This window comes from Cyphomyrmex costatus, unplaced genomic scaffold, assembly GCF_001594065.2.
Source record: "Cyphomyrmex costatus isolate MS0001 unplaced genomic scaffold, Ccosl1.0 scaffold35, whole genome shotgun sequence".
NCBI lineage: Eukaryota > Metazoa > Arthropoda > Insecta > Hymenoptera > Formicidae > Cyphomyrmex > Cyphomyrmex costatus.
The window spans coordinates 711,334-855,512 of NW_017277664.1; the positions used below are offsets into that span (position 1 = coordinate 711,334).

Below are 144,179 nucleotides of genomic sequence, written 5' to 3' on the forward strand. Positions count from 1 at the left end.
TTTTTAATGAGTGTCATTCCATAAAATTTATATGAATGTAAATTTTCGATATGAATCTTTCAAATTCTTGTCTATAAAAAAAAGTTGAGTTGAAATATTAAATATTCTATATAAAAATTTGTTTATTTGTGTAACAAGTACAAGTAAGACATATAATCTATTCTTTTTAATATTTTGTTTTTATATGAATATATAATAAAAATTATAGGTATCTTACTCCATAAATTTTTTAGGAAATTAAAAGATTAGAGCAATTTGAATATAAAAAATGTAATATTAACCAATCTTTACAAACAAATCTAAAAATTTAAATTTTATTGCTTTAAATCAAGAAAAATAATATTCTACAAGTTATATTTGTAAAAATTAAATTTGCCACAATTTTGTAAAATTCAATTTATAATTATTTAGATAATATTATTGCTATAACATTAAAATAACTTTTCAAAAGTTTCATTATATTACATATAAAGCAAAAATTTTTCAAACAATGAAAACTAAATATCAGGTGTTGTTGTCTGACCTGTAAATACGAGCGAGAGATCGGCTTTTGATATTACATTCCATCCATGCTCTTACAACTATTTACATAAATTTATCATGTGTACCGAATCAAAAGTCACCAATTGTTATCGCACGAAGGCTTAACGTTTGTCTGGGAGGAATGCTCGATTAAATGAATCATCTAACAACGTTAATGATGAAAAGACTCCGAGTGACAATGACGTATGTGCAACACGCTCGCGAAAAAAAAAAAGAGCGAGAGAGAAAACGAGCGACTTTCTTCGCGAGAGAAGAACGTTCGAACGCGAGGTATCTGGCATGATCACCAATGATCGACACTCTCGAGATCCGCGGCTTCGGGGAACATTCGAGATGCGACGGACGACGAGATAGCGCGAGCGAGATACGTCCCGATGCGAGCGAAATCCGTACGTTCGACGCCTCCGACGAAATCTGTCACATGCAGGGGGGCCTCAGGATACTCGGTCCACCTCGGGATACTCGGCGCGACCGTGTCCGCGAGGATGGGCGGACGCGAGATCCACGTCGCAGTTGCTACGCGTCTTCCGCGAGAGCCGCGGAGGGACGTCAGGGCGAGGCGGGGGCACGTTACCTGGGGGAACTCGTCAACACAAGGGAACACTGCCTGCGAAAACACCTCCGCGCTCCAGCGCTTCACACAAAGAAAATGGCGTGTTATGAAATCACGAGTATGACAACGATGTCGTCACCTGTTCGCCTCGCCTCCCTTATCGACCGAGGGCAATCGAGTTGTGTACATATTCGAGACAATCGCGACGGCAGACGGCGTCCTCTCACTTTCGAGAGGTCGATCCACACGTTCCGCAATATATCGACTACTCGCGAAAAGTGGAGGCGCGCGAGATGTGGTTGTTGTTTTTGCGCACACGGTCGAACTAAATCGAACCGACTTATCGCGATTGGTCGAGATTTAGAGGCTCGCTGCGTGAATTTAAATTTACAGCTCACTTCCAGTTTGTCTCGTTTTCATATGATAATGCAAGAGATGTTAATGACGTAAGCTATATACATATAATCGGTGCCTTCCAACGAGCGGCACAGTGCAGCACAGCGATCATCTCATTCTTGTTTAACTGTGTCGCTTGTTGGAAGGTATATATGTCATAATATGTCAATCGACGTGCTTCCTTATAATTTGAAGCATTCTATTACGAATACAATTATGAGAAAAATCAATCTACCGTTATGCATGCATTTATTATTGTTGGGAAAACAAGAGTAACAAAAAATTATGTTAAGATATAATTAATATGTAAATGAAAATTAATCCTGCGGCATGCATGTTTTTTTGCTGAATGGTTTGCGTTTCAGTAAATTACAAGAAGTTTTGCGTAATTTTTTTTGCTAGTAATTAATTTACTATATAATGCAAGCAAATAACAGGAAAAGAAAGAAGAGGGAATTCATTTTCTCGCGAGTTTAATGCAAAAAAAATATATTTTTTTATATCAATGGTTAAAATAAAATCGATTTCTCCATACAGATTGCGGTCCATATAAATATGCATAGCGCACACAAATCTGAATGCTCATCGCTCTGACATTTCGGAAATCAAATCTGTATTTTTAATCGTTATCCTTGACATACCTCGTGAATTCAAAAAAAGAATACTATACGTAAAATATATTGCAGAATTTTAAGGTTTTGCAGACAAATTAATCGCAATCAGTTACTTAATTCAGTCAACAAAATGTCGCAAACATCCAACAGGATGTCTCTGAAATAGATCGCCATTTGGCAACCATCCTCCTGCAATTTTTGTGGACAAGGACAGATAGATTGTAAGATTGTATAATACGTATTCAAATAAAACGTTTCTAAAACGAAATATTCAAGAATCTACGATAAAATAAACGATCTATTATTTTCATCCAAATAGAAAATACTATAAAAATCTATCCAAACCCTGGTAAGCTACCAAATGTTTCGTAAATATTACTGTTGATAATACTGTTTTGTAATATTTAAATATTTGTAAAGGTAAAATTTTGTTTAATTATATTAACCAAACATTTAATTGGTATTATTTCACTGAACATTTGATAGTTATTAACTAAACTCTTTTTCCAGTGCAGTCGCATAAACATACCTCGTATATACAATAACAAAATCTTTCTATAACTTTCACCTCCAATTCTTTCTCTTTTTCCAAAATTTATTTCTTGTGAATACTCATTAAGGATATGTGTATTCGTAAGATTTTAATTATTTTTTATCTTCTTTATAATGATTTATATTATAATAATAGATGATCGAGTCGCGCGCATGCAATTTCTCTACCACTCTGACTACGCCTATAATGTATACATTTCTAATTTTGTACCCAGATAGTACAGAAATATTTATAATAAATATTTATTATAAATTTTTTTAAAATATTATTTAAATATTTTATATATATTTTATATATATATATATATATAAAAGCTTTATTTTTAAATATTATTAAAATATATCATAGACTAAATATTTTGTAAATATTTTATAAATATTGTGTGTTGTCTGTGAATACTATTATATATGCATCTTTATCTGCAGGATAGGACCTAAAGATCTAAACCATTAAAATAACATCAAAATAACTCCAAATAATTATTAAAAGTCATTTTTCGATCAGCCATAATTAATTTTGATGTTAAAATAACGTTATCCTATATTAATTGTTTTGCTTGGGAAAGAATCGTATATTATTTATTATTATTGTAGATCCTCGAATATTTCGTTATTGCGTATTTCGCTAGAAACTTTTTGTCTAAAGCAAAAGAATTCGTAGAAAATCGTACTCGTTTGGTCCTGCGTTTAATAGAGCACTCTAAAGAGCGGATAATACAGTTTAAGCTCTCTCTTAGTATGATTCTTAATTAATTACGTAACAACATATGCACGTGCGAAAGGCAACATGAAACGATCGAAACCGCGATGCTAATTAACATTATTCAATATTGCCAAAGACGCGGTCGGATGGAAAGTTATATATAGAGACGTTTCGCAGTCTCTCTTATGCGAATTTAGTAAATAATATCTGATTTCGCGTTACCGCTAAATTTGACCGCAAGTTACAAAATTGATACTTAATTAACAGAAATCGCAGAAATTTCTTGGCGAATCCGAGCTGCTGTGATGAATCGTCTGGTATTTTAGCATCCTGTATATTTTGCATCCTTTAACTTAATCAAACTCGAAATATAAGTTGAGAAGCGGATTGTCGGAGCAATCGAGTGAAAGTAGGTCTCGTAGTCTATTCGAGAGAGACCGAAAATCTCGTTAACTCCTTGCCTACTTTTTCGACGTTAATCATCACTTTATTATTTTATCGAAATATCGCTTTAAAAAAAAAAACAGAAAAAAGAAAAATCGCAGAAGAAATTACAGTTTTCTGAACGAATAGTGAACGTCGTCCGCAAAATCGTTAAGTGAGTACATTAATTCAGTTAAGACGAAATTGACTTTTAATCGATTTTGATAACTACATTTAAAAATAATTAGATTTTTCCTAAATAAAAATGAAAAATGGAAGTTGCAATTGAAAAATGACGCTTATTTATTTTTTACTTATTTGTTTAACATAATTTTATATAATATAATCAATTTTAAGTTTTGTCTCTCATAATTTTTATAATTAATATAATATATTAATTAATATATTAATTAAATTAATATTAAAAAATATTAATATAATATTAAAAATTATAATTAATTCACATCTCGATAAATGTAATTAAAACAAAATAATTTTTTTATATTTCCATATCAAAATCACGATCAAAGTCGACTCGTATAATCGACTGAATTTTTATACACTGAATTCCTGCATGACACTTAACTTCTTAACTTTATAATAATTCTGAGAAGAAAAAAGTAGGACAACAGAGGTGGGAGACAAGTGCGATGTACGATTGAATTAAATAAGTATTAATTTAATCACATATAATTACAATCACACATATTTGCGATACATACTGCCGGGCTCTACTACGATCAATAATTTGTCATATGTTGAAAAAGAGCTTAAGTCAACTTAACTAAAAAAAAGTGCGCCATTACCGATTATCATTGGAAGATACATCATTGAAAAGTGTTTAAACTTATCAAACGCTTTATTTGTGCGAAATATAATAGAACAATCACGAAACAATATACAAAAATGATTTAATCTTTTAATATATTTTTATCCTAACTTTTAATATGTTATTATTTTTTTTCTTCGTGAGACATTCATTATATTTTTTGTCAAGTCTTCTTAGGTATTTAATGTACAGGCATTTGCAAAATTATTCTGTTTATCGTAGATTTTCGTATAAGTAAACTATACGTTCGAGGGTTGAGCAGCTAAAAGAACTTAGGGAAAATTAAAAAAAGAAAAAGAATCGGGATAGATTAAGATATGAGATTACAAGTCGAGTGTATAGAATGAGTGCATTTGGAAAGCTTTCATTGTGCTCGTAGTTTGCAAAGACGCGGCCTGAATTTATATACAATTAACTTATAATCTGGATTAACAGGATCGGATCACGTTAGGTGGTGAGCGGAATCGCGGTATGGCCTCGTCGTAATGGGCACAAAATGTTGCACAGTTCTGTCGAACAATCCATAATCGAATCAAATAAAAAGAGATGCGTCCGCAACGGTCTGATTGCTATTATTTACACGACAATATATCCTTTGCTCGAAGAAATACTGTAAAATAGCGCGACTGATCGTTCCGTTGTATTACATATAAGCAGATAGCTTAGTACTCGTATATCAATAAAAAAAATTATTTCGCATGTTTACTTTGTGTTGCACTAAAAGTCAGTTGGTCTATCTTTTCATCGCTTTTAAAAAATATATGTTCGCTGCACCTGATTCTCGTAGGTCAAACTGATTTTAAAATGAATCTGCGACTAGTCAAAAAGTGTAACTTTTAATATAATTATTCCCAAGAAACACATTCGGAAAGAAAGTCAAAATGATTTTATTTTGATGTCATGAAAATCAAAATGATGAATCCTTTTATTACAAAATTTGATTGTTTATTAAAAATCAAAATAAAGTCATTTCAATTTTTTATATTATTGTATGTTAATTTTATAGTGTACTTCTTAAGTTGGATTTTGTAGGAATTTTGATGGTGTTTTGTGTGACGTCATGATGATGTTAAAGTAAACCACCAAAATACTTTTTGTTTCGCTTGAGTCTCGTCGAGGAGGCTACACCGCAATGTTCGCTCCAGAGATGAAGTGGCTTTTTGCTTTCGTGTCGGTTTTAGGGCTTCGGCGTCTCCGGCTGTGCTTTCGCCGCCTCCTCTTCGCTCGGCGGTGGCAGGGTCGGAATTTCCGGATACTCGAGTTTGGCACCGTCCTCGCACTCAAAGATCGGACAGCAGTCAGGGAAACTTGCGGTTTTGTTGGTCTTTTCGGAGAGCTTGCACTTAGGATTTGACTTGGGCAATGGGCCGCAGTCTTCCACTAACTCAAAGAGACGCCCGGAATTGTCGTCAGCAGGTACGCAGGTAGAACGACCGCAGAATGGCGATAGCTCCCATGACTTCGTTGGTTCGATAGTCGCACACTTGGTCGACGCGAAACACATTCCAGGGAAGTCTATAACATGATACATAGTTTTCATCAGAACAAGTAAAGTTGCGTAAAATCCTGACAAAAGAAGAGTAAAAAAAAAAGAAAGCTTCCAAGATTGTTTAATTAACGAGTGGTGAGGCATCTACAAGAGGCCACCTAACATAGTTACATCAAAAAGAATAAACAAAATGGATAATTTTTTTTAAATAAGTAACTATACGTGTTTTTTCTTTACACCGACTGATCCGTCTCATTATTCTGTTCATAAAAGTATTAAGGTACGATGATCAAAAAATTAATAGTTTATGAGATATATTTAATATGTCAACATAATATGTCAAAATAAACAATGAAGTATAAAATATCTCGTAAACTATTGGTTTTTTTTTTATCGCATGTATCTTCATACTTTTATATTAGGTATACAAATTAATTCTCGGCCTTTTTTGACCAACTTTGACATTTGTTTGTCTGCCCAGCTGTTTTAGGCGATATAGGAAACGTTTTGTTGAGTTACTCCGAGCGTGTTTGCAAATTCTAATTGCGTTTGGCAAGAATTCTCGTGCAAAATATTCTTCCAACTCCGCGTCTTCCATTTTTTTTTTGGTTGACCAGGGCGTTTACGATCCTCAAGATCGAAATTTCCCTCTCGAAACTGTTGGAACCAATTTTTACACGTACTGTACGATATAGTATTTTTTCCCAAAGCCGAACAAATCATTTCTTTTGCCTCAGCCGCGTTTTTTAAGTTGGAATGCAACTTTTTGCATTCCAACTTAAGAAGGCAGTGCCTCAAATGTTGCTTTTCGAACGATATCGTGTTTACTGCTGATTTTTCAGATTATATTCACAGGAGGATCAAGTATTATACCTCATTTTAAAGCTAAAAAATGGCACTTTAAAATAATTACAGAGGGGGAGAGGGGTTCAACTTAAACAAGTTCTGAGGTCGCTAAAAGGTAAGGGCCGAGAATTAATTTGTACACCTAATATATGCAGAATCATTAAAGGAATCATATTATGTAAAAAAAAGTTATGTAATTTAGAGATTAGAGATTACCATATAAATGAAATGCTTTGATGAAAGTAAAAATTGGAGCGTAAGTCGAATGTATAAGGAAAGAGTAACAGAAGCATAAATGAAACTTCTAATTTACACTTCTTTTACGTTTTGTTGTTCCAATTTACGTCTCCTAGAAATTTCGTTTACACTTCTGTTACTCTTTCCTTACATTCGACTTACGCTCCGATTTTTATTTTCATCAGAGTAGCTCTGATTGATATTTTACTTTTATATTCTTTACAGCTTTCTATTTTTCTTGATGAAAATTGGAGTAAAAGGCTATTCAAACCGCCGATTGGCTCGTCGAAGTCGAACAGTGAAATAAGACGGTGATCGCGTTTCCTTAATTAATAACACACTCGCTCGCCCGTATTAAATCGTTACCTCGATCGTCACGCGCAATTCCGCAAAAGTGTCGTTACTTTCTAACGCACTGTACGCGCCGGACCTAATCGGCATTAATTTATTCGCCGCACAATGTTGGTGCTCGTTAATTATCCTGGCCTGAATATCCGGGCAGATGAAAGAATTAATGCTAGAGAGTAGACGTATTTTTTGCGTTATACATCGCGATGCACATCACGGTGAAATTAGAGACGTCGAACCATGCTTGGGCGTAACCAAGATTTTAGACTTTTAAAAAGGAAAACGCAATCAATAAAACATTATCGCGACAAAACAATATGCTTTGGTCAAAGATCTCTGCTTTGATTTTTTAATTATTTTATATTTATTATATTCTTTTTTATTTTGCATAATATTATCTTTTGTTCTTCTTTAAATCAAGTATAACTAATAATATGACCAGGTATTTTCAGATTTAAAGCGGGACAATTTTATGATGAGGGAAAGAATTTATATAGATATACCTAAAGATATATAAAAACATCAACAATTTATTTTTAAAAAATAGTACAATTTTGTTATATTTTAATAAATTTAGCGGAATAGTCTCGTTGTCTTTGCAAGATGAAAATTACAAAAGAGAGAGAGTGAAACAAATTCAGTAATTTTATTGATCAACACCTAGTAAATTTGCTCACTTTTGTTATTTTCACTTCATCAAGATACACAATCAATCCGCTGTCGCATCAAGTACCTATCCCAGTGAGAAATGACAATGGAATCGACGTCGAATCGACATCAATTCGATGTCGATTTCCTTATCATTTCTCACTAGATATAGTCATTTGGAAATAATCTTCTCGCATCGGCGAACGCTTTAGGATATCGGCGTTTGCATCATTATCTCTATTGTAAACTCAACAACGAACGCAACACACCCGCGTTGGGTTCGGCATCCTATTTCCGAGCTAGTCTGTATTTGCAACAATATATAATGACAGTCGCAAATTTCACTTCCTCGACACGGGGCCATACAACGACGACGACGACGACGACGATGAACGAGACGGATGACGACATTGCGGGACTAATTCGAGTTGCAACTGGCGATGATGACGAACATCGCCTAGATACCCATCTACGGGCGGTATTCATAGTCTGTTCTTATTTTAAGACCATTTTAAGATGCTGATATAGCCCTCTGATTAGCTTATTATGATCTCTTAAGACTGTACTTAAGCGACATTCTCAAATATAAGAATCAAACTATGGATACCGGCTTACGATGATTGGAACACACCGGTGTTCGCGTCGTCGTCATCGTCGGCGGCAACGGTGGTCGTGCTAGAAACTCCAAGGAGAAACACTTTCACTGTCACACACCGGGTCGGTTGGTTGCACGCCGCTTTTACGCAACGCGTCGACGACAAATGTTGGACGTCGTTACGACGGACGTCGCGCGTTGATTTTACGGCTCGCGGTTACATCAGCTCTTCTGTCTCGCTATGACTCACGAGACCGTTTCACCCGAGTCGTCGAAACGAGAATCTTCGGGAAATTCCAGATCGATTCTTCGATTAAAACTGAAGAAATTTGAAAAATGAGGAGGAAACCAATCAGAATAATTATTAATAATTTTATCAAAGAATAATATTATTTACGATACTCGATAATTATTTGCGATAATCAATAAATTATCTAAGATAAATCATATTAACTCATAAAGTCAATAAAAAAATTATTGTAATAAAAAATAATTACTTTTTGATCAAAATTATCAGATAAAATTACCCTGATTGTTTCTTACTGTTTCCTTTTGATAATTTTTAATTTATCGATTATCTACGATAATTTATCGGTATTTATAAGTCAATTTGAATTGTTTTTTTATGAGTCACATAACCGGAATCTTTCTAATATTTTATATTTATATATAATATCCGTGTAGCAGATAAGATCGAATAGAGGATTATACGCCGCATCTTACATTGACGTCAGATTGTCTAGTCGTATAATCTCGAGCGTGTTGTTCATATCAAACAATGACGTGTTCGTTACCGTTTTCTCAATGCCGACCTAAGCCGCGATGTGATCGACGTTTATAGCACCGCTAATGTCTTTGCGGTTTTCTTGTTTTGCCGGGGGGTCGCTATAAAATAGTAAATAAGGACACTTATTAAAGACACAAGAGACTCGAGTAGAAATTACGATCTTTATGTCGCGTCGATTCAATCAGAAGAGCATGGATCTCATATTTCAAATTGGAGAGAAAGTAGAATAATTATAACTAAATTTCGAGACGAGGAATTTGAATTGAAGATCAAAGACGTTATACCTTTTTAATGTTATATTCCATTATAATTTACATTATAATTCACACATACACGTTTACCTTTTATACTTTATCATATTATTGCTATCGTTTCTTTCAGTTATTTGCAAAGATCAAAGAATTTCCTCACTTCGTTAGAAAATAAATTGTATCTAAAAATCTGTATCTACGAGTAAGTGTCCAAAAATTTAGTTGAAAATAATTTTGTTTAATCATCAAAATAAATATGTATTATAGAACACTTAAACGTTAATGCTGCAAAAAGTTTTAACATTCTAGCCATAACTAGTTTCAGAATCCTACATAAATATTTTGATGATAAACAAAATTAATTTTATATTTGTATCTAACTACTTCAGCAAAACCGTCCCTTCTGTGCAAAATGCTAAAATATAAATTGAAGTATAAAACTCAAATATCGTTAACCGATAATTGCCAAAAGACCTATTAAAAGGAGAAACGAGGAAAATATGGCAAACTTTCACTTGCAAGAGGCAACCAATATATGACTCTCGTTAAAAATTTGAAATTCATTGCGCGAGCATTGTTTTGTTTAAAATGTGGAACTAGAATTATGACTGCGATAATATATCACTGACTTTTTTTCTGGACTACAAAAACATAGGCATTTATTTTATTAGGAAAAATATTCTATATCCCTTTTGAACGAAACTGTCTAAGCCTTCAAGAAGTTCCAGTCGGGAAGTAACAATATATTATCACAATACATTGTGTGATGTAACAATAAGAATGCATTGTATCACTAATCTGGAAAGTCTTAGGGCCAATTTCACCAACGTCGGTTAAGCTAACCGTCGGTTAAAGTGTCAACCGTGATTGGTTCATTCTGGTCAAAGACATTTGCGATTGGATAATTCCATTGGAATTAACCGTCGGTTAGCTTAACCGACGTTGGTGAAAATCCTTACAGTCAAGGATGTTTCTTTTCCTTTGATTTTATACGTTTGATCTCGCCCGCACTTTCATCGTATTGGTAGTCATTTCTGATCCGGGTGCCACTTTCTTAAAGTGCGCTTCTCGCTTTCCAATAGCAAGAATACTTTGCAAGATACAAGTCATCATAATTTCGAAAAAAAAAAAGTAACACCCATGTATATATACAATAAAACTAAGTGATATGTATCTTTGCATTCTCATTGAAGGATCTTTTTATAACAATAATAATAATAACTTTATTGAGATGCAGTTACAATAAAGAAATTACATAAAAACATTGATATTTATCTACTTAACATTACGAAATGCATGCTATTATTACAAAATTAACTTTAAAAAGAAAGTAAAAATAACATCAAGTTCTTAAAGAAAAAAACTGCTGTGTGTGTGTATCAAAAATTAAATCAATTAGAAAAGCTCAAGTAGTACTATCTTTAAACTTTTTCCAACAATAAGATCTAAATGGTACATACTCTTTATTCTAATCCAAGTGGCAGCTTTAAAAAGAATAAATTCGACTTTCTAAACTTTTAGAGTTATAATCTCATTCTCTAAAGAGTGAAATCTCAGTCTTAAAGATTAAAATCTTAAACACTCTTTTTAAGACTAACTTAATTTTCCCTCTTTAAAAAAAGATTTCTCTCTAAAAAATTTAAAGAGCAAGTTGTGTTATTAATCTTTTTTTTTTATCCAACAATAGCATTATAGAATAAATGTATTCTAAAAACATATAAAAGATCCTTTGATATTTCTTCATTCAAGGTAAAAAGAGGTCGAAAGAACTGGCGAGCATTGTTCGTTTATGCGCATAAGGTGCTAAGTATTGTTTGTATATCGCGTCAAGAGTTTCCGCGAGCCTGTCGCGTATTCGAGGCCTTCGTCTCGTGTATATGTATATCTTCGACCTTCCGCGAGACGGCAAATAAATAATTCCATTCTTCCCGTAAGCTTCCACGCCCGTATTTATGCGATCTCCTGCCTTCGCTACAATTCGAGCAACGAGGTCGCTCGTAATTCCCTCCTCGTCACTACTTCGTGACTAATTCGATTATTCATGGAAATTCAGGTCTGTGCCGACAAATAAGAAAGAACGCGGCCATGGGTAATTAAAGACCAGTAGCAATCGTCGCTTTTACGCGAATATCAAGGATTTTCTCTCAGGAAGGCATTCAAATTGATCTATCGCCCGCTTTTAACGCGATTTTATCGGAAAATGTATATATACGTTTTGCAGGATCTCAACATGTCACGATAGCGATTAGCATTGAATGGAACGAGAAGAAAAATGCCGCTTGTACTACACTGTGTCAGTCTTTAATCAGTCGAGCCATAATTGGTGAGGTTTCTATTTATTTTTTTAAACGTTACATATAATTCTCAAAATAAATCTGTGTTAACTCTTCTGTTCGATTTATTGTTATACAATTATATCATTTGAGTCAATATTGAAAAGATTTTATTATATTAACAGAGAAAGTCACCAAAAATATCAAACAACAAAGTTTTTAACAAATATATTAAAAACTTACTAAAAAAACAAGCAAATAAATTGTTATAAGAATAATGAAGGTGTTGAAAAACAAATATTTTATGAGTATAAAATACCATTATTTCAGAATCTGATCAGTTATATAAGAAATATCATATTAAATAAAGAAATAGAAACTTGCAAGTTTTAATATTAAATGAGAAGAAGAGAAAAATATACAATATATATATATATATATATATCAGAAAAATTAAACTATAATTTGAATAAATGAACGAACAAAGTAACAAGATTGAATATATAAAACGTCCCAAAGATACAATGTAAAATTAACTTTAATCCCGATTTAACTTATATTTTCTATCCTTTCTTAATAGAATTATGTAGAAAAAATGAAGAGAGTTAGTTAAATCAGGATTAAAATTAAACTGCAATAGAAACGGGCATAAAAGCAACAGAGGTTTCGTAACGAAATCTTGTTAACTTATCGAGAGGAGAAACGCATCACTGCACCCTGTGGACCGTATAAAGAAGAAAGTGATATCGGGAAAGAGAGAAGGAACGGAAAGAGAAGAGGGGACACTGCCGGCAAAGGGGATTATAAGATGATGGTTACAGCACGAAACTTTCACGCAGTCTCGTGATCTTGACGCCACGAGTGGAGCAGAGTTCGCTATTTTTCTTGACTTCTCCGTGCAGGGGATCTCATCGTGCACGATACAGCATCTTGCGTCCCTGTGAATCTCTGATTCACTGCAGGGACCGTGTTCGCGTTACAAGATAATGAGCAAGTCGATGCAAAAAGACGTCCGGCGTTATTTATCAGGGTCGATTCATGCATGGATAAACACCTGGGATATGATATGTTGAGACGTGATAATTATGGAGCGAGAAAGAAGCCATCAAGGTCGGCACGAGAAACGGAAGTGTAGGCGAGGACAAGATTAACTCTCTGTCGTGGTGGCTCCATAGCGATTTAATGAATATTAATTCTCGCGACTTCTCATGATTCAACTGTGGATTTTTCACGTAGAATTGAATTTTTTTATTTAATTATTCTCTAAGCAAAATTAAGTTTGAAGTAACAGAATTGAAAATGGAAAATATTTTATTTTTCAGAATGAATAAGAGCAGCAATGCAACATAGAATCGATTTAGAAACGAAATAATTTTCTTTTTTACATTCTAGAGAGATTCTTTTTGTACATGAAATATTATCAAGTATTCTTACATATTTTTTTTAAATGTAGGGCTAAATAATGATTTTTTTAAATGACCGATTTGTCATTTTGAACACAAATCGCTTCTGCCGCGGATGACATTCGTGACACTATGGTACGTTATTGGAATTCTGAGACAGCTGTTTAATACGCGTGACTGGGCATCATAAGAAAGCCAAATGCCAAGCCTTCCAAGCAGCGGTTGAAAATAATGACAATCGTCCCACTTGTCGGTCATGTACATACAGTTCTTTGAATTCGGCCAGACACCTATAATTCAGTGATTCTCAACCAAGTTTTCACGCTTTTACTTCTCGCGTAGATCTACTTGTAAATCTTAATAAAATTAACCGTTTACATTTATGAATATCATATTACTTGACAAAACAAAAACGCTACTTTTCTCGACAAAATTACGTTTTTCTAAAATCAATATTTTATCTTAATCTTTATATTTTATCTTTGTAGTCTAATTTAAAAACGCGTTAACAAGCATAATAAGTTTTGAGTAGAATTTAAGTTTTATTTTATAAACAAAGATTTATTTTATAAACAAAGATTTATTTTATAAACACCAAAAAATTATTTCAGAGAACATATTTTACAATTTAAAATTTACCCACACATTGAATGATGATGAAACTAATTAATATATTTTTACGATCTCTTGCTATTTGAAAGGTGATATCTCTTCTTCAGCAACCAATTAGCATACAATTATTACGCTAATAGCTGACACATAAGAATAGCCAGTCTCTGCTGTCAGATATATTACTTCTTTTTATCTTGTGTGATAATATCAAGAGGTATTAGCATCATGTTACAAAGATAAAGATTCATTGCAGCGAGATGCAACGTGATAAAAATATTCTTTCATGAAAAGAAATATTCTTTATCTGTCATCAAATTGTCATATAACTGTCAAGTGCCGACTATACTGGTACCCACAATCAAATATTAAAATAAGACTTTTTTTACTGCCCTTTTTTATTTATTCAGCGACCTTAATTAAACAGTAGTGGAAAAATTTTTTTAATGAAAGTAGGAGAAGACAAATCCGCAAATCTCTTAAATCGCGAACTTGCCACGCGGAGCAAAAAATTCACCCTCGGGAAGGGTTGAATTGAGTTAACTCACCGCGGAGAACATCGGCAGGTATCAATCTTCGGAAGGTTTTTGGTCTTTCCTGAGCATCCTCGGAGGCGACGAAGGCCACCGCGACGCACAACAGGGCGAGTCTGAAGACGAGCTTCATGGTTTCGAGCCGAGCGATAGATAGATTCACAGGGAGACCCTCCTTCGAGATGGGAGGAATCAAAGTGAAGAGGATTAGAAAAATGGAGCTTCTTGTATCGATTACGACTGGTTGGGCCCGATCCTCGTGGCGGCATTTTATAGCCGGCCATCGGGCGCGGTCCCTGTTATCCCCTCCAGGATCAGACGTGGTCTCTCACCTCTTGAACCACCAGTCACCGAAGCATCGTTCGCGACCGGGGCTCGGAGTGACGTCCGCGGATACACCACCGCGGGGTCCACGCAGCAAGTAGGTAGGGATGCGTAAACTCATGGGGGACCGACGTGACCACTGACTTCGATCGCGCTATGGTGGTAAATATCAAATTATTCTTACACTATGGGTCGTACTTCATCCTGGTGCAAGATTCCTTTGACCTGGGAGAAAAATTTCTGATCATTAACGAGGATATCGCGACGTCGATGATATTTGACTTACAACAGTGTTATCCAAGATTTCTAATTCTGAGCACTGACTTGATGACGTGTGCCAAAGTTCGCGTCTATCGCTTCCCTTTTTCTTTCTTCATTAAGAAAATAAAAGGCAACAGGTATGATCGTTGATATCTCATCAAGACAATGCCTACAATTGGACAAATTAATTTACAAAATCAAGAAGAAAGGGTTCCTTCGCAAACTGATCTTCGTGCAGAGCCAAACGGTTGATAATAAAACTGCGTCCTTCAACTAATTTTTAACGAAATTATATTAATAGGGTTTTAATTTGACAGATATAAGGACGCAGGAAATTAGAGGATTGTAATAGATGATGAGTAACCTCGATATTTCCGCTGAGGAAAAGTTGGCCCCAAATTGGCCGGAGAATCTGTCATTAAGAGAACGTCTGTTTGATGGTTTTGAGGTATCCTTGAGACAATGTAATATGCTGATACGCGTACAGGAAGAATTTTATTTTTAGAAAGGTTTCTTTTATGATGTCGAGTTATAATACGTCGTTAATATACGTATTGAGTTAATATCTCATTATTGCCAGCTATAAAATGTAAAAAATTATTTTAAGTTACTTTCGCTTATCAAGTGCTTTCAAGAATGGACTAAAATATATTTATAAAGTTCATTGCTTCCTCACTTCATAAGTATAATGGTTCAGGTACCACGGTTAATTTATAGACGTGAGTTAATAAGGCATGCAGCAAGATTAATTGACAGACAACTATTTATTATCTTGTACTGTAATCTCGAAATTGCTGCAAATGTATTTTCAGAGATTAGAAACGGTCGTTAACTTTCATCCATTCATTAGTAAATCTCGACGCGAGCACTTTTAAAACGCGACAATACGTGGTGTTTGTAAAAAATTCTCATTTATTCTAAATTAATATAATTTTAAATCAGAGGTATCGAATCGTGACAGTGATGTAAAGAAATGACGTGATGTAAAAAAAATGCCTTGATTTTAGACACTATGACACGTGAAAGAATAATTGCACGTCTGATTAAATATATATTGTTTTGTTATTTGGCTAAAGATTAACGCGTCAATTCCACACAGTGAAACAAATTGTAATTTAATTAACACCCTGTATATCAGGATGCGTGTTTGTGCGTTGCGGTTCCATGCGTGCTTCGTGCTGCACGCAAGATGACTAGTTGTCACGTAGGATAATAGCGTGGAAAATCTACACCGCTCGTTTTCAGCAGTTACAGGAGCTGAAAAGCAGTAATACACGTTGAACTATCAATATGACAAAATTATAATAAAATGCCGTTGTCTGTAACGTAATTTGGATCCTCGCACGTTGACGAGGAAGAAAGGCATGTCGCCGTGGATACAGTTTTACGAAACCTGAGTAAGGAAAAGAGAGACTCTAGGAGAATTTTACTTGCTAAACAAGATTCTTTCTCCAAATGTTCATAAATTTAATCGGAATTTAAATTCCGCTGCCCACTTAATATCAATTTAGATCGAAATTTATGGCGATGAATAATTTACGAAGCGGACGCAATTATACAATAATGGATCCAGTTCGAAAAAAACTGGTATTGCAACTGTGAGCTTTTTAAAAGAATGCTACAGTCACAAATAGCCCGATATTAGCACATCTCGCAATTTAATTATTCTCTATTTTTATTCCGACGAATTACAGAACGGCGTTTTATCGATATATATCTTCTCGACTTCTTGGCTGGCGGTTTTGTGTAACATCACACGAATTCTTCCCTTGAGAAGCAATTAGGCAACAGCCCGTCGATACACACAAATCCCGAAGCGTCATTAATACAAGCTTCTCGGAAGAAATTAACATAATCATTATTAGTAACCATGAGCGTTAGGAAAGCCGCAGCGGGTAGCTGATTCACTTCAGCGTGAAGGAGTTGCTTAAAGGCGCGACCCGTTTGTATAATATAATTCGTATGTTTTGTAAGTAACACCGATTAAGCGCGGAAACGCATGTTGAGCAATATCGCGCGCGTGTGTTGCATAATATTGTATTATCCCCATCGCGCGTGAGATCGAATCTCTCAACGTATATATGATTCTTTCATTCGAATGCTGATTTAATGCTGCGCTGTATGGAATATCCTGTAAAGAAAATGTGTGATACAAGTAGCGTAAGTATCAATTAAGGATGTGTGGGCCACATCTCAAAACATTACCAAAAATATAAAAAAATACTAAATATTTGTGCAAAAGTATATTTGGATCATTTAGAAGTCATCGACCTCAAACTGCAGAAAAATGGTCTACTGCGTAATGATAAGCCAAATTGTTTGTCAATTTGTCTTTGGCATTGTTTAAATAAACATCTTTAATAGAATTAATCTAGGAAAATAATATAACTATATGTGTTTCTCTCCTTGAAAATCTTATTATGTTTATTGTATATTGATGACTGCGTTCAGTATATCATGTAGAGAAAGCAGCAACTCGAATCTCTCTGCAACTGTTGTAAAATTCGTTAACATGATTTTGCTCTGCTTAGTTCCTCACAGAACTTAAAATGTATAAATCATGTTGAAAAATTTTACAATAGTTGTAAAGCTGCTTTCTCTGCTAAACGTAGCCAATAAGAGGGGTTGGTATATTTGAAGATCAAAGATTTTATCATAATAAAGAATCAAAGTTAAATTTAGCAGTTTATACAATACAATAATTTATATAACATTATAGTACTATTTTTACTTAATTTTCCATCTTAATCGCTTTTCTAATTTGATTTTTTGAAATTTGGCTTTGAAAAATAGCCTTCTGCAGACGCTGGATATGATTGGAGGGGAAAGCAGATTATATATGGTATAGAAACGTTTACTAATAAACCTTCACCACCTGATTGTCGGCTTCAAAGACTGTCGAACGAAGTGGAAGCTGAGGAGATGTCTTTTTCTAATTGCAGATGCTTTAATCGACTGGCGATATCATCGCGTGATGCCATTCTTGATTTCCTAATCTTAACCGATTACAATCTAATCTCGATCTTTTGATTGAATCCCTGTATAATGATTCTGGACAACTGTGGTTGTAATCAGTCAATTCTCTCATTATAGACGCGGATAATCCCGGCAGTAAAATATTGGCATCGACAGTAATGGCCTCAAGGCCTCAAGATCAATCTCAGTCTTCGCCGTAACCTCGACCTTCGCCGACGCTTCCGTCTTTGCTCTGATCTCGATGTCCGCGTGAACGTCATCGTGCACAATTCCGCTCGCGCTCCGCCTTTGCTTCTCTTTTGACTTTTGGCTTGACTGTTGAGAAAAAGTTGTTGGTAGCGGAAGGAACAACTGGAGCGATCACTCCAGGCCGAGAGACACGCAGTTCTCCAATATCGCTAATATTTGTTTAACAATTCGAAGAGAACTTGGACAAAGAAGTCAACGAGATTTTATATACTAAAATTTAAAAAAATGTTCTACATTTGTTCTCTTTTTCTCCTTCTCATTAAAATAAAAATTAATTTTTATGAATTTAATTATACTCAGTATTAAAAGTAGGAATTGTTAAAATTATTTCCATCGCAAGTATTCGCCTAATTATAAAAATCAATTCCATCTAACTTTTGTTTAAAAAATGGAATCTTTACATCGCAGATAGATATTGTCGTGTATCCAACGATCGAGAGATAACGAAAAAGATAAATTATTGCAAGTCTAGCAAGGAAATCTGTATATAGCAAACCGCACTCGAATCCGTGCCGGATGTGATGTAATTGTTGCGAAGCCGACGACTCAATTGGGGCGATATTGTGTGCTGAGATTGCGGGACAACGGCCTCGCTGTAGACTGGGTACGGCCGCGGGTAACATAAAACGGCCAACGCCTTCCGTAATTTGGGATCTGCGCCCAAATTGGAGAAAGTTTCTCGTGCCGATTGTCGCACGCGAGGATCATATTGCACGTTATTTACTTTGCTTTTATCGCATTTTTGTCAACAAGGAATAACAATCAGGAGAAATCACGCGATACACATGGAAAATAAAAAAAATATTTATATCCGCAGACAGAGACGTAATCCTGTAATATAATCATCAATCTAAGAAATTTCTAGATCTAGAAGAATTGTGATGGTAGTGGCCTTTATTAATATTTTTTATTACAATCTAGCTCTAATATGGATTATATGGGATATAACTTCCTCAATTACATCACGCACACAGTACCACCACATTTAACGTATGTTATACATTTGAGATAATTGTAGAAAATAAATCGCAGGGAAACACTCTTTGACGGAAGAAACTCGAATGTTGTTGCTCGGTATAATTAATTGGAAATCCGGCTTACGTAAGGCTATTTAAGAATTATATTCGTTATATCGCGCGTTTGTAAGTCATAAAATATAGGGCAAAAGGAAGATCAAAGCGTGTGTAGAAGTTTCAGGAATGAGTAAATTATAAGATATAAAATAATCATTATATAGTCAAAATATAGTGAAAATATATCATTATATAGTCAAGTATATAAAGATTCGTAATGCTCAAATTTTCATTTATACTTGCTGCTGTAGAATTACACAGTTATATTCTCGCTAATAACATAAGAGTAACTGTAGTCGAAAATATTTGAATTTCTTTGTAGCTGAATATTTAAATATAATATATATATATAAGTCAACGAAATAAAGCGGTGTTCAAACAAACGGAATATCTTATCAATAACATCGTAAAAAATATCGAGTTTATAACTTGTAGAATTATTTCAAATTCAACGTTGAAATTTTATTTCATCTATCACAACTTTTTTATTTATTTACTTTATATATTCAGTATTAAATTTTATTTTATATCATTTTATTATTATTATATTATTTCTCTTATATATGTATATACACAGTATATATATTAAGTTCATCGTAGTCACACTCTCGCATGTAACTACGTTGGTTCCAACGTGAAAAGGTGAAAGCAGATTGTATGGGATAATCCGTGGAGAGAAGTCCTGTGTAACGAAAAAAAACCAGAACGTCAAGGATCTCTCAAGCATATTCTCTATGTATGACCAATCTGGAAAAACCTTGACACCGAATATGATAGACTAAGTCTTCGTTACAGGAACGCATCTATTGACGAATTCGACTATCGTTACGTAGTAACGTAAACATATTTGACTATGTGCTAATACTAATTGCTACATGTGTTGACATAGATTACCAAATTGTAAGTCGATATAGGAACTATTAAAAAAATCTGAGCAACTTTATAAATTTCATCATTCTATCGCGTAAACGTAACTATTAATCCATTATATTGTCTGGGCAAATCGAATAATATCAATTTGTTATTGTTACTACTCTTGTATCGAGGAGAAACTAAAGTAACACTGTATACGGTAAACGGCTATTTGTGGAAGATAGGCGAGAAAGTGACAGTGAACTTTTGAAACTTTCCACGTGAAAGTGCAAGTGAAGATGCTGCCTGGAAGGAAATTGAAGTTACAAGCTATTCGGTACACGATCAAAATTGAGATTTATAAAAAGCGAAGTTGTGATCAACTTTGACTTCCAAGAGATTCTTATACAAATATTAGGCTGATTACATTATGAAAAATTGACCAAGCCACGATGGAAATTTCCATGATAGAGATTGCCAGGATTTTCGATGCGCTTCGCCGTTTTTTCACAACGTATAAACGTGCTATAGGTCAATGCAACGATGCATAACGCGCTCATTGCAACAGCTTGCGATGAGGACCTGTCATCTATCCGGCCCAGTCAATTAAAGCCATGCCCATCCTCTTCCTGTTCACTTTCTGCTCGTCCGCTGCAACTTGACCCTTTGCGAACTCCTTTTTTTATATTTAGTAACATCTTATCGTTGATTAAAGTTACATATGTGATCATAATTCCTGCTCACAATGTAAATAAAAGGATATGTCGATTGCTGCAATATCAAAGCTTCACAAGTTATGATTTATTTCACCTCATACTTAATATTCTACGTATCCTAACTTTGCTGAATTCTCAGAAATTTAGAAATTAAATTTTAAGAAATACAATTCGAAGAAAGTTTTCATTTTTAATTTTTTTAAATTCTTAGAATTTTAAATTGTGTGCAATCTTTTTAATAATATTTATATTTATTTGAGTTTATTGATTTTTGAAATTTTTTATATCGAAAGTCACGAATGTTCTAATCAGAAATTTTTATTTTAGTGATTAAATTTGCGGTAAGCAAAAGTTACGTAATTTGCTGCCCTTGACACAGTTGTAGTCCTACCATTTTCCTATTGTTATCATGAGAAATTTCCCAAGTAATTATTGAAGTAAACGTGTGGATAATTGCATAGACAATCGGCGGGAAAAACGAAATCGATGCGTCTGAAAATAATGTTGGCGAGACGATAGAGTGTAGCCTTTAAATATGTACGAGGAAAGAGAACAATAAAGTATTTATGAGAAAAAATCTGTCATTACAAAAGACGGGATATAAATATTTATGTTTACATAAATAATTATTATAATATTAATATTTTAAATTAATTATTAGAAAACAATATGTACGAAATCACATTTTAATTATAAGCTAATCAAAGAAATGATTATGTCAGAAAAAGATAAAGTTTAAATTTAAAAACAGAATTCCAAAAATTTCATCAATCAAAATAATCATTTCATCTCGTCAAAGTTGACAAAGCTAATGGAAAATAGATGTTAAACGTACATTTGACTTTCGAGTATGCCATATCATACAATGATTTTTGAACGGTAAAATGACTACAAATGTTTAAATCATCTTTCAACTGAAGCATTTTTTCCACGTAATCTATTAAAAATTTAAATTCTAATTTTAATTAGGATACTAACTTGTTTTTTCACTTTCTCACTTTATAAAAAGAATTGGAAAATCTCAAAAAGGAAAAAAAGTATTACAAGTCAATGACAGAAAAAAAATCATAGAATTTATCAGAAAAAGATTAAATTTAAATTTAAAATTTGAAAAATTTCCCTGAAAACCAAAATAAAATTCCCTGAAAATTTCTTGGGAGAGGACACCCTTTACAGTTATATATTAAGAAAAAATTACCGAAAGATGATTATACACATTTCTCTAGTGTTTAAAAAGAAACGTTGTACAGTGTAAAGCGTTATACAACATAAAAAACGCACTCATTTTTTCATAGTAAAAATATACAACGTATGTTTCTTTCAAAAAACGTATATAAAAGAAAATTTAGATTCTTTGAATAGATGTTGACATGCATTTCAATGTTTTTTTTTTTTAAATTATCGTATTTTTTTTACGTAAAATACAGTAGTATCTCAAGTAACGCGATTTTTATCATAAAAATGATCAAGTTCATTATCTTCCTATTAAATTCAATTTTATTTTTCCTATTAAATTCTTTTTTTTTTTAATCAGGACGTTGATTCATCCTTCGTTTTTCTTTTTAAAAAGAAAAAAGAGAGAGAAGAAAGTGTTTTCGACAGCAATATTTTGATGAATAAAAATTCTGCTAACAAGTTATATTACATTTCACGTATAATTTAGCTAAGAGAAAATTTTATTTGTACTAATATTCCGCCATATTTTCTATATTTAAAAAATTAATTAATCATAAATCGAGCTAAAGTTATTCCGGAAAAGCGAATCGTTCTTGCCAAACTTGTGAGCGATGTTTACTCTTTAGAATTGGATCAAGAACAATCGCGATAGACTTTATACGTCCTTTGAATCTTTCATTGTCGCGCGCTATTTCTTCCCAGGGACCTCTTCGAGCTGCACGGTATGCATAATTCCACGTCACCATGACATGTACGACTGGAGTTGGGTCGAAGCTCACCTGAAACAGAATTTCGAATTTCAGTATTTTGTTCTAATATATGTAGATGTTTTATCTGGAAATACTATATCTAGGTTTAGACAAAGCACTTGTAGTGCAGGTAAAGCAAACTAAAATGAGTTAAAAAGTTCTGTACCATTTTGTAATTTTTGTAATCAATAACAAGAAATTAAAGTAAAAACTCGCAAAATAATGTTTTTAAAACTACACGTGTGAAAACGCTCTATACCAATGTTATATCAATATATTATATCTACAGTACTATTTTCCCCTATTTCATAATTTTCTTGTTTCTAAAACTATATAATTCAAGATGATATAAGCATTAGGACTTTGAATACCTTTTTCGTTTGCGTTGTTAATTTTTCATTATCTTCATCAGCAAAGACGATCGAGTCATCTAGCTGACTGTCTCCGTCGTGAAAGTTTGTCTCGTTACCGATGTCTTCAGTAGCAACGGAACTGGTATAAGTATAAATATGTTTAGAACTATTAGAATCTAGATTTTCGAAACAAATAAAGTCATCAGAACATTCAGAACTGTCTGATGGTAATCGGCGGTGTTGCTTTTGCATTTGTCTGTTATAATTCTTGGAGCGTTCGTCGTTCATCTTCGTTAAACAATCGTAACGCATTCTCGGGCATACCGTTTCTTTCTGCTGGTCTAAAGTTATAGAAATATAATTACTGTCTTCAGAATTGGTGGAACTTTCTGATAATGATCGCAAACGAACGGAAGCAATTTTGGAATCCTTACAAAAATTATCGTTCTTCCTCATCGAAGAATTGAAGATAGGTGTATAACGTATTTCGGTAGGAGAAGATGTTGCTGTTCTTTGTTTATTACATGATTCATGCAATTCGTCATCTCCAAAAACGACCCAATCTTCAAGATCAGTGGAGCTTTCCGATACTGTCCGCGATCGAATCGAATTTTTTTGTGCATCAGGTATTTTGTTATTACTATCTTTACAATAATTATAATTCAAAGAATTAGCTATACAACACACTTTGGTTATACATTTCCCTTTATTTCTCTTCTTCTTGCGCGCCTTCGGTTTTCTTTTCCTATGTGTACTTTTAGGAGAGCTCAATATCGCCGAGCTATTAATCTGTTTGGTGATCTGAGTGGAATCTGAAATATTCATGTTGTCTAAGCTATCAAGCTTCTTATTGTCTAACGGACAATCGTATGATGCTATTCTGCTCATAATCGCCATACTTAATGCGTTCCGTCCCGCATATAGTCTGGCCGAATCCAAAACAACTCAGCTGATGCTTCGCTCTACTACGACCTATGGTATATAAAAACAATCTTAGTTTATGAATCATATGAACAATGTTGAGGTCTTATAATTAAATTTAGATACCTAATACGAAAGATTAGTTAGATAATTCGTACATGTTTGTACGCAATATTTGAATAACACGTAATAGCATGTAGCGATATGTCAATGACAAATAAACAAATGATTTTAGGATCTCCTTAATACCTATACATGTATATATCTTATTTATTGTTTTTTCTCTACAAATTGTAGAGAAAATTGTTTTTTCTCTACAAAATGTTACAAGTATACAAATCAATTCTTTATTCTAATTTATTTATCTCCAACAGCCTTCTAAGTCCAATTAATAAAAGATCTTATCGATAAACAGTCCAATAAGCATTTGGATTTTTGAGGCTCGACTTATAAAAAAATTCTTATCTAAAAAGATCCTCATTATCTTTAACCAATTATAAAACGACAAACGTCCTTCAAGAAAAATGAGCCAATTGGCTGAGTGTTGGCATTAAGTGTTCAGGAGACATCGACAAGGATATTATTCGATAATTTTTTTTTCAACATATCTGTACTACTGACATGTACCGTGGTTCTCGAACAATGCTATATAGGGAAACACGTGGATCTTGATGACGCCTACGCATCTCGGCGAGCACGTTTCGGGCGCTGAATTGTAATCGCATTATTCAAGCGCATATAAATTTTAATGTATGACGTAGCATCAGTCATTGAGATACAGTCATCCGTGCACGCGTGTCACGTACACACTCTCAACTTACGTGATGTACAAGAGGCGACGTAGTGGCCTACTGGATTTACCACCCAATTGCAATCGCACGTGGATAAAGTGGGTCTTGTTCTATATCCAAAATAATCTGTACCGATTGCTGTGTCAATTCCAGTCGATTTCGCAAAGGCGAGGTTGTCTATCTCGAACGGGTACATCTTTAAAGAACACATGTTTACGGAATACTTCAAGCGGCCATTTTCAACTACAAAATGAGCGAGTACCCGTATTGTGGCGTGAAGTATCGTCTCCCAGCTGGGCTGAGCTGGGCGGCATGGAGAGGCGCGCACGCGCGGTGAAGCGCGCGAAGGCCTTCACCTCAGGCGCGTGTAATGAAAGGGTGCGTCTGCGCCCCTTTTCGTCCACTTGCATTTTGCTCCAGTATATTCCAAATATTTCCATTTATTTTTCATCTAAAAATGTCTTGGATAAAAGTTTCGAGAGAAGAACACAACGCTGCGATTTTTTATTCGATCGTCAAAGGATATCCCACCCTGACGACAAAAAGCTAGTGTCTAAAATCGAACCATAAGATGCCTTTTGCTAAAGACGTTATATAATTTTAGATTTATGTTGTTTGGGCATTTTAGTGGCATGTTCTAAATATCTTGCTGTTCTTATTTTAAAAAGAAATTATTAGATATACAAGATTAGATATAAAAGTCTCGAGGTTTTAAAAAGAAAAGGATAACAAATGTTTTTATATCAATCTCCCTCTCTATAACTGTTTGTTCTATTTTAATTGAGTGCGAGATGAATCGATTAAAGAAGAAAAGCAAGAAAAACGCAGTTGTTTAACAAAATACTGAGACTGCGGGCCCGATCGGCGCCTCATGTTTTGATGCGAGCCTATGAAAACGATCACGTGACCGTTCACATACGGGGAGAAATTCGAAATAAATTCCTGGTACTTGTGGAAAGCGTGATTTAAAATTTTTAATTTCTGTTGGTTGCAGGTATTTCTATCTGAGTTGTTACGATAAGAATTGACGGAGTCTTCGTTCGAAAGAACAATAAAAGTCAGACTTTTGTAATTTAAAATATTATAAATAAATTAAATGATATATGTGCAATCCCGAAGAATAAATGAAATTGAGCAAAAGGGAAATGGAAACGGTTTCCTAAAGTTTCAATGACGTGAATATACAACAATCAGTCCGATTTCGTAATTTTTGTGACAATCGCGCCTTAATATAATTTAACCATTTATTATTTATCTGGCCTAATAAAGGTCTCGGCGTCAAAAAATGATACGTCTAAAATATACATCGAGAAAACACGCAATAACATTTAAACGATATCCAATTAACGACTTAGTTAACTAGACACTAACAAAGGTAGATGACGAACGGATGTCGTCATCTGTTGTCATTATTGCTTCAATTGAATTTATTTCGCTAACAAATCAGATTTTAAATGAATGTCTATATAATTGTGGGCGCGGATTACAATATCGCGGGTCTGATTGAGTTGTCGCATTCCTGCATTGACTTCTCACTTTTTGCGCTTTTATCTGTAACAAATATGATCAACACCGAGAGACGTCCAAGTATAGATAACAGAATCGAGAGTGAAAAGTCAGTAAGAGGAAATGGTTCGACACAACACGTACACACATGTCAGAAGACTTTTTATATCCTTTCTCTCTTGATGTCTACTAATAGTAACAAAAGAAAGACTCGAACATTATTTTATAATGAAGAGTAGTGGTAGATATAATTTATTATTTTCTTTTCGATGTTTCGTAATATGAAGTTTTACTAGCGATAAAATTGTTTTCGAAGATAACGTCTGATTTATGTACCTGAACGATAAGCTACATATATTTAAGGAGGAAAGAATGCAGCGTACGTTGCATTATCTACATAGCGTTATTTGTTGTATGTAATTCAAACCAACACGTAGTGTCTTATGTCCCTTGCCTTTAGCGTGAACAGCATAGATTTTCATAGAAATAGCATAAAATATACACATTCCTGTATTTCAAATGAAACAATAGGAAGTATTCGGTGAAGCATATTCGAGAGAACACAAAAACGAGCTAGAGAGAAAACATGATAGGTCACAGCTTCAAAACTGAACAAACACGAAAGAATTTAACAACAAAAGCTAATAACATAGGACAAATACAATACAAATTGTAGATAAATAAAATTTTGATTATCGAAAGAAAAATATTACGATTAAATAATTTAAAAACTATACATATATTTCGAATTTTTATGCTTTTATAATTTACATTTCTGAATAACCGATTATTATTTAATTTTAAAACGTAATGTTATGTTATTTTCTAGTGTTAGCGTCTCCTAAAGCTGGAAATGAAGAATAATTCGATAAACACAGTAATAGTAATATAACATCAATTATTATATATGTTACAGTTATTGGTTGTTTACTGGATATTGGGTAAGATCGCGTTTCAAGTAATCGTTGATACGCAAAAGCGTAAGAACGAAATCTATAAAACCTGTAAAAATTTTTATCCTGCATAAAAGATTCTACGCGACAACCGAAAATATGTTCACGAATTAATTGATAAACTTATCAATGGACACTGATTCACTGAGTTGGAAAAATTCTAAAAATAATCAGTGTGTGTCACCGAGGTTTCCTATTTAGAAACAATTAGCTGATTCACGTATGCAACGTATGACGAAATTCTTGTCGAAACTGCGTCACGTGTATCAGTGAGATAAACAGGTACAACGAGCGAATAAATATCTAAATATATGCAGATATATATTATATAAATATAACACAAGTATATTCACTGCTCGCGAAAAGCGATCTAGCATAGATTTTGTTCTCTCGTTGTCGCTTTTTTCTTCCATAGTCGGGTTACTCAGGGTCATGAGTAACTTTCCAGCCCCTTCTCCTTCTCCGCCAGCTCTTGTCGCTATGCATCTCCTGCACACATGCATGATTAGTACTGTCAATGATTGTTATTTCGAGTAACGATATTACCGAACGTGTGCAAATCACATAGTGCGGGTCGATGGAAACATGTGAAATAATTGCGTCAGAAAACACGTGAACGGAAATCGGTAGAACTTTATGATAGTAAAATCGTAGTTGAAGCGTTACAACAAAAAGGCAAAATACAATTTCAGCTGCATATAGTAGTTACGCTACTATAGAAAAGGCGCTACATTGAATTTTACAGGACCAGGTAGCGATCATGTAACTCTTCCTAACAGCATGACATAGCATTTTTCACATAAAATGACTTTACTATTATTATTATTATTATTATTATAAGGAACAGAACAAAAGACGATATGTTAGTATTTTATTAAAGGATATTATTAAGAAAATAAATTACTATTTTTTTCTTTCACATGAGTATGCGTTGATAATTACAACGATTAATGTTAATAATTAATTTACAATGTAGATAAGCAAGTTTTGTGTCGTTCTTATGTTCGCAAAGATAGCGTTCTTTAGCGATTCGACTTCTCTTTTTCTAGGATTCTATTGCAAATATTGTACACTCCAACTTTTTGTCGTGTGTCGGACAAGAAACAGAAATAAATTTATACATAATTCTTCTATTTTTTTACATTCACATATCCAATGTAATAATACAAGACTATCGAAAGATAGAAAAATGTTCAAAGGTATTGGAGTCCAATACCAAATTGAAATTGCTGGAGCACATCGCTCCTCATGAACAACAATGGTGTAACTAAGTTCAATTCTATACGGGCAATGTTCCCCAGCTTCATTGCGATGCCTCCGCCCATAGCGCAACGAACATTCTCCGTGAAAATCTTCATGTTTTCATCGTACAAATTATCTGAAAAAAAAAATGAACACGCATATAATTAATTTATATTAATCAACTTTATTCGAATTTTAAATTATAACAAAATTAAGAAATATACTTCGTAAACAAAAACTATATTGAGATCGGATATAAAAATGAAAAAAAAAAATAATTATTTAGAAAACACTTAATCATGTAATTATCAACAAATTCAAAGTTTTTTAAATCTCAATTTTCATTTGAGACAAATATATAAATAATTAAAACTAAAAAACAAATTAGGTGATTAATTTTTAGTAAGAAACTTTTATATGTTGACAGTAGAGAAATCAGCAATAAAATTACTTCGCTCACCGTAAGTAAAATTGGATAAGTTGCCGCCATTGATAAAACCGTGCAGCCTAAATAAATCCCCGAAACTGTTACGACCGGGTCTAAATGGGAGTGGCGTATAGACGTGAAGGGCGGCTGCCCAATACATCTCGCCACCCACAGAATTTCCTTCGTAGCGGGGTCCACATCCTCTCATGTCAAATCCACGTAGATTCAGTGGACCTCCCAGGAAAAAATGATCTGCGATACTTATCTTCATGTCGTTACTGATTGCACTCAACAGCCCAGACTGAAGACCTAGTTGGAATGTCTATTCGAAGTAAACAATTTGTAATTAAATATTTTACAACACGTATACAAATTGTCAGAGAAGCTAAAAATAAGAAATATTTCACAATAGATAAATAGTACTTACAAGATACTTGTGTGGTGACCAATTAGTCTGTATGGCGAGTTCGTTTCTCAAGAAACCAATATCACCACCCAAGCCAGCCATTTCTGTTGTTAATCGCATTAAGCTCCCGGCCATGGGAAATATAGAACAGTCCCTTTTATCTATCGTCCAGATATATCTCAGTGCAGATTTTAAATTTGGACCGCATTGCTCCCGAACACGAAAGGCCGCAAGTTTCGAGCAACTAATGTTCCTAAATGCAGCTTCGTATTGTATGTTGTGCTTAGAAGTGTCTGTCTGATTAAGTTCCATGTCAAACAGAAGTCCCTTGTCGTTTTGTTTAAATCCAGACCACGGGAAATCATGTGTTGTGCTGAATACAGTACTAGTTAATCTGTAAAACATTAATTCAACCAGTAATGCAATTCTAATATATGCATCAAAAATTAGATACGAATAGAGATATCTCAACTCACACTGCGTTGTATAAGCTCTGTGGAAACGGTTTAATGGCAGATACATTGAAATTGATCGAACTTTTGTTACCGTAAGAATACTCCATCTGAACACGTTCTGCTCTGCCAAACAGATTCGGCGCTCTCGCGCCGATAATTAGAGATCCCTCGTTGTTTCCAACCATCGTGCTGATACCACCAACCAAACGTCGCATTTCACGTACCATAAAAGTGACCTAACAATAAATATAATCCAGACATGAACATTACAGATGAATGCGAACTTGCATGTGGTACATATGAACAACAAACTGCGTTACGTTTAAATCTGAAAAATTACTTATTCTTTGTCGAATTAATTGTTTAATTATATAGACCCACTTCAACACCATCAGGCGTGGCGTCGGGTCCTTGACTGGTATCGATGTAAATGCCAATATTTCTAAAGCATCCCAGAGCATCTAACTTTTCTCGTACTTTGTAAGCCCGTATAATAACATCCTCGAAATTTTTCGCTTTAAACAAGTCAGTCACTTGTGACTTGATTATGTCGTCCTTTGTCCGTACAAGTCCATCCACATGTATCTTGTCGACTCGTGCCTACAGATGATATAGAATAATTTTTTTAATCTACAAATGACAATATTTAATTCTACTGTCTGAATAGCTTCATTGGATATACCTGTACTGCCTGCAGAACAATATTTTTCGTCTGCACATTCTCTTCTTCCCTATGTAACTGAGATTTGCTATTGGAAAATGGTGGCTGCAAAAAATATTATAGGATCTTAGTCATTAACGTGAAGCCAAAACATGTAATATATATATATATATATATTGTTTAAACTAAATTTATGAATTAAAATATATTTTATATCTTGACTTTTATATATGATGTTTATAATGGACTCTTATATACCTATTTCAATTTTTATTGTTTTAATAGGAATAATCCAAATTTGTAAATACAATATAAAACAAATTAAATTGACTTTTCTAAGAAATAAAGAAGTTTATAATTTATAACTGAGCAAAGCCAATAGATCCACTGTCAGTTCCAGAGGATTAAATTATTTTGTCACATAAATTGTAAACATACAAAGTCATTCGTTGCTTTTGGTGGATCATTGTGTTTCTTTGTGGAGGCATTCTCCTTAGGTAATTGGCCCAGGCTTGAAGAATTATTGGGTTCCTAACATAAAAAATGAATTTCTCTGTTACATTTGTATACATAATACACTTTAATAAAAATCCAATCGTATGAGTTACATGAATTTATGTGTTATTTAATCGTCACCGTTTGATATTGTGGGAACTGGAGCGCAAATTAAAATTAACTCTTTCGGTATATTATTAGAGATTACTCATTCCGAGAACCTCAGAGAGATTATAGGTTATGCCGTAACTTCTAATAATAAATATACGTACCTTAGCGTGAACGGTGCCCATTATTTCATCGACGAGTTTCTGCCTCTCTTTTTGTGATTGCCACGTTAAAATCTCATGCTAGAATCGGTGCAACGACTTTGATGTCGAATAAAAACGTACGATGAACTTACAATTTAAAATATCGAACACGGAAAAAATATATATCGAACTAATCGAACACGGACGAGAAACCGCGTGCCCTCACCGGTGTGATCATAGCACCACACAAACCGCACTGCGTTAAAACACGTGTTATATTAGATCATAATATATGATATTAGGGATAATATAATAATACATAATATATTTTACTAATGCAAATTATATATTAATACACATTAACATATTATTCTACAATATATAAAAAATTAAAAATAATATTATAGCTCATTAGCAGAGAGGAACCTAAAACAGGACATGAGAGTCTTTTAGTTTTTCAGCCTTTTTTTACCTGTGACCAGTCTTTAGTTAACCAGGCCTACGGACACGACCACTTTTGGTACAGCTAGCTACTTAATATCCATATGCCGCTACGCGGCGCTGGCGCATTCACGCAAAAAAAATATATGTGTATGTATGATATGTCAATATCTGAAATCAGGATTGTGCCGTAGATTTTAAGATAACGTCTACACGGATTATTTATGTGATGATTACATAGTCTTTTTGCTATGTAGACTATGTAAATTATAAAAATCTATAGTGTACGTAATACAAACTATAGATTCATTATTAGGAGAGTAAGTGATCGCGACTCACAAACGGCAAGAAGATGCCGAGGGTACGTCGCCTGATCCGAAGGGCGACCTGATAACTTGTGCGATTACTGCGATCGTTACTAGACTGAACTCTCTGGCAAATTTTGATGGCATTGATAAGGTCAGCACGTTGGTAGTCGCTGCCAATAGTCATGACAATCTCTGCAGAATGGAATCCCTCGTGGAATCCGTCGCTGTAAAATGTATTTCAGCCTAATTTTTAGAGTTTTTGCTATCAATGAATTGGGAAAGAATTAAAACTGTCACACTATTATAGTTTTTTTGTTGCCTATATTTTTTTATTTCATATTGACGCTGACTTTTCCAATTCAGAAAATTATTGGAATTACGAAGGGAGATTGAAGAAGACAAAGATAAGCTGTATGATAGAAAAATATATGCATATATATATATAAATACATAAATATACATATAAGACGATATATCTATATAATCAATCAAACGGTGTACAGCATAAATCGAAAGTACTTGTACATTAAAAAAAAAAAACTTAACATACCTAATTTTAGCTCTTATTATGTACATTTATTATATAAGATTCATTTTCACTACTTGCTAATGTATAGCGCTTCAATATTAACGTACAGCTCCAGTTCGTCAGTTTCTAGTGTATCATATTGGCTGTAAGTTGAATTTTAAGAAACTTGTGCAGATACTTATAAGGATAGTTGCTAAGAAGTAGAATTCAGACCTGATACATAAAGTTCTTAATTATTATAAATGACATGAATATTTAGAATGTATGAAAATTGTATGAAATAATAAGATTTGTAAAAAAATATGTTTTGTTATTTCAAATGTAGCTGTAGTTTCTAACAAAACACTTTCTATAATCTATTCTTTGAGAAAAATGAAGCATATAAACATTTCAAGAAAAATATTTTGTTCAAGAAAAATCTGCTAAGAAACACGTGCGTGCGCGCGTGTATATGTATGTGTGTGGTAATATGTGCATGCTACATATTGATCCTCTCTAAATATTATATATACATACTTATAAATGATGTACTCTTGCTTAATGGAATATTGCATTCACGAAAAAATGCATTCTTTATTTTGCGACAATTATGCCTTTATTTTGTAGGTTTCAGATTAATATTCCGCAACATGCATAGGTCTCGTGCGGTAGCTTTGCGTCCAATCATGGTTTGTATGTCATATAATCTTAGCAGAATATCAGTCGTGAATAATTCGGGCAATGCTTTAAGAAGACACGGTACCTATAAAAACAAATAAACTTATTAATAACTTATTTCAAATTAATCGTGAATTGAAAAGAACGGAAAGAAAAGATTTTTTTTAAGAATAAACTCGTATAAATAATTTCTCTAAATGTTCGATATTGAGAAGCGAAAATAGAATTAGTGGCTACAAATATTTAAAAAAAACATACCAGTGTTTGCGGCATTCCTTGCAGTACAATGCAAGTTCTGTCTTTTCCACATTGTACCATGAGCCGCAAGAACTGAAGTATGAAATGAGTCTGTTGAGATACCTCACCGTCTCTACCGGCCAAAAAGGCGAATACAATAAACAGATTGTTCAATGCCGTCATAAGTGGATCCCTCAGAATGACAACTGACTTTTGCCCATTACTAGAACCCTGCGCCTGTGGGCTCTGAGAACTGAACATGGAAATGTTCTCGCCAGTTTCATTCAACCGGAGAAGCTTATTGGATACGCCGAGAGCATCCAGATCATTCGTATCCAGATCGTGTCGCACGCGCTTGTTTCCTCGATATGGATTCGAGTTGTTGTACTCTAAAGTAGAGAAGATACAGTACACGCATAATTTCGCCAAGATGGATGACTGTGGTTCCACAAGCTCGTCACTCCTACGTGAAACGAAATTTACGTGTAACAAACATCCTGTGTATGAATTCAAAAATTTGATCAAAATGCGAGACAATACGATCGACTTACTGCATCGAATTGTATAAGTATTGCGGTATTATATGATTTATGAGGTCTAGAGTACAGTTCTCTATGTCGAGATGAAAGATTGCAAAGGCCAGATCGACGGCTTGATCCAGTTCTTCTTGATAACGATACTTCAGTACTTCCTTGACTATATTCGTGACAAACCATAAAGAGTCACCGGTGTTTAGCAGGGACTTCAATGACTTTGTGGCTTGTATGTTTATCCATCCACGTTGATTTATATTTTGCCAAACGGATTCCAATTGTTCCAGTATTGGTTGATGCGATACAATACTATAAAAATTCCATAAAAATGACAATCCCAAAAACGAAGACAATTTGTTTCCAAAAAATACCATAATACCTGTGTGACATCGAGAGAACCTTTGTTTTCGACTGTGTTGGTGGGTGCACGTTGTATTGCATTTTCCGAATAATCTGGACCATTAAGCTGGATCTGAAAAAAAAAGATAAACATAAAAATCGTAATATATATAATGTTTAAATGTACAGATTACATGTAAAGAAAAATGGAATCAATTTTTATCCAAAGAAAAATTAAATTAATTATATTCTATAAATGATTATATATTTATTCCCTTTTTTTTTACCTGTCTTTAAGATTGTCCTGCATTTCATCGCCTGAAAGCGGCGTCAGGAAGTGCTGGACCATGTTCATAGGTTTCAGCAGAGCATCTTGGTGTGTAATACTCATGTACGCGCAAAGCCAAGCAACAGCACAGACTGGCAGACAGCAGGCCGTTGCTCGCAAACCATCCAGAGTCCTCTTCACGTCGCCAGCGCTCAGTACTCCGCTCTCCCACGCGTACAGCAGCTCCTGCACCGCACCCATTGCTGACTGACATGCAATGTGCCATTTTAAGTTGTTCGATTTGAAATCTGGATCCGGCGAATTAATCTGCGCCAGCAGAGCGTCCACCCTTTCTGAATCGACGCTTTGCAACATCCTCTGTGGCGATTTCAGTTTGTTCCGTTCTGGCATACATTCACGCACCCATTGCTCAAAGAACGAATCTCCGTCCTCTTCCAAAACAATCTGAAAACCAATTTTCTATAACGAAACCGTACGCGATTATAACTAATATATAAAATGCCTATTCTTTGTCGCTGTACTGAATTGCATTAAAACTTATATCGCTTTCGTCAAACTTTAAATAGATCTGTTTCATTTTAAATACAAGTACACTAGTTGAGCTACAAATAACAATCCTAAAGTTATAAACTCTTGTGTATAAAATTTGAAACATATATCAATAACAAACTTACGTCAGAGCCATATGTTTGCACTATAGAACACAACATAAGAAATGATACGTCGAACAACATCGCTCTCGTCGTTGCTGTCTCATCAGTCACCGATTCGTTAATCTGTTTACTACATTCATTAATCTTGATGAGTTTCGTAACAAAAGTCTTCAACTTTCCCAATACAGTTGCTACGGCTAGCATCAGTTCGAAGCTTTTTCCCGTCAAGATATGATGTAATACCTTTAGCAAGCCCTGAATTTTTGCGTAATCTACATTCAGTGTCCTCAAGATCCCGTTTAGTGTCTGCCCGGCTTGTACAATTATCTTCGGAATTGACGACGCCACAGTCGTACCCTCCCTGCGACGATAATCAAGCAAATAAAATTCGACTGTCCAAGTTTTATAAAAAATAATTTATTTTTCAGATACATACCTTCTGGCGCTAATTTGCTTTGCTTGCTTCTCCGTCACGAGGTTTACCTTCTGCAATTCATTCAGCAAGCATTCTACATAATTGCATGAACCTGTGGTGTCCATTATGTCTAGTAGAGGGGTGAACTGAAGCAGCAACTCAAATGCATCCAGAATATCTTGCGAGTATTCAAGCTTCTTGTCACCTAAATGACGCAAAGATGTAAAACCAAATTTTGATTCCCCGACAGTTAGAGAACTTCAAATAATTTTACTAACCATTCAAATTAGCTACATGCAACTCCTTCAATATGTGAGGCACTTTTAGAAACATGAAGGCTCCCCACCGTGACTCTTTGAACGTTCCCGTTACATTGTGTAGGCACATTAGACAAGCGCGGATGATCTCACAATAAAGTCGCGCGTTTGTATAACTCTTTAATCTCTGTACCATTAGCAACTGGTTGACAAACACGGTTGTCTCGGTGCTAGGATTCAGTAATACTTGAATGGCAAAGAGCGGTTGCAGGCAATGAGTAATGGACTCCATTCTAGTTTTTTCAGGGCAAAGACTCTCGATCTCCAGATTGCACAACTTTTTCAGAGAATCATCTATCAGTACCACAGACTTTTGAGTCTGTGGTACCGTCTTCAGTAACGTCTCGATTTCCTGGCATTTTTTTACAACTTCTATGTATAGATCTAAAAAAAGATGCGTAAATAAATTTAAAAAACTATACAAAAATTAATAACTACACAAAACTATACAAAATAAATACAAATTGGATATAAATTTGTATTTATTTTGTATAGTTTTGTGTAGTTATTAATTTTTGTATAGTCAATTAACTGCATAAAAATTTTAAAAGCATCAGCCTTAGTCATACCTTTGTCATCATATTTAGCTAAATACATCATTGCGCATAAAAAGTCCGAATTCAGCATTTGCTGCAAAATACTAGCAGGTTTGTCTACAAGCTCGCTCGGATATGGAATGAAAGGATTGCTCTGGAGAGTCTTCGTTAAAGTATGTAGGTAACATTGCAGAAGCCAATGTACAATAGATAAGACTGCTGCTGCCAAAAGGTCTTCTTCTGGTTTACCACGACACGTGATACCAACTCGAATGGACTCCAAAAACTCCAGCAAACTCACAATGCAATAGGGCTTGTAAAACGCGTCGTATTTACTTATTCGCTGCAAAACTGCAGCGTATGACACCAGCTGCAAGATGACTTGAAGTACAAATCATTGATATACATATAATTTGGATATTTTCTGGAATATGTAATAAACAAACCTGAGAGCTTAAGGAGTGCTTCAGATATGACAGTACTAACTGATTAGGTCCTGGTCCTACTAACGCTTGTTGTAATATACAGTCTGCTAAGTTATATACATCGCCGCTTACTCCTCTTGGCAGAATCTGAAGATTTGTCTCAATTTTAGGAAACATTTAGGATTAAAAAAAACAAATGGGAAGCATGTCTATTATCAAAGATAAAATGCTGACATTTACCGTTTTAATATTAATTCCCCATTGCAGATCGGTCCAGCGCTCTCGCCAAGCTCGTAACAAAAGAGCTTTTAAGCTGCTAGTTTTACTGGTCACTTTGGTTTCCATTGGTAATGTTAAAATATATTACATAATTTCTGTTATATTGCAGAAATGATTAACAGTTTGCAGTGAACAAAACATAGTACTGTTAAAAAGTTTACATCAGCTGTAAATAGAAAGTTATTAAATTTCTGAAAACATACATCAATCAATTACTTCTACTGATTAAGCAGCATTTTACAAAAAAATGTTTAGACCTAAACTATGTTACTATGTTTACAATGTATAATTTAACTTTACTGATGTAATACTTTTTAACTAATTACTCAAGTAAGGCGTTCTTACTATCTCAGCATTCTTATATCTCAATTTTCATTGTCCTCTTTGATGATTTACAATCTTAAAAAATGGATAATATTATATACATCCTTTACTGATAAAAATACATGTAAAAACATTTGCTTAAATTACAAAACAATTCACGTTAAATAGCACTCGTATATTTAATGAATTTATATAAGACTAGAATGTGTCCTGGACACTTCGCCTGAATAATCAAGAGATAATAATTATTCGAACTTTTATAGACTATCTTTCCGGCATTCGTAAAATCTTAATTCTTGAAGTGACAAGTGAGTGGCTTTCAGCGGCCTCGGAACACGTGGAACACGTACAGCGTCGATACGATCAGTATCGAACAATCGAACATGGCCACCGTGTAATGGTGGCGAGTTTCATAAATGACGTAAGAGTATCGAAATCAAAGTGGGGGGGGGGGGACGCGGTAAATCAAAATAACGAAGGGCACGCGAAAAACGAGCCCAGTCAAAGGAGTTTAAATTCTTAAGTCATTTGATAAAGGCAAGAAGCAAGCGACAAAGCTTGGGAGGTGGTTTTTTTAAGGAAAGGGAAAATGTCATTCGGAGTGAAAGATAAATTAGAGAGGAGCGGTTATTACAGAAAGTAATTAGGTGATTAGCTTTGGAAGAAGTAATGGAACAGTAAAAAATGATATGATTAATATCCTGGTTAGGGCAAGCTTTAGAGGCCACGATACTTTTCCTGTGCGAACTAAAATTAAGATTAAAAACATGTTTAAAAAAAACCTAATGTTTTATTCTTTAAAAAAAAAACTTTAGTCTTTGTCAATCCTGAAAAGGATAGATGTATATCCTTCTCTCTCGTAGGATGGACTCTGTTAGAGGGTCTTTAAAATCCTGTAGTCATTAATTTTATAAAAAGCGGTATTCGTAGTCCGTGTTCTTATTTTAAGTCTGTCATCTTAAGTATGCTTAAGAATCTCAAAACTGAACTGAAGACGGTCTTGAATATATAAGAATTAACTGACTATGAATACCGGCCAAAGAACCACAAACTCGCATCCAGTTTGACGCACAACGCGATCATTTCATGCATTTGTATATATACGTACTTTATTTGTAAAAATCACGGAGTATATAATGGCCGCAGCATACACTTTTGCATGAATGTGCCTTTTCATGCTGACGCTCATTCTTAGCGTCAAAATAGATCACGTGATAAAAATTGACGAATATCAAGCGTGGCCGCACTTTTTTCCTGTGTGCATTAACAAAACAAATGCATGATCGAAGAGAAATTAATACATTAAATACAAATTACAATATTTGAAAAATTAAAGCTATAGAGATACAGCCGCATTTAATTAATGCCAACAACAAATGATGTATTTTTTTGTTTTATGTTTTATTCAAATATCATGAAGTAATCATATTTTATTTGATTGAGAGAAAAATATAGGAAAAGAACCAGTACTACAATTGACTGAAATCAATTCGACAGTAGTTAAATTATTTTCTTCTTTTATTTAGAACATTTAAATATATGTCAGAGAAATTGATTATAATCGTAAAATATGTATATCTTTAATTATTATATGTATAACATATTGAAGAAAGGAACAATTAATTAGTTTGTTTCAAGATCTCTTAGGAATATAATAATATATGTAAATATATTTCACAGCAAAGCTTCAATAATTACTTAAAGCCTGAGATTCTCCCCAAAGCACTCTGTAGTTTATATAATTTTTCTGAGAAACATCCATATTTTTAGTATAATATATAGATATAAAACTTTAAAGATATATGTATAGATACAAATATAATTTTATAGTAAAATCTTCGGCGACATAATTCAATTGCTATCCATTATACACAAAACATTTTCTATATAGTGCCTAATGATTTATTTCGGCATGTAACAAGAAATAATTGATGTATTTAATTTTTCTATATTCATAAACTGTTGGTCAATATAATTTCTGCGCGTAAAATTTGTAGGAATCATATTTAGTGTATTTTGGCAAGCATTTATGCATTAATTATGGCATTTGCACATACATACATAATGTTATGCCCGCTCTGTGCCGACACTCGTTGGTATCGTTTTCGAAGAGATCGTACGAAGAACGCCGAGACAATAACGAGTCGTCATCTATCTAATAAACAAGTCTGGAACTAACCGTCGCTTTATTTGGATATTGTCTTGTCAGCTCTTACTTCTCCGTTCCTTGACTGCTCTGTACCGTTATTAATAAAGAAAGTGTTGTGTTCCTGACTAATTCTGTGTCTTGATTTTTGTGTTGCGGAGGCGCGCGCTTGTTCGGGCTTGCGAATCAGTCGCGCGGGCATAACAATACATATAACAATGTTTACTGTATTATTCATATGAATACAAAATGTCTTTAATTCTCACCGGAATTAAATCATTAGATATACATATGTAACAGAGATTCTTATATATCGCATATTTCATTACTTTACATAACGTTATAAAAATAATAGACTCATAATAGAAAAGTCTAATTCAGAAACGTTGCTAACAACAATAAAATCATTTGTGATAAAGTTAATATGTTCCTAGCAAAATAACAATTATATATATGTATATATACACACATATACATAATATACACATATATCAATAATATCGTTGTAATATTATTTAGAAAATTCACTGTAATGATCGCAATATATATAAATGAATACTTTATATAATATCAAATTTCAATTTTTTTAACACGTCATTTGCCCAGTGAGTCGTTTTTTTCATAAACGTCACAGTAGAAATTATATCATCGTGAATACATAATGAAATATTATCATTAATATTATAAAAAGACTATTTTCTAATGGGTAGTTGAGAGAATTTCGTATTGTTTACACTGTTGTCTAGCTATTTGTATCATTTAATTTATATTATTAGACATCATTTATTTTTATAAATATTAAAAAAAATTTTGATAGTGCAATCACATAGCATTATTTTAAGTTGGACGCCGGTCATGACTGATCAACATGGCAGTTAACGTGTCAATATGGTTTATAAAATGTAGAGATTCTTATTCGCTATGAAAAATAGAGCGTATTTTTTTTTTATATGGCATCTGTTACATTAGACAAATTAAAGATAATTAAAATGATGACCTTTGTATTAAAAATATACTTTCAATATATATATATATATATAACCCTATCTTTAATTAATTCTTTTTAATATCCCAGCAACGTTAATGTTAAAGTAGTCTTGCTTACATTTTTTAAATTATACAATCTTAGTAATATATAATAAGGTTCTGATTTGACTTTTTATGGCATCCCTATATTATTCTTATCGAAAGTGATGCAACAAGTTTGCTATCTCTCATTAAGTTACAGTTTTTTAAAACTATTGATGAGCCTTCTAAAAATAACCTATTTAAAAATTCTCTTCCTTTTTGTAGATAAAAAAATATATTGAAGTCACAACAGTGAGTATTATAATAATTAAGAAAATTATGAAAATAGTATAAAAATAGTTATTTTACAAATTTGTTAATTCTATTTTTCGGCACAAACGACAAACTTTTTGCATCACTTCAATGACTTAGTTTTCAAAAATCTATGCTACTCGCGAATTTCACAGATTTGACGAATCCTTGGTATTTATCCGATTAATATGCAGAGTTCTATTGACGGGCGAAACCGGGCTCCCGTGGACCTCCAGATCAAATTCTGAAGTAGTCAGGCAATTTTCCATAACTCGGTTCCATCTATCAGCACTCTCGTTGGCAACTATGTATGTTTTTGTAATTCTTGGTTCTATACCATCAGTATCGCACCTTTCGCAAGCTCGTAGTGCTTCTTGATGTATAATAATTTCATTAGTAATGTATGCTTCGCGTCGTATCTTGTTGTGTAACTTAGAGCTCATATCAGGAATGCACCACCGTATGAGAATCATCACTAGTGCTACAACATTCTGCAAAAAATACGCAAAGATATTCCAATATAATTATTTTTTTAATTTGTTAAGGTAAAATAGATAAATCTACATAAAATGTAGAGATATTTTAAAAATAATATTTATTTGAAAAAAAAAACAACATACCTCAAAAACGACGATGAAAGCTAATCTAGCCGCTAATACATGCCAGAACATGATGTTGTACTGGTACTTGTTTGGCGAGTTTGGTGGTTCTCTATAATCTGGATAGCGGCAGATATCGATTGGGACTTTATTCAATGTCATATTTGGCTGAATTTCACTCAGATCGTTAGTATTAAATTTTGATAGAGAATGATCCAGAAAACCTTCCAATGAATAATTATTCGAAACTGTTATACGATAAACTAGTCTCGGTATAAAGTTTGAAGTAAAAGCTATGATGAATGCCTAAAAACGAAAATGATGGTGCTTAAAATATTTAATTATAGCTTGTAAAATAACTATTTTTAATTACAAAATCATTGATAAATTTCAAATCACATTTTTGAAAGTTTATGTTTGCTACATTCAGCAAAAAAGAAAACAGCTTTACACCTGTAGTAAGAGTCTTTAATATGACTGGTTTATATACATATTTAGATTGAATAAGGAACTAAGGACAAAATAAACAATCTAATTAAAACATTTTACAACAGTTGTGTGTAAAACTGCTTTTTCTACCGAGCGCCATCAATAGCTGTTAAATTACAAAACTTACATTTGTGATAACAGATATTTTGGAAATAGAATCGAGAATGCGATACCATATGCCTATATCTCTGACACGCTGCCCAACTGGCCTTCTATACATGGTCAATAACTTTTTCGCGTCTAATCTCATCTCGAAGACATTATTTAGTAATGCAAAAAATGGTGCTAACGGAAATGCAGCAACAAAAATCGTAACAAATCCGTATTGTAACACTACAAAAAGAAAAATCATAATTTTGTTCGAAAAATGTTTTGAATCGCATTCCATCGTGTATTTCTAGCATACATTATTTTAAACAATTATTTATTATTCTTTGATAGAATAAACGTGTTTCTTTGTATTTACCCATTTCTAAATATTCAGGAAAAAGACTTCTAGGTCCCCATTGGACTAACTTATAATCTCTGACCCATTGCAAATATTTTCTAGATGAATATCTTTTATTTGGGTCGTCCAACTTTTTCGAGCCAACGTGAACTTTCAAGGTGTTCAACCATTTGTAAAATAGAGGAAAAAGCATTTCCAAGATGGTGTTCATGGCTTGTTTGCCAATCATAATAATGCTCAATTGGATGCATAATTCCAAGAGACAACCACCCGGTCCACATTCTTCTTGTCGAGAACCCAAAAAACGATTATAATTTCCTGGATAACCAGTGAATTTCCCTTTGAAAAATGCTATGTAAAATATAGAGGCATAATAATTTACAAACTCCAGTAAATAAATCTTTAGAGTCAAGCTATCGTCAAATTCAGTCTGAGTACGAAGTAATTCAATCTGAAAAATAAGAAACAAGAACTTTCATATTTATTAATCAAATATTTTTAAAGTGTTTATTCTGATAATTTACTTTTTAAAATTATTGACTAATATACATGATAAAAAAATAATTTAATTTAAATTATTTTAAATTTTTTGGTAAAATTAACGTGTTAATATGTAGATAAATTATTATGAAATTACCTCAGTCAAATATTCTGCCAGCCATACATAAAGCCAATTGAACAAAATGATACAACAAAGATTAATGCACGCGGCAGTTGCAGTAGTGAACAATATAGCATAACTGGTTACCATTGGGTGTCCAGAAACACTTAACGCAGTTAAAACAGACATTCTGTATATTACTACTCCAAGAACAGCAGCCATAGCTACAACTATCTGTGTGTAATATTATTATATAAAGTTCCATAACAATTTTTTTATAAAACAATATATAAATATTATTAACGACATAATATCAAATTGTCTCCCTATAAATATTATTCAAATAATAATTTTTTTATATTGTGGAAATTAGACGTACCAAAAGTAAAACAACTGAAAAACTGAGAATCATAGCGGGAAACCTCATCTTCCAATATGGCACTTGCGGTTCCTCCACACTTGTGACAATATTGACAGATTTCTTCTTAATATGAGCAAGCCTTGCTAAGTACTGTGGCCTAGGATATTCTTCTTGAGCATCTAAACCAGTTAAATCCCACCTGTGGGTTATTTCAGCAGAATATTTCTTCCATAATTCCAGGAACAGTGTGGCTAAAAATGATTATACTGTTATATAGTTATGTAATAACGTTATTCAAATAATTTTATTTTTAATTTAATAAATTTTTTTATTAAATTTTATAAATAACTCATTAATAAATTATTATTAATAATTTTAACATACCCCATAACGACATAAATATAGAGAAAAATACAGTCGACGGATTGTCGAACAGATATGTAATTCTCGAGTGTAAACACGTTTGCTTTAAATTCCAATATCCACAAAAATGATCACATAATGGACACATTGCGATTGTATTGTTACTGTTACAAACATCTTCGCTCGGTTCATTGTAATACAAAGTAGCGCAACTGTATATGAAGCACAAAAGACCGACGATACTGGCAGGAATTAACATGTGAGTATAAAATCCTAGCCAGGCGAAATAAAGCCCGATCTTCACCCCAAAGTACTCTTTGATATAATCCAAAGGCTGATAATGAAGACATTTTCTCAAACTAGCCCATTCGGTATACAAAAGATATCGCATTGAGTCTGGAGTGTGTAGATTTCCCTGAAACATAAATAACATATTTATATACATCGAGTGAGTCAGTTTGTGCTCCACAAAATAATTTTTATAATTTAATTTCCTCTGCGCTCACACAGAAAAAGTAACTTACATCATGAAGCGAATACGCTGCAACGTATGCATGTTCGGATATTAATCGTTCGATACCAAATGCGAAATCGTCCTCTTTAGTTTCTGTGAATCTAGTTCTGTCCAATATAAATTGCACAATGCGTGATCGAGTTGCCGATGTGAAAAAATTAGGCGAATCCAAATCGAATAAATAATCTTTGTCCCTACTATACACCGCCGTAAAGTTCTGTCTCATCGTCGGGAAGATAGTTGTGTCGACATAATATCTGTTCATGATGCGGCGAAAAAACGAATTGACTTCCTTGATAATAATGTTGCTGCTTGTCTGAGGCATGCTACAACCAGGCAATTCTCTCATTGGCAGTCTGAGTTTCAATATTTCAGCATATCGTCGCAAAACTTCCTTGGGCGCGTGAATCTTTATGAAATGCAAGCCATTTGGTTCCGCTTGTTCGTACTCCAACTGTAGACCTTCTTTTTCTAGATTCTTCTCAAATATCTGAAAATATAGTACGAATTTCGCAAGAACCGATACTTTAAGTTATACTATTTAAATAGCAATTTGTACTTACCCTTCTACGTTCGACACTGCGATAGGTCTGTGCTTCTCCACTATACTCATCCCACACAAGTACAAAATCGACTGAGCGTATCTCATCACGAAAATATAAACTATACCTTGTACCAGAAAGAGAAAGCTGGAATATGAAAATATACTCATATTTTTTTAAATTCCTCTGCCAGCACACAAATTTTAACTCTTCTGTCAATAATAAAAGTCTTCAAAAAATAAAGCGAATTTTTTATTTCAGATTAAAAATTTGAAAAAATTCTCATGTACTTGTTAACGTTTTAACAAGTTTTTATCATCATAGAACACGAATTGTATTTTACTTCTTTTTTGTAGTTTAAATTTACCTACCAAAATTCATAATCAAAATATCAGTAATGACTTTAAAATTCCAATTGCCAGTAGAGTTAAAAAGATAATTTAATAACTCGATCTATTACTCATCACTCTTTAGTTATACAAAACTAAGAATTCATTAGTATTTCTTTAAGAAGTAACCATGAAAATTAGTTTTTTAAAGGCACTGTTATTATCAACTATAATATCAATTCATCTTATTAATTATTGAATACAATTATCATTTGAAATATTTGGTATAATAATTTGTTATATAATAATCAGATATAAATGATAAAAGAACTAGTGCCACATTTATCATCTTACACCTAAATTATAGAATCATGAAGAGATTGATTTTTACCAATCTTGTGTCATGTACATTATTCTTCTTGTTTGTGTAACTTTCATCTACAATTGTTTCGTTTGTGTCATTATTCACAGTGGATGGATCATCCGTATACGTAGGGCAGAGATTATCCAAGGAGACGGCGCTGCGCATGCTGTTCACACTCATATCGTCCTCGTACAAGGTGTTGCGAACGCTTTGATACAATGTCTGTTGCGAGCCTTGATTCAAACTGTTCTGCACCGACTGATACAAGCTCGATTCAGGAATACTGCTTTCACGTCGTTGCGCGCATGTAAGAGAAACCTCTTCGTCATCTTCTTCCATTGCTCAATAAATTAGTGGATTGTCAAATCCTACTTTATGCAAACCAAAAAAATGTATGCATCGTGCAAATCCAAATAAGAGAAATCAAGAAGCATAACAATGATATTATCTTCTTGTACATAATAAGAATAATATCCAGCAATGATTCAAATAGCAATTGAAAATTTGTTATTGAGAGGCTTCTCATATTCCTTCAACTTTACAACGCATGATTTCTATTCTCTAAATAGACATGTTTTTAATATTGCATATGTGTATGTGTATATGATAATAAAATTATAATTGGAACGATCTTATTGAAAACTTTGTATTGTTTATAATTACAAATAAATTATAGTCTGCTGTCTTCACAACAAGTGAAAATCTATAATTGTGAGGCTTTTCATATTTTTGTAACTGCAAAGCATGATCTTCATTCTCCAACATACATATTTTTTAATATCGTGCATATATGCGTATGTGTATGCATGTAGCAGTAAAATCAATTATAAATAAATTAGTCTGCTGTGTTTTTACTTGCTAAAGCTAACCAAAACGTAACGTGCTCCTGAAAGTTCTGAGATTCAGCTTGCATCCCGAAAATAATATAATCGCAAGATCCATTGTAAGCCTATTTTTTTAAATCGTGCTCTTTGTTTTATTTTTTCCAACAATATCATCGAAGAAAGAATTATATATTCTTACCTAATGCCGTCCTCGGGTCCATTTACCGAGCGATAGTGCCACGTTTATCTTTGGAAGACTGCGTTTTAATCGAACTGCTCTTGCAAAGCACGGCTATATCGTCGTAAAAAGAATAGAGTGAAAAATTTACAATTATCATTGTTTTTGCTGCATGATACAAACTTCGAAATGATTACAGTTACATGCTGTGTCACATACCGAATATAATAGACGTACGTCACGCGTGGTCGTCTCCTTTTAGAGATCCCATCAGGACGCAATGCAGGTACAGGAGCGTACATACATACGTGATGTTCACGTGGTTATCAATGACTATCGCGAAGTCGTGACTAATAAGTTAAACTTTTGAGCTTACTTGTCTTTCAGATGCATTATGTTTACTGCTGCAAAACGCGAAAATGATACGTGTTTCACTTTTACCATGTAAAATAATAATTTGAAACATAAACTTCATTTATTACAATCGTAATTATTACGAGTGGATCCAGCAGAGATCCTTCTTATTATTATTATGCATAATAAACAGAATGTACCGCGAGACTTCCTACCACTTACTGCAAGAAAATGGATGGAATCAAGATGAACACAAAAGTCTCATACCGTTTAGCGATATTCGCAATAATAGAGATATTAATTTTTGTAATTATACTAATTGTACGTTTTAGCCGCTCGAGATATAGCTCGACCCAGTTTATCAAGCATTGGCTGTCGGCATCGCTTCTCTCGTATGTTCTCATTAGTACGATTACAAAAATTAATATCTCCATTATTATTGCGAATATCGCTAAATATTATGAGACTTTTGCGTTCATCTCGATTCTATCTTCCTGTGAGCAACGAAAGAATGCACCCTATATACACAAGTATTCAAAATTATTAAACTTTCTTTTTATAAATTTTTGTTTGTTTACAATATATTTTGATTTATCATTTTCTGGAAATGAGACAGAAATCATCCTATACTAAAATGTACAAAATGAATTATTTAATATTAAAATATAAAAAAGAAGCGACTATCTCCACGATTAATTATTATACATCTAGAAAAGATATACATATGTATATATAACATTGCGGAAGTGAATTTCCGCAGAGATACACACTATCGTAGGAAATATTCCATTTCACAATTTGCTCTCTAGTCTATTTTATTGCAGTGTCATTTTGTAAATTGGAAGTTTATTTAATATCTATATAATGTATACAAAACGTCTACTTTTTACTAACAAAATTTATTAGTTGTTAATTTGAATGAACAATAAAAATGTTTTATATAAACACTATATATACATTATGGTTTTGTGCAAGAAACATGTGCCCTATTTGTCAGTGTACTTAATATTCTATATAATAATAAAATACTTATTATTGAGATGTGGATTACATAAACAGATCTTAATACAACTTATATATACATATATATATAATGTATATATACATATTATGTACAGGAAGTCACATTTATCAAATTACTAAATAATATATGCAAGTATATTATACAGTTTCTATGTAAATCTTTCCATTTATAAATCTTTCCATTAAATGGAAAACAAATGTGTACAAAGTAAATACATACAAATTGTTATTCTGAATATTTTAATGGGTTAAAAGTTCAATTTTTTAAGCAAAAATGAGTCTATTGTAATCATACTTCCTGCATAACTAATGCATTGAGTTCCTCTTCTCCTGGACACAACACTGCATCGATGTTATAAAAAGCAGCGTGAAGCGTAATCATAAACCAAGAAACTCCTAAAACAGAAGAATATAAACATAATTATTACCTATTTTATATAATTATATATCAAAGATACTCTTTTACTTACCAAGTACCCAAAAGACAGCTGCATGTGCACCTACTAGATAAAATACAGGCAGCGAAAAAATTCCAACCAAAGAATATACTTGTGCCAAAGTTAATCTATGATTCAGTATCATCAATTCTTGCTTCGAATGTCGCTGAGATAACTTGTAACATATTCCAAGGGAAGCAGCGACTGCCAGCAACAGCAAAGGTGAGGTGAGTCTAAAACAAGAAAATTATAAATTTTGTTACAGTCATAAAATCATAAAAATAATTTTGTTTAGATCTATTTGACTCAAAATGTAATTTATTTTTTTCTGTAAAAATATATTTTTTATCTTTTAGAATTTTTTTATTATATTAACCTAGATAATATATATATATATATGATAGTATATTAAATTTCAATAAACCAATAAAATTAATAGAATTATTTTTATAGATATTAAACCAACAAATTAGTGGAACATTAAGTAATTCTTACAAGCAGTATATCACTAGTCCAATAAACACAAATAGGTAATTGCTCTGGAAGTATTCAATATTCTTCACAATCCGCTTGCTCAGTCTGCTTATATTGGGCGGTGGTCTGATGTTGTTTGTATTAAGGAACAAGGACCATGGTCGAATATTCGCTTTTCTATGTTCGATCCAGTTTTGGGCTTGAGGATAGCCTACAGCTATCTGTCCAAGTGGTAGCTGAGGTAGTTGCAGAAATTCAAATCTACGATTATAACATAAGCAGAAAAATCAATATGACAAATAAATCAGACAATGCAGGACTCCTCTCATCCTGATTTTCTACTCTGCATTTACGATTGCTTCATCAAAACTGCTTTTGTGAAATATGCTTGAATTATTCATGTTGATAAATTATCATAATAAGCTAATAATTAAATTTTTCTGGGTTCTTGCTAGGTTGCTACGTCAATACACAGTATGGCAGTTGCTTGTAGGTTAAGTTAGGTAAATCATAGGTAAATCAAAAAAGAAATTATACATTCATTACCCATTCGTAGCTTTATGATTTTCTGGCGAAGCCTCCATGTCTCCCATCGGAACTTCCACGTGTGCCATGACTTTCTAAAGCAAAAAACGATACTTTTAAAACTATTTTTTGCTCTCAAAGACTCGCCTTTTGTTGTCCGTATTCTGCTCTTTTGTCTTAGTTCACAGCTTTCTCCTTTATTTGTGTTTTGTTTTGTACTTCTTAGCTTTCTTTTTTCCTAAAAGTTTGCACACGCACACATAGTTTCTCCTTAAAAGTACTAGAAAATATAAAGAGACACTGCAGCACGAATAAATATGATGTAGTCAACGTTTATACTGGGTGATCATAATTATCCATGTAAAGAACAATGCAAGTGAGTGGCATACGATATTTTAAGCCTATTACGATCTTCATGTCAGAATTTATATAATAGAAATAGAACTCTGCTTATAATTTTACATTGCAATAGATAATAAATATACGAATATGCTTTAGAAAATAATTTTTAAAAAATGTATTTGGTTCTAATAAAAAACGAAATTACACGTTTTTACACTTACATTATAAATATAACTTTATCGCGTATATTTCAAATTTAATTTTTTTAATATATGTACTAGAACATAATAATATACTTTCGTTAAAAAATATTTTACCTGTTTTGAAATGAAAGTCGAAAGTCCTTATATTTTACAATTTTCGTAATAATGATAACAAAATATTATTTACTAAAAATCGGCAAATATTTTGGCTTTTTCAATCATTTTTTACTCAAATGTTTATATCAACTTTATAGAAAAACAGCAAGTGATAAAAATTGTTTGTTCTTTTCTCATAGAATTCTAAACATTTTTTTATAATTTTTTAGTACCGCATTTTTTCGTGTTCATAAAAATAGTTGGCAATAAGAAAATGCAGTACTAAAAAGTAGTTGATAAAAATTCTGAAAAAATTCTTGAGCTCTATGAGAAGAAAATAAACAATTTTTGTTTCTTGCTGTAAAGTTTTTTGTAAAGTGCTTCTGTAAATATTTTACGATAGTATTTTATTTAAAAAATAAATTGAAAATCAATATTCGACGAGTTTTAGTAGGCAATTAATAGCTTTTGTTAACTATTGCAAAAATTATAAATGGTAGAGTACTCTTATAATTTCGTCTCATTGTCTGCAGTTTTTGCTCGATCTGCCCACGTACGTTGTTGGCAAAATTATCAAACACCCTGTATATAAGTTCGTAAAAAATAAATAGTCGACACTAAATTATATTTTCAATCTTTTCAGTAGTGTAGTAAAAATTCTTTCTTTTAAATTTTTCGTCATGGTATTGTTTGATCTCATTGTCAGTAAGTTTCAATATTCGTAGAATATTGAATTGTATTAATATGAAATATGTATATTAGAGAAAGCCGAAAGATTTTAAATGAATAGGTATTGAAGACCGACTTGGCATTAAAGTATAAATCTCCGACTTAAGATCAAAGTGAATGTCCGACGGAACTTCCTGTTTTCTAACTTAAATTTTAAAATATTATAGCTAGTTGTTCTTTCACTAGATTTTAGAAATGATATCCTGCAGCGTCATTGAGAAAATAATAATAATACACGGAATATAAAAATGCTAAATTAATGACCGAGAATAAAACAATATTATAAATTATTAAATTTTTGTATCGCGTTAAAAAATAATTCTAAATAATCGAGGATAAAGAAAACATTACTAAAATTTAAATATTCACTTATTATATTACAAGAAATTGTAAGTAATGGAAAGGATATGTAAAAATGATTTGAAGCAATGGAATAATTTTCTACGATGATACTCAAACATTTATCTTTTTTCTGATAACGGAGAACAACCGTCGTTTAAGATTTCTCGTACGACTTCTCTGACCAGATTATATATCCTTTATTCAGTTAAGATAGTGAGATACCCGTGTGTACACATCGCGGGGGAAATTCGTTCTTGGTTTCCTTCAAACGCCTTCCTGGTGATGCTCGCTATCTTGATCATTCCAGACTTCCTTCGAATTCACCTGCAGACGATGTATCTTTTTTGTTATCAGAATTCCCGGCGCAAATCGTGCTTGCTGAAACTTATGCATCGCGCAGGAAAGGTTGTTGATGATGCTTGTTGCAGCACATACATTATTCAGTTAGCTTCCCATCATCAATTGATGATCCGTACCTGCTCGGTGCGTCCTTGATGTATATAATTTAATATATATAATATATATATATATATATAGACTCTATATATATTAAATACAAAAAGATCGCTTAATTTAATTGATTCAATTAATACCACATACATAAATGGTATTATTCTTGGTATTACTCTAATGGTATTTTTCTTGAGTTAAAAATTCTTTTAAATAATTATAAATTCTATAAATTACTATTTTTTTTTTTATTCAGAATGAAATAAAGACAGAGAGATATAAACATACATTTTCAAGTTAAATTATAAAAATGTAAGAAAAGGAACTATAAAAATCTTTAAAAATGTGTATTAAAATTAATGAAAATAATTATATGCGAGTATATAATATATAAAAAATGAATTTGTGAGGGGGTGGAGAAAGGGATGACGAAGAATGGGGGAAAGTTTGAGCGTAAGGCACTGTTGCCGCACAAGCCGTTCCTGTTTCCGATGTTTCTTTCCACGTTGGCCATATAGCCACAGGTTGCAGCTGCTCGACGAAAATTTCTCTGCCGTGAAACTTTTGTCGTAAGAATACGTTTATTGTTCCGTAAAAGAAAATAAGAATGCCTGAAGAGTTATATAGACAGGCTCGTTGTAGTACCCTGTACTAGATACATGCACTACAGGAAATCGTGTCCTTCTACGTTAATTTGAGAGCTAAATAGATTGGATTCCATGACAAGAAATTGTCGACGTGGTCTGTTGTTAAAACTTTCGGCCTTCGGTCCCGAGACGAGGCGGTCCCAAAGAGATGAAATAGTCGGCGGCAGATGTCCAGCTGGGCCGAACAGCTGCTGTAGTATATCACACAGTGTAGATATATCGTTCGCGATACTCGGGCCAATAATTGCTACCTCGCGATTCTATCACTTTTATATCGTTTTATACCGTTGATGATCGTTTAAAGAATTAAAAATCGATGGAACGTGCTCTAACAATGATCGAACCGACGAGCGTCGGGCTTGTCAACATTCAGATGGACAAAATTCAGATTCAGAGTCTCTCAAGTCCGTTTACTATATCAGCGTAGTTTAATTTTAATATTGATTGAGAACTTTGAATTCTTTATATTTTCCTATATAGTTTTAATTGTAAGAAATAAAAAAAGATAAAGAGTAAATTGAACCAATATTAAAGTTAATCTACAATAATAAAAACGAACATTAATCTTCTGGGATTTAGTTCTAGCATACATCCGAAATAGAAAGTTCCGACGTCCTTTTATCTTGTATATTTAATCTTTGTTCTATTGTCGGGCGAATTAGATTCGGCATATCATAGCGTGTAGCAATAACTTATCCCATAATTCTCAAGCATTTGAATCTGTAAACAATTGTAACTGACAGGCTATATATTGTTGGGATGTTTATATAAGCCTCTAACAATAAGTAGTAAAAATTCTTTGAGCCACGTTAAATCATCTAAACTGACAATCGTAAGTAAATGAAATCAAGGACGAATCACTTGATTTTCGTTCATTTGCGAAAAAAGTTCAAAATACAATGGATTGATAAATAAATATAGCGATCAATATACACACACAAATCATATAAGATAATATAATATTTTTATAAGAAAATTATTATGTTATACAGGGTGTCCAGAAATTCGAGAGTAATCTTACTGCAGCACGAAATTTCGTGAAAAATTAAGTAATAAAGGTGCAAGTCATTTCTCTCCGTAGGTTTTTTTAAATATAATAACGTTTAAAATTTGACTAATAATAAGCGTTGGTTGAAAAGCTATTTGTTTATGTAATAGTGTGTATGCAGCAGCAATGTTTTTTGTTTAGCATCTAATACAATAACTTTTAAACCAACGCTTATGATTAGTCAAACTTTAAACGTTTATCTTAAAAAAACCACTTTACGGAAAAAACAAAGTTTCACGTAGATTACCCTTGAATTTCTGGACTCTCTGTATTTTATATAATATAATATTATATGTATATAAAAAAATTGTATCGTATATTATTACAAGAATACAATCATATTATTATTTTTTTAGAATGTTAATTTTTTTTAAAAAAGAAATATGTAAATTTTATACATATATATTCATACTTTCATATTTTATTGCATATAAAGGAAATTTCCAGAGGAAATGTCTACGTATGAAAAACTATTATAATAGCATCCACCAAAACATTCACCGATGCCGAGAGTCGCCTCGCGAATAAACAGGGAGTTTGAATTTTAAAAAGCATCTTGAACTTGAACGCTGTTCCTCCTATTGTTGCGCATGTCAAAAGCGAGTTAATCGGCGATTCAAAAGATCATCCATACCTACCACTTACGTTTCGATTTCACACGAAAACAAAACGGCGCCAACAAGAAAGCGACTTTCATTTTGCTGTCTTTCGTTTGCCGACCAAAATGCCTAAGGGAAAAAATTGCGTGGAATGGTGAAAAATTTCACCAAGAACCTACCCCTCGGTCCCAAGCTGTCCGGTAGGTGCCGTGGTGGTGGAAGAGCGGTGGTGCCCCGCACGAACCAATCAGTGGCCACGTTACATCCACCCGTGGCCTTGCCTGCGTGCTGCGGCAATGCCGCGCGCTCTAATTGGCCGGTTGCCGGCCGTACCTTCGATTGCTCCGCTTGGTGCTCCCGTCTGTCCGTCGGCCATCATAAAGTGCCATAACGAACGCGAACGTCGGAATGAGCGGTACTTTCGTCAGTTTGAATGAACGCGGTCGCGAGTGCGGTAACATCGACGTTGTTAGTGAATTCCCCGATTTCGTCTGAGCTGCAACCGGCAGCATTTCTCACAGTTCGCTTTTCCTCTCTTTCTCTCTCTCGGCTCTCTCCTGTGAATCGTGAGGAAGCGTCGTGGCACGCACGCCGCACGTGCGTGACGTGATCCTACGGCTTGCAAACATGGAGATCGTACGGAAGGTACATTACGACGCGTGCGACATGCAGAACGGTGAGCTCACCTGGAGTTGCGGCGGCACCGGTAACGCCGGCGAGTGCGACGTCCTCGACTCCTCGATGGACGACTTCGACTCGCCGCCGCCACTGCAGCCGCGTAAGTTGTTCGACGCGACGGACTGCAACAGCGATGAGAGCCAGCCGGTGAATAACAACAAGATTTCGATCTTCGTGACAGGTTAGAGAGTCTTGCTTCTCATTGAGTTTACTCCGCTGGATTTCTTTTAAGTTTCGTCTCTTTTCACCGAATACATTCGCGTGTATTATCCATAGGTCTCGTGTTTCATTGTGTATACTTAATCGTTTTCAATGTAGAAAGTATAATAGGGTGCAACTACGAAGAGTCCAATTTTACGTCTATTCGCGAAATTCGTCGAATATCTTGGCTTGGACTCGGATATCTCATTGTGTCCGAATTCTTTGTACTTTTCTCTTTCTCTCCACGATGTTTATTTTAACACCTTTTTTTTATCGTATATCGTTTCGGGTGCAGAGAGTGTAGTGCGGTGCAGAATGGTATTTTACGTTTTCTCGTTGTATTTAAATTCTTTTTACTTTACATCTTTCTCTGTCTAATGGCTATTTAACACCTGTTTTAGTATATGTTTTATTGCATGCCGTTTTGTGTGTAGAGAGTGCAACAACACGGTGGAGTTACACGAAGAGGAATCTCGTGTTTGTTCGTTTCATTATTTGAATTCTCGTCGACTTTCTGCCAAGCATACGTTTAATTATGTATATTTTTTTAATTTAAAATGCAAAAAGTACAACGTAGTGTAGCTCATGCCGCTACATATATCCTTTCTCTTTACACTACGCTACGGCGTCCCTGCCCCCCGGAGTGAGTGGTCGGAAGTGACCTCGTGTTTTCGTTTACAAATCGAGTTAATCCGGAAACGATCCCATTTGTGGAAAACGGTTTATGGAAACAGATCATTTCAAAACGAAGGATTGCGAATTTTGATTCATCGTTCTAATTTATGAAATAATAATAATCAGGCAGTTGAGTTCCAAACACAATGGATTTTAAACTCTTCGCGTCGATCGATTACTAGTAAATATAAATGTAAGAAGTAGATTATCACGCTAGTTTTATCACAAGAAAACTTCTGTTTTCACCTGACTCCAAATGACTCTGTATTTCTTTGTGTTGTGTTCTTTACATTTCTGTATAGCTCTTGTCTTGTAAATTTCTTTCGCTTTTTGTTAAGATTAAATACTCATATTGATTCAAAATTGCATTGGCACGTGGTGCGAAATTATTGATATTGATACATTTGACAATTCTTTTGCATCGTGCATACTTCTGTAAAATCTTCAATTTTTAAAATTATGATCGTAATTAGTTAATATTCTGACTACTATCAGTTTTTGAGTTGAAATTATGATATCATCAGTGATTCTAAATTCTCCATGTACTGATGATATCATCATGAGTGTATGTAATATCTAATTATTGTATGCAGTATTGTACATATAAGATACTTTGACTTATTGACAACATATAAATATATTGAAGTAAAATTAACTCCACTTGTTAAAGTGTCATTATTCTCACAAATAAAATTTTCAATTCGATTTTTTTATTGACTTATCATTTTGTCTAGATAAAATTTTATAATCAATTTTATTAATTATATTTAAGTGCATATATTATATTTTCTTTGTATTTTATGTATTAGAATTTTTTAATGGTTTTTATTATATATGTACAATAAATATATATCTATTATTAATATTATAAAGCTATTATTATCTTTACATTCTAATCTAATCTATTTCATTTTAATATCAAACAATATTTTTGAAGTTGTATTAAGAGAAAAAAATATAATTAAAAAATGTAAAAAGCTTATTAATTTAGATCGATATTTTTTCAATCATTATCCATGAAAAATTTAATGGAGAAAATTCTTGTAATTTACAATTTTTTATGATGATTACAAGTTTTTTTTATACCGAATAAACGTTTATTTACAGGTACTCCAGCCATCAAGACTCCCATCAGTCGTGAAAACGTTTTTCACAAAAGTTCAATGGGGTGTAGTCCACCCTACAAGCGTGTTAGGCAATTACGTCTATTTGATTCGCCTACTACCCCTAAAACCTTGATAGAGAAGAGCGTGTTACAAACTCCAATATCTCCAAGGTGTTCTAGACTTTTTAATCTAGAGAAACCTAAACCTTCTAAGATAAGCCCGAGTTACCAGAATAAGATAGAAAAACCCGCCGCGAATGTAAATCCATTCACACCTAATGGCATGTTAATAACAGCAAGGAAAAGAAGCAGATCTAAACGTAGTCTCAATGGGTATGTATTGGAACTGTATATCTTATAATTATTATTTATTTTCTGTAAAATCTGCATCTGTAACTAATCACAATAATAAAGTACAATTTAAATGTTTATACTATTCACAAACTAAAAAAAAAAAAAAACTTTTTCATGCTTCTGTGTTTGCGAAGATTAAATTTGAGATTTTATTTAATAAATATTAGGTGTACAAATTAGTTCAGTTTGTTTTTTGTGTTCAAAAATGCATTTATTTCAAAACAAAATGAACAGATTAATTAAAGTATTGTCTATCGCTGGCTACTACTTTTTCCCATCTCTCAGGCAATTTTCGAATTCCGTCTCGAAAAAATGACTCATCTTTGGAGACGATCATCTTTTGGAAAACGGACCGAACTAATTTGTGCTCCCAATATGTTATAAAATATTTATTTTTAATATTAAAAATGTTAAAATATATTGATACTAAAAAATATATCAAGGTTTTATTCGAGAGAGATCTGCTTTAGATTCATGTAATTACATTACTTTCTTTCTTTTATAGCAGTAGTAATAGTAGTTCACCGGACATGCAAGTACCAAAGTTTGATCTTGCTGACTCCGAAGATTCCGACAACGAGTATGAACACGCGACGAAACGCGTAGCACTGCAGGATTCGAATATATCGCGTTATCATAAGGAGTTCCACGAGCTGAGTTTGATCGGGGTTGGTGAATTCGGCTCCGTGTACAAGTGCATCAATCGGTTGGACGGATGTACGTATGCCGTTAAAAAGAGCATCAAACCTGTAGCGGGCAGCACTAATGAGAAGAATGCACTGAATGAGGTGTACGCGCACGCTGTGCTTGGCAAACATCAGCATGTGGTCCGTTATTACTCCGCTTGGGCGGAAGACAATCACATGGTCATCCAAAATGAATACTGCAACGGTGGCAGTCTTGCAGACACGATCCTCTCACTGAAACAACAGAATCAGCACTTCAGCCAGGCTGAGATGCGCCAACTACTATTGCATGTGGCTGAAGGACTGAGGTACATACACAGCATGCAGCTTGTGCATATGGACATCAAGCCTGGCAACATTTTCATCACCAAGGAAAAGAAATTACATGCCATCAACTATGACTCTGCGGATGACGGTTTTGACGAAGATGAAAACGTCGATGAAGAAATCACATACAAAATTGGTGATCTTGGCCATGTCACTTCTATCACGAATCCACAGGTGGAGGAAGGCGATTGCAGATACCTACCAACGGAAATCCTGCATGAAGATTTCAATCATTTACCGAAAGCCGATATTTTTGCCTTAGGATTGACTGTTTACGAGTCAGGTGGCGGCGGACTTCTTCCGAAAAACGGACCCATGTGGCATGACATTAGACAAGGAAAATTACCAGACTTGCCACACTGCAGTCGCGATTTGAACAACTTATTGAAGGTACGACTTTATTTCTGAAGTTTAATGACAATTTTTTTTTTTTTTCTATTGTTCTGTTGGAAATGCTTTGTATCATTTTCCCGACATAAGTTATTTTGATTTTTTTACATTGCTGTATTATATTATTCGCAGCTGATGATTCATCCTGATCCAGAAATGAGACCATCAGCAATATCTTTGCTGCAACACCGAGTCTTATGTCCGACGGGAAAGAAATCCAAAGCTCAATTGCGAAGAGAATTGAACGCTGAAAAACTCAAGAATGAAATCTTATCAAAACAACTCCATGACGCGGCGATATGTTTGAAGTTTGCATCCATTGCACCGAACGTTGTCGCCGAGAGTGGTAATAGCGACCGACAATTGCGACCGATAGCCAGTAGATTGTCGTCATCTCGTGTTATAGGCAAAAAAGTGAATCGTAGTAATAGCACTACGAATTTTTGAATATTTTCGTTAAAATTTTGACACCGGTAAAATTTTGAAAGGTGGAACTTAAGGGAGCGATCGGTTTCCTAGAGTCACCTTAACTTGTGTGATACCGTATCTAGTTTTTTTTTAAGTACTATTATCCAGTAAAATAAGACGCTACGTAACAGAATGCCGAATGAAATTACATACTATCGTAAATGAGCATTCTCCCTATGACGATTTTCCTAAAACGATTAATGTTTATTATATAGCTGTAAACAAACGTATAATATTTTACAATTAGTATCCTTATTATACTATAATATGGTTATGTATTTTTTTTTTGGATTATCATCGAAAATGAAATTTGTAAATGTCAGCGTGTGTAGCAAGGAAATAAGTTTACAGTTAACTTCTGAAATAATACTGAGGGAACAAAGTTAGTTTCATTTGAAGTATAATTTACATTCATACAAATATGACAAGATTATAGATTAATATTAAAATGGAATAGATAGTACAAACATTTTTCTAAATTATGAAATAATACTGCAATTTAGCAGGCTAATTTTGTGTAATAGAAAAGTTTTTGAGACCACTTGATGCTTTTTCCTGTTTAAAAGTTGATAGAATCTCTTGCACTTATCGATTTTTCTTCTATATACTGGACTCGAAAACTTTTCTTATTTTGATAAAAGGTTTTGATTTAAAACAATTTTATTCTATCTCAGTATGCAGTGCATGCGGAGTGTAATAAGTAAAAATCGCATATAAGCGAATTCAAAATAACTTTTACAATTTTTGCACGTTTAATATTTGTGTTATAAAATCTAAAAGTTACTTTATCTTTCAGGAATTATAAGTTTATAAATTATTTTTTTTTAACGTTTAAACGTTTTTTCTTTTTACTTTATATAAATGAACTTTTTTTGTAAAAATGACGATGCATGACTGAACAAGTTTTGTTCTGATGGCATTAATAACAACGAAAACTGTTCTTATATCCTCTTAACCTACTTTTGCATGTCGATTGTAACGTTTTCCTTACAATCTCAACAATGCATGGACAATTTTGTATCCTAGGAAACCAAGTTTTACCTGTACAAAAATAATAAGTACATTGTTTATCTTTTATTGTCTTTTTACTTCAAGTCAGTTTTGCCAAAAAATAATAGGAACATCACTATCTATACATTCTATACCTTTAAGACGTATAACTTAAGTTTAGCTATAGCGCGAAATCTCAGGATGACGAATATATTTTTCTATTGTAATATAACATTTTATACAATGCGCTGTTTATTACTAACATTAAGCTGATCACTAAGTGCCTTTTATTATCTGTCATAAAATTAAAAACTTTTATATTATGATATGCATATTGCTAATTGCATACATAAATTTCATAAAAACAAAATATTCTTATATTAATGATTCGTGATTCATGATTTCTGTTACAACAGAGATTAACTAAGTATTAAGATTATATAACATTTATTTATCACTGTATGCCTTTATGGCTTATACTATAATATGAGAAGCTAACGTTCCTTATATTATTTCTATTAGCGTCTTTCTTTCAACAACGCGCATGTTATTTTACCAATTACGAAAATGATTTTGTCTATATCTAATATCTACAATACCTGGAAATAAGTATTCAATCTTACAAATTATCAGAACAACCATGACTTTCGATCTGAATAGGTAAAATTTGAGAGAAACAGATTTTAATATCTTTTCAATAAATGTTAATTTTCATAATAATTAGCATTTATTTAATAGCATTGAACGAATTAAAGAAATGCAAATTAATGCACACGTTATACATCAAGGATTATTCGCAATGTAAGAAATATATGTAAAAATAAAATTTAATTCTCTTTATAACGAAAAATATGCTCAATATTTCAGTTAATTAATTTGTTGCTGTTGGTTCAACTTGTTCCGTTTTTTCTTTTTTTTTAGAATTGCTTTCTTATATACAATTTATTATACAAAATTGTTTTACTTATAATTAAAATAACGTCTTAAAATTAAACAAGCGAATATCTCAATGCGATTAGACGTATGAAATTTTGAACTTTTTTAAATACAGAGTTATAGTTATTTTATAATGAACTACGTTCAAAATAATACTTAAAACGTGTATGTATTTTTTTAATTTGTCTGTTAAAATACTATTAAATAAGTACTATAACTATGCCGAACTCTTGAACGATATAAGATAATAAAATTAAAAATCTGTTTTTTTAAGTTTAGATTAAATACCTCTTTGAGATACAATACAAGAAAAGCTCTCGAAAAAACAATTCAATATAAAAAGACTAAAGAGAGCAGCGGCGCAGTTAACAAGCGCCTCTTTGTAAGTATCACAGAGTTTTCTTCGAAAGAGTCATGACACTAGCAATTGTTAACATGGATATGACAATTTCCAATCGTGACAAATCGTAGTTCCTAAATTTTTTATTACATTCTGTTAACGCATGTTTTGGCATATTGTAGTTCTGTCTTGTTGCTTGTATTTTTTGTAGTCGGCATCATTGCTTTCTCTCGTTTCAGTGTCGAATGTATATTTATCTCCTTTTAAATGCAAAAATTTTTAAAGATTTCAAGCAGCGCGAACATACCTATCGAAAATTTCATTTCAATATCGAGAACAATTGAAGAACTCTGTGCAAAAACCAGTCAGTTCCATTTTTTAGTGAATTCAACGGTTCAAATATTCCTTACAAAAAAAGCGAATAATTTTATATAATAAATATTTATATATTTTAACGATTTTCATAAAATATTTCGCACATACTTGCACAATCGCTTTTTATTAATACTGTAGTAAGTTTTAAAAAACTAACTTAAATAGTTTTTGCATCGAGCTTTTTAATTGCTATGAATATAAACATTCATGTTGCTCAGGTAATACGTTAGTGTTCATTTATTGCAGGATTTTGCAATTTCCCAAAGATTGACGTTAATAATTAATATACACGTTGACTTAAAAAATGTTTCTTCCAAGTCAAACTTAAAAGTTAACTTCGTTACTTTATTAAACTTTAAAGCAGCTAATCTAATTCGTATCTATGATTCACAAGGGAAGCTTGTAAAATGCTATTATGTGCGATTATTTTCTGATTGACTGAAATGTGCAACTCTATATGAAACAATGCATTTTTTAGGGAGGGGATCTTCGGAAGAAATCATACAGCTATCAGGAATACTTTCATGTTACTGTCATTGTTTAATTTGGTACAAATTTTTAAATTTACTGTCTGATTATATCTATAAGATCAAATTGTTTTATATATTGTATTATATTATTTTCTTACATTTTTTTACACGAGTTCGTGTAATAAACGTTTATTATATTTCAATGTGCTTTATAAAACGATATAAATTAATAAAATGTAATGACGTAAAATATACAATTAATTTATAAATGAACTGAATGAATAAAAATTCAATTGATTTAATAATTAGATATTAATCGATTAACTTATTAATTTAATTAAATTGGACAATATGAGATAATAAACTCAGCAAAATATTTTGTTTTGAAACATATTGAGTTCTTTATATCTCGAGATTTGTATCGTTTTATAAAATAAAATAACACATTCTAATATACTTTTATTGCACAAACGTATTACTTTTTGCAAGGGCGTTATATTCGCAAAAGATAAAGAATATGCATGAATGTCTTTTTAAATGAGAAAGAGTGAACGAAGTTACGAAATACACTAATAGCATAATAAACTTTAAACTAAAACAGTTTCATATTGCTTAAGTAAATTTACCCTTTAACATAAATTGTTTTTATTATTATTATTATTATTACTATTATTAGAAATGATTAACTGATTATTATATATACTTTCTATTCTTACAGTTTCCATATCATGTATAATTACGAAGAATGTTACTTTGTGCACGATCTAACTCGATATTTTCAGCGAGCGCGACATAGTCCTGTGTGTGTAAATCAGCGAACTTAGCTCGTAAGAATCTCTTCGTAAAAATCGAAACAATATCTCGAAGTACGTGTTACCTAATTTCGTAACGAGAGTAATGCATCAACGTATTAATTGTGATTCGATTGGAAAATTATTGTTAATGTTGTATTATTTGTATTTTTCCTTAAATTCATCATTGAATTTACTCCTAACATTTTGTGAGATAATATTACAAAATTAATAAAGATGAGAGTAAGAAAAATGTATTTACTAAGCGTTCTTAGTAAAGAATCACCTCGAAGTATTCCAAATTAAAATCCGAATAACATCACCGTTTTAATGATAAGATGCGACTTAAAATTTGTGTTTACGATGTTGGATGGAGAAAAAATTGACAGGTCACATTGATCATATACAGGGTTGATAAATAATGCATCACTTCTAATTTCTTTCCATCAGGAGCGTCGTAGAAAAAAGTTGATATTATTGTTAGTTTACATCCACTTCCTCAGAGGGCAGTAGTGCGCGGCAGTCATCTGTCTCAAGAATCTCAAAGCACAAAGGTGTGATTTGTAACGGAACTAAAAGGAGTTCTTGATTGTAATTTGCATCACTATTTTGGATTTCGAGCTTCAGAAAAGAGGGGGAAATTTTTTATTGATTTTGTTTCGTCTGATTCTATCTTGAAGATGTTTGTGGCTCGATTACATTGCTCGGTTCTCTTAGTGCGAATGGAGGTGCTCCGAAGTTAAATGAGGAACAATAATATAATTCTTCGCGAACGGTGTCGCCGACTAATAGATAACCTCTCCAGTGTCGTAAATAATTCCGCATGTTATTACGTCTGCGAAAGCTATTATCTTACAATAAATTCACGAATTCTTTTTTAGATCCACAAATATAGCTCGCAATATTTTCATAATATTTTAGTCGACTATAGATAATGTACATACAATAGCGTGTAACAATGCATGTAATGGCTACGCATAATAGTTATTAAATAAATAATCAACTTCCATTTACAAAAAGGCATTTCTTTATTCGATCGGCACCATTTCAATTCCTTCTATACGTATATATTACAGGAAGTAGTCCTGTGCAACACAAATTAATTCTTTTTTACGTTTGTTCATCGCTTTCAGATACTTGCGCAAATAAGCTTTTAAGCACAGTGAGACAATCGAAATGCAATAGACGATTGCATAGAAAAGAAAGTCGGCGCTTATGCTTCCGATTATTTACAATTGAATATATTTTTACAGGATTCTTTACACTGATCAATACTATGCTCTTTTGATTTCTATCTGCAAGATTTGAACAATCAGATATAAAGAAACATCATGGAGAAAAATTCATATATTACAATAATTTCTAATTATCCTTTTTAATATTTTAATTATAATTACTATAGTGATTAATAGGGTGCATTTGTAGCAAGTTTCTCTTACGATTTTTCACATTTTTATGCATCTTGTTTCTAAGACCTTTTATTGGTTTATTCGATAAGATTGATCATTTAATTTGAATTATTTGAGAACAACTTACAATTATAATAAAGTTCAAGAGTTAATTTGATTTTTTTTAATGCTCTTGTTTTACTTGATTGACGGTTTTTGTAGAGTCTGAAAATTTAGCTTTCACGCATGCTTTTTAGGTAAGATTACCAATATAACTATTTTATAATATAAATGCGTTTTATATTTGCAAATAGTTTCTGTAAGAATATTATATTGATATGAAATAATACAAAATATATCTATTTTAGGTACATTTCAAAATAATTAAAAAATGAGTGCAAATATCAATCTACAACCAAGAAAGAAAATTAATCTTTTATATCGATATGGATATGTTCTATTGATGCTCGCATGCATGGTACTTGCAACTATTCAATCACATATTGGCGCAACAAACGGTATAAACACTTTTCAATAAATACTTCAGTAAGGAAAAAAGAAATATATGTATACACGTAAAGAATTTCTGCAATATCATTATCCTCATTATCAACTGAAATACTAGTGCATTAATATTACAGCATTGTGTCTCTCGTTGCAGGTATAATCAACGGTAACTTTATTATTCGCTATTTCGCTGTGCCTTTAATGTACTTAGAAGCCGGATTATCATGCGATCCCAAGTCTCTTTACTCAACATTGAGGGACGGCTATCTTCTGACATTTGTGATGGTTTTCGTATATATTTTGATGCCCTTTTTAGTACGAATCGGGACATACTTGTTAATGACCTATGCGAAAGTTAATATATGGCTGCTAAAAGGAATGGAGGTGATTAAAAATATTTGTACTTAATTAATCCTTGATGACACACAAATTAAATCAATGTATATATATATATATATATATATATATGTGTGTATGAAAAACAAACATATATTATGTACTTACAGGTAAAAAAGATGACACAATTATTAATATACTTTTTTATTATTTACTTAATATATCTTTAATTATTAACACTTATATCTTTCAGGTCCTTTACTGTATGCCACCGCCATTTAGTACTGGACTTGCTTTGTGTCGTTTGGCACAAGCTGATTTACCTACGAGCGTAATTACCACGCTAGTGTCGCACTTTGGAGGATTATTCTTATCTCCTATTTTATTGTATCTAATGGTAAAGCTTTTCATCAACAAGAAGTAAATTTTCTTACTATAGAATGTGTTACATATTCACTCTTGTTTTTACAATTTATATTATTTAATGGAGAGTTTACTTTCTTAAATAGCTATTCTAAAAGATTATAAAATACCAAGAATAATTTTCTTAACAGTTAGGAACATCTACTCCACCATTAGTTGGGATCAACATTAGAGAAATTATATACAGCACACTTTTTCCCTTGGGAATGGGCATCATCCTCCGGATGTTCATATTGAAAAATAAATTCTTGGATGTTAATACAAGTTGGTTTTCCCAAGGTTTATTGCTGATAATAGCATATCACTGGTTTTGCGATGCTGTTGTGGCAGATGCTTCATCGTTGCAAGCAGTCGATGTACTGTTCTGCGTACTTATTGGTAAAATATTTAACTTATATAATTTCTTAATTATTTCTCATCTTGGATTCAACGCTATATATGTATCTTTTCAAGCATGCCTGGCTCAGATCTTTCTTAGCAGTTTATGCTGGATTTTATGCTCCCAGTGGTTACCACGAAATGTTCTGTTGGCTGCATTATTTACCAGCACTCACAAATCCGTTAGTCTCGGCGGTTGGATCTTACGTGGAGCATATCACGGCTCAGCTCACGGGCCAGCAGTGAATTTACCATTGAGGATATTACCTGTTGCGCAATTGTTGCTAGGTAGTTTGTTAGCCAGCTGGCTGGCTCCATGAAAAAAAAACTGAATCAGTAGAATTACGGATAAATTTTAGAAGGAATTTAATGACATTGAATTATTAAAAATTTACGATAAATAAAACATGAAATATTGAAAAATAGATAAATTTAATAAATATATCAAGAACGTCAACATTTTCATAAATTTTTTTAAGACTTTAATTAGGTAAATTTGATGCAGAGAATAATTTTTATGTTATCAAACTACAATGTAGTTTTATTCGTTTGTTAAATTAAATTATCTGAAATGTTTTACGAATGTTTATGAATTACATTTTAAAATGAATAATTTTGCGTACAAATATTTATATATTATTTATGATCATTACATATTGTATAATTCAATACTTACCTTGAAACTAGATGGAATGGTTTGTAAGAATTATATTACTGTTTTAGTCTGGATTGAAAGAATTTATGTAAATAATGCGCGAAATATTTCATATGTATATATATATATAGATATATCTCATTGCGTTTTTTTCAGTAAACTAATCCACTGACATCTTAAAAAAAAAAAAAAACAATAAAGATGATACATTGTACTGCTCATTATTACAAGAATCGTTTTAAATACAATAGATAAAAGTCAACAGCCAATCGAACGAGATGTTATGACTTATGATTGAACCTCATATAATATAGCTATTTGTATAGTATAAATTACAAATATAATTTCCTCATTCTCGAATGAAAGTTCTTAATATTCTCGAAATTACAAGCTCCTACTTATCCTAAATCCGTCTACCATGTACGAGCCTTTAAAACAACAAGAGCTAGAAAAACGATTCGAGTTCTACGTACAAAAGAAGAGGACTTGTGTGAAACTCAAAATGACAGGTGTTCTTTTTTTTTTCTTCCCATACAAAACATAGCGATTTTATTCTACAAATAAATTTTGGTTAGTTATTCCTGTTCGAAAACTTGCATGTTGATTCTCTTTTTCTTTCTTTTTTCTTTCTCTATTTTGTGATGCGCCACTTAATATGGTACATCGTACCCGTCATTGGTGCGCATGTGTATTGTATATTCAATAATATTAACAAATAGTGTAACGCTCATGATAACGCTGATGAGCATGATGTAATTCGATTTCTTCGTGAAAATGGCAATAGATGCATCAAATGGCGGTGCAGCAATGTAGGCGTAAGTACCAGGTCGCATATGACGATCGGCCCGGATGATCACGCAGTCGTTACATTTGACACCAAGCTCCTGTCACAAACGGCGCTGACGCTGATGCCGATGCTGCTATCGCCGCCAGCTGCGTGACTCACCATCTTCATCTTCTTCTTCCTCGTTCTCCTCTAAGAGTAATGCCTCCGTGCCCTGAAAAAATCATTAATGCTTTTAAAAAAACTAATAAACAATGTAGAGATGTTCTGACGACAGAACATCTATATGAATAAAATATGTATTACCAGACAGTTTCGTTAGCCTATATTTTCGACTGCACTCTCGTCGATCTGTGCCTAATAATTTTTCACTTTGTTTCACCAATACCATAAGAATGTTTTAAATTGGCCTATTAGCGATGTGCACAACAAGTGCGCAATCAGAACCCTCCTATTTATTATATAAGGAACACAGCATGTTGTATCATAACTGAATTCATAATTTCAGATAAATAAAACAAAAATTATCCTTATTAAATATTTTCTTGCCTATTTTCGAAATTTAAACAAAAGTCATAGAACCATCTTGATAAATGAAAAATCTAAAATTTTTTTTAATTTTTCAATATGTGTTAGCAAAAAATTTTTTTTTAATTTGTTTTATAACTACTTGTGAATATTTTACTTATTATTATTCTAATCAAAATTGAAATTTTATATATATATATATATATGTGTGTGTGTGTGTGTAAAATTATATTTATCATGTAAATTTTATGCTAAAACTTACTTCTAAGTCAATATCCTCATCTGCGGTAGGTGCGGTTTGTTCAGAACGAGATGAGAGTTGTATAGATGCACTCGAGTTAGTAGCTCCTCCACGATGTAAATGATGGCCGGATACCCAAGTTATTGATAACAGTCTGTCTTGAAATGTACGACCTTTCACAAGAGCTACTTCAGCCTCCTTTCTTGATTTGAAATTAATCACAATCGAGGGAGTTGCATCGTCAACTATTTGATTCACTATTTCACCAAATTGCTGAAGCACAAAAAAATGGCAATATTAGTTGCATGTCGTACGTTTATTAAAACATTAATGAAAGGAATACATAAAGCCTTCATAATTATACAATAACAATATAAAAATATCAGTTATTAGAAAAAAAAACAACAAAAATTAATCTAATGTTGATATTTTTATTGATAAAAGAGAGAAATTTATGAGAAATAATTAAAACTACTTCAGGAATTGGAAATGTAGCATACATATAACATTTTGTATATCCTTTAGTTATTTTTAAGCGATAAAAAACTGTGGATCCGTCTCGTTTCATACATGATGCGCACATGAGGCATCGTTTTCGCGAACGTTAAATAAAGATAAAACGATACATTATCGTAAAACGGAAAACGCACCTTATATAGAAGTATTATAGATATTCTAAATCTTACTTGAAAATGTGCTAAGACCTCCGCCTTCTCTTCAGTTTCATAACCGGAGACTAGAAGACTTGTTGGCCGGTGATCTACTGAGACATGAGTGAAACTTCCTCTGCCGCGACCTCTGAAGGATATCGTATGCGTACCGCGTGCTACTCGACTGACTTTTGTACCTCTACCCACGCCGGGACTCGTGTTCAAACCCAACGCGGCTGCTTGAGCTCGAAGTTCGTTCAATCTCTTTTGCAACTCGCCAGCATCTTGGCCCTCTTGCTGTGCGGTCATTAAATCTAACTCGGCGTCCAGTATCTCCTTCTGGGCTTGCTCCCTAGACTTGACCTGTGACTTGTTACCACCAATCTGACCGTTTGCGGCCAAATCCTTGCGCAAATTGTCGACCGACTGCTGCATAGTCTTTATCGTCGGCATGATTGATTCCTTTTGCTCCGGATTCTTTTCAGCCTTGTCAATCAAGGCACGTAATTCAATCAGATGCTTATCTAGTAACTCTTGTTTTCTTTTGCGTAGATCAGCAGTCAGCTTCATCGCCTCCTTACGTTTCTCCTCCTGCTTTTTCTTTAGTGTTTCCTTCGCCGCTAATATCTCCTGTGTTTTCTTTATTGCGAGAACTTTGTCCTCTCGAGTAGGAATAACGGCAGCTTTAGGTGAAGTTGGAACTAAGGCTTGCGTGACTTGTTCCTCAGTCGAACGACGAGTGGGAACATACTCGTTATCTTCAGTTTTTGCAGATAATGTTACCGCAGCACCTAATCTTTCTTTGACAGAGGGACGGCATCCTGAATATAATAAAATTCGTAGTTACTAAGTCGCTTGACAATTTAACGTCTACAATATTTATTGTGAATAATAAAAGGCTTACCCGGTGGCACATTTTCAATAGCTCCACTAGCCGCATTATTATTGACATTATGCCAAAATACTTTAATAAATCTATTATTTAACACAGCCTCTGCGCTTCTGTAAGCAGACTTTGCTTCGGCTGGTAACTGAAAAGTAACCAAGGCTGCCTCAGGATCGCCGCCAAAATTAACTTGAATATTTACAATTTTACCAAATTTGGAAAAATGATTATTCAATTGAGTTATATTGTTTAAGCTTCGAGGAACCTTCTTCAGTTCGAGAGAGCAATTTGCCGGATTATGCACCACTCTCTGTTTCGGTCCTAGACGATTAAAGTCGAACGTTTGTTTGCGTTTTAGTGGATTGCTTTGGGTATGAGTTATTTCTGACGAGTTTGTGTGGGGAATAACTGGCACACTGATCAATTCTCTTTGTCCTCTGCCATAAATCCCAGGCGCAGATTGTGGATGTCTACCCCATGGCATTCGTGGCTCCATGCTAGGTGCATCTGGATTATATTCTGCAAAAACATCTATCATATTTAATTCATTACATTTTAGAATATATGAAATACTGCGCCTTAAATTGTATAATACTACAATATACAAAATATTGTGCTTTTAAACTGAATAATATGCTACAGTGTATAATAATAATATAACTTTTTATATTTAGTATTTTTTTTGTAATTTGTCTAGTTTAAATCAAAATTACAATTTTATGCATGTATTAACACTTTGCGATTCATGTATGTATTACATTGTTGAACTGTTTGACTGAAACAAAATAAATATTGAATTGGAAGAAAAGTTTTGCAGTTTTTGTTAGCTCAATACTCACACTATATGTGTGTATAAAATATCTTAGTCAAAAATAAACAAAATTTAAATTTAAAAAAAAAAGTTTAAAACGTAAAATCTCTACTTTCAAAAGGTCTTTATAATTTTTTAGATCATATGAATTTGACAATTTTTACATATAGAATATTACAAGCTGAAAAAAGAGAAAATTTTCTTCTCACTTTATGGGTCTGTCATATACCAAAAAAAGAATTTGCGAAAATTTTCTAACATGAAAGCTTAAAGTTTTTCTTAAAAATTGGTTTTTAAAAATATTCCTTTTTTGTTCCTGAGTTTTTCACGAATTAAGTAAAGAAACATTTTGATTTTAATTGTTTATAGCTCTGTTAAAAATCATTGTACCGCAATTGAAAAATCAAATAAAGCTAAAACTTTACTCTATCGAATAGTGTAATCGCAATTTTTTAAACGTACAATATACAATTTTGAGCTAATAAAATATCGCAGGACTTTTTCTCCAACCTAATATATTATGATATAAATTGGAGTTGCATATTTTTTTATTATAGATAAATATGTGTCAATATAGGACATGTTGGGATACACTATCAGTACTAAAAGTTTTTAGTTCACACTACATATATTTCAATATGAATTTTCAGTATTGGCAATGTATTATCTAAACGCGATCATAACAGCACCTATTAAAATTAAAGTATGTACAATGTTTATTTTTAGTTTTTATCTATAACAATTTCATGCAATAATAGTTGTATTTACTTATCGATCGGACTGATGTTTTTAAACAACGTCACGTGCTCTCGGCGAATCGCAAAGAGTAAATAATTTATATACAAAACGTAAAATGTCTATGTGAGTCTCCATGGTTACACGGAGGCGTCTTTTACTTGTATTAAAATTATTTTTGCCATTAATGTAACTATATTTTACTTTATTTCAATTTAATACTTTATAATTTGACTAATATTTTAAATTGTTTAAAAATTATAAAATTAATAATTTTGTTATATATACATATATATGTATATATATACAGTTAAAAATATAGCTTTCTTTAAAAAAGAAATGCTTTATTACGACATGTATTACGTAACATGAGACAATTACAAGATGTGAAACACATACCCATATTAGAATGATGGTTTCTTAAGTGAGATGGTGGTAAACTGGCAAGAGGAAGATGTGGCGGTGGTGGATTACCGTTAGGACCCTGCGGTGGTTCTGGTACCGTGGATACTGGAACTGTTCCTGGAGCTTGAGCATTATGCGGCCCAAAACTCAAAACACGACTAAGTGCCACATCTTCTAACACAACTGGGTCTGTTCCATGATCATAAGGACAGAGATCTCCTCTCATACAATATCCTTTTTCTATAAACATACAGATAAATTAGTAAATAATATTTCAATATGTTATTTGATAACAAAAATTCTTATAATTTGAGTCATTCTATTTTTACAATCAATCTAAATCTTTATAGAAATGGCAATTTTTTCATAATAGCTATCTTCTAAATTGTCAAGAGATACATACCATCAAAATCTCTGCAACGTCTCTTTGCTTGTTGTTGAAAAGAACCTGTCTGATTATTCGGAATACTACCAGCAACAGCGACAACACTTTGTATCGATTGACTAGTCGTAGACAGCCTCATGTCTACATCTCCGTGATTACTATCTTGGGTCGGTGTACCACCACCAGGACTCCCCTCGATTCGTTCTGTTCTATCTACTTCTATCCTTTCGAAGCGATCGATTTTCTTTCTCTCTATTGATCTTGAACGTGAACGGGATCGAAGCGGCGTCGGAGATCTGTTCCTAAACCTCGCTCGATGATCGCGATTATCTGGACCGTCGCGTATTCTAGGTCGTATCGGTGATGTACTGCGACTCCTAGTACGTCTAGAAGATAGATACAGTAAAATATTTGCGGACTATTTAAAAACTCTAAAAAAAAAGTAAAGACTCAATAATTAATTTTAAAAAAGGCCTTCTATGATAAAAGTTTTTGATTAATGAAAAAAATTCTGTTAGACATTTCTAATACAAATAAGTACGTGATCGTACCGGCGATCATGTCGTCTGGTACTGATAGGTGGAGATTCATTTCGCCATGGGCGACTTCTATCTCTTTCTCTATCACGCCGAATATGTTCTCTACTTCTAGATCTACGTCTGTCCCTTTCCCATGATCGTGATCGTGATCGTGTTCTCGATCTCATTCTCCCACTCCTATATTTTACATAGTATGAAAATTCCAATATTATTAAATACTAAATACTAGTAAATGTGTTTAGTAATTAATATACTAAAATTCTTGCACATTTTTGCACTCTCATATAAGCATTGATAACCATTCACTTATACGAATATTGATTGTAAACATTGAATCATATGGACGATTTCTTATCTCAAGAGAAAGAGAAAAGAAAGATTACCTGCTTCGAGATCGTTTTTCCTTTTCTTTATCCTTATCTGAATCAGATTTTCTAGTCTCGCGTTTACTAATTACAGCAGGTGCTGATCCATTAATTTGAAGTGGGGCAGAGGGATTTGTAATAATAGGTACTAATGGAACTGTTGCATCTATTATTTTCTCTGTTGACGATGATACAACTGGAGCTGATGGATTTACACCAGGTGGTGTCCCACCACCATCTGGATCATTCTTAGGCGGTGGAAACACATATTCCTGAGTTTCTAACGTCTTGAAGAGCAACTCCACAAAGTTTTTAGTTTCTAAAAACAATAATTGCAATACGTTTTTCATATCAGGAGAGTGATAAATAATCAGTTTTCGAATTTCTTTAGAATATTTTGTACAAGTGTACCTTTTTGCAGAAATACATCCAATTGTTCAACCATGTCACCACGGAGTTCTTCCAGAGTTTTATCTTTTTTAACCAACGCATAGACATATTTGGCCAAAGCAGCAGGATCTGCATCACATCTAGCAAAAGAAAATAAATTTTCTTTTGTTTATAAATTTATTTGACAATGTAAAAAAATAAATTAATAAAACACAAACACAAAAATATTTCAATTTAAGTAAAATTATTATTTATCATTTACAGCTTATATATGGAACAAGAGAAAATATAACCCATAATTAAATATAACTCATATCTATTTTAACTTACAAATTTTGTAAACTATAAAATAAACCAACTGTATGTATATATAAATAACTTTACATTAATAGCAACTAAATCATCTACCTTTTTAAATAACTTCATATTTTGCTTTTACTTCTCAATTTTTTTAATTCTTTAAGTCATAATCCTATTATTTACAATTTGTAATAAAAATTAAAGATAGTATAAAGCTTGTTTTAACTAAAAATTTGTTCTAAATAAGATGTTAGAAATCACTAAATTATAAAATGTATAAGAAACAGTTTATATGTCATATATCAATTATAATATTGAACGCAAAGACGAAAACTTAACAAAAAAAAGCATGTATGTCTTGTATTTAATTAGTTTTTGTCCTTTTTATAGGTAGAAAAATAAACTTCTTCGAATAATTATGTAATAAAAATTACATAAATAAATCAATACGGTCAAGTAGAAAATTATGACATTATGTTTATTCATAAAGCTGCTTATTGAAAATAAGAATTGTATCCTAAAACACTCAAAGCATACAATATCTACTGGAACTCAATGAAATAATCTCCTAATCATTCTAATCATTGTTGAATATAACGAGCTATAGTCATCATAAGTAAAAATACCAAAACTTTTATCTGCTTGATCCAACATAAATACATAATGTTGTTGTATCCTGCTTGCAATGTATCAAACGAGGGACCAACAAATAATAATATAATACGGTCCCAGAATCTAATATTCGCATTCACTTGATAAATTGGTTAAGAAGAGAGATGATTATTGACTACGTTTGGCAGAACAAAGCTGAGCAATGCTGGTGCAGACGAAGACAGGTGCAATGGTGTTCGGGGAGAGGAAGATACAAAAGTGATGATTGTCGATGCAGCCCTTCCGTGTAAATAGAATATGTGAAACACGGAGAGTGTGGCACAGCGTTAGCCACATGTACGGCCATTTACGAACACCGAGCGCATATACACATACGCACGAAGTGGTGCACTCTCTTCAGGGGGGTACAGACTGGCCTACTTACAACGGTTCCAACACGGCGGTAAGCCAAGCTTTGAACATATCCGGATTGTCGATTATCATTCTCGGTGAGTTCCGTGTCACGGTTTAGCATAAAAGGCCTCGCGGATACACGTCAGTCACACAGGGTATCACAAGAGAGCGTGAAGACAGTACCCTCCTAAATGAAGACAGTCGCCATTCTGAAATCGGTCGCTATTGCATTGGCAAGGAGCAGTCGCGAATATCTAGACGGCGTCCAGTTTGAGAAAATGGTCACAGAAACAGCTGCTGCCACGTTTAAAATCATGTATCCACGGAACTAGAATCAGAGAGAAACCTGGGCTGGAGTCGCATGGAGCGGAAATTACAGCGGAACGGAACAGCGAAACCAATTAGAACTCTACAATTATTCCGTTGCTTTACTTTCTGTGCGATTGTGATTGGTCTCGCTGTTCCGTTCCGCTGTAGATTTCCGCTCAATGTGACTCCAGCTGAGAGTGGACATTTTTGCTGGATTCACACTGCATCCGATTTTCGTCGTACGACGACTCTGCAACCAATCAGAAAACAAAATTTTGCTTCGTACCGATGTTACGATTTTTCTGATTGGTTGTAGAGTCGTCGTACGACGAAAATCGGATGCAGTGTGAATTTACCGTCATCACAAACATTACCGTCCTCTGAAGAAGTGAATGTCAACTACACAACAATATCCACTTTCTTTCGACGCTCTTGATGGAAATAAATCGCTGAAAATCGTTAAAATTTTTATTAATTTGATTATAGATTTTATAGTTATTCAGCGATTTAATGATTTATTTCCATTAGGAGCGCTGAAAAAGATGGATATTTTTGTGCAGTTTACATCCACTTCTTCAGAGGGCAGCAGTGCGCGTTACAGGAAAGGCTCTCATATTTTCTCTCAGGTTTCTTTCTGGTTTCAAGATTTTCAAGCGTTTCGCTCACTATCCCTACCATTGCCTACAGTCACACGAAGATTGGAGAAGATTGAGGGATTTGAGGGTAGGGTAGTTGATTTGATATCTGTCATTAATCATCATTAAACAAACTGATGTGATAATAGAACGATAAGCTACAATGGATGCAAGTGAAACCATCACAGAATTGAAGAACAGTGAAGCGAATGTAAGCAATATAATCTAAATATGTAACCACATATGAAGAAACATTGTGTTGAAATTGACATTCATGACTTTTTTTTCGCAGATGCCCGTGCCGAAAATAAAACATGATTGGTATCAGACAGAGACCCATGTAATTGTAACAATACTCGCCAAGAATGTGGAAAATACGAAAATAGGATATGGAGAATGTACAGTACGTATCTCCAGTGGCTTATCAACTATTGGATGAAACCTTAGAGGATAGCATATCTCACAGTCATTCTAAGATACATACATTTTCCTTTTTTTTTTTCGAAGCATGGTGCTTTTCAGCAAAAGATACAGATGACATGATACAATAACATATAGTGAGTTATTCTGTCTTTGTTGTTTGTCAAACATTTAACACTTTATTCTATGCAAAAAGGTAACTATTGTGTTATATTGTGTTTGAAAAGCATCAAACTGTGTTTTATTCCAAGTTATGGTATATCAGTGTGTGTGTGCGTTTGACCTTTTGAGAAAGAATAGACCCAATATATGGTATTTTTTTTTTAGATTACTTAAGCTGTAGACTTTCAATATCTAGATATCTAAATAATGTTTAAAGCTGGTATTCATAGTCGGTTCTTATTTCAAGACTACCTTAAGTAATGTCTTAAGATGCTAATGCGGTCCTCTGATTGGTATTGTAAGATTGTATCTCAAGACTTAAAACGATCTTGAATAAGAACTGACTATGAATACTGACCTAAGATGGCTGGATAATCAATTACTTTGACAATATAGTTGAAAGTATGTTGTCCTTAAATAATATTAAAGATTAAAACATTTATATACACACACACACATACACATACATACATATATATATTAATGAAAAGAAAAGTAAAATTTAAACAAATCTGAAAAAACAACTTTACTACATTATATATTATTTTTCAGTTAAGTGTATCTGCAAAGTTACCATCTGGCAATGAATATAGTTTAGAGTTAGATTTGGCCAACTTTATAGTGGTGGAACAATGTACGTACAAAATATTGCCGTCCAAGATAGAAATCAAACTGAAAAAACGAGATGATATTAGATGGACGACACTAGAAGGAAATCCAGTTTTAAATCAAGTAAAACCTATACCAACTGGTAAGTTGTAAATCATTTATTACTTTATCAAAAAAATATCTAAGGCAAAACATAAGTCCTAAAAATAATAAAATATGATACAAAGATGCAATATTCACCAATAGGTAAAATATTTATTAAATGTAAAATATAAATAGTAAATGGTTGTTCAAAATTAATTATCAATTTATTAATTTACTTATTGTGCCATTAAAAATATCCAACATTTCTAATTGGCATAATAAGATCTTAATTCTTTTGTTACTATAAACAACTAGTCATATGATGCTCACATTTTTAAATAATATAAATACAATATCTATTTTAGTAAAAGCATTGAGAATGCTTGTTTACTTGAGGCTTTTTTTATTACAAAGAGTAACATCAGATTCAAATAAGATTTAAGTGTAAATCACTTTGAAGTACATGCGCAGTTTGTAAAATCATATTGTATAATGCATTTCATAGCAGAGGTAGCTATAACTAAAAAAGGTTAAATTTCTGTTTTATATCATTTAGGCCACTTTTCTTTTAGAAGATACCATTATACGAAATAAAGTTCGTTCTATCTTTATTACTTATTGAATGCCAAGAAGTCTAGAGTGATGTGTATATATATATAGTACTTTTTAAAAGGAAAACAGCTTTAGTTATTTCTTCTGCAATGTTGAAGAATTACGATCTATAAAATATATACATGTATATTATTATATTTTTCTAAAACCATGTGTACTATTTAAGAAATACTTCAAGCTGGCAAAGAAGCATCCAAGTATCCAAGCTCCTGTAAAAAATCTAAAGATTGGGATAAAGTTGGAAAGGAAATAGAACAACAAGAGGCAGCAGAAGAAAATGAGGGTGAGGCTGCAGTGAATGCTCTTTTCCAAAAGATATATGGTAGTGGATCCGATGAAGTGAGACGCGCGATGAACAAGTCCTTTGTAAGTAAAATGTTCATTGCTAACAAATTAAGTGGTTACTTTATGAGATAGTTTTTTTTAACTTAAAATAAAACAAACAAAATAAAACAGAAAAATTTTTATCAAGATATTTGTAGTTGCAAGTAAAAAATAATATGTTAGAAATTTAATTATGAGATACTAAATTTCTTACAGATAACAATCGGTTAATAATTAATTATCGATTAATAATTAACTATAAAAACATTGAATATAACGATAATCAATATAATACATTGATAAAAACTATTATTTTTAACTCATATTTTTAATATACAGATAGAATCTGGTGGCACTGTCTTAAGCACTAATTGGGGCGAAGTAGGAAACAAAACAATCGAAAGAAAACCACCAGACGGAATGGAATGGAAAGCGTGGGACTCATAATTTAGAATGATTTTTCAAATTCGATTTTTATTATTTCTTGCATGAATTGACCATGTTTAATTATCCCTATATCACATGTACTGTAATATAAGAAGATATATAAGTATTGTTCGTTTTTTCTCTCGGGAGCTGCTCGGAGTCGCTCTTAACGAATCCAGCATACTTGGATGCAATCCATTTAATGCTGTAAATACCTCAAAACATTCTTTGATTGATCAATTTGTAAAATTTTTTCTTCTGATTGATCAACGAAGCATTTGCAGTATTAAATGGATCATATCCAAGTATGCTGGATTCGTTCAGAGTGACTCCGAGCAGCTTCCGAGAGACAAAACGAACAATACTATATGTATATATACTGAGTCGTCCGGAAAATCCGTGCGAAATTCTCAATAGAATTTTGCTTGAGAATTCTGTATGGACTTTCCGAACGACCCAATATATTGATATGACATTTACTTGAGAGTGATATCCTATTTTTTCATTAATAATGACTTAATAATTTACACTATTTGAAAATGTTTTGTATTATAATTACGTGTAAAATTATTAATGTTTGTTTATATTATAATCTTCATGTAACATTTGAATGTAATTAGATTTATGATTTCTATATAGTTAATTGTACAACGTTATGGTTCCCCAGTTCAAATAAATGCTCACAATACATTTTTGTACATAAATTATAAAAAAATAGAGAGCATTTTACCTAGAGTTGACGAAGACTGCTTTTTTTTTTTAAAAAGAATACAACATTATGTTTTTTTTAAACATGTTTTTAATGCTTCAAATATGTTTATAAAACAGATATAAGAAAATATATTTAAAACATGTTTTTTTTATTAATCCTGACTTTATCTGGCAAGTGTACAGCAAGCATAATGTTAACTATCCTAAGATAAAAGCTGTATTTTACTCTTCATATTTTCACCAATAGCTTTTTTATAACATTCTCAAGTTTTAATAACTGATTATAAAAAAATTTAATAAGTATTATTAAACTGTAGATAAAAAGACTTCACACATTTGATTTGTGTATTTGAGCAATTGTAATTTTTTCATGATGTATATACACTGTTATTTGTAAAAAATATATGATGCACATGTATAAATACCTTTCTTGGCATAACTTAGTCCTGAAATCAACAAATTTGCTGAATACTTTGCAGAAGACACAAATATATTAGACATATTAGATTGATTGATTTCTTTAGTTAAATCTATTGCATTTTCTTGTTTTTTCAATATTGCCTTGGTATTGAATGATTGCAATATTTTCTTAATATCAGATAGTTCATCCATATTCTTTTGAAATAATGATTCATTCTTTTCTTGTGCTGTGCTTATGGTATTCCGTACATCTAATATTCTTTTATTATTAATTATTATTGAACCGATTAATGATATAATTGCTAATGTGGCAGAAGCGATAATAGATAAATATTTATATTTCTGTGCATTTAAGTTTTGGCTGATATGATAGTCTTTTATTGCAGTTGCCAATTGCGTGAAATTATCCCTCTCTTCTTTCTCGGATGATGCCAGCTGATTAACAAGTTTCTTTTGTTCCTGTAAAGACTTGTGCTCCATTATCGTCAATTCTACATACTTGGGATCATCTCGTTTTGTTCGAATTAATTCTGCATAGATCTCTTGCAGTTTATAGGCAAGATCTGTTAACTCTTTATTCAAAGTTCTCCTATCGTCCTGACACTGGAATAGTTTATCCTGAAGGGTAACCACTTGTCTTCTGGCTGTTTCAACTGTATCCATTCCTATTAATTGGTTATACCATTGCCACATTTTAATAATTTTTCCTGGCAATGGTACATTTGTTTCTAATGCCTTAGCATTTAAATCTTGTATTATAATAGACTGATCGTTAAATTTCTACAACATAAAAATTAATTTTATATATAATAGTTGTCTTGCATATTATATTTCTTCAACTATAAAACATCTTTTGGTAATTATATATTACCTATCTTTATTTTTTAAATAAAAAATCTTCAGGTTATTGGATAAATTTAAAATTAGTAGAGAGGAAACCTTGGCTATGATAATAGAAGTTTCATATTTCCTATTTGTTGAGTTTCACAAATGTACAGTCCAATAAGATTCTTTATTATCCCTTTAAAATTAATTTTTTTTAAATCAAAATATAAACTCGACTTATTTCAAGTAATTAATAGCTGAAATTAATTTTTGAATAAAGTTTTAAATTAATACTAAAATATATATTTTATTTATGATATTGTTGTAAGAATAGAAACAGTACAGATTATGAAATAAAAGTTTATAAAATTTGGAATACTGAAGTCTAAGATTCTGAATATAAAATTCGAAATGAGTATTGTATATTGTCACACTTCGTGTGTCTCTAAACGAATCGATCTCAGGAAGTTGATTAAAAATCAGTGTTTATCAGTTGTATGAAATAAAAACGTTAATATATTGCTTACTTTCGCAACGACGTTGTATTTTTCGGTCGCGATGCTCTGCGCTTTTTCCGCGACATTTTCTACAACTCCCTTTGCATTATGAAGCACCCCGTACCTCTTCACTTGTTCTCTTATTACTAGCCTCATTAATTGCCGGCAGCGTTCTATCATTATGTTAAGTGGATGATACGAAAAAATGATGATATGAAAAAATATTACTAAATTAACTGGATTATTAAATGCCGACAGAATTGAAATACAGAGACTAGCTCATCTCTAATCTTGAACTATAATTTGACACAATTTAACATAACCTCCAATCCACATTGTCACGTTGACGTTTTTGCACAAGTTGATTCCGATCTAACTTAACCTCCAACTTACGCTTTAACATGACAAGAAAAATATATAGGAATAATAATGAAAATCATAAATTGCTGTTATTTATTTCTACTCAAGGTTTAATCGTTTTGAGTATCTTTATTTATTCTAAATTTATTTCTACATCAAAGAATCAATACGATTGAATTGTTGCGCCACTCTATGTTTAAATCGCGATTATCTAATCGCGATATCAAAAGTGATTCTCGAAGCGGAATTTGAATTGCGATCACGTAGGCGGCATTGGATTTCACGGATCGCGTTACGTTGGAGTTTCGCGTTCGAAACGCTCTGCATTTTTCTTTGCGATTATTCGCGATTATCAAATTCGAAATTTAATTTCGTATATACAAAGCATTATCATGGGAGTCTCACCGATATTTAGTGATGTAAAATATGTTACATGCGTGTTTATTCATTTGATGTCAATATGACGAGTCGCCTTCATTGATAGTCGGCATTGTTTTCCCTGTTGCTGCTACCCCATGGTGTAATAAGACAAGGTGAGACATAATAGGCGCATAATATTACATAATATTATATAATATTAAATATATATATGTAATATAAAAAATATTTTAATATCCTCTTGGAATATGTCTAAAATATTATTTAATATTAATATAATATTATGCATCTATGGGGTAGTGTTCCTATATAATATAATAATATATTACAGAAATATATCTATTATTGTAGAAACCCTAATTGCTGTGAAAGCGATGTTGATATATTATATCGTTATAGTCAAAGATGAGTCAAAGCGTTTAAATTTGTGATTGCGTCAATATTAATTCTTTATACTTTCTATAAAAGAAATTGTGCGCAAGTAATCGAGAGAGAGAGAGAGATTTTTTTATTTAATCTAATGTCGTAGTTATAATCTTGACATTTATAACTTAGTAATAATTCTTTGCTTTAATTAATTACAATTGCGAATAATTTTCATATAACTTAAATCATATAACAAAGTTTATGATTCAAAATTTTAATGGCAAATACACAAATTTACAAAATTATAGGAAAATCGGAGAGGAAGGAGTATTATTTATGTTATTTTATTAATTATTTATACATATATATATATATATATATTTACTGCATATATAATTATATATTTTTTCATTTTTTCCTTACGTTGGCGTTGCGTCGATTGCGTCCGATAACAAGTACACTTAATGTCATTAAGATGGCAGGAGCATCTAAAAAAGAAATTTTAATCCGTCATCCGTGTTTACAATTCTTACGATATTGTAATATAGGTTAGAATTGTTATTCGTGCCGTGTTTATGGTTCACGTTGAAAATCCACGGTGTGAAGAATTTACGTCGAATTTTAGTTGAAATTATTTAGGTAATATAGTAATAGCCACATTAAATAATAATTAATGTTATCGAATTAATATAACGTTTTTGTAACATAAAAAACGTATCTATATGTTCCTATAAAACCAACTCTACTAGAGAACTGCCAAAAGACGTACCAGAATAAATACTTTGCAGCTTTAAGAGAATCATGAATATATTCGAGTACTTATATATTTACACTGTTTGTAGTACAATTGTTATACGACCATGTATTTATCACAAAGTATAGATTATATAGACTAAATGACATATCCATCTGTTTTATTTGTGTATATAGATTTGTGAGGAAACTGTTTTATTAATTTGACAGATAAGAAAACGCTGACAAAAATGAAAAGAAATTTACGAAGTAATCATAATAAACCAATAATTGAATTAGATTCCGATGATAATGATTGTAAAACATTTAAAAAATCCGAAGATGAGGATTACATAGTAGAGTCAAATAAAAGGGAAAAAGAAATAATAAGTAAGAAACAGACAACTAAGAAAAGAGTGAAGAGAAATACGCAGATCAAAGATGTTAAATCTGTTAAAAGAAAAGATCAAGAAGAAAACTTGGAAACTTCTAGCAACAAGAGACTGAAGGTAGAAGACTCGTATACTGATTCTACAGATGCAGGAGTGTTTCAAGATATTCAGAAAAATTTAGTCAGAACTCATGTAAAGGAAGATAAAAACTCATATGTGAAATTCAATGAAAAATTGAACTCCAGCTTTTTGCAATGCACGGAATGGACCGACGTTGATTACATAAGCGAAGTCAACAATGTAGATAGACGTATCGCAAAGAATGTAGTGAAACTTTTCAAGGAAGACAACACCATACCTTTTATCGCAAGATATAGAAAGAATATGACTGGATCTATGGAACCAGATAAGTTGAGGGAACTTCTAGAGAGTTTTGAACAGTCAAAGATTATTAAACTTCGTGCTGCAACCGTTATTAAGAACATTGATAGATTGGGCAAATGGTCGCCGGAACTTCACTCTGTTATCACATCTGCAAAATCCATTGCTGATATCGAGGATATTTATTCTTTATACAAACCTTCAGCATCGAGACGACTTCTGGCAGAAAAAGCGCGAGGATTGGGCCTAGGAAGTATCAGCGATGCAATTTTACAGGAACGGGATATACCACCGTTGGCATCTTTAATAGACGAACAAAAGGAAGGTTTGCGAAATGAACAGGAAATCAGAAGCGGTATCGTACACATTATAGCGGATGTCGTCAGTAAAGATAAGGACATTTTCGACAAAGTTACCTCCCTGCGGAAAACCTCGCTTATAGACATTCAAACGACGCAATGTAAAACACCGGAAGATTCGAAAAACATAAACGATCAGAAATACGAACAGTACTTTAATTTCAAGTCGAGCGTGAATGCCATTAAGCCCCATCATATACTGGCGATTAATCGGGCTGAATCCCAAAAGATCATCAGCATGAAGATCGTCATCCCCGATGCTTTCGAGCGCGCGTTCAAGAAGTATTGCTTATCGCGGTATACACGAGAGGGAAGAAACAGCACGAAAATGTTCTATTTGGATTTACTCAATGATGGCATTGATCACGCTTATAAGAAATCGATCAAGCCTCAGATGGTACGTCGTATTAGGAGCGAGATGAAGGAAAACGCGGAAAAAGCGTCCATAGAAGTATTCGCGACTAATGTCAAGCAACTGCTGCTCACTCCTCCTGTGCGAGGTAAAATTGTGCTCGGCATAGACCCGGGTTACCGTCACGGATGTAAACTTGCCGTTGTATCGGAACAAGGCGACCTCCTCGAGACCGCTGTGATATATCCACACAACAATTCGTCGGCATTTAAAGAGGCGGCTAAAACGTTAGCGAAATTAGTGCACAAATACAGATGCACGGTAATTGCTTTGGGAAACGCTAAAGCGTGCAGAGAGACCGAGCTGTTTCTGACTAAAGCAATAGAGTCGAATATGTTTGGCTCGCTGAACGCGATGTACACCATTGTTGACGAATGCGGAGCCTCGATTTATAGTTGCAGCCCGCAGGCGAAATCCGAGTTTCCAGATCTGGATCCGAATCTAGTATCGGCTATTTCGATAGCGAGACGCTTGCAGGACCCGTTGGCGGAATTGGTTAAGATAGATCCGAAGCATTTAGGAGTTGGGATGTATCAACATGACCTACCTCAGATGAAACTGACGAAGACGTTATCCGAAGTTAGTATGAATTCACTGTTATATCAACTGATAAAGAATTTGAGAATATAGATAACTTGAGAACTTTCGTTATATAATGAGCTGTGAAATAGATGTGTAAAAAAAGTAATTGCATAATTTTTTTTATTACTAACTCTTTGAAAAAACTAATGTTTCTTTTAAAAAATAAGAAAATTGTTTATATTATCACGAATAATTTTAGAAATCTAAATGGAGAACAGCAATAAATTAAACTCCACTTTATTTTTATTAAAAAAGATTTAATCGAATACTTGAATAATAACGCGATAGTTTTTTTTTTTTCATAAGAGATTCGATTTTTGTATCAAAACTGTTACAGGTTGTCACAGAAGTTGTGAGTTTTGTAGGAGTGGATATCAATACAGCTTCCCATTATCTCTTACAACAAGTAGCTGGCCTTACGGTTTCTAGATCTAAAAGCATCATAGAATGGCGATCCAAAAATGGACCATTCAGAAGTAGACAGCAGTTATTGAAAGTAAAGAGTATTGGTAACAAAACGTTCGAACAGTGCGCAGGATTCATAAGAATTTTACCGGAGACGGCTATGACTAGCGAAACTTCAGAAGAAAGCAAGAAATCGAAGAACGATTTTAATCCCTTAGATCAGACTTGGATCCATCCGGAATCGTATGCGATAGCGAATAAATTCGTAAAATACTGCCAATGCCAATTGGACGATATCGGCACTCCGGCATTTATTGAAAAGATCAATTTTCACGCAAGAACTGGATATGGAAATCTAGCCGCGCAGTTCGGCACCGACGAGACTACAATGGAGACAATAGTTAAAGCTCTGACCATGCAGAAAGACGAGGATATACGATCGAAATTGAATCAGCCGCTGTTTCGCAATAGCGTGCGACGTATTGAAGATTTGGTCGTCGGTACCATATTAAGCGGCGTCGTGCGGAACGTCACGCATTTTGGAGCATTTGTAGACGCGGGCGTTGGTAGGGAGGGTCTTATACACGTCAGCCGTATGAAGAAGGATCTACATATAGGCCAACGTGTGGAAGTGAAGGTAGTTGGCATCGAACTGGCACGTCAAAGGATTAGTTTTGAGTTAAAGGATTAACTATTGCTATACCATGTAATTACTGTCGATTTCTCTTGTCGACGTTATGTATTACAATTAAAAACTACCGGTGTATTTAAGGATATTTTCGTTTATATTACAATTTAATTTTGTATAACTTAATTACGTTTGTGTTTATAATACCATTTACGTTTATATTACAATTTAATTTTGTATAACTTAATTTTAAAACTAAAATATAAAATTGACATTTTATTAATATTACGACATCTGTCGACGGAAGTATAAGTTGTAATAATAATAATATCACACTGTCGTTAATTTTGATTATGTTATTTATTGAAGGTAAAAGAAAGAATATTGTTCTATGCGTTGATAAGAATATTGTTTATATAAGATTTGTGAGATTTAGCTGAATATTCTGTTTTCTGTAATGTGTCACAGTGAGCAACAATATATACGTACAATATTTTATTTAAATAATATCCTGATTTTTTCTTGTATATTTTTAACGTATGTTTTACGATTAATGATTACTATTTATAATCATATAAATAATAGAGTAAATTCTTATTTAGTGTTATTTTTCATTTGAATGACCGCAGTTTATTGTGTATCTATTTATTCTTCTTACATCTCTCACAACACTTTTCATAGTTTATCTCAGAGAAATGGATTCCACTTTATGTCGTGTAATGCGACCGCCTAAAACGGGAACTCTATATGCGTGGTTGCGGAGAGTTTTGTAAAACGAATTCCAGTCACGTGCTAACGTGCCTTTTCCTTTGCTAGCAAAAGTACAGTCGACTACAAGAGAGGGGGGGACGAGGGTGTATTCCGCATTGCATGCTGCAGGAAGAAGGTTGCAATTGCGGACCATCGTGGTTTAATTTCGTATTTCTGAAACTGGATTTTTAAAAAATTGTGGCCGTCAAAATTTATCGACTAATCAATTCTCATTTATTGATATAAATTTCGTCATGTTGTTGAATTTTTATTATATTACTATTATGTATTGAAATATGAACAAAAATGTGGTAAGTACCATAGACGTATCTATAATCTTTTTCCGAGGAGAGTTTATAAATTTTATTGTCATTATTGTCATATAAATAGCAACTTTTGTATATAAATAAATTGCTCTTTTTCGATATTTTAGAACTTATAGATGTCTCTTCTTTGTTTCTAATTTTAAAAATGAGAAAAATATCAATTATAATTTTTAATCATCCCCAACCCTTGTCTCACTTTCTGGATACTCTTATGATGAGTACAATTGGACGCTTTAAAGATCCTTAAGTAATTAAAAATTATTCAAGCTTTTTAAGCACAGCACATTAATTTTTCGACTTTAAAAACAAAATTCGTAAAAAATTTTATTTTATATTTTTCGTTTTTTGTTTTTTTTATGTAGGGCTTTTTCGTTTGTGTCACCGATAAAAGAGTATGGTTCGATATACAGTAGACGCGATCGGCATGAATACGATTTTATTATTGTATCCTCATACCTGATTATTTTTTTTCTTCCTCCAAAACATGCTCCTCGTTTCGTCTCGCCTGAAAGTTTTAGCATGCAATCTGCGAATTCTATCCCGCTATCGGGAAAGTTCGGGCGCGTACCATTCCGTTCTGTCCGCTGTTGTCTCGAACCTCGGCTACATTTTGCATGAGGGGTACACTGTATACGCCGAATTGCTCGTTTTAGGCAGGATTTAAGAACGTGCCCGTGCCTCCGGTGGAAAATCCGTATTTGATCGTTACTTTTGGAAGCAACGATTTTTCGCGTTTCCTATTTACAATTGCGAACATGCAACGTGTATAATCAATTTTTTAAAACCGTTAAAATTTTTTATAACGTTTTTGATGAAGAAAATAGGCAATTAATCCTCTGTCTGCAATCATATTTTTACTTTCTTTATTTACAATCTGACCCTTATACTATTCTAGATTTTCAAAAAAATGTGGAAAAATTCAGGATTACCTTTTAACATTTCCGTTACATTACCAAATCGTTTTTTTTTAATTTAAACGTTAACATCTTCGTATAATAAAAATTGAAAATTGGGCAAAAATAAGAAAGAAATTTAAAAGGAAAATTTCGTTTGTGCCAAAAAAGTTGCAAATCACAAAGGAGAGTTTAAATACAGAAGAAAGCTTAGGATATTTTTAAGGAAAAAAATACGAAAGTGCCTTTTAAGAATATTTTTTAAGCTCAAGGTTGAAATTGTAGCAAATGTTTAAGTTGGTATAATACACATTATTCTGTAAAATTAAAAAACGAAATATGTTTTTATCTAATTAATACATGTATTAAAAATATATTTATATCTTATTTATGTAATTTATGTGATTTCGATAAATATATGTATAAATTTTCAAATTAAAAACAAATTAATGAGAAAATTTTACTATTAATGTTTAATATAATATAACTAATTATAATTAATTATATTATGAGTATATAATGATATAATGTTTATACTATAAAAAAACGCGCGATAATTTTGATATTAACATAAACAAGTTCATTAATGATTAACCAGTAAAATTAAATAAGTTATTAAATATTTTTTCATTTGATTAAGTTGTTAAACATTTAATTAATTGATAGTTTAAGACTTCGCTTCACCGAACATCTGTTAAATTTGCGAGAAGAAGTCTGGAAAACGTGGTATTCGTAGCGTGGAGTTTACATTCTCATTCAAACTGTATCAAATAGAGCCTATCAATGTCATTCACGGAACAATGCACACGATTGATTTCTTTCGGCCAATCTGGTAGATCGATTGAAGCCACAAAATATTCGCCAGCAGCGCAACGTACACTTGTATAGGATGTATAAATCCGGAAATCCATGTTTTTTCCCGACGAAATAACTAAATGTTTTACTATGCGAAACGAAATGGAAAATGAGAACCATATATAACAAAAACTTATTTTTGTTCTCTCACAATTGTGTTTTGAATTCGCACACGAATTACTAGTTCAAGTGAGTTAAGTAAGAAATAGATTTACGAGTATATAGTATTTCTTTAGGAACAAAAAGATTCTTAAAGAACTTAAAAAAAAAAAGTGTATTAAATAAGCGATTTTTTATTTTACAATTATAGATTTTTATATCTTAAAAAAAGATTTTATATAAACTAATGTTAGAAAAAGATTCTTTAAATTTCAGAAAATTTTTACTTTTTTAAGTTTATAAAATCAATTTAAAGTACGTTATATCTTTATTGGAGAAAGTCCATAAGCTCAGTAATGACATGTCTCTTTTTTTCAAAATTTTATCTATATTTTTATAAAATAAATTTCATAAATTTCAAATTGTTTTTTCTCAATCGTTTGCTTCGATTTAATAAAACTTTATTAAATTATTTATATTGTTTCTAGTTTCAAAAGTTTAGTAACGGTGTGGATTTAAAATTTTTTATGGTTTTAAAAAATTTACAGAAAAAAATTGAAGCAAACTTGCCATCGCGAATTGGTTTTAATTTCCGAGATGCCAGCCGTGAAATCGAATATATCATTTGTAAAATACGATTAAAAACTCTGTACGAATGTCACTATCGTTCGTGGAGTATTGAATATCGATTTAACTTCGTACGAACGCCAACCTTGGCATTGAATTTGCCGGGCCTTCCGTGGTGCTCTTTTCACCATATCATACCCTTTATTTTCCAGGATGCTTTTCATACCCATCGTTTTTCTCCCCTCCTTTTCATGCGCTCCATTGTTAGACTAGACGCTTTGAAACTACTTTTCACCCCCGGGGATCTGTCTATTCGCGTAACCGAGTAATAACCTCGGGTATTTTGTTGTTACCAGGCATCGAAGGATTTTATTCCAATGGTACTTTTGCGCGAACAAAAGAGATCTCTTTATTTTACCGTTATATCGATATACATACATATATAATAGTAATATATCCCCTATTAGCTTTATTCTGCATAAACTTTTTCTGCATTAAATATCGCTGCAATTAATCTTCGAATTAGAAATTTAAAATAAAATCCACTTGCTTAATATATATACTTTCAAGTTTTTTGAGATATTTTATTTCTAGTGAGAAAATATATAAACCTGTTTTTCGCTGGATTGCTTATCTTTTTATGTGTGATTCAAGACATAATTGCAAAAAAGAAAATAAAGTTCTTCTCACATAATATATGAATACTTTAACGTTAAAAATAAAGAATATACACAAAATTTTAACTTATATTTATATAAGCATTCCTGAAATTTCTTAATTCGTCTTTCGATTGTTTGCAGAAATCAACGAGCCTTTATTATATAAAGAAAAGAGTTCAAAGAATTTGATTTCAAAGAATTGATCAAAGCATTCGTAGATAAGGGATGGCTCGATTTGGGACATCCCAATTTTTTTCTTGGTATAATTGATCGTTACCGAGGAAGTACGACGTTCTGGCTAATATGTGTAACTTAAGCACTCTGTACAAATTGCCTTTCCCAACGACTCTGGTGGCTTTGTCGTGCCGCAAGCCACGGTAACACAAAGCGTTCTCGTCGTACCGAAGAAGCTTTTTCCGCTTGCTTTCTTTACGACCTTGCCTTTCTGACTCCTTTCTTAAGCGAGCTTGCACGTAACGCCAACCTAACGAGATGTAATATTTATACTACTGGGAAAAAATATTTTCGCGCTCTGGTTTATACGACAGGGTTGATTTATACTGAGTGATTCAGTAAACGGGAACGACTACAATCCCTTTCTTTTATTTAAGCAAGAATAGAAGAAAATTATAGTAGAAAACTGCATTTTGGTTTTATCTCCGAGCGATTCGTACAAAGTATACCGATGCATTTGCAAAATGCAATTGCTTTTTGCACTGTTTTATTTGAAACAATTGCACAAAGTAAAATGACATGATTTTTGTATAATTTGATTATTATTCTCGTGATGAAAATACCTGACGCACGTGACAACGTGACGTTATTTGATAAAGGAAACACGACATTTTTAAAATTTAAACAATCATTTGCTTTGTGCTTTATCAGCGATTTCGTATGCAGGCAAAGTGCGTTTGTATTCTCTCTATATTCCCGACTGCTTTATTTTCGTGTGCTAATATTATTTCCCGGTGTCGGGCGAGCTTTTCAAGTTGTCCCCGACGAAATCATCAGCCTGACGCAGGAATACGCGCCGGAGGTTACTTAATTTCAGTCGCGACTCATAGGGGTGGGCTGATCCAATTATCGTGGTTCACCACGAGCATCAAGGTGGCGGTTTTCATTCTCTCTGTGTGTCCCTTTGTCTCCCGTCGAAAGAGAGAGGACCCCGGTGGTGGTACACACCGGCGCATTGTAACTTTGATTCTCAAAAGCAAAACCGATCGGGCGTTACCGAACGAAAGGGATTTGGAAGGTTGAGACTGACAAATTCCGGCTGGCGAACGTATATCACTCCACTCCGTTTCGAACTCCGTCAGTTCAACGGTCAGTTAGTATCTAAACTTGGCCAAGCTTGATTTATATTATACAGGAAAGTTGGGAATATTAAAGTAAACGTAGAAATTACAACGGACGATTCGAAATTTTCGTTTAGATAATATTATTAATCGACCCTTACAGACATTTCATATTGGCAGATAATATGATGAACATGGCCGGAGACACTACCGCGTCTCCTGATTAATTAGTTAATTATTTATTTATTTTTGTTTTTGTGATATCAAAAACTTGTCATTAGTTTACGAGAAGGATGACGTATCATCTTCGTTCTAAATTGTACATTACTGTCAGCTATTAATGCCATTTTAACGTATATTCTCAATGATACTTTGCCATTTCGAGAGATTAGTGAAAATTAACGATACTATGATGAATCACAATATTATTGTCAATATTACTAGACAATAGATGGAATTTGTAAATATCAAATTGTAGTCAAATGGACGCACACTCACACAACACTTTCACGTGCCTTTCCTCTCAAAAGCTACGCTCGCACTCGAGAAAGCAATGTTATTCTCCATTTACTTACTTTTTCTCACGAAGAATCATCTCCTTGTTACACACCACGATTTACTGAACATTTTGCATAAAATAATACAAGACAGTAACTAGACATGTATATTATGAGTTACCAGTGAGGTCGGCGGTTTAACGAAAAACGTGAAAAAAAAAAAACATTGACGTTCCATTAATGGTCCTGATTTCGTTGCCATCTGAGGCATAATGTGAGTGTGCGGGAGAACCTACGTAAGGGTTGGCTCGCAACTCGCTCTCTGTGTAAGGGCCTCTCTACACCCTCTCGATCAATATTCTGTCCAGTGGCGTAGCATTGTTTCTTTTTCGTGTAACTGTATTACGGTTTCGGTCGCCTTCGGAAATGTGATCCTACGATTATTAAGGATACTGTGACGACAACGTGAATGCGAGATAACGTTCCAGTTGTTCGAGTCATCTATTAGTGATAAATGAGATAACAAAAGGATTGACCGATATAATAAACATGTTGTAAAGAGATTGCTCGGAAATCTCTCTTTTTGTTCTTAATATATGAAATATTCTCTCTCTCTCTCCTTTGATGTCACACAAATAGCGTATTATTATGCCGCTATATCATACTGTAAGTATTAATTTGCATCGTATGATATTTAAAGATTAAAATGTTATTTTTATCCTTGTTATACAACGCCAATCTTTGCCACTTGAAGGTCATCTAAGAGATTACATAGACAGTTCAACTTTAACTCTTCAGGTTCTGATTTTATTCCAGAATTTTTATAAACGGGACAAAAAAATATATTCAGAAAGTCGTTTAAGATATTGTTTGTTGAAATATAATACATAAAAAATGATTTAAATTCTTTCGTGCGTCATTTTAAATGAAATATTGTGGGAGCTTTTGGAGAATTTGGAGTATTTATACGACGTTACACAGCGCGATTTTAACAAATTTCAATATTTTCGACCGAAATTACATTTGCATAAGCCACAGCCGTTGGGCAAATTCGCTACCGCCAGTCAGGATATTTAATTGAAGAACCGTCACGCAACACAACTGTCAATGGGGAAAATCTCTCTCGATAACACGATTAAATTTCGCGGCCAATTGCCGTGACGCAAATTGGTGGCCGACATATGGCTAAACAGGATTCTTGATGATTACCGTCCACCATACATTACAAAGCACATACCTATGTACACTCCATATCTTCCGTGCAAATATAATGCCGGCACGATGATTAAAGCAATTCGTCATTCAGATTTTAATGAGATTTGTACAACAGCTATTAGTTAAATTACGGCATGCGACGATGTTTCAACGGCTTTCTAAATTACCTGACGATAATCTCAATCAAATGGCTTTATGGAGCGCGATTAATACAAATTGCAAGTGCTTAAGTATTGTTTCTACGAATTGTTTATAATGTATTCTGTTTATGATGAAGAGATATCTTGTGTGTTACATAGTAGTGGCGTATCTTTCGTGGATTTTGTCCCGGGAGTTATTTCGCGTTCGCGATGCAATTTCCCAAATTTCATTTCACGAGGTGTTCTCTAGTTTTGGAATGCGCAATTGATACCTACGTGAAACATACACTTCGCAACGATGGAAAATAAAAACAAATAGCAGCTTGCTCTTGATCATTCATATCGGTTTAGTATGAGAGGGAACTTTGTTATATAAGCTCTCTCTCTCGAAATAAACTGCGTTAACAATGATAAAATGTAATAAATCCAGAATTTATACGTGTATAGATTCGTTAGTCAAAAGCTTGTGTAGACATACAGAATAAATAGATGACATACATATGGATGTGCAACTTTAGAGTATCGTGACTTTTTGTATAGAAATCCATGGAAACGAAATAAAAATTTAATTCTCTTTATTTCGAGCTTAATTGTTTGCCGACGACTTTCTCTACAATATACGTATGCTTTTTTTAAGCTGTATGTCCTGCGTATGAATGTCTGTGTAACCGTAATTCGCAATGAATAATAACATCAATAACTGACGATAGGTACGCGATGATATTTTTCATCGCACATATTTCTCCTCAATTTGTACCTGTAAAATTGTTTTTATTATTCTCAATTCGCTCCTGTAAAATTATTTTTATTTTCGAAGCAGCGAGTTTGTTTTAGACGTAGAAATAAACACGCAGTCATCACGTTTGATTTTAAAACACACGATGTGCGTACAAATTTTATGTCTATTTTTCTTTTGTCCTGCAGGTTATTTCCAGATAAATAGGTATTGTAAAGAGAGTAAATTTCATTGTATATTTATTTCAACGAACTAAACTAAACTAGTTTAAAAAGAAGGTATCGTGCAACCAAAAGCAGAAGCGGTTTATATTAACATACACCTCCATGTAAGAAGATACTGATACCCTTGTTTTCAATTTGTTACAAGGTTCTTCCACCGGAGCATCATATTCGATGGGTTTGGCGCTTGGAATATTCTCCGGAGATCCCTTTCATCGCTGGGAGAACGAGGAGATCAGATGCATCATAAAGTAGAGGTGAGATTACATTGGCAAAGATAACATTGCGTCTGAGCGGAGAGAGTATTCTGACGGAAATTGAACTTGTCAACATTGAAATAGAAAATTAAAATTATCTTTTTAGTAGAGGATACTTTATCCTTTGTGATGGATCATAAATAAAATGGCGCAATTTCACTGGTCTGATATCTAATCATTTAATTTTATCTGGCTTGGGGAAATAAAAGTGAGCACTATTACTATTTTTATATAAGATTGTCCCATTTTTACCGTATGTCTCATCGTGATTAAATACTTTTTAATTAAATTTGATTTTCTTAGTTACAGATTAAGTGTCAGTTTTCATTTCAAGTTTCGAGCAAAATTTTATCTGATGAAAACAAACCAACCTGTAAAGATTTTCTGTCATTTCCATTGACTTTAATCGGCGGTCCTCTGTCTTTTTTTTAATACAGTAGAACCCGGATTATCCGACATCTTATTATTTAATTTCCGAATTACTTGACTTAGCTATATAGGATCCGGATAACGAATAATACATCCGAAAGTTGAATAATCGATGTCGGATAATTTGGGCTCTAATTTATGTGAACTTTTCTATTTATTATTTCTTTTTATCAAATAATTTGCAATGTATAACAATATATACAATATAATATTATAATTTATTTACTATAATTTACAATTTACAATATTTTTACATAAAAATAGAATATATACGATACAGAACTATAAAATATACAAAAAGAAATTGCTTATTAACACTTGAGATATTTTTTATTAATGCCAGATTACACGAAGGCGTTAGAAATAAGTATAACACTATTAAAATTCAATATTTTTAAATCAAATATTTGATTGTTGTACAAATAATTAAAAATAAGACCTGAAGTCGAATATTTAATGAGATGCAGTGCGAATGAATAATTTTATGAATTTATATAATTTTCCGTTTCACTTATTCTGATTAATACCTAATGGATTAATAATATCTTCAAATTACGAAGGTCATGATAATTCTGGAAAATGTATTCGTAATTTTGCAATATTAAATTTCAGCCGAATGTCAAATTTTACAAACAGAAAGCTGTTATTTAATCATTGATTTAGCATTCAAATTTTTCAATATTTTAACACATTCAATAAAATTTATATTTATAAAAATTGTCGATATTATTTGAAATAAAATCGCAGGTATTAAAAAACAGAAACTATCAAACAAGTTTCTAATATCTAATTGTAAAGCTTTATTAAATGCGTTATAATTTAGCGAATTTTACATTATTCTACATTCTATTGACTTTCTGAGAAATTAATTTATTAAGTCGTATTAACATCATGGATTTTTACCATTTCATACAATGGATTTAATATCGAATTTACCTTTAAAAAATTGCACTTTTTCAATTGCGATGATTTTTTGTGATGTTTTTATGAAGTTATAGTTCACCCCTGATGATTGATAGGGTAATATTTTCTTAATTTATTTATGGTAACAACTCGAAAATCAGATTTTTTTAGTTGTGTCACTTTTGAAGTAAGGGAGCAATATTTACGCGTATAAACGTGACTTGACGTCGATCAAAATAGTTATCTGATGAGAAGTACGCCTTGTCAATGCGAAACTTAATAGCAAGTCATAAAGTCGATCAATTCTGTTTACTGGTGATGTCACGTCGAGATTTTATCTCGCTGTATTGACGCTCGCCGAGCTTAACTTCGGTCCATACCCTTTATGGTGTATATAGCTTCATCCACGGAAGACGGTAGCGTGCGGTAATGACTTTATTAGGGTTATCGACGTACGCACGTGCCTCACCCTCTGACATTTCAACTCTTGGCATGTTCGTTATGGAAAGTGGGCCTGGCCGACCGACGCGACGCTTGGCGCCCGGCGTTGCGTCGCGCCGCGCCGCGCCGGCAGACACAGTATAGCTAATTGCTAATTATCTTACGGTTTTAATCAATCAGTTAGAACGACACATTGTGCAGTCATATGGCAGATGTTGCGCAACCGCCCACAGTACCTTCGCCGTAATCAAGTCCAGATCGTTCGTATAATTGGCCGATTACGTGATTCCGTCGTTACATGCCCGTCGGTTATTCCCGTCGCACGCTATACAGTATTACGTGAACTTGATTATTCTGCGCTCGCTGTAATTCAGCGCATACAAGGGTGAATCTGCGCTTGGATCGGCGCGGCGCGAGAAAGCGGTTTTCATGTTGTTATAGGCGTCGCGCATCCCTCTCTCTCTCTCTCTCTCTCTCTCTCTCTTTCCCCTCTCTATCTCCTTTTCTCTCTAGCTGACGAAATTGCAGCCTGGCGTCCTAAAGATATATTTCACGCCTTGTTGCGAGTAAGTGGCTTCTTCCACGCAGGATTAATGCCATATAACGCGCGCTACGCGTTATGCATAGCATATAATACCCGCTGCTAATTTATTTTTCAGAAAATGCTGCTGGAGACGCGCGTATAAAATAGTGTTATTACTCAGGCAGCGCAAACATCTAAGGGACGTTACAAAGAAGTTTGTAAAAATATCTTTTAGACGCGCCGTTTGGATCTTTTTGTCTACTATACGCGTTATGCGCGAAATATTGAAAGATTTAATTAAGTATAACTAGAAAGGAACATTTAATTAAGTACAGCGAGTGTCACTTACTTAAAACGTCATCAATTAAAATATTATTAAATCAGATATATTTCGCGCTGCACTTAATTAGATTTTGCAATTTATACCTATATAGAATTGACTGTTCTGTCGATGCAGCTCAAAAATGAAAAATGCCTAAAAAATATTTTTTTAATTTTTGATGAATTGCATTTGCGTTGAGCTTGAAGACATACGTAAATAATTCATTAGAAAGAAAAAGGAAGAGAAAGAGCAAAAGGAGTACGCCGCAAGAATAAGAGTTCTTAATTTGTAAGTGCGATGACACGCCTTAAATCTGTTCCCTCGATTTAAGGATCAGAGAGAAGCATGTAATTTCATATTACGGCGGTCTGTATTTTTTACGAGTACTTCAAAGCAATTATGAGTTTTTATGAGCAATACCAGAGCTCGAAATAACATAATAAAATTTCAATATTGAAATATAAAATGGACGTGAGATTTAAAATTTGTTCGAGATAAATTGTTGTTCATTTTATTTTTACACCTGGGCAACTCGGGAAAAATGTGATAAAATCATATCGTATTAACGGGCTTATGGAGCGTTCGACCTGTTTTAGTTAAAACTCTCGATATATTGGTTTAAGTTCCTAAACCGTTATACACGACAACGAAGTTGCTAATTAATCTGTGCGTTCTGTAGTCAACCTAGTTACGATAGCCAGGTACTCATCAGTGATTATACTATAGCTTTCTGGCCCACTTTCGACAATGTATTAAAAAAGCGAGAATTACTCTCCCATATTAAATGCGCATCTCATGGTGAGAACGAGAGAGGAAAAAACAGAGAAAGAGAGACAGAGAGAGGGTATGCATCCTGGTTCTTGCCACATCGAGGACGGGAAGAAACGAGGGAAAAGCTGATTTCGCAAGATTATTGTTAGATGTTAGTCAGTAGCGGCTTAATTTGTCGGGTATATGCTTAAAATCTTATACATTAATTTATAATACAAGATTATACAATTAACTCGTTAAAAAGACCATAATCGCAGAGAATGTTAGATAATAATCCATCATTGATGAGTTCGATGATATTTCGAATAGGTACGGAATAATTTAAAAGGTAAAGGCTGGAGAAACAACGTTTACTGAAATCGACGAAAAGTGTCGAATTAATGTAGATCTATACAAATTGACAGACCGATTACGGATAATTTACTTTATTTGTGGAAGTGATTTGTATGCAAATTGCTATGTGTCATGATAAACAATTGAGTTTGCGGTATTTGCTTATCTTATCAAGCGTTTTGGCACGCTATCAGTCTCAATCGTGCGCGCCGGTAAATGTGTCATTCACCGTACAGTTTCCTCGAATAAAGTGAATTGACTGTAATTCTTCTGTTGATTTGATTCGCGTTTCTATATCAGATGAACTATATATATTCCGTCTGTTTTTATGCGTATTATACGCTCCCGTAGATTTCTCGAATTTGTACATTGTAGTAAAAAATATCTTAATTTCAAAGAAATATTTCGCTCGTATTAAAAATAATTATTTTTTTGAATCGGTAAAAATCTCTCTTTGAAATTAAGATATTTTTTTCTCACAATCAGTATATCTGTCGAAAAGGATGTGTGCATGGACATGTTCGATTTGATGGGAATTCGATTGAATGTACTCAGTAATTAATTACTGTCTTTCAGTACCGGATAGTACTAGATTTATTTGTAAGCAAATAGAAAGGTTTAAAAGATCTTTCAGAGAACGATTCTATACATTTAGTAGTGAATTCGGTTGAATGCATTAGTACGCACTGGAGCACATTAAATTTGACGTTGAAGCTGTCGTACACAGATTTACGCAAAAGTATACGTTTAATATAAATATAGAAACGGTTTAAAGTGCGAAATCTTTAACACACACACATTTCATTATATTATTAAGTAAAATATGATTCGAAGTACTTGCATTTTACTTTTACATTCACACTATCAATATACAACGGTTTTAATATGCACCAGGGCGCACTAGTACGTCCACCGAATTCGCTATTAGATGTACAGAATCGTTCTATGAAAAGCCTTTCAAGCCTTTCTATGCTCTTACGCAGATAACTCACTGACCAATACTGAAAGAGTTAAATTATAATTACTTATTTGAATTATTAAACGTTAATTTGTTCAGTACTTTTAAATAAGTGATTACTGTCTTTCAGTAAGAAATTATTGTAGATTTCTGCATGCAAGGGTTAAATTTCTTTACTCCAAAATGTGTCATCTCCAGGGTCTTAAAATATCTCGATCCGTCATTGATCACATCTCTCTTCAGCTACTTCCTTTCCCACATATCAGTTACAAGAATGAAAACGTCTTCGCTAATTGTCACATTTCATTCTCTTGTAAATTATTTTCGTCACATTGTGTGGAGTGACTGTAAAATAAACTCTCACAAATTCGCAAGGAGGTTAAACAGAGTCTCACGCGAAGAAACCTATTGTTTGCGCCAACACGTGGATCGATTTCACATGAACCTTCCACGCTTTCGACGTGTCTCACCGAGTTCGGTCGCTTGTTATTTTTTCTGGCTTCAATGAATATTCGAATATCCACAGGGGTGAGTTTGTTTCTCGCCGCGAATGTAGGATATATGTCGCGGGTGAGACGGGAAACGACCCCGTCGGTCGGTTGCGGACGGACGCGGACGGCGGGGCGTCTAGACGCCACGGCGCCTGTTTTCAAGCATCAAATGCTTGCGGAAATGCGGTCGATGCTTCGAGCTTTCTTGCCTTTCTCCGCAGCTTTTGCTGTAGGAGTTTTGCTGGCGCCACGCCGTTCTCGTTTGGCCGCAGTTTCTCAAACGGATTGCCCGATAAAAAATTAACGTGCATGTCACAACTCGTTAAATGCTTCTTTGGAAGAATATATATAATGTGTGCATTACATTAAACGAGTCACGTTTTCTGTCGTGTCTTTAAATTTGTGTAATCTTTGTGTAATGCAGCTCTTCATGTTAAGTCTGTTCTTTGTGACTGAATTGTAATATATACTTGTTGTATGAAATATATATAGGTAAGTATAATAATATATTTGAAGTTTGGCGAAAACAAGATCAAAATTTTTAACCGCAATCCAGTGCGGTTACAAAGAAGCTTTTGACTTTTTTCTGTACATTCTTCGTCAATAGGCAAACAGAAAATTATAAAGAATAATGGATCTCTCATGATATTAATTTACGTATTCTTTAATAAATAGATATATATATATTGGAACTAAAAATTACTGATATTTTTCTATTTAAGTGATAGATTTACGATATCGCAACTCAAAGAACACATCATGTCAAGAAAAAGTCAAATCGTCTTTATTTTGATGTCATGAAAGTCAAAATGATAATTGTTTGTTACAAAATTCGACAAAAAAATGTTTTCACTTCTCTTCATAATGAAAAGTGCAAACATCAGTTTTTTTTAAAATCATATCATCTTTGTGTGTGTGTTGATAAAAAAAGATACAGATAAAAATAAGTCACTTCAACTCTGCAATATTAGCTGTACAAAAATAGCGACCGACGAAATTTTCACCCGGGTTCAAATGACCCACTTATGTGGTTGAGGGGAATCAAAATAAAGTCATTTTAATTTTTTGTCTTTTGTGAGTTACTTGACAATTTATTACGCACCACTTATTCATATCAAGTTTCGGGCGCGACATCGTTTCCATCTTCCTCACATTTCAAGCTTTTTGCCAGTATTCTTATCCCGTAGAATTTCATTCGCTCGATTAAATCGGATAAAAACGGCGGGACGAACCGTTCCCTGTGTGATGCTCTCAGAAGAGAGAAGGACAGAGAATATTTTTAATCAGACAATGTAGGTTCACGCGAATCGCGACGGTGCTATAAAGGCACCTATCGCCGAATCGATTTTAATCTCTGTAAGAGACTTTGGGAGAGAATATGCGCTTATATTCAGATTGAAAATGTTACGTCGTGTTGCACGTGCTGCAGTTGAAATGCATTTAATGGGCGGCGGCGCTGCGCTTGAAGGCAGGAGGCCGGTTATAACCGAAGTTAAATGTTTTGTACCGTCACCTCTCCTGTCGTGTGTGTGCGCGATCGATCAGACCCGGTTTACGACAAACTCGGATAATAATTCGAAATACATGAATCACTTCGAATTGCTCGCAAGTTGCATGTTGCACGTATATACATTTAAACGCTATAAATAGACCAGAATGATAAAAGACATTATTTATTACTTAATATTATGAATAAAATTAGAGAGGCGAGAAAGAAAAATTGAAAGATGAGGAGAAAAGGTGGAAATGAAAAGGGATAATTCTAATTAATTCCAATTAATGTGAAAAGAAAATATCACGTAAGTATTATTACCGATCTCCTTCACTTTTCTCTCCTGTCTTCACGGAAAAAAAATTCCCGCAGTCATGAATCCGTACACCGTCTGAACCTTCCGGCGGTGCTTAACTGCATCATTTACAGAGCTCGCTCGTCCAAAATGGACGTAAAATTTCGCGAATGCGCGGCGTCGAAGTGAAACGAGAGGAGAGCGTCGCGCAGATTAAAGAACATAAAACTTGGTTGGGTGGTACGTAATAAAGCATCCGCCTTCCACCGCTCTCTCTCCTACCTTTTTCTTTCTTTTCTTCTTCCACCCGCGAAAGCTCGCCTTACGTCTAACGGGCAGTTTTGCGCTCACCCCGACGTCTCGTTTCTCTCGCCGGGCGCTTGAATTACGACGAGTTTTCCGCCTTACTGTCTATTTACTGCGTGCTCGCGTGCCACAGGTAATACCACTGGTCGGCCGATGGGGGAAAACCACATGAAAAAAAAGCTCGCGCAGTGAATTCCCAGATACTTTCGGCAATATTTACGGGGTGGACCGTCGCGTCGCCCCGCAGAATTTATTTAATTATAGCGCGCGACCCGCATTGCATACTCTCTGCTTTATTAGAGTTTATGCCAATTTTCACGTGTGCCTCGGGCAGTCGGGCACGTGCGAGCGGAACCGCAATACTGATATCAATTACACGATGTAGAATCGATGTCGTTATTGGAATTTTTGGTTCCACAGCACTACGGTTTAATCAAACCGAAACGCGCCGAAATTCTGTAAAGATATGTATTTCCAATGGATTGTAATTTGATGGCTATTTTTTTTTTCTATAATACCAGACAGTGGTTTTATAGTTTTATAGTACGTAATTTTGTTTTTTTCGTTAACAATGTTGTAACCAATAAGTTGATTATCGGTGTTGATTGCATATTGCATAGCTATACGTTTATTTGATATTGATTGTACAAACAATGTTTTAAACAATATTAATTAGCTGACTTCTCTTCGATCTATATTATGATGAATTTATTATTTTCCGTGGTCTCTTATTCTTGTTCCCGATAGAATCGTCAAACCGCATACGTTTTTTATATCGGATTTTCTTCCGAATCGGATAACGTGAGGTATGTGCAACACTATATATTCTCCTCTGTATTGGCGCCATGAAAGAAAATTCTAGAAGATACAGCTTTCTTGGATGGGGTTTATACAGTTATAAATTAATATATAATACCGCTTCTTACACGACAATGGACTTTGAATGGCTCTGCTGATGTGTATATAAAAAATATGCGTATAGCAATGTAGGATCGAAATAAAAAGTGGATAGGAGCTTTATCTTAGTGAATGTGAAAGTTTCACTGAGCGTGACATTAAAACATAAAGCGACATTGTCATCTGGAATGGAAGCTCCCTTGAATGATAATTCTCTGACGGGGACAAATGCGTCGTTAACGTCAACATGTTCAACGAGTGCACTTTCGCAACGTGGGAGTTCACGTTTGACCTTAACGTCCACGCGTATTCAGTTAGGAACGTCAATGTGTTATTTATTATTACCTTACGATGTGTAAATGGTTTTCATAAATCGACACGTGCATGTATCAAAGGTTACAAGATTAATTCTGAGTATATTTCGCGAAAATTAGGTAATTGAAAAAAATTAATTATTCGTTGAGCCCAAATCTCAAGTCGGATTCCAAGCAAATATTTATATCTTTAATATAATTATTGCGAATATTTATTAAAATAAGTTTTTCATCAGTTCCTTGTTCTAATTGAATAACACTTTCTGCTAATCTCCATCTTAGCATATTTTATATCTATGTTAGTATAATATTCTTTTTTTTTAAGGCGTCGTCAATTTCTTCTTAGTAAAGAGCACTGCATATGCATTCATTTATCGATAAAAATACGTTATACAATACTCATAGGCTAATAATTCTTATCGCTGCACATGTCGGTACAGCTTGACGACAGCAGTGTGGATAAGACAGCGATAAGTAAAGTATGGCGTGCGACACACGATTTTCGCTCCAGAGACTGTCGCCGTGACAGCGGCGGAATCCCCAGGATTAGGACTCAAGCTGGAAAGAAAACAACGGCGGTTTTGTCATTCGAGTAGCGTAAAAGCGCTAGAAGGAAAAAAAATCAAGGGTGCGCACATATTACGCACACTTGACGCCTCGAATATCTTTGCTGTATTCAAGAACGAACATCGAGTCTGGTCGCGTATAGATATTTATGACCTTTTTACGGTTCTGTTTATTCGGCTAAACAACTCGCTTGGATTGTGTACTGCGTGTTAATAAATCGTAATTCTAGCTTATCCGTGCTTAATATTATATTGTAACTATTACAGGAAATTTATCGAATATTGAATTTATATGAAAATATAGAGCGCTGAAATCAATAAATTGTATTGCATTAGCATACAATGCGTCATCGCATTGTTGAAACATAATTCGTAAAATAAAAGTCAAAGTAATTTGAATTAAATTACGAATCAAACAGAGATATTTACAATACTTTTTCAAATAGAAATGTTAATAAGTATTTACATTTAGTACATATATGATCAGTGGCGCGACTTAAGATTACAATTTCATGGGTCCTGCTGCGACATTGCGTTTCGTTTTATAATTTTTATCCTAATCTGTGGCTCGTAAAATAGAGATTGCGCGAATATCGAGGAATTTAGGATGTGTGAAGAGGCTGCCTTTGCTCTTCTCATGCAGTCTGTGGAACCGGAGATGGTCCGGGAGCTCTTGTCGTAAAGACGGGCAGGCTGGAAGTATCACGTGCGAAGCTAACATGTCCTCGGAGAGCTCGGGGTAGCTTCTGTGTGTGTTTAGCTGGCGTATATAGTCTACACGCATCTCTCTTTCCGTTATACTGTACATATATGCACGGTGTACATGTGCGTGATGTACATATGTATGGTAAGCTCTTGCTTCCGTCGAATCTTTTCCGGCTGTAAAACGCCAGTCCTGTAAATACAAAAAATGCGTCTTAACTCACTCGCAAGCTCGGCATGTACGACATGGTACATTTTAAAGCGGGGCAAGTCAATATATCGGCCAAAGTATGAATTTTAGATCTTCGAGAAATATTTATTGAATTTTGGAAAATGGTGATTTAATGGTGTGTCTTAAGAAAGACATCTTTTCGTTCTCCAGGGAAGTTTATGTCAAAATTGAAACACATTTAACAACGTTTTAAGATCTCTCTCTTCATGTAATTTTAAACACTATATACAATATATTGGTATATTTCTAAAATTACCAGTAGTTACATTAACAAAAGTGCATTCGCGAATAACTCTGTGTAAGTACGATATATCCACATGTTATGTTTATATATATTATAGAGGGTTGTATGTTAGAGGGTCGTATGTATATTATACTTAAGAGAAACTAGGGTAAAACCAGCGTAAGCGGATCAAGCTGGGAATATTCGCTTATTTCGCGAGAGGTAGGGGAAACCCAATAAAAACGTTGGATATAAAATCGAATGGCTGATGAGTGACATCCCAGATAACATTTATGTTGCATAAGATATCTAACTTATATCACACTGATTTCTTAATAAAATTTGTCAGCTTGATTCTTTATAAATTTAATCTGAAAGATATAGATTATTAAATTTTGAAGGGGACATGCATTATCATATTCTATTCGTCTAAAATGTGATGTCAAGGGAGTTTAAACATCGTACTTTTACGATTACATGAAAAAGCCTAGAAATCAAAAAGAATTACTATATTAAACACTTTTATCACACGATTGCTCATGTCTTTCTCGTTCGATTTATATGTAGAACACGAAATCGTTAAAATCCGAATTTACTTGCTGCTATATAACCACTGTTTGCACAGAGAAAACGACGATCTCATCTCAAACGGTAAAGAAAATGTATGACGGTGGTCCCCGTCTTCTCTCCGACGGAGATCGAATGTAACCCGATTCAGCTCTCTGTCAGAGTAACGAAGCTCTTTCGATTCCGCTCGCATCTCGAACGTGCCCGAGGAGAGTATTCCGTGCCATGCGTTTAGTACAACATTTCGAATGTATGTATACTCGAATTCTCGATACACTGGAAAAGTATCCAGCGCCGGACAATGCAATGCATCTCTCGGGGGACCGGACATGGACGATGCAAAACGAAGGGTTTCTCGAAGTTCTTTATCTTTATTTCTGAAAACACCCCCGCGCTCTACGTATTCGTGCAAAGTCGAGTGATAATTCGTTTGCAATTTCGCGTGTATACGGAATGTCTGAATGCTATACCAGAAATGGCACAATTCCGTAACGTGTAACAGGGCTTGTTTCCGCGTTCAGATTTTCTTCTCCAACCACCCCGCCCTCTCTTTTGTCTACCGCTGCGTCATTAAATCTGCGACGCGTCGACTTCCAGCACTTTCGAGCCATTTGAGAACTCGCGTATTGCGCATTCCGCCCTTGCATGCAGATATCTGTACCCCGTGCTCGCCACCCGCCTCTTCCTTTCTCAATCCTTCCACCCCTCTCACGTCCCTCGGAATGAATGGACGAGCTCAGGCGACCGTCGAGAACGAAAGACGCTTTGCCATCGTGACGCTTGCTCGGGGATCGGTGAGATTCTTCGCGAGGGTGAGAATTTGAAAAGAGCCTTTATCAATTATATGTCACCTTTTATTTTACTTATCGCCGCGTGTTACGTCGCCGTTCCTGTGCTCAAAGAAAATATAAATAGCGCGATAATTCTTAGAAAATATATTCTAACCAACCGCTGCCAGACACACATGCAATTTGCATTTAAATGCAAACAGCTGCGAGTTCACAAACTGATTGTAAGGAGATTGACACAAGTGCCAGGTATATTGACCTATCGATTGTTTTTAACGAACGTACATACACTGCACTCTCGTTGCAACATATCTCCTCCAATCAAAAAGAATCATCCGCTTCTATGAAACGTTTCAATTAATATCTTCACGCTTCGCTTCAGTCGCACAATAACGAACAGATAGAAAATAAGAACGATGCAACATAGATAACAACACAACGTTAATACATCGTCAATATAAATCGAGATTTTTATTGGACGTAAAAACAATTCTGTGTCGTCGTATGTTTTTCAACGTTAACGTTAAGATGTGATAATTTATTTACCTGCAAAAACACAGGAAAGACATGCTCTTATGGTTTCTTCTTTTAATTTGTAATTTTATCTTAATCCCCAAGAGAGAGAGAGAGAGAAAGATGATATCATGTAATTTCCTTCATGTAGTCGTTATATTAAACGATTTCCGCGTTTCAATGCCACGCGAAGCGACCGTTTCCTTTCACAGGGAAAATTTCTATTTATTCAGGTACAGAGAACGAGCTGATGTCACGATGCAGAGTAGGAAAATAAAAAAGGAACGCTTGTATGTCGAGCACCAGGCACTCATTTTCGTGCCATTCATACGGTGAAAGGTGGGACAGGTTGAACGCGTTGTTTGTCGCATTTATCATTTGTACGCCGCGCATCGTGCTTCAACAATTCGCAAAAGTGTATTGTTGATCCCGGCGCAAATACCGTGCGACGTTTGGGGCTGCGGGGGACAGACTGTGCATAAATAAGCGTCGAGAGGCTATTTCTAGATGCACAGGAACGGGTTCGGTATGTACCTGCTCGTGCAGTTGCGGCAATGCATATCAAACGTGTTGAATTTTTAACGTAACTATACGCATAAACCTGCGCTCTTTAAGCGGTGAACGAGTGAGTGATAAAAATACGTAAAATGATATATATTTTCTTTTTTCAAAAGCATGAAACACTTAGTGTTTTTTTTTTTTTTTTAATTCAATGATTCTATATATATTGCAACACCAACCTATACAATATGTATGATACATGAGAATAAAAATGAATTTTAAATAAGAAATGAATCATCAAACGGAAAAATTTGAAAAAAATCCAAGCTTTATAAAGCTCTTTGCCTATATAACTGCATACATAATAAATAAATATATAAATAAATTTTTTAAATTGTGTTCTGGTTAAAAAGACAGAAATAGCATTTCGATGAGGCCAAACAGAATTTCTAGTTATGACATCCAGAAATTCTATTATAACGTCAGCAAAATACCTTTCTGATTGAGTATTGTTGTTTGACCGGAATTTCTCAATGCACGTTTCGAGATCGTAAAGATACTCGATCGCGAATAATTTCGTTTTCCGGGTTTTAACTTCGTCGTCCTCTTCTCTGACCGACCTGCTCGAACGCCTGAACGTGCCGAAGGTGAAATTGTAACACCTCTTGAAGCCATCGAGGGACTCGAGATGTTTGATGCGGGAAACTCGGGAGCTTAAATGGACGTGTACATATATACGTACAGTATATACTTGCGTATATACACGCACATATAGCGGTACCAACGTCGGTGTCGCCATCGACACCTTTACGGGCGTTACGTGTGTTCGTTGGAGATCGTAAGTCCATCGTCTGGTATCTGTATACACACAGTAACACGGCATTACAGGGAGGTCCGAGGTTGATACCTAACACACAACCAGCACCATCTGATTGGGCGCATCGAGGTGAGGTGGGTAACGATAACGGTTATCGTTATAGCCTATTCAGTACCTTTGACTACGAAGTGTTAAAGTATTCCGGGCGCCCAGCGCGGTCAGGATATAGGATCGTTATTGCACTAGGAAGGAGCCCCAGCTCCTTTCTACGGCTACACGTACTAGAATTCGTAATTGTATGGTCCACGAATGCGCCCACTCGTCGGCGGATCCTTTTATTTATACAGCCACCCTCGTCAATTTTAATCCTACAGTCAGCGCGAGTGGAATGGGTTTCTTTTTACCGCTCATGTTACATAAATGAGGGTAGCCCCGAATAGCGTCTTATAAGAAGACACGATCAATATTATCGTCAACTGCGAGGAAAAGTTCATTCCTTTCCCACCTTCCTTAATTTCCATTAATTTCCATATGTTATTCTGTATTTTAGATTCTTCAATTTACCTCGCTGTGAGAGTTAAAATTGATTTGGAAGCTTTAACTGTACATTCGGTGTCAAACTGTAGTATCATATATATAATTCTTGTCCAAAGTTTCGTACTTTTCGTAAAACAGAAGTCCTCAACAGAGTAGAGTGACTTCAACCGAGCGAGATAAAATGACAATTCCGGGTTTGCGCTTCAGCTCGGGGCCTCATCTCATTCCTTACGATGTAAGCCCAACTTAGTTGGCTTCGCAAAGCCCTGTGACGAGTTTTCCCGTACTACGAGATACGGTTCGCTCGACTAAGTTAAGCGATTAGACTGACGAACCCTTTGACCCGTGTTCAATCTACTAAAAGTTCATACGGATCTTTACAGATTGTCAATCCCACGATTGCACTACTAACAATAAGATATTAAACTTAATTTCAACCCCGAATAAACTTTTACATATTCATATCTTCTGATGGTATTTTTTTTTAAATATCGGTTGTCTCTAAAAATGTTCTTCATATATTATTGTATTAAATTCATAATGTCCAAATTATATCCAATTTGAGTTATTTTCAATCATTTTTACATATAGGTCTCTATTGCTTCTACTCCATACGTTATTAATTAATCTATGTAAAACAGCGGAGTTAAATAATTTAACTCGAGGAATGTATTAAATTTGACTCAAATTTAATTTATTATTTACCAAGTGCTTACGTCAATATGAACATTGTTTACTTTGAAACTAAATAATTCAACCACAGAAGTGGATTTACTTAATTCATTATTGATAATCTCATTTTCGTTAGCTAAAATTGTTATTTATAATCACAAGCGTTTACTTCAATTTACGAAATTGTCTGTGGGTGCGATCTCTCGGTCTAAAGAACACGTATTTTAAGAGAAACGATCATTGCCACGTATAATACCACGCATTCCACGTAATAAATTTACTATAACGTGGAACCATCCGCACATTCTTGGGGAACCTCGTGGGCAACGTAAATACTTCACTCGGACAAATGTCTTGCTGCATTTTTCACATCGTTCATACCTCTGCCACCAGCAAGATCACGTCATCTCCTACATCTTTAAAGAAACTACCAGGAACACCCCGTAGGCAGTCTGTAGGCAGTATAGAGTTTTACGAATCGCGCACAAATCTCCATACAGGTGATCCTCCTCCGGGCAGTCTTTTTTTCGGTAGGTATATAAGCGGGCGACTTTTAAAGCTGTAACATCGAGCTTCCTTTGCTTTTCGCGTATATAGCTAGCGTCGTTTGAATTCGCCGATGAGCCGCGTTAGCACCTACTTCGGCTATGTTCGCGAAAGTCTGCACGCAGCAGAAATTTTGCAAGATCGAGTCCCCTTAGATTGGCCCCTTTCTTCGAATTCAAAGAACTGTTTCACCCCTTTGTTCTCTCTCTCTCTCTTTTTGTATGATGTTCTCATTTGCGTCTTCACCAATTGTCTCTTTAAATTGCCTTCTTCTAAAGCAACTTGTCCTCGAAGAGATATCGCGAGAGTGACGTAGTCTTCGAGACGTGATCGTGTCAACCGTCTTGGCAGTACGCACCTAACTACTTATACTTAGGAGTTATGGCATTCAGATGGAATTCATGCATGAGAAGTACGATAATTACGCGAAGTAAATACGATGTTGTGTGATACTAATATAAATTTTTACATCTGCTTTCTGCATTCATACGACTATACTTTGCATTATTTACATAGATGTCAAAATTTATTACTATAAAAAACTATATTCTTATTACTTATATCTATTAATATATTATAATATTATATCTCTAGATTTTCTCATGCATTCCTACGGTTTTTGTGATGACTAAAACTACTTATATTTTTTTTATTATGTGTATGAAATAAAAAATATGTACAATATACATAGTACATTCTTTTAAATCTATCTTAAGTGACATCTACAATGAGATTTTAAAGCGTAAAACTTAAGCTTAAGCCTTAAGTTGTGAGAAATTGACCAAATCATTCCACACGAATGTGTAGAGAACGATCGATTATGATCAGCTAATTTTTATGGCTTAAAGCTTCAGTTTTACGCTCTTAAAATCTCATTATAGATGTCGCTTTAAATATTGCTGATATGACGCATTCCAGTTTTATTGCTAGCGGAAAGAGACCATTATAAAGAAAAAAGGTTTGAAGTCGGTGAACCGGTTTATCTTCCGGAAATAGCGGGTTAGAAAAACTAGTCGACTTAAAGTCAACTAATTGGAAGGCCGCGATTCTGCTGCTTCAATTCCACGAGCAGTCGAGCGAACGAAAATAAAATGGTACAGGGAGGTTGAGTAAATAGGGCAAAAGTAACAGAAAGATATTGAACTGGCTAGGGCCACTCTGTAGAGCCGAAGCTCACGGAAATTGCTTGAAATGAAAGAAGGCCAGTGACAACAAGTTATTTCATACCACATTCAGCCTGTCAAATAGTTCAGAGAGAAGAGCCCTCTTTACGATAACGGCAATATCTCGTGGCATCGAGAGGACAGAAATGTAAACGTAAGGATCTTTTTATTTTACGGCTTGACTAGTACAATCGAATTTTTAACATCGATATGTAAAATGGCGTTATTTATTCTTTTTTACGCTAATATGTATCGATGACATGATGTTTTCTCTTATTTCGCACGTCAGATGCAACAAATAAAGATGCGTTTCCCTTCTTAAAATTCTATCAAGATATTAAAAAATTATAATATTTTCTAATTTTCCTATCTCAAGTACACACAAAATAAGAGAATAGGTATAGAAACTTATAAAATTAACTGTCATTTTGCGATGATTAAGAAAAACTAAGAAGTATGGAATTGAAAGAGACTATTAGAAGTACTTTTTTTTATGTATATAAGTATTATAAATAAAAATATTTAATAAAAAATCATTTATATATTATTTAAATAAAATTAATATTATTAAAGTCTGCAGATATATTAATTTATTAAAATTTAAAAAAAAATTATGTTCAGACGTTTATTATCATTCTGGAAGAGTGTAAAGAATTCAGTAGTATAATGCGGAGCTTTTTCGATACTCGACGTCGTTTCTTCCGGCGCGATACTGTTTCGTATTTCTCGCTTGAGAAATTCAATGATTTCATCGCCAGTATAAATACACACGATACGCATTTTATATAACGTTAGAGAAAATCGGTCGAGCAAAAATGCCGATACCTTCGCGACGCCGAAGTCTGTCTCTTCGTTCACTTCACCTGATGTTTCCATGCGGCATCTTCGTCCGATGTCTCTTACGAACGCGATCCCGTCAAGTTACGACGTTAAGCGCGATAATCCGTGTAACGCGATCCCGGAACGGGAGAATATTGTGTAAAGGCACATTAGACACGCGTACTTTGACGAAAGGACGGCGCTAGGCACGAGAAGAGCGTTGACAAAGTTGAGATAGACATTGTAGTAGTGGCACTACTATGTCACGTGCGCGCGACGTCATTACCTTGCATGCAAAATGTATAACGGTGCATGCAGCTGCGAGATGCAGCGGCGAAATAATGCTAATTTATTCGGCGTGCATATTAGAAACGGCGAGAGATGGAGGGAGATGGGGGTCACTATGGAAGTAATAAGATACACCTTATCTCTCTCTCAAGGATGCGAAACTAGACAATTCCATATTTCGGTGCGCACAATCGAAGAATCGTTCTATTTCAAAAATACAACGATCATTTCGCTCATTTGGTACAACAACGACATAATTCAAATATTGTCGTTTTTTAGTTGCTTGCGGAAAAAGAACGGATACATAAAGGGAAAAAATGTACTTTAAAAGATCATGCCTTCAATCCTCTATAATCAGTTATTATTCCAAATTGCATTTTAGAAGTAATATTTGTTATACACATTTTTATAATTTAAAGTATTGAAATTTGTTTTTTTTTTTAATTTTGACTTTTAAGTTGTGTTATTGTTTGTTTAAAAGCATAAGTGATTTACTGCAGCTCCATTTTTCCAATATGTACTTCAAAATATGCTCGTATGACTCGACAAAAATTTAATACTGGCCAATTTACTGAAAGTACAGTAATTAATTACTTATTTTAATTAATTAAGTATTAAAAGCACTGTCATTTCGTACTCTTTTCATGTTCCAAATGAGTAATTAATATAATAATTACTGACCCATTTATTACTGGCTTTTAGTAATAAATTGGTCGGTATTGAATTGGCCTATTATATACTATTATATTTCTTGAAACATATCTCTAATATTAATATTTATAAAAATTGCACGAAAAGCCGAATTTGTGATTATAAATTTGTCAAAGATATAAAAATACAGATACACACACACGCACAGATACATACAAAAATAGATAATTAAAAAATGTAATTAAATGAAAGATATTAAAATCTACGAAAGCGCATATGCAAAACATTCATAAACAGACAGAAAAATTGCAAAAAACAAACACGTGCGTATATGTATATAAGTTTCATAAATATTAAACGCATACAAATTTAATAAAATGTCATAACAATATAAATAATATTAGTAAATAATATTAAATAGAAAATACGAAAATATCAATTTTGCATACTTGAGTTGCAATTGAGACTGCAGAAATACGTGTAAAATTATGTCACAGTAATGAATAAAAATTCGCGACGTGTCACGCGACATATAAAATTGTCAGTTTGACACGCATTAATTTTTGCCCTTGGAAAAGAGAGAGTGACTATTGTGAATTATTACATAATTCATTCTTTATAACTGCTCTACGTTCCACTTGTTTTACAGATAAAACATGAAGGTTATAAGAAATACAATTTTAATATTCGTAAAATTTACATTTTATATTTATATATATACCATATATTACATATATAACTCCAATAAAAGATAGATACATATAAATTCGCGATTTTATTGTATATTGTATATAAAATATTTCTTGTATTCTCTCTCTCTCTCTCTCTCTCTCTCTTCGATTGTTTGATTTAACAGAGATATGACAAATTTCGATAAAAGCAATTTAAATATTTTAATTATTTTGCGCATGAATAATTAACGTAAATTTAATTATGTCGTTTATATGGAATGATAGGAATAGTATATTATACTCAAAATATAAAAAAAGAGCAGCTAAATAAAACGGATTATTTGTGAAATTAATTGACATGCAGTACTCACGATATTGCAACGTCTCTCGACGCGCGTTCACCTTCCATCTACCTTCCGTTACAATTCTATTTACAATAGTATCCGAGAATGAAACAGAAGCATCTCTGCATCGTCCGCGTTGATTGCATGTCACTTCGTTTCACTCATGATGCATTCGTGAGATTCATGAAATTTGTGAGATTGGAAAAATTTCAACAACTGAATAAGTTTAATAATTGCATTAATAGGCATTTATTGCAAACAAAATTAATAAATTAAAGAATTGTGAATGTCCATTGTAAGTAATTTTACTTTACACATTCTCGCACACGTGCAGTCGCGAAGAGAATCCACATAGAACAATGATTTTGCTGAAGTACCTTAAAATTCAGTTAAATATAGACAAAATTTAATGTAATAATTTTATTAATCATTAAAATAATTATGATAATCATTAAAATAATATGATATTCAGATGTGACAAGCATTCTACAAAAGTTTTGACATTTTAGCAACCAGCATGAACGTCCTACATAATTGTTTTAATGGTTCAACAAAGTTATTTTTAGATTTTTGTTTAGCTACAAAAAGTACTTTAGCAATTTTTTTCGTGCATTATGTTGGACTACGGCAATAAAAATTCATTACATATCTATGATATTATTTGTGAATTTATTTAAGAGTACGCACAAGAGTTGCAGTAATTAATATAGCGAGATCTATTTACACAGATATTATAATAATAACGCAAATTAATTAGCTTCTCAAAATTCTGTGATATCATAAACTTAATTCCATTTCAACACATTTCCGATTCTGCCTTTATAAAGTAATTTCGATGGCAAATATACCATTTAAAAGCAGGAAATTATGAAAAATATCCATCACTCAATCACAAAGAGCACGTATTCGATATGTTGTATCAGAAGATGTGTCAAATATTATTTAAATCTTTAGAGACAAAATTGTTCAATGTATTATAATATTCACAAACATTATTAAATTATTGTTTCCGTGGAGAGAATCGAGTAAATTATCGATAAGACGCTTCTTATAACGAAACACTATAAAGAAATTAAAGTCCCTATAAGGCTTTCTAATCCTAGAATTGGAAAGAGACAAGAAATAAGTTGAACCTCGGTCAAGAGTAGTTAACCGTGAGTTGTGAAACTGGCCTTAATGCCTAAATTCTAATCAGAATCGTAAGGTTCGTAATATATTCACGTAAGAGTTATAAGAACTTTTTAAGTGCTTATACCTTTATACAAAATTATTCCAGACAGTTTCACCCACAGAGAAAGGTTTCTTTGACTTTCAAGAAATATTTCTTTGTTATATACGGTTAAAGAAAAAATTTCTTTCATTTGAACGTAATTTCTTTAATTTAAACATTACTTTTTATAGTAAAATAAATTTGTTTATGTGATTTCCAAAAAGATGCTCAAAACAAAGAAATTGTTTCGTTAACTGTACAGCGAAGAAACTTTCTCTGGGTGTTCTTAGATAAGATTTACAAGAAATCGTAAATATTTTTACTAACAATCGTACATTTTACGATACGTAAGCATAAAATTAGAATACTAGTCGCATAAGTTCTTATAAGTTTTACGAGAACAAGTTACGAGTCTCACGCGATTCTGATTAGAATTGACCCATAAGTCCCTATATAAAGTTGAATTGTAACATCTGGGAATAAGGAACAAATATACCTATTTCAAAATGTTGAATATTGCGTTGTCTAGTAAAAGTTTCGCGTACGTTATCGCAGATGTTCGTTAGGCAAGAGTGCGTAGTGCTGTGATGACGCGATTCGCCGCGCGCCCGAGTGACTTTGACCGAAGCCGTAAGCCGTAACGGCAAATTGTATTTTCATTCGTATTGAACGGTTATATGTATAAATCTCGTTTTGCCTATGCACACCTTTTACGGATGGAATCTTCTTGTCGCGCGTTAATAGAATAGTCAATAGAACATCGAGCGTCACGATGTTGAGTAAACGAGCACTCGAAGCTTTTTATCTTTAATTCATTCCGTATTTAATTCTTAATGAGTTAAGCGCGGATCGATGAATTAGAATAGTGAGAATAATCACGAGACTATGATTGGTCGTTAAATAACAATTGACCGGAAAAACGATTTGAGAGTAAATGATAGAATTATTTTGAATATCACATTGACGTCATTGGCGATAATTTGAGGAGATTCGGAGGTGAACTCTCGTTTACGCTCGGAAACTCCGACCGCTTGTCTATACGTGATTACTTCTTATGCTTCACGAGTTCCCGATGTATCGCCCGATAATCGCGTTCGAGCGATAGTGAGGAAAGGCAAAGTCGACAGCGAAGAAATGCGGTGGAAACAGATTGAAGTTCTGAATGATTTAGCAGCGGACGAGCGTTTTTTTCACCTTTGGATTCTCTCGCACCTTTACGTCCCTTAACCGCCTATCCGTAATTTTTAACAGCGGCCAGACTTACGTAAGAGAACACGCAGTGACATTATTACGAACAGCGGTTATTTTGACGCACGTACACCCACACGAACCTTCGTACCTTAAAATATACACACGTGTGTCTCCGTCGAGATGTCCCCTACAGATCGTGGACGTGCACAGGTCTATATAAATATTCTAACTTATTATTAATTGTGGTTTAGGATCAATAAAAATTGTGATAAATTAATAAATAAAGTAAAATGTCTAAAATATTTTTGTTAATCAATAGGCCGGTGGTTTATTTTTTAAATCTTTTCCTTGAGTAAGGTTTGTTATAATTTTTGTGACCATATGTTCTTTATTTGTAAAGAACAGTCCTTTACTTCAGGTAGCTGACTTTAGATTTATTTACATTTTCTCGAAACTCAATTTTGTCCTTATGTAGTAATAGTAAAAATTTAATAAATTCCTTTGTAAATAGCATTCTGAAAAATTGCTTTCTATAGTTACTTGGTAATGAGTGAATTTTTAAGGAAATTATCGACAAATTATTTTTATACGAGAACAATATTAGCTCAAGCAGAAGAACAAAGTCATAAAACGTCAAAATGACAGTAAAATAAGTGGTGACTGATTAAAAAATGACCTTTAATAATCAAATTTGTAGCTATTTTGGCGTTATGATGGTTTGTACTTTACTTAGGAGTTATCCCAAATATATCACACGCAAGAAAAAAGATTTTAGAAATTAATGCGCAGACTTCCGACAGTCATAAAGTAGTTTGGAGTAAAGTTCTAACATTTTTAGGGTTGTCCTTTATTTTCTCTAAGAAAATATGGTCGCCGTATAATTATAATTTATTATACCATTGTATTCCTTATCTCGAAATATGGTACTGTTTTAGCGTTACTATAGTAGCTTTTCCGTTTCGTAAGGAATAAAATATTTGAATATGAATATAATAATACATGTGTGTTGTATACAATATAATACAATATAATATTTGTTCGTATCGATATATTCATATATCAACATATAAAATTCAGTTTAATGCATTTTTTAAATTTATTTGATTAGATTAATACGTTACTAAAATATAATTATTTCTCAAGCAACTCGTTCCGACTAAACGATTGTACTCTGAATTTGTCGCGCATAAATCAGAGGTAAACAATTTTAGCAAAAAAAGATATCGGAGGGAAAAAAGGATTACGGTCATAATGCCGTGTATATGTACAGAACTCGAGAAGCGTCATTACACGTAAGCGTTACGATGGGATAAAACGATGTAGACGCAGGAGGTGGTAAAGCGAAGAGAATCGCAGGAAGAATCGCGAAGAGGAGAAAAGCGAAGCGGTACACAGAGAGACGATTACGAGAGAGGAGAAGGATCGAAGAGACGTAATATAAGAGGTAAAAGAAAAGGGAAAAAGTAGACGAGAACGAAGGAACAAAGAAGAAAAGGACGAAGAGGGGCTCTCTTTAACCGGAGCGCACCGAACGACAGGTGAGTTCCCTCGGACGAAGGTAGAGGAGAGAAACCCCGTAGTTTCCCCGAGAAGGGGGAGCACAGAATGAAGGGGGCAAGATGGAAAGTAGAAAGAGAAAGAGGACGCGAGAGACGAAAAGCGCGAGAGTGAACGAGAGAGATTGAGCATCGCAGAGAGCGGAAACAGAGACGTGGGTTTAGGCGAGGCGAGATGAGCGCGAGAGGCCACGAAGATACACGAGCGTGGAAGCACGAGCGCTCGAGCCCCGGGGGTGGGGATAGGAGCGGCAGCCGCGCGGCGGGGAGGGGGAAGCACGCCGGCGCCTCACTTCAGTTCAGTCCCGCGGTGCCTGTGGAGTCGACGAGGTGGTACGGTCCGTTCTCCGTTCGCCGAACAAAAGCGGCTCTTTTCGACTCGGCTGTTCGTCCGCGAGGCTTCCCCATCGGGAGGGAACAACAAGAGAGAAAGAGAGAGAAAATATCGCATTCGCTCGCGTACTCCTTTTTCTCGCGATGTCGCGTCGTTTCTAGCGACGAGCAAGGCTAGCCAACCGCGACTTTGGCGGAAGTCGACCGGCCGTATATATACGCATCTCTCTCTCTCTCCGTCGCGTTCGCGCGCGCGCGCGCTCGCTCGCTCGCTCGCTCGCTCTGTCTCTCTCGCCCGCTTCGTTTGACGAAGAGCGACGACATCGAGCTGTTCTACGAGACGCGACTGTACCAGCTGTGGTGACGCGACACGCTCTCGGGAGGGAGGCGAGTGTATTATGCCGTGCTCTGTGTTCTCTCGTTTGTAATCTTCTGTTCCTGTGCATTCGGGCCGTAAAACGCGAGGCTAAATCGGGTTTTTGCTTTCCTTCGCGCATCGCGATCCTCGCCTCTGTGTGCACCGATGTTTTCTCCACCGAGGCCCCGTTAGCACCGAGGGAACAAAGGGAGACAGCGAGGGAGGCCAGCAGCGGACATAAGAGAGAGAGAAGACCTACACACATTACAGTCGTCGTATCGATCGAGAGCTGGCCTCACTTGACGTAAGTCGATGAGTTTTGTATTACCAGTGATCTTCGTCCGTGTCTTCTAAGAAGAGTTCTCCGGGGCAGATTGGAATCTCACTCTAGAGAGTGAAAACTGAACCCTAGAGGGGGTCCGATTGTGTGTCTTGAAACGAGCGAAAATGACAAAGGTGAACAGATTCACTGGAACATTTATGATGTCATTGGTCAACACCTACAATTTATCTACATTTTACCTGCACAATTTACTCACTTTTGTAATTTTCACCTCATCTCGAGGTATATACACAATCGACCTCCAGTCTTGGAAAAGACTGGCTGAAATTTCAATATCCTTTAAGACCCCCAGTTCCACGAATGTAAGATTAACTTTAGTCATCTCTTTCCAATTTTAAAATTGGAAAAAGATGAGGAGTAAATTGAGAACCGAGATTAAAGTTAATCTTACACTCGTGGGATCGAGCCTAAGAGTGAGATTTCTTCGTACAGAGTGAGATTCACTCTACAAGTTTAGAGAATAATGACGCAAGGGAGAGAATGGGACGCTCCATTCTCCCCGTTTGACGTTACCTCCTGTCGTCGTTGGCTCCGCTTAACGGGAAATTAGAACGGACAGACCCACGTGTGGTACAATGATAATGCTCGAAATAATACTCGGAAACGGCCGCGCGAATTCAATAACCTTCGTGAGTAACTGTTCTTATACGCACCAAGTCAAGTTCATGATCACGCATAAGGAGCTCACCTCCTTGTTGTGTTTCTGCCTGCCTCCGGATAGAATTTCAAACGCGAGACACTCGTGGCTGTCGGAGGACGAGATTAATTCTATTTGTTACGTTCCATGGAAACGCTACCTGCAAATCACGTGTCGTTTTCTGACAATCGTATTTATTATTATTTACACAATATTTATTATTAGGATATATTATATTAATGTGTAATATTTATTTTCTCAAATTTTTTAAGAGCCATGTCAATCAAAATTCGTTTTGCTTTACGTCGATCGTAAAGCTCCGCTTCGTGCAAATTTGTTTTACATGATATGTGATGTGATTTTTATTTATCAAAGTTGAAAAAAATCTTTAAATTATCTAAAATTATTGATAGAGTTTTGATTTCGGTTAGCATTAAATGGATAATATCGTTTGTTGTATTGTTATACCATATTGCAGTATTGATTAAAAAATGTGCACTGCGTATAATAGATGATATTATTATTATTATTATTATCTATTGAATGTTGTATAATGTAATTGCTTTTATAATGTGTGTGAAAATACCATCACAGAAATGCGAATGTTAGGAATTAATTGCAACGTAATGACGATTGTTATAAAATCAATCGCGATTATTATGAACACTTTGGTTTTTTGTGCAGAGAAGGGAAATATATTATATATTATTGATAATATTTATTTAATAATGATAAGAAGCTTATCACATTCTCAAAAGCAATTTGAATGCCTATTAATACACACTGTTGCAAGGATAGAGATGTTAGTGCTTAAAACTGCTCGTAAAATTACAACTTGATAATATGTAGATATTTTAATGGTCTGGTTCACGTGTCGCAATTTTTTGCATTTAAAAACGTTGTTTTGCAATCAACTTACGGTATAATGAATGACAAGCAAAACGTTGGCGTACGTGATGATTATCGAGAGCGTGTGCTTTGGTCCTTTTTGCCATGTTTTTTTTTTGCCTTTAGATTCCTTGGTCGACTTGAAAAACGACTCTTCCTCCTAGACCTGTTTATTTTTCGCACAAACGCTAGAAAAATATCGAGTGTGTAAGCTTTCTCACATTCTTGGGAAGATTTAGAAACAAAGAGTTGCAAAAAATGCGCGTCAGTCAGGACTCCAGTAAAAGTTAGGCACCGTAAGCGATAAGTCAATCAATATTTTAGATTTGCTACTATTTACGTTATTGACTGATTTATTATTGCTCACTGTCTTACTACTTTATACTTTTCTATGTGCCATTAGTTTAATAAACTTGCGTTTAACCCCGCTAACACAATAGAGGAGTCAGCCTTAAGTCTTAAGGAATTGGCCAATCATAATCGATTATTCTTCTCACATTCGACCATGTGATCGGTCAATTTCTGAAGGCTTATACTACACCTGCGTCTGCGGGGTTACTGCATACCTTACGTTTTTCAATGTGTGTGTTTCTGGCTTTAATCTCGATCCCGATTACTCCGCGACGACATGACGAAGGAACGACGAGCGTTCGGACGCTGCCCGCGAAAGCACACACACGTGTTCTCTTTAAAATATTATCGCACTCTAACGGTCGTGACACCCGTGCCTGGGCGTGCTTGCACGTGTACCTCGTTCGCGAAAGCCGCCGGTGATAATATGTCTTCCAGGACGATGGAGATTATGCCGCGCGACGGGGCATACCGTCGCTAATTAGACATGCGCCCTCGAGCCCCACGTCTCCCAGTAATACCATCTCCGCGAGTCGTACTTTTATTGCACGCGAAGTCTAATTAAGGTATAGCGAGACAAAAGCCGCCGTCCTGGTAACTCGACTGTAACGAATGCACTCGCGCACCCCTCAGAGATGCTTCGATCTAGGCTCGGCTTAACCCGATTCGCGCATATCGAACTCGTCAACCTGGCATTTTTGCCCCCAGTACTTTCGCGCGATACCTTTTGGAGTGCCCCTCCCTTCGCGATATCGGCTATCGATGACGAGTCAACGAACGAAGTTGTCAATGCTCTCGTCCAGCAGCTCGTACTTTTGTCCAAGCGATGTCTTCTTTAAGGTTTAACAAAATTGGCGATTGTTGGAATTTTGTTTTCAAATTACATGTAGGTATTGGTACAACTCGATCAGTACAGTAATGGAAACCGTAGTCAAAAGTGGAAATATTTTTCTTTTTCTTGTATATGGAGAGGATTGTTGTGCTACATTCACATCAAATTAGCACGCTATATTTTCAGTTTTGATTCTTTACTATATATATATAAACTTACTTTTATTTTGACAAGAAACTATGTGGAACTGTGAAACGTGTTGCTGTCATTATTTTTTTTTTATGTTAATAGAATAGCATGTTCAATAAAATCTAATTTTATATGGATCTGTAGATCTATAGATGTTATTGATTATATTCACTACAATTACAATTGCATTTAATAAGTAAAAATATTTTATTTACTATTTATATTTTAATATTTTACTATTAATATCATCCACACTTGTTTGCTTTGTCAACATCTTAACGATTATTCGATCGTAAATAATGAAATTCGATACGATCGGGCGTTATTTGTTTGACCCATCGATCAATACTTACGAGTGGCTAGATGGTTCGTTGTCTAACAATAAGTGTAACTTTCTACGGTGCAACGAGGCTATCCTTCGATCGATTGACGAAATCAACGCTCTCAGCGTGCCGTGTTTAGCAAAACTTTGACGGATGTTCGTTTCCGTTTCAGCAAAATTCCACAGACATGCAACGTTGCGAGAATAAAATCACGATTTTGTAGAGGCAATTATTAATATTCTTGACAAATTTAATATTAATTTCTGTTGGTCTGTTTGTTACTTTACTGTTAGATATCAAAGGAACAATGGTAAACAAGTTTCTTAAATTAAATAACATTTTATTATTTTTAACTTTGTGGATAGTTTCAAAGTACACAACATATGCACTTAGTAAATAATAAATTGAGGTGAATTTAACATACTTTTTTAAGTTAAATTGTTTATACAATTTATTGTGTCAAATTATATCCAATTCGAGTTATTTTTAATCTCATTGTTTTAGATAAATTAAGTATTGGAGCGATCTATAAAATAACTAAAAATACCTCAAATTGAGTTAAAAATAACTCGAATTGGGTATAAATTTCATGCATGTGAATTTTCAGTTTTGTGTTTTTGGAAGGATTTTGAAACAAAGGATTAAAATATGCAGCTCGAGTTATAATATTTAACGATCGCAGCTATCTCGAGGATGCTTCGTTGAAAAGAGACATTCTGTTACAGTCCTCTGTGACTTTTTTTGTATTTCATATCTGCTTCAAGTAGCATGAAATTGAAACAAAAGTCGCGAAATTAAAAGTCGAAACTAAAAGCTAAAGCGACATTAGAGAGATAAGTGTCAAATAAAAGCCGTAAAAATAGAACCTGTCATTGTCAGCCCGCAAATAAATACTATTTTTAGATATGCATTTATCAAAAGTTACTTTAAGTTACAAATTGTCAACTGTCACTTTTTGCTGATAATGTTCATTACTGAACCTTAAATGGAAGGAAATAAAATAGTGAATGTGTGTGTGAATAAATTGATATTTTCTTAATTTTTCAAGATTTCGATTTAATTTGCAGCACTACTGTTCTTTTTCAGAATATTATATTCGGAGCAATTAAAATAATCTGAGATATCAAAATGTCAATTTTCAAAATGATTGATTCAAAAAAGAAAATTCTTAAAAATTATTTTCAAATCTGTGATCTAGCTGAACTTTTACATATAATATTTCAACCGTTTTTCCTGTTATAATAAAAGTAAAAGAAATGGTGAACGATTCGAATCGTTAACAGCGCTTCAGTTTATAATATGGTGTATTTCCGGAAAAGTAGGGCATTGTTAGTCTTGTTTTACAAAAAGGAAAAAGTGCAAAGTGCGACGCATTACTCTTTGCACAGATGGTATATATTCGCACAATATTTCATCCGAGAACGTAACAGACGCACTCAACATTAATTCTCTCAGCGTTCTCTATTAAGCTCGCGAATCGCCCAAGCAAGTTTGTTCTCTTAATAGAACTTTAAATGAAATTTTCTAACGTAAAACGCGTTTATAATATTCCGCGAAATACAATTTCGCAACGGCTAAAAATCCCAGCGTTTTTTCCCTCGTTGTTAAATACATTACATCGGAAAGCAAGAGAAATGTGCTGCGGATGCAATTCGCCGCGTTCGTTTTTCAGTTATTCGACAAAGTTGAAAAATTGGATTCGGCTCGAGATATGGCGGATCGAGATATCTTTATCGCTGTCCGACTGGCTGGCTGGCGAATTAATCCCGTCACTTCAAAAAGTTGAATAGCAAGTTCCGAATATAAATCTCATACTTGGTTGCAGTTCGTGTCGCACTGAACGCGAACATAACTTACGGACATTAGTCATTGATATAATCGATCTCAAGTAGTACGGTAACTAATCTCGTGACGTACGTCGACCGTAACGTAAATTTATTGTCAGCTAATTAGCCATTCCGTTGTTCATTCCAGCTGTTTTTCTCCCTCCCTGCATTTGGATAGAATTTCTATGTCAATCCGATATATCAGCCTTCCTTGATTCGATCGAATTTCCGGGAGGGGGGGGGGGGGGAATTACGAAAGTGGAATAATCTCGGATGAAACGACAGAGTAATGAGAGACTCTTCTTTAGAAATTTAACTTACTATTTAATTTATAAATTAAATAGTAGTAAGTTAAATTAAATAATATGAAGTTAATTTATATTAAGCGGACGTTATCACGCGCGACGGGTTACGTCGGTAGATTTCGCAGGGGAAATTAATTTTAAATCAAGTTACGTGTTTCTCCGTTTCCATGAATTAGGTCTTGGCTTCCGCTACGAGAAAACCCTTTCCGGTGTACAAATGATGTTTCTCAAATTCATATAGTAGTCTGAGAAGTTGTTCTCTCTCTTTCTCATGTGTATTCCGTGATGCTGACCCATACCCTAGGGTGCTACCAGAGTTGCAAGACAGGTATAGTGACGTCATCGATCCAGCTGCTTCTCTCTTTTGTGTTCGTCTTTCCTCTTTCAAAGATGTTCGCCGGGTAATAGCTTCAGGGCTTTCGTTAAACGTAATACACGTACGTGTACGTGCTGGCGGAATATTATTTCAAGAAGGAATCGAGAGAATCTCTTTTCCGGTTGAAGGAGAATCGTCGAGTTCTTTTAGAATTTATTAAAAAAGATATCACGTAAGGAGAACGTATAGCCCTTCTTACATCGTATCACAAGTTCTATCTTGTATCATACTGCACTGGACTAACTAGTACAGCAAGACGATTACAGCGGTAATAAAGGGACGAGCAGTATTAAAGAAAACGGCGAAATAGACGAAATAAATATAAATTAAAGACTTATATTTATACGTCAATTTTGTATGATATTGTTTTATTATTTATAAATCGGTTTTTATACAGTAAAAACTAGATCACTTTTATATTTGCGTGACTATTTAAAGTTATTTACAGGGAAATGTTAACAATATTTTGCACACAAATCGGAATCTTACATTAGAAGGGCCCTTTTTTATACTATATAAATAGAAACTGAATTAGTTTTGTCAATTTTTTCCGTGATTATTGATTATTTGATCGACGTGATATTAAAGTGAAATATGAAAGATTATTTCACACACAAATCGGAATCTTACTCAAAAGAGCAGCCCTTTACAAATAGAAACTGAATCGGCTTCATGTATTCTTGGTGTGATTTTAATATGATTTAAAAAGTGAAATATAAAAGATTATATTTCACGTGCAAATAAAATCTTACATTTGAAGAGCTTTTTATGAGAGCACGTTGAAGTTAAATTTGAAACAAGTAGTCATTGTCGGATATCGACCCGGTCTTTTGGGAAACGTTGGACCATCGACACCGCCGGCACACGTCGACAATTTCCGACATTGGGTTTTGCCATAGTGGTCAAGTCTTGTGCGAGAGTGTGTGCTTATGTGACAGAGGATGTGTTAGATGGGATGGTCACTGGCGAAACTCGTCGTGCAACCACCTATTTGTGGTGAGTTGAACGTAACTTTCGCATGCTATTAGCAAAGAACTATACATAAATTATTATCTCTGTCGCTGCAGTTCAAACATCGTCAAAACTTCGTGATTTGCAAACAGGTTCTGGGGACACCCGGTCTTGAAAATTTATGGCATGCACATTGAGAGCAGTGATGAAGTTCAACATTCCTCAAAAGGCCGAATCGAAATATCAGAAAAAAATGTATCTCGTTTGAACGCTCTTAAGAATCTTTATTCTGAGTTCACAGGGGAATGTAATACCTACTGATTAGTTTAATTTTGAGAGACGTAATTAATTACTTATTTTAAGTGTTCAAGCATTGAGAGGAAAGTGTTTGTGATTTTCGTGTGACCAAAATGTATAAATAATTATGATTAACTAAATATATACTTATTTCCAAAAATGACTATAAATTATATACAATATTATAGTTAAATTGTGGTAATTACAATCATTTTTTCTCACTGTGTAGTTATTCTAAATAAGTACAATTAATTACTAGATATATCTTTCAGTGATAAATTGATATTAGATTTTATAAAGAAAAAGTACGCATGACTTCGCGACCGAGAGACGAGAGAAAAATGAGAGTCGCGATTCGCAGAATTTAAACGCAACAATTTAATAAGCTTTGTCATTTGACCTCGAGAGACTCATAAAGCGCGGCTCGGCGCACGCAGGTGAAATATCTCGATCTACCTGTACAGATACAACCTGTATCACGGAACGATTACGACGCGGTCGCACCGTACACGCTCGCGCTTATCTCTAGCGGTGCACTCGCGATCATTGCATTCTGTATTCATCATCATAGAGCACTTGGAATATATAAGTGTGAAGGTAGTTAGTTGTCGCGGTTTCACGAGCGCGTGCGTGTCTCTAGCTTCCTATGAATTCCCTTCCGGCGGTAGGTAGCTGCGGGGATATATAAGGTGGCTTTTGACGTCATTGACCCAGCTGCTCGTCTCTTATGCACGTATTTCTACGAGATACCTCGCGTACCAGCGTACCGACACGTAACGTACGATATGCAAATCGCGCGCGTGCGCGCACACGTATAAAGTTATCACTACACCGAGATTGTTCGTCGCTCGTCATACCGCCTCTGAGTTAAGCTAGAAACACATGAAAAAACCTAAGGCAGATCGACCTATCACAGTGGAGAACGTAGAGGGTATGTTAAGTTAGCATCCCAACTATAGTACTCAGGTGTTCTGATTAGAGTTCCCACTTCCTTTTGACGAGACGAAGAGTTCTCTATGATTTTTAATGACATATATGCGCTTAATAATCATTTTTTAATAATTTTTTAAAAATGGGGTGCTAACTTTTTAACGAAATTCAAGGTCGCATAGTTCTGATCAGCTTAACAGAACTATTTTGTGAATACCTAGAGTTCTTGATACATAAAAAACATTTTTGAAATATAATAAAGTTTAAAAAAAATAGTGGAAATCTTTGAAAATTTTTTTGAGAGTACCGAGTATTTCTGAGTAGTGTTTCTTAAAGTACTCGACGAGTTCTATCGAAAACTGTAAGGTGAAAAAGCGATTGGACCAACGGTTTGCAAGATACAACGACATTTGTCGGAAGATCAACAATTTTTAGAGTGAGTATATCTCGGAAACCGTTGGTCCAATCGCTTTGAGCCCTGATACTTTTCGACAGAACTCGCCGAGAACTGTCCAGAACTCCGATCAGAACTACTCGGTACTATTTAGAGTATATCTCGGAAACCATTGGTCCAATCGCTTTGAGCCCTCATACTTTCCGACAGAACTCGTCGAGAACTGTCTAGAACTCCAAACAGAACTACTCGGTACTCCCAAAAAAATTTTCAAAAATTTCTACTATTTTTTTTAAACTTTATTATTCTTCAAAAATGTTTTTTATGTATCAAGAACTCTAGGTATTCACAAAATACTTCTGTTAAACTGATCAGAACTATGCGACCTTGAATTTCGTTAAAAAGTTAGCACCCCATTTTTAAAAAATTATTAAAAAATGATTATTAAGCGCATGTCATTAAAAATTTTAGAGAACTCTTCGTATCGTCAAAAAGAAGCAGGAATTATCATCAGAACTATTGTATCTAAAAATTAATTTTTCAAAAATTTTTAATTTTTTTTTTAATATTCGAAAATTTTTTTTACATATCAGGAACTCTAGGCAATCGCAAATTGAAGCTATTAAGCCGCTCAGAACTATTCCACCTCGAAATTCGATAAAAAGTTAGCACCTCATTTTTAAAAAATGTAAAAAAATGTTTATTGAGCGGAACTCTTGTTATTAACTATAAGGAACTCTTCGTCTCGTCAAAAGGAAGTGGGAACTCTAATCAGAACTCCTGAGTACTATAGTTGGGGTGCTAACTTAATATACCCGAACGTAGAGTAGTTTTCTACTGTGATTGGCCGATTCGCTCACTGCTTACGTCTTGCTGTTTTACATCTTTTTTTTTTATGTATTTCTAGTTTCGTAACTTTGCTTCAAGAGGCTGTGAGCCATAAAGCCATAAGAAAGAAATTGACCAATCACAATTGAATATGAAAAAAACTAACCGACTAATTGTCAATTTCTTTCAGCTGTACTATTATGACCTTTTTGAAGCAAGGATCTGTGGATCTAGACTTAAGCGATGTCTATAATGAAATTTAAGGCGTAAAATTTAAGCCGTAAGAAGTTGACGAATCATAGCTGATTATTTTTTTTATATTTGACGTAATTTGTCAATTTTTTATGATTTAAAGCTTAAGTTTGACGCTTTAAAATTTTATCGTAGGCGCCGTTTTACGCGTCGACGAGAAGCCCGATCTCGTTGAGCGGATGTCAGCACGCTCGCGCTTCCTAATTTAGCTTCTTTCCCGAGTACCCGAATTATCCCACTTTTCCTGTGCCGTCTCGCGACTAGCCGAGTGCAGCATCTGCATCGGTGCAGTCAGTGTACATGGAAAAGCCTGCGAGAGTATTACTCACGGTTGTTGTATCGGCTTAACGAGAAGCGGAGGGATAAGCCGGTCGCGATAACGATTATGGATCGCCCGCGATAAAATGTTTACGGTATTATCGCGTTCAGATCTACGAGAGAAATAAACGTCGTTTCTGGATCTGTTGGTACTAGAAGTTACGTGGCGTGCAGATAAAACGTCAGTGATATCAGATTTATCAGACGGTAAAACATTAAGCAGTTCCCATAATATTCCTCTTCGCTTTCTCGATTTGTAAATTATTTACTTTGCATTCTTCTCTCTTTTTAGACGTTTTGTAGATAACGCCAATCTAACGCTGATTGTATGAAAACTTTTACTTATTTATTTACTATCTTATTTACTTTTACCCGCGACGACCTAATTAACAACAAGTATACCTTTGAAATATGTGTTTTCTTTTTCTATTTTGTTTAACTTTAATTTTTAATTCGAATTAGTACAGTGATTATTCTGAATCGAGAATAGAGCAATAAATTTATGATAAAATAGCAATAAATATTCCTATATGCATTTTCATTGCATTGTATAATATACTACAATTGGTTGTGCTAGCTTAATAGACGTCTTTAATCGTAATTCGGGGTGGAGTATATGGTGGTTTGTTCTATTCGATAGAGAATATAATGCTTTAGAGTACGGGCGGGCAAACGTGTGCGATATCAGCTCGTAGTTGGACCGCGCCCTGGAATGAACGCGAATTTAATATTGGCACGTGCAGATACGTATAACGTGTATGGACCGTATATGCCAGATGGAAGCCGCGTTAAAGCCACTTTGTAGCGACGAACGTTTCAACTGAAATTATGCCGTCGATGTGCTTCTTTCCGGAATGTGGCAGATCGAATTCGCCGCAACTAACATTTTGACAAATAAAGCTTTCAGAGACTTAAAAAAAATCTTCCATTTTTATTTTATTTTCGTATATAGATTATATTTAAAAAATTGAGTTACATTCAGATTTAAATATAAATTTGGTTGGACCATTAAAATGTTTGTGTAAAGAACTCAAATATGATGAGCAATGCTGCAAAAAAATGTTGATATTGCAGCAACCAACTTCAGTATTTTGCGTCATTATTTTTTACGTTTGTATTTAAATTTTTACTATTTTTAAGTATTTTGGCAATCGATCTTTTTGTTGGACAAATATATTCTTATGAATCTTTCCCGTATGCTTAAAAGTTACATAAGAAATTATACTTACATTGAATTAAAGATTAAAAGATTAAAAAAAGAATTGCTTTTATCTGTCGAGAGAATTATTAAACTTTATCTTATATATATTTATTATTTATCTGTTAAATCTTATCTTATTTATTACTGCTTTAGCGCTGCTTTATTATTACTACTGTTAGTGTGATATAAGAAAAATAAAAAAATTTCACGGTCGGAAAAAAGGTGCAAAGTGCAATGCCTGAAATATCACTCCCACGTACAGTTACCCGTGCGGCGGCTTAATTGATTTTCTACCTTTCGCTCGTCGAATTAGCTTGGCACCACCGGACGGTGGACTCGAGAATAATCGCGGATAGAATCGTGCCTCGCGGAAAATGCTGCCCGATCGAGTCGTATCTTTCTCCGGATTAACGTGGGTAATTAAACGGGTAATTAAACACATGCAATTGCGTGGAAATATGGATGAAAACGGATATGCGCGTTTATGTAGGTATATACCCGTTCCATCCGGCAAAAGACACATATGTATTTAATTGATTTCTTTCGGTTTGACTGTTGGCTTTCCACATTTCGTAATTTATTCGAATTGATATCGTGTATTGCAGTCTAATTTTACGCATTCATAACTATCCATGAATGTACACGATGCGATGGAAATATTTCATCTAAGGAATTAAACTTCATCATACATGTTTATTTATTTATTTGTCTATTAAAATTCCTCTTAACCTATTTATTACTGTTTTAATGCTGCTTTATTAATGTAATCGATATCATGTTAGTATCTCCCTCCCTTCTGTAAATATTTTCCGTTCTGTGTTTTCACAGAAAACACGGAGGCCTGTGTCGGTTCATTTCCTTGAATAAACATTCGGATTTTTTTCTCCAGTTTCAATCGCTCGAATACTTTACCTCGAACTCTACAAAATTTGCGATGCGATAAAAACAAGCCGCATAGTGATAACGGTATAGTTATCATAGATCAGATAAATTTACCGCGCTTATCTACGTAACTTGGATTTTTCGATGCGAACGGCGCGATTCGTTCTACAGAATTATTGCTTCCATGAAGAAGAGGAGGAGAAAGAAGAAACGTCGCAGCATCTCAATCCTTCCTGCAACGGATCGTGAATCATTATATGTGAGATGATTCCTCGAGTGTAGGAGTTTTATTATGATACGATCGTTCAATGCAAGTCGAAATGGTCCATAAAATATGAATAAAATGGCAACCAATAAATCATGGACTCACGCAAGCGTTCGCGAGAGAGGAAAAGCACAATGTCGATTTGATTCTCGAGATCGTTTCGCCAAGTCTGAATTGACCATTCTGCACACTTTACCAATACGGTATATACTCACACTGATTTTGTAGTTTCTCTTCGATTCAATTTCGTATCTCCTTTCTCCATATTCATTACATATAATTACCGCTGTTTACGTACTCAGCAAACAGTCGTTAGTTTCGTTGCCATCGGGCTCTACGTGCTTCCGTGCGGAGATGCATTGCGGGCTTTCGGAGAAAGCAAAGCGAGGAGAAAAGAGCGATAATCGCGTTTGATTCCTAGAAGCGATCGTATTTCTCGTGACCATAAATTAAATCGTGCGCCTCGGCCGTTCACGATCGATTTTTCGCCGCAAAGTGCTCGCTATCTATCAATCAATACGCTCTCGAATGTACGAATGCACGCCAAGGCGTCGCCCAAGATAATCCACTTGATCGATATGTCGCCATAAGTATTCCGCTAGCAGTTAAACATTTATTTCCTTGCATTTAGATATTTATAAACTAAAAACGATCAGGTGCATGTTTTATTTTTAGGTGTTTACTGTTAGATTTATCAATGTGATTTGAGATGTGAATATATCTGCATATTATGATCTGACATGATTTGCTCGAGATTAGAATGAATTGATCACTTGCATACATATAGACATATTTCACGTACAGCGATTAGTAATATTTTATCCTATTTCTCGCGTTCTCCTGGAAATATGTGCGGTGCAGTTTTGATTAATGTTCATTCCCATCAATGTAGATTAGCTTTTATCTCCGTCTAACTTACCTTTTATCTTTTTCTTATTTTTAGAACTAGAAAAAGATAAGGAGCAAGTTAAATAGAGATTAAAGTAAATCTAAGTGGTAGAGAGACGAGAGTGATGAGAGGTAAGTTCTGCAATTAGGCTACCTTCGTTCTTTTCCTTTCTTAATTTAAATCGAGGTAATTATGAACAAAATTTATTATAAACAAATTTATACCGTAGGCACACGTTTCAAATAGGACTTCACTCGCAAATGTCAGTACAGTCCGCATAGTCTCATTGTCAGAACGAGTTTTCGCAATTTTTTTTTTCCATCACATGTCTGATCGTTACTCTCCGTTGTTGTTGCGTGACTATGTCGTGTCGAATATGAAATAGGCGCGTCCTACACGCCTGTGTGTACACACCATATATGCATATCCGCTGTGTGGACACGAGAAAGGTTTGGCTCTGTCCGTTGTACATGATTACAATTTATACGGAGGCAGATCGATCAGCCAGTCCACCACTATCACTTGAAACTGTCTATCAAACAGATAAAAAAGTATAACTGTAATTGCTGGGTGAAATAAAGAAATGTCAATAGGTGAGCAGCGCGGAATATTAATTTTTAACAGCCGCCGCCGTGGTGTTTTCGAATTTATCGAATGTATACTCTCTGACGAACCGAAAATCTGGTCGTTATTATAAAAGAACGCACGGACAGAAATATATAGAATAAACAACCATAATTTTTGATGTGGAAACAATACAAAAACTTTCTTTTTTTTCTAACCAAATTTTGATTAGAACACAATTTTTTAATTAAACATTTTTTTGCTGAAATATCTAATATTTAGCTACGTATAGATTTGAAAATAATTTTATTGGACTATCAAGTATCAAAATAATTACGTAAGACATTGAAGATGAATGTCAGAATGTCAAGACTTGAGTTCCCTGTATCATTATTTTGATGGTGATGAATGGAAAATTATTGTTAGATCTGTATGTAGCTAAATTTTTAAATCAGCCAATTATTCTTTTCTTCTCCCGTGTCCTGTTTTAATGTTCATCGTCGATATACTATTTCAACACGATGGCGTAATTCCCGACGAAGAGAAGCCTATTTCCGTACTTGTGTTTTAGATCATTTTTCTCGGTATCTTGGCAGTTATTCCTCCATGTCGTGACAAGCGAATCGCGTTCGTCCAACGATCCTCAGAGCTGCAAACAGACGCGTTCTCGACACTTTGGCTACGTTCGCGTGCGTTACACGCGTTTCCAACGAATAGAACGACCGTGCCCTCCGTGATCCATATTTAAACGAGGAGCACTGACAGAATGGCCTTTATACTAGCAATCAGTATGTCGCTTCCGTGGGCGAGTATCATCGAGCCTTTCGCAGTATCGATTTATTTCCTGACGATCGACGTGTCAGTAACCCAGAACGAGAGACTGTTCGATAATAGTATAACATTATATGAACTATAATAAAGATGTATCATATTATTTTGAAATATGTTATTTGAATGTCTGTATTGCATATGATGTTTCTAAAATATTTTTTTTAATGAACAGTACTCTAATTTCTGTGGTGTTACATTTTTTATTTACAACTCGTTTTATCAATTCAAAGTCGATTTATTTCTGGCTAATATTATTTAACATTTTCTTTTTTTCATTAATTTTTACAAAATTGTGTGAATTTATTTTATAACAATTAACATTACTTTTTAGCAATTCCATTGAGATGGAATCAATAATAAAAAAATTACGAGAGAGAGAGAGAGAGAGAATTGAATTTGAAATATTTTTATATATTCGGCAGCGCGACGAATTTTTAACGCTTTAAGTTTTAATTACTCAAATATCTATCATGTCGTTGATAAATACAGGCTATAATTTTATGTGTATATTCTGTTTAAATAATATTAGTTTAAACATCTGCGGTCGAACGTTGAGATATAATCCCGACGAAATGGCTCGGATATACCAGGATATAACCGTAGGGAGAGTTTAATATGTACTGTAATGTGACTAATTTCTGCAGTCTATTTTGTCAAATGACGTGATTCACCTGCGTCAACGTCAATAATCAGTACGAAGGATATACCGTGCTACTGTATGCGTGTGTACCTTACACATTAATGAGATCGTGTTTATTACCTTGTACGGTCGCAAGGTAACGTATATGGGATAGGCATTGTAACATCGATTGATTGTTTAACAAGCGTGCTAACAAGCATATACGGATCGTGACTAATTGCATCGCAAACATAATAATATTCTTGCGATGTACAATGAATTGGAAACACGTATTAACATTTTGGTAATGGAGCAGTAGAAATGTCATCTCCAAAAACAGATAAATGGTATATATAAAGACAAATTCATTTATAATAGGATTTTGTCATATTTAAAATATATCGATAAGCAAAATGCTTTGTTTCATTATCTATTATTTTTGTCAGTTTAATAATTCTTATGTAAGATTTTTTTATAAACACACTTTGTTTTAATTAAATAGTTATAGTTTACATAAAATGTTTTTTTTATTTATATATATTTAGAACGATATATTATAAAATATTTTTTATAGACTTTTAAATGCTAAAAGCACGCATTTCTACTAGAAGAAATAAAGTAGTGGTGATACCACACATTAAATTGACAAGTAAAGGCGTCTCTTAAAAAGATCTTAACATTTTCGACGCTGATAAGCATCTTAAAACCTGTAAATGGTTTTATTAAATTAATTAAGATACAATCTCGCGAACCGTCTCGGGAGACGGAACGTCATTCGATCGCCCACGATCGTTACACGCATGACTCATGGGGCGCTCTTATTAAACGGTGCTTTGTCTTGCATTTGCATATGGTAATTGATACGATTTATCGCGAGTATCCCAACGCGACGGTTCACGGCGCCGAGGTCATGTAACGTAAATAATTTCTTTCCCTCCGTTCGCGTAACTCGCCGGAACGCGACATTGAAATGTTAAAATGCGCGATAACGCGCGCGATAGTGCAACACAAGGAATACGCAAATATCACGGTCAGCCTTTGATTACTGGGAATTTGTATTCCGTCGAGCTCATTGTGTCCACAAGATATTGCGTTTCGCTACACGCCGAAATATTGCCGCTGTATAATATTATATACATATAATACATGAGATCCTTTCTTCTCTTGTATACATCTTTATTCTTCTCGCTTACATCGTTTAGATACAGAAGAAGGGAGTCGAGGAAATGGAGTGCTCTATAATAGAAAAATTTGCGAATTAATAAATGTTTATTTCGACAATAGTAATTCGGGTAGTAATTCCGAGAAAATGATTTTTCCTCCAAATAAAATTTCTTCTCTTTGCGAATATTAAAGTATACTACGAGAAATTCGCGCAGCCAGAAAGCGTTTTTCCACAGTTCGTGTCCCACGCTCTCGTTAATTTATCCCTTAATTTATCAATGACGTCAACTTAATTACTTAAATGATGTCGTCCGTGTTACGAATTCCGTGCTACTTTAGTCAGTTATATTGGCGCGTTGGAATAAAGATCCTTTTCGGGATGAAAATTTCGCGCGAAATCGGAATTTCAGAAAATCGCTGCTTTGAAAATATGTTACGCTTCGCGGTTGTATAGCGACGAAATGGTATTCCAACGAGACTGTAATTTCGATACGATCCGTTAAATGTCGGAATTTTAGAATGCAATCTCGTAATGGAATAATATAAAACACAAATGTAAAATACGCGTATACATAACTGCTTTTATATATATTCTGAATTTATATGACTCATGGAAGGTAATTCTAATTTTACTATTAATCCAATTATTTAAAACGCATCACGGTAATTGTTGAAGATAATCGAATTAAACTAATAAGATAATTATATAGTGCATTTAGCTCTTATTACGAAAGAGCTCGGTGCGTTTTGGATCAGCGAGTGCTCTTGTATATCATAATTGTGTTTTCTTCGTGATGAAAGTGTTTGTTACATGTACCGATAACATGTAAACAAATGCCTGTAGAAACAACAAGTAATATCTGTCGATAAATATTGGTAAAGATTTATTGATTTTTATTGACGAGCTTCGAGAAATATAAATATTAGTACTACAGCGAAGACAGTTTTCGATAACAAAATTCGTTGTTGTACACAATCACTTTTCTATATTTTATATTGGATTAGCCAAAAAGTTTTTTCGTCAGTAAATGGCATCAATGTCGCTTTAGGTGTGAACGTTGTTTGTTTTATAACGATAGCATACAACAGTTCACATATCAATGCATCTTGACAAAAAAGTATCAAGATCAATAGAGTTTACTACTTGTTATAAAGATAAAACGCTGTGCAAATCTAAAAAAAAAATATGTGCGGTAAAGATAGTGTGAATGATCGCATGTGCTAATTTTGGTTTGCAAGATTCCGTGGTGAGAATTTCTCCGTTCGAGACGAGCCTCATTCTGGTAGGTCATGCAAGTTTATTGGATGATGATCAAATCAGGAATGACCGAACCACTCGAGATATCGCAGAAGAGCTCAGAATATTTAAATCGAGTGTTGAGAATCACTTGTACAAATGAAAATAGAAAACTTGGCCAACCTAATAAATTGAGTAACAGCACTAACGGCGTAACATCAGATATTTCGTAGAGTTATAATTGTAAAATGATTAACTCGCGGCTGTTCATTGTAGACGAACGTCGGGGCGCGCATATTCCGGATACATCGGCGTTCGCATTTTCTGCTTCGAAACAGAGGAGAATATACGATTCGATCGATCGGCAGCCGTGTGATATCGCTGCGCATTTTCCTGGGAATTCCAGACGGATTCGGTCGTTGGGTAAATTTCGAGCGTGTACAACGCGCTGTTATTCGCGACGTAAGCCGCGTAATTCGCAGACAGAGCGCTGACAGCTGGCACAATGCGCGCGTGAATTCATTCCCATGCTGGAAGACCCGATTAAATGCCGATTCGCATCGACGTTGGAAAAAAAAAAAATGATAGAGACGCTCGAGATGATAGACAGTTCGTCAATCTGGTTTGACATAGCGGGCCTTTAAAATTGCACAATTCCTCGCGATTACTGTTGTAATGAAAGGATCGAGCTTTCGCGCGTTTATGCTGAATGCATGAGTTTGATTTCGTGAAATTCGAATATTTTCAATAGTTCGAATTAAACGACGATCCTAAAATTACACCGTAACTGTTTCAATGAATTCTAATCCCATTTGCACTTCAAGCGCGCCCTACAATACTAGCATACTGAAAATTCAATTAACATCGATTTAGCGCAATTGAGGCTCTTGGACATCACCCGACCAAATAAACTTATTTGAGCGAGCAATTTATGTAACAAATCGTGGTTATAATATAACTAGGTATCCGTACTTAAATTAGTACATTGAAAGTAAATTTTTTTATATTTGTATCATTTAATTATTACTACTATAATATTAGTGATAATTATTATAATTCTATCAATAAATATACATAATTAGTAACGAAAATGATTATAATTACAATTATTACTGTAAATAAGGTTGCAATTACTGTACAATTAATATAATTTAATTGTAATTTATGGTCATTTTTTGTGGGACAACCGTATAAAATAAGTCGTATATAACAGTTCTATCATTATATACACACATATAATTGTAATAATAGGTAAACAACTACATATAGTTGTAGCTATTTTCGGTTGTTAACTGGATATATTTATTGATGGAACTATACATAATCCAGCACCGGAAATCCAATTAATATCGGCTTAGCGCAATTTTGATTTCTCGAATGTATTTCTACCTAATGAACATATTTAACTGAACAATTTGTATGATAAATAATTGTCAAGTTAAGCCACTATTACATAAAATCCTAATTTGTTTTTCTGAACACAGTTAACAGTAATCTCGTTGCATACAAATTGTATCTTGGAACTTCGATTTCATGATAAGATTAAAATAATCGAGAACCGCGGGAAGGTGGAATTTCTTTCGTCGAGTCATCTCTCTCCGTTGAGGACGGAAGTGGAATAATATGCGATTGCCGGTCGCATCTCAAGCGCCTCGTGTACTGGATGCAGGTGAAAGCGTCGCGAAACTACGGTCGCCGCCGGGCAGTAATATCGCTTTATCTATCGTCGACGCACGCGCGCAATTGTGTCGGTAAGCTGCAGTAGCCGGTTATGATGCAAAGTGCACCAACGATCACTCGAAGGACGGCGACGACGACGACGATGTCGTCGCGATTTACTCGCGATCAATGGAATCTCTTGAGGCCGAGAATACAACGAACAGAGGCGACGCAAGAAATACGCGTCTCGCTTGATTGCACGGACGGTCTCGAACAATGCCCGATATGAGTTGTTTTGCACATATCGCTCTCCCTTTCTCTCGTTTTCTTGTTCTTTCTCTCTCTCTCTCTCTCTCTTCGTCAGCTATCGTTAGATATCGATGTTCGATAGGCACCTGTCAAAAGTACGATACGTAATAGACGTTCGAACGAGGATAACAGCACCCGAGCTTTCCTTCCGCGATTCACTCTCGTTCCTTTAATTTTCCTTATCTCGCCGATTTCTCATCATATCGATGGTGAAAGGTCTATTTGTGCGAGAGATGATCCTTGAACGGTAATGACACGTAGGCCTTACAGATGCTTCAAGTACGTTCACTTAGTATCCAATGCCGGGAGGAAATAGAGGATGAACTTCAGGATGCGTTTGAAATATCTAAAATAATTTAACCAGATATACAGATCTAAAAATAATTTTATTAGACCATCGAAATAATTACGTAGAGAAATTTCAACTATGATGAGAGCAATAATGCAGAAAGTTTTAACAAGTTTGAAAGTCCTACATAATTGCCTTGATGGCTCAAGACCCGTGTGAAGCTGGTCCCCCCCCCCCCCAAATGATTTTTTTCTTCGTGCATTCGTTTGCTCATCGTTTGTTCACAAATCTTTTGAACTAAGAGTGAGCAAACGATGAGCAAACGAATGCATGAAGAAAAAAATCGATTTTTTAATATTGGAGGACCAGCTTCACACGGGTTGGCTCAAGAAAATTATTTTCAGATCCGTAATTAAAATTCTGTATACTTCATCAAAATAATTTTTTTGTACGGCAAACTATATTTTTATGATGTACAGCGCAGTTTTATGATGTTCATAAATCAATCACAGGACCATATTAATATCTTAAGACATTTACTTAAGACGGTCTTAAAATATAAGAATAGCCGTCTATGGATACCGGGTCTACAAGTCCAGACTCTGTGTTCTAGAAACACTATATATCGCAGTATTCGATAACGCGCCATCATCGATAAGCCCTCCCGATGGGTTCATTTGGATCTCAAGTTACGGTACCGCGCGACCTTCCCAAGGCACCCGTTCGCCACGTCCATAACCGCGGATAAAAGTCACAATAAATAACACGACAGAGCTGGGCCACTCTCGTACGTATAAGCAGCGCCGCCGAGCGCCGCATAATGCGCGCGTAATTTACTCTCTGTCGATACCCAGAGGGAATACCGTAACGGCACGTCTCTTAAATCGACACGATGCTTTAAAGGAAGATTCCTTGGGCCTTCGCAGTGCCGAATGCGTTTCCCTGTCATAGGTTCCACGACGCGGGACCTTCGTTCCGTAGACACTGTTCCGTATTTTTACGATCTCGCATAACGGTTAATAGCTGAATCACTCGACCGATTCACCGCGAATTCGAAATTTACATCATTTCTTGTGGCTAAGAATATAACTGTCGTGGACGGGTATTGTACGCCATATTCGTTCTGTCATCGTAAAGTCTCTCTCGATGAGCAATCGTCGGGACCGAAGCATGCTATTCGAGAAAAATATTATATAAACGGTAAGATTTACGTAGCAGACGTATCGACTGAGAGTTTCAAAATCGCAGCCTTGTGTTCTCGAGAACATTTGTCTACGATCGATCGAGGGATTTGGATTATCAAGACTTATAAATTATTTAACTGATAAAAAGAGTGACAAGGAAGTGTTCCCCTTCCGATATTTCGATGAACTTTTACTTTTATTAAGTTAAGTGCTCTCGTATAAACGCATATATATATAAGCATAATTTAAATAAATGTGTAATAAATTCTAATTTTGCGTGGCGCGCACGAAAAAATTATTAGAAAATGTAAAAGAAAGTAGAAGCGAGGCTCTTGGGATATTTCGTAAAATCTTCACGCGCGATAAACAGCGTACGGAAGCGAAAAGAGTAAGGAAAAACAAAGTTAAATGAAAAGGATAACAAACTAATTAAACTACTACCACCACCACCGAAGACCGAAGGAACGACGTTACTTCCGTTTTCCGGCCCTCCTAGCGTTCCCCCATTTCCCTCTTCATGCGGTTACTATCTATTCTTGATACGCGTATATATATGTGAGCGCGTATGCTTCTCTGTCTAGATGTGCTCTGTACGTGTTGTACGTACTTTGTATGTACGTGTGAGTGTGCGAATATTCCTCGTGTACACACGTATTACGTGCCCGATGGCCGCATAAGCTAATCAGAATTTTTCACGCCGACAGGCGTCCCTGAATCTCACAATTTACAACGATTTAGTGGACGAACGCGCTATATTAAAGTGCGAATATACCTGCACGGAAAGGACGGGTGAAGTTTTTCAAGCTAAAAATTCAAGCTGAATATAGATCTGAAAATAATTTTCTCAGATCAAAATAATTATGTAGAACGCTCAAACTGATTGCTGAAATGTTGAAACGTTTGTAGTGTGCTTGAGATTTGTCCAACAACATTATTTTTCAGATCTGTATCTAGCGAAATTTTTTGACTTCAACAAAATCATTTTTTCAGAATGCAATCTGGAGTTGTTTATTCGGTATTTTATAAGGATTCGCAAGTTTAATAACCTCACGCGAGTATTCCGTATTAACGTTTCCCACCAACCCGGGCCGCTTTATTTTCCGCGATTTACGCGCGCGTTAGGTTTCGCAAGGCGAGACGTTTGGCGGTAAGGAACGCGACGCGAGACACCTGATCCTCGTAAACTGGTAGGCGCAGCTGAAACATCGAATTCGAGAAACCCGGTCTCCGGCGCGATAAAATTATCGTACAGACGTCGCAAAATTCGTACTTTCGCTTCAGAGTTGGACGAAGAAAGCGAATGAAGTGGCCGTTTATTCGTAAGATCCGGGCACTGACTTTTTCCCTCGATGGACTTTTTACGCGAAACCATTACGGGGCTCTTCCGTATCTTATATATGTATATATATATATATATATATATCTGCTTCGACGTGGATTTCTTTTTGGCCACGTTATTGGGAAAATGCTCTTGGTGACTTTATCTGCCGGTCCGCCGTTTTTCTACGCAACATCAATATCTTTTCATTGCGATAGCTGTCATTATTTTCGTTCCACATCAATCTTCGCGGGAATCGACAGAAATGATGCGATTGAGTGAACCGCGTAGCTCGATTGAATATTTCCGCTGTTAGCAAAATCGATGCGAACGCGTATTGTACATCTCTAATAATTTGATATAGGAAGACTCGTGCCATAGAACATTTCTACATATGTATAAGTGCATCTCATCGTAATATGACTATTAAATATGCTTATTGCGGTGAATTTGTTTTTAATATTTAATATTTGCCTATTAACGATTCACAAAGCGCTTTTGCAATGAGCTAAATGAATTTCGTAGTAAAAATATCCAGTCGTGAATAGTAATTAAAGGAAAAATGGAAAATTTTGGTCGATTGAGGTAAATAATGAAACAATATTAACTGATCAATTGACGATCTTATAATGTAATTTTAATTCTCAACTGAAAACGAATAATTGCACACCGTGTAATTAGAATTTAATATGAGCGGTGGAATATTTAATATTCTTTGCAAAAGACAAACAGTGATATGCGCTTGCGGAACATATACGGAGGAAAATGTACAGTAATATATTATACGTTAAAATTCCAGTAAGTTTTATGGAATTGGCAGGTGGTATATACCGAGAGATGGGTACCCCACTTATATAAAATTTACTTTATGTTCCTGGTAAATGAGCGATCGTCATGTAGAGAGAGAGCCATAAGGTGTACTTTTTACATTTCCTAAAGTAAATTTTGAAATGTTCTTGCTTACACGAACAGTCTCGAGAATAGTATAATTTACTTTAAGAGATAATAATCATTTGAATAGATTTACTATTTTATTTGTAAATCTGCAGAATTGAAAAATTAATGCTCTCTATAATTAATTATGTATAATATTCTTTTTACCTCGCGTTTCCGATAGCCTATGTGAAGTTGGCCACCCCACTATTGAAAATATAAAAATGACCATTACCATTCGTTTGGTGGTGTTTGGTAGTCCATTCCGGACGTTTGGTAGTCAAAGATATAATGAAAAATGTCAAAAAAAGAAGAACGCGCGTGAAGTTAGCCCCCCCATATCTAAAACTCGGCTTTGCAGATTGCAAATGGAATAATGGCTGTAAGCATTCGTTTGATGGTGGCTTACTGACGTTTGGTAGTCCATTCACGATAATTGGTAATCGAAATTATAGCCGGAAATATCAAAAAAAGGATACATGCGTGTGCTAGCCCCCCATTTCTAAAACTCGGCTTTGCAGAATGCAAATGCAATAATGGCTGTAGGCATTCGTTTGGTGGTCGTTTACTGACGATATATCCTTTTTTTGATATTTCCGGCTATAATTTCGACTACCATTCGTCGGGAATGGACTACCAAACGGCAGTAAGCGACCACCAAACGAATGCTTACGGTCATTATTGCATTTGCAGTCTGCAAAGCCGAGTTTTAGAAATGGGGGGGCTAACTTCACGCGCGTTCTTCTTTTTTTGACATTTCTCATTATATCTTTGACTACCAAATATCCGGAATGGACTACCAAACACCACCAAACGACCACCAAACGAATGGTCATGGTCATTTTTAGATTTGCAATAGTGGGGGGGCCAACTTCACATAGCCTCTCCGATATCTTCATTTTCAGCCAAGTGAAGTTTGTCATAAATTCAGCAGAAACAGGGAGAATATTTTTATTAATCTTGTAAGATAAAAATTACTTATCCATTTTTCTCCGTGTATACAGGCGGAAGGAAGGCGAGATTGCAAATTTACCTGCGCGTAAAGAGAGAGAGAGAGAGAGAGAGAGAGAGAGAGGGAAGGATAACTAAACTCGTTATCGCGAGCTTTTACCGGGCGGCGTTGCCGTTACGATGACGTTTCGGAGATAGAATTACAAAAGCATACGGCGCGCCCCAGTTTACGGATGAATACCCCACGTAAGTTGCTATACACACCGTAGATACCTGCACGTCGTTCGGTAACAGACGATAACACAACCGGCGCTTCGCGCGATACGCACACCTCGTGAGTCCCGCTCTCGTTCTCTCTATTTCTCTCCCACTCCCCTTTTATTATCTCGCCCGCCGCGTATTGATTTCGCCGATATCGCCGTCGCCGATATGGGAGATATTAAATCATCTTGCGGCTCGATCCCTCGCAAAAAAATTGATTCGCAACCATCGCGAATTATTCTTCCCCGAAGGTGGAAGCGCGGCAGGGCACGCACACCGCGTGTCCCGGATAATGTAATCGCTTTATACGAGGCGGCACGTATTCGCTGGCCGTCGTTTCCCCGCTCGCGCAATAATAAACCCGCTCGTCGTATATAGCGTTGCAACGACTCGAGGCCACCTTGTCTCAAATCCCACGTGATATCAGCGCGCCTGGCTCGACTCGGCATGGGTAAAAGCACGATGGTCTCTCTCTCTCTTTCTCTCTCTCTCTCTCTCTCTCTCTCTGTCTCTCTGCCTGTCGGTGTAGGGGATACGGATACGAGTTGGAAACTGCGCCACTGAGTTGCTACTCCAACTGGTTACTCGACGACGTCTGGCCATTTATATGGTGGCCATTTATCTAGTACCTAAGTCAGAAATTGAACGAGATATACTGTATACCGGGCCGAATAATACTGTGCGGAATGATGTCCGTAATGGAATCTCTAAAGCCATCGTATTAAGTTTAATAGCCTTTATCTTGAATCTGCAATCAGCGACGTAAAAGACCTCTAGAAATCGATTTGCACAGATTAAACTATATCTAAGCAAAACGAGAGGGGTCTTTATTTTCTGCTGGATTAGAAAATTAGCGCTTTTAATAGGATTCTATTTTGATAACGGATACTTAAATTGATTTAAACAGAATTACGTCAGCGAATATGTGAGAGAAAATATTTTTTATTCTAATAATAATATCAACATTTTTTAATTTTCTACAAAAAATTATAATAGGATAATTTGAAACGTGTATTTGATGTTAGTATATGATATTTGGCAACAAGGAAAACAGAATGTATCACAGAGAGTCGGAAAAATCGACTTAATAATTCGAAAACAGCATTCGCAGTAGCTTTTCGACATAAAATCTTTTACTTCAGCCACTAAAAGTAGCTTTCAGCCGATGCTTTTGGTTCCCATTTGATGTGGATGGTTTTTCCATTGATACAATCGGTTTTCTTTGTGTATCGAACGGCAATGGAGCAAACGTACAGTAGCATTCGCTAGCATTATCCTTATACACACGAAGGAAGGAAACATCGCTTCCGGCCGCGGCCTGTCCGCTGGAAACCGCGAAATATCCCTTCGAGCATGAACTCGCTGCTGAGTCTATGAAGCGAAAAGTTAAGCGTGAAGAAAAATAGCGCACTATGGTCTCTTAATATCGAAGATCTGTAAAAGTATTGAAATTTCCGCAAAACTTTTCAGACTATCGATAGCTGCGATTTCTTCCACAGCACAAGAGGAAATTGGAGATACGAATTTTAATTACTTTCGTGACGAAAGCAGGATTTGGAAGTTCGTGCCTACGCAGAGCAGCACGGCAAACTGTAGTCAAAAGTAAAATATTTTTTTTCTTGTACTTAAAGGGGAAATGTCATGCTAGATCGCGAAGTTAGTCATATTTTCAGTTTAAAAAATTTTTCAGTGTATAAAAATGCACAGTAATAAAAACTGTTTTTTA

General features: G+C 34.3%; 14 protein-coding genes across 21 annotated transcripts in view; 4 read left to right on the forward strand and 10 right to left on the reverse strand.

Annotated features, from left to right (window-relative positions):
- Positions 1–1,196, reverse strand: part of Rab7 (RAS oncogene family member Rab7) — a 2,796-nt gene extending 1,600 nt beyond the window's left edge. Inside the window, exon 1 of the mRNA XM_018542863.1 lies at positions 1,118–1,196. The gene's annotated coding sequence lies outside the window, so the exon portion shown is untranslated. The remainder of the gene's footprint in view (positions 1–1,117) is intronic.
- A 4,410-nt stretch (positions 1,197–5,606) lies between these two features.
- Positions 5,607–14,862, reverse strand: LOC108776307 (uncharacterized). The gene is made up of 2 exons (XM_018542887.1): positions 14,648–14,862; positions 5,607–6,128 (listed from the first exon to the last, which is right to left on the reverse strand). The coding sequence occupies exons 1-2, from the start codon at positions 14,763–14,765 to the stop codon at positions 5,791–5,793; spliced, it is 456 nt and encodes a 151-aa protein (XP_018398389.1). The 5' UTR covers positions 14,766–14,862; the 3' UTR covers positions 5,607–5,790.
- Positions 14,863–22,779: 7,917 nt separating this feature from the next.
- PPP1R15 (Protein phosphatase 1 regulatory subunit 15) lies at positions 22,780–25,351 on the reverse strand. Of its 2 annotated transcripts, XM_018542876.1 has the most exons (4): positions 25,104–25,351; positions 23,796–24,333; positions 23,380–23,702; positions 22,780–23,038 (listed from the first exon to the last, which is right to left on the reverse strand). In XM_018542876.1, the coding sequence occupies exons 2-4, from the start codon at positions 24,256–24,258 to the stop codon at positions 22,829–22,831; spliced, it is 996 nt and encodes a 331-aa protein (XP_018398378.1). In that variant the 5' UTR covers positions 24,259–24,333; positions 25,104–25,351; the 3' UTR covers positions 22,780–22,828. The 2 variants fall into 2 exon arrangements, with proteins under 2 accessions (XP_018398378.1, XP_018398377.1); XM_018542875.1 differs by having other exon boundaries at positions 23,380–24,333.
- A 3,116-nt stretch (positions 25,352–28,467) lies between these two features.
- On the reverse strand, positions 28,468–32,011 carry LOC108776287 (sorting and assembly machinery component 50 homolog). The gene is made up of 9 exons (XM_018542858.1): positions 31,942–32,011; positions 31,491–31,568; positions 31,162–31,254; positions 30,745–30,828; positions 30,444–30,662; positions 30,084–30,298; positions 29,629–30,001; positions 29,235–29,523; positions 28,468–28,910 (listed from the first exon to the last, which is right to left on the reverse strand). The coding sequence occupies exons 2-9, from the start codon at positions 31,509–31,511 to the stop codon at positions 28,726–28,728; spliced, it is 1,479 nt and encodes a 492-aa protein (XP_018398360.1). The 5' UTR covers positions 31,512–31,568; positions 31,942–32,011; the 3' UTR covers positions 28,468–28,725.
- Positions 32,012–33,164: 1,153 nt separating this feature from the next.
- LOC108776282 (mediator of RNA polymerase II transcription subunit 24-like) lies at positions 33,165–37,788 on the reverse strand. Its single transcript, XM_018542853.1, has 12 exons — positions 37,773–37,788; positions 37,389–37,522; positions 37,170–37,295; positions 36,757–37,093; positions 36,149–36,571; positions 35,892–36,075; positions 35,477–35,816; positions 34,801–35,246; positions 34,554–34,646; positions 34,193–34,483; positions 33,663–34,104; positions 33,165–33,489 (listed from the first exon to the last, which is right to left on the reverse strand). The coding sequence occupies exons 2-12, from the start codon at positions 37,491–37,493 to the stop codon at positions 33,343–33,345; spliced, it is 2,934 nt and encodes a 977-aa protein (XP_018398355.1). The 5' UTR covers positions 37,494–37,522; positions 37,773–37,788; the 3' UTR covers positions 33,165–33,342.
- Positions 37,789–41,299: 3,511 nt separating this feature from the next.
- LOC108776265 (anoctamin-1) lies at positions 41,300–47,089 on the reverse strand. 2 transcript variants are annotated; one of them, XM_018542825.1, is made up of 12 exons: positions 47,049–47,089; positions 46,851–46,943; positions 45,855–46,159; positions 45,156–45,281; positions 44,603–45,082; positions 44,100–44,493; positions 43,734–43,966; positions 43,391–43,588; positions 42,772–43,204; positions 42,433–42,638; positions 41,838–42,122; positions 41,300–41,708 (listed from the first exon to the last, which is right to left on the reverse strand). In XM_018542825.1, exons 2-12 carry the CDS (start codon positions 46,870–46,872, stop codon positions 41,367–41,369), a joined length of 3,024 nt encoding a protein of 1,007 aa, XP_018398327.1. In that variant the 5' UTR covers positions 46,873–46,943; positions 47,049–47,089; the 3' UTR covers positions 41,300–41,366. The 2 variants fall into 2 exon arrangements, with proteins under 2 accessions (XP_018398327.1, XP_018398328.1); XM_018542826.1 differs by having other exon boundaries at positions 46,851–47,061.
- A 1,348-nt stretch (positions 47,090–48,437) lies between these two features.
- Positions 48,438–49,990, reverse strand: LOC108776266 (prenylated Rab acceptor protein 1). Its single transcript, XM_018542827.1, has 4 exons — positions 49,664–49,990; positions 49,139–49,378; positions 48,677–48,876; positions 48,438–48,602 (listed from the first exon to the last, which is right to left on the reverse strand). The coding sequence occupies exons 1-4, from the start codon at positions 49,729–49,731 to the stop codon at positions 48,496–48,498; spliced, it is 615 nt and encodes a 204-aa protein (XP_018398329.1). The 5' UTR covers positions 49,732–49,990; the 3' UTR covers positions 48,438–48,495.
- A 4,735-nt stretch (positions 49,991–54,725) lies between these two features.
- Positions 54,726–59,097, forward strand: LOC108776311 (wee1-like protein kinase). 2 transcript variants are annotated; one of them, XM_018542890.1, is made up of 4 exons: positions 54,726–54,957; positions 56,760–57,090; positions 57,620–58,514; positions 58,647–59,097. In XM_018542890.1, the coding sequence occupies exons 1-4, from the start codon at positions 54,726–54,728 to the stop codon at positions 58,959–58,961; spliced, it is 1,773 nt and encodes a 590-aa protein (XP_018398392.1). In that variant the 3' UTR covers positions 58,962–59,097. The 2 variants fall into 2 exon arrangements, with proteins under 2 accessions (XP_018398392.1, XP_018398393.1); XM_018542891.1 differs by lacking the exon at positions 54,726–54,957 and having other exon boundaries at positions 56,782–57,090; positions 57,617–58,514.
- Positions 59,098–63,223: 4,126 nt separating this feature from the next.
- On the forward strand, positions 63,224–66,305 carry LOC108776306 (sodium/bile acid cotransporter 7). Of its 3 annotated transcripts, none has more exons than XM_018542884.1 (5): positions 63,224–63,693; positions 64,641–64,790; positions 64,934–65,163; positions 65,369–65,512; positions 65,670–66,305. In XM_018542884.1, the coding sequence occupies exons 2-5, from the start codon at positions 64,664–64,666 to the stop codon at positions 66,234–66,236; spliced, it is 1,068 nt and encodes a 355-aa protein (XP_018398386.1). In that variant the 5' UTR covers positions 63,224–63,693; positions 64,641–64,663; the 3' UTR covers positions 66,237–66,305. The 3 variants fall into 3 exon arrangements, with proteins under 3 accessions (XP_018398386.1, XP_018398387.1, XP_018398388.1); XM_018542885.1 differs by lacking the exon at positions 63,224–63,693 and having other exon boundaries at positions 64,664–64,790; positions 65,670–65,916; positions 65,992–66,236; XM_018542886.1 differs by lacking the exon at positions 63,224–63,693 and having other exon boundaries at positions 64,740–64,818.
- Positions 66,306–66,876: 571 nt separating this feature from the next.
- swm (Zinc finger protein swm) lies at positions 66,877–74,685 on the reverse strand. 2 transcript variants are annotated; one of them, XM_018542839.1, is made up of 10 exons: positions 74,627–74,685; positions 73,312–73,430; positions 72,919–73,219; positions 72,548–72,712; positions 72,015–72,382; positions 71,606–71,851; positions 69,679–70,179; positions 68,811–69,595; positions 68,146–68,397; positions 66,877–67,569 (listed from the first exon to the last, which is right to left on the reverse strand). In XM_018542839.1, exons 1-10 carry the CDS (start codon positions 74,683–74,685, stop codon positions 67,492–67,494), a joined length of 2,874 nt encoding a protein of 957 aa, XP_018398341.1. In that variant the 3' UTR covers positions 66,877–67,491. The 2 variants fall into 2 exon arrangements, with proteins under 2 accessions (XP_018398341.1, XP_018398340.1); XM_018542838.1 differs by having other exon boundaries at positions 69,679–70,191.
- An 868-nt stretch (positions 74,686–75,553) lies between these two features.
- On the forward strand, positions 75,554–78,574 carry Sgt1 (suppressor of G2 allele of skp1). Its single transcript, XM_018542888.1, has 5 exons — positions 75,554–75,750; positions 75,832–75,942; positions 76,674–76,872; positions 77,593–77,792; positions 78,090–78,574. Exons 1-5 carry the CDS (start codon positions 75,703–75,705, stop codon positions 78,195–78,197), a joined length of 666 nt encoding a protein of 221 aa, XP_018398390.1. The 5' UTR covers positions 75,554–75,702; the 3' UTR covers positions 78,198–78,574.
- A 700-nt stretch (positions 78,575–79,274) lies between these two features.
- Positions 79,275–80,946, reverse strand: LOC108776322 (coiled-coil domain-containing protein 51). The gene is made up of 2 exons (XM_018542905.1): positions 80,660–80,946; positions 79,275–80,087 (listed from the first exon to the last, which is right to left on the reverse strand). Exons 1-2 carry the CDS (start codon positions 80,807–80,809, stop codon positions 79,275–79,277), a joined length of 963 nt encoding a protein of 320 aa, XP_018398407.1. The 5' UTR covers positions 80,810–80,946.
- A 1,351-nt stretch (positions 80,947–82,297) lies between these two features.
- LOC108776329 (S1 RNA-binding domain-containing protein 1) lies at positions 82,298–85,754 on the forward strand. The gene is made up of 3 exons (XM_018542915.1): positions 82,298–82,372; positions 82,697–84,588; positions 84,929–85,754. Exons 2-3 carry the CDS (start codon positions 82,717–82,719, stop codon positions 85,685–85,687), a joined length of 2,631 nt encoding a protein of 876 aa, XP_018398417.1. The 5' UTR covers positions 82,298–82,372; positions 82,697–82,716; the 3' UTR covers positions 85,688–85,754.
- Positions 85,755–103,669: 17,915 nt separating this feature from the next.
- The window catches only part of LOC108776330 (uncharacterized), a 64,305-nt gene continuing 23,795 nt past the window's right edge, over positions 103,670–144,179 (reverse strand). For both annotated transcript variants that reach the window (XM_018542916.1, XM_018542918.1), the window contains one exon: positions 103,670–104,070. In XM_018542916.1, coding sequence (XP_018398418.1) covers positions 103,732–104,070 — 339 coding nt within the window. In that variant the 3' untranslated portion in view covers positions 103,670–103,731. The remainder of the gene's footprint in view (positions 104,071–144,179) is intronic.

Coding starts and splice junctions, on each gene's coding strand:
- LOC108776306 (XM_018542884.1), top strand. CDS start 64,664: ATGAGTGCAAATATCAATCTACAACCAAGAAAGAAAATTAATCTTTTA. Junction 64,791..64,933: donor ACATATTGGCGCAACAAACG/GTATAAACACTT, acceptor CTCTCGTTGCAG/GTATAATCAACGGTAACTTT. Junction 65,513..65,669: donor CTATTTTATTGTATCTAATG/GTAAAGCTTTTC, acceptor TTTTCTTAACAG/TTAGGAACATCTACTCCACC.
- LOC108776322 (XM_018542905.1), bottom strand. CDS start 80,809: ATGATAGAACGCTGCCGGCAATTAATGAGGCTAGTAATAAGAGAACAA. Junction 80,088..80,659: donor AATACAACGTCGTTGCGAAA/GTAAGCAATATA, acceptor TTTATGTTGTAG/AAATTTAACGATCAGTCTAT.
- LOC108776311 (XM_018542890.1), top strand. CDS start 54,726: ATGGAGATCGTACGGAAGGTACATTACGACGCGTGCGACATGCAGAAC. Junction 57,091..57,619: donor TCTAAACGTAGTCTCAATGG/GTATGTATTGGA, acceptor CTTTTATAGCAG/TAGTAATAGTAGTTCACCGG. Junction 58,515..58,646: donor ATTTGAACAACTTATTGAAG/GTACGACTTTAT, acceptor TATTATTCGCAG/CTGATGATTCATCCTGATCC.
- LOC108776265 (XM_018542825.1), bottom strand. CDS start 46,872: ATGGACCCGAGGACGGCATTAG. Junction 42,123..42,432: donor AAATATCTGTTATCACAAAT/GTAAGTTTTGTA, acceptor TTTCGTTTTTAG/GCATTCATCATAGCTTTTAC. Junction 41,709..41,837: donor CTTTCATCGTCGTTTTTGAG/GTATGTTGTTTT, acceptor TATTTTTTGCAG/AATGTTGTAGCACTAGTGAT.
- LOC108776287 (XM_018542858.1), bottom strand. CDS start 31,511: ATGGGCACCGTTCACGCTAAG. Junction 30,829..31,161: donor CAAAAGCAACGAATGACTTT/GTATGTTTACAA, acceptor TATTTTTTGCAG/CCACCATTTTCCAATAGCAA. Junction 30,663..30,744: donor TTGTTCTGCAGGCAGTACAG/GTATATCCAATG, acceptor TATCATCTGTAG/GCACGAGTCGACAAGATACA.
- LOC108776282 (XM_018542853.1), bottom strand. CDS start 37,493: ATGGAAACCAAAGTGACCAGTAAAACTAGCAGCTTAAAAGCTCTTTTG. Junction 36,572..36,756: donor AGCTAAATATGATGACAAAG/GTATGACTAAGG, acceptor ATCTTTTTTTAG/ATCTATACATAGAAGTTGTA. Junction 34,484..34,553: donor GTTCTCTCGATGTCACACAG/GTATTATGGTAT, acceptor GAATTTTTATAG/TATTGTATCGCATCAACCAA.
- Sgt1 (XM_018542888.1), top strand. CDS start 75,703: ATGGATGCAAGTGAAACCATCACAGAATTGAAGAACAGTGAAGCGAAT. Junction 75,943..76,673: donor TAGGATATGGAGAATGTACA/GTACGTATCTCC, acceptor ATTATTTTTCAG/TTAAGTGTATCTGCAAAGTT. Junction 76,873..77,592: donor AGTAAAACCTATACCAACTG/GTAAGTTGTAAA, acceptor GTACTATTTAAG/AAATACTTCAAGCTGGCAAA.
- PPP1R15 (XM_018542875.1), bottom strand. CDS start 24,258: ATGGCGATTATGAGCAGAATAGCATCATACGATTGTCCGTTAGACAAT. Junction 23,039..23,379: donor TAACAACGCAAACGAAAAAG/GTATTCAAAGTC, acceptor ATTCTGTTTCAG/GTGAGCTTCGACCCAACTCC.
- LOC108776329 (XM_018542915.1), top strand. CDS start 82,717: ATGAAAAGAAATTTACGAAGTAATCATAATAAACCAATAATTGAATTA. Junction 84,589..84,928: donor TGACGAAGACGTTATCCGAA/GTTAGTATGAAT, acceptor AAACTGTTACAG/GTTGTCACAGAAGTTGTGAG.
- LOC108776266 (XM_018542827.1), bottom strand. CDS start 49,731: ATGGCACACGTGGAAGTTCCGATGGGAGACATGGAGGCTTCGCCAGAA. Junction 48,877..49,138: donor GGACTAGTGATATACTGCTT/GTAAGAATTACT, acceptor TTCTTGTTTTAG/ACTCACCTCACCTTTGCTGT. Junction 48,603..48,676: donor AGCTGTCTTTTGGGTACTTG/GTAAGTAAAAGA, acceptor CTTCTGTTTTAG/GAGTTTCTTGGTTTATGATT.
- LOC108776307 (XM_018542887.1), bottom strand. CDS start 14,765: ATGAAGCTCGTCTTCAGACTCGCCCTGTTGTGCGTCGCGGTGGCCTTC. Junction 6,129..14,647: donor ACCTGCCGATGTTCTCCGCG/GTGAGTTAACTC, acceptor ATCATGTTATAG/ACTTCCCTGGAATGTGTTTC.
- swm (XM_018542838.1), bottom strand. CDS start 74,685: ATGATAATCGACAATCCGGATATGTTCAAAGCTTGGCTTACCGCCGTG. Junction 68,398..68,810: donor AGGTCTTAGCACATTTTCAA/GTAAGATTTAGA, acceptor TTTGTGCTTCAG/CAATTTGGTGAAATAGTGAA. Junction 67,570..68,145: donor ATGAGGATATTGACTTAGAA/GTAAGTTTTAGC, acceptor TGATTTTTTCAG/GGCACGGAGGCATTACTCTT.